The following is a 144,179-nucleotide window of genomic DNA, read 5'->3' as shown; positions in this document are numbered from 1 at the left end:
CACAACCGACAGATGATGCTGTATCAAAGGGTGCATGCGACTTTTTACAACCGTGCTCCGCAATGCTCGACGGACCCTGCCCTTCAGAAAACGAGGTGTGTCTAGTCCTGGTTTAGCAATGGTTGTTCCTTGCCGTTTCCACTTCAGTCACATCACCAGTTGTCTACTTGGGAAGCTTCACAAGGGTTGAAAGTCTCTGATGGATCTGTTACTCAGGTGGCATCCAATGACTAGTCCGCGTTCGATTCGACTGAGTTCTCCTGACCATCGTCTTCTGTTGTTACTGTTTCTCTACTGACACCACAATACACCCCGCCTCGTTTTACACTGACGAGACCACCTCCCTGACAACTAGTGATCAATTCTGCGCTACACAGGGGTGTCCTGATACTTTTGATCGGATAGTGTACGTGCTTCTCAGCGATATATAGTGGAGTGACTGGCCCGCAGGTTTCGCCGTCGGAGTTGGAGGCGTGGTTGCTGGAACACCCGCAGGTGTCTGAGGCGGTGGTGTTGGGCCTACCTCATGACGAAGACCAGGAGCACCCAGCCGCCTTCGTCGTGCTGGCACCGGGTGCCACCGTCACTATTGACGATCTGAAGCAACTGGTCAAAGGTAAGGCGACATCTCTCTCTTACAATATGTACTCACAAGGGAATGGTCAGACTTGTTATTCCAAAATACGTGTTGATTTTTTTACCAATGTTAACTGCGAAAAATCCGTTCGGCGGATTAGTGTCGAGGTCTGGTGTGCAGGCCAGCCTATGGACGGATTTTAAGGCGATTTTCCATCTGCCTCGCGAGGGCGACGGTTCAATCCCGCGTCCGGCTATCCTGATTTATGTTTTCCGTGATTTCCCAAAATCGCTCCAGGCAAATGCCGGGATGGTTCCTTTGAAAGGGCACGGCCGACTTCCTTCCCCATCCTTCCCTAATCCGATGAGACCGATGACCACACTGTTTGGTCTCTTCCCCCAAACAACCCCCCCCCCCCTTTCTGCCTCGGAGAATGCGGGCTGGTTTCCCTTATTCCGCCTCAGTTACACTATGTCGGCTATTGCTGCACAAACAGTGTCTCCACGTACGCGTACACCATAATTACTCTACCACGCAAACATTGCGGTTACACTCGTCTGGAATGACATTGGGGGCCGAATCGCACAATAACTCTGTGTTCGGTGTGGGGCGGCGGTGGGGTGAGTGGACTGCTGTAGCCTGTTGTCGGGTTATGTATCACAGAGAGCTATGGCGAGGGCGAAGCCTCTCCCACGCTTCTAGGTCCCCAGTTCAATACATACATGGATATATACATAACTGTGAAAAACATCCGCATACAAAATTGGTTCAAATGGCTCTGAGCACTATGGGACTTCACTTCTGAGGTCATCAGTCCCCTAGAACTTAGAACTACTTAAACTTTACTAACTTAAGGACACCACACACATCCATGCCCGAGGCAGGATTCGAACCTGCGACCGTAGCGGTCTCGCGGTTCCAGTCTGTAGCGCCTAGAACCGTTCGGCCACCCGGCAGGCTACAAAATTGGAGCTGCTGACATGAACAGGAAGTCACGTAGACAAAATTACGCGGCTGTTTTCCTTACCTGCCACTTGCAGTGATGGTTGTGCACCCTTGGAAATCGAGTGTCGCGAGATGTTGGTATGGTGAGCGTTGGGCGCATGGATGGGAAGTGCGGCCTCTAATCGCAGGCGTTCACTAAAGAGGATTATCGCTGCGACGTCTCGGTGAAAAAGGGAAACTAAAACTCGTTTCTTTGGAATGCACTTTCTTTTAATTTATGGTACGTATGCCGAAATACATCGTGCTGACGCTAGTTCGAGTTATGGGAGGTATTCTGCGCTTCTGCATCTATACTCCGCAAACAGCTTTACGCTGAACACTCTCCTCTCACAGGTGATGGCAAGCCCAGTAAATGTTTTGATGCTTACTATGAGGTATACAAGAGACGCAAAATGACGCCGTCAACAGAAAACACGCCTGAAGACAATGTGATGTGCGAAACGGCAGTTAAACTTCTGGACGGGTGTGTAAATAGTGCAGACATGTGACTGGAAACGACAAACATATGATTTGCAGACTGTACATCGGGATGCAACACCAGGAGCTAAAATTAACTTATCAGACAAAGAAAAAGCAGTGATGTATTGTTTTAAAGAAAGTGGAAAGAAACGCCTACGTGTCAGAACTGTTCATAATAAATATCGTTTTGTCCCTTCTGAAAGCGAATTATATAGTGACAAAAGGAAGTCGCTGGACGACGTAAGAGTCGACCGGAAATTACGACGAGTTAAATGCGCAACTTTTCGAGCTGTTTATCAAAGCCACACAAAAGTTATATAGTGTCATCGATACAACATCACGTGACTGGGCGTTAGATATTGCCAACGTGATAGGCGCTAAGGAATTTACAGTTTCTCGAAGTTGTATTAGACGCTTCAAAAGATCACATAAAATTGTGGCAAGAAAAATAACAAAATTTGTATCCAGAAACAGGTCGAAAAATGAAGTCATTAGAACCGAAACGATACAAGCTTTAATTACGAATGCAAAGCATAAGATCTCTACTTTTTGTGAATCTTACATTTACAATGCAGATCAGTCTGGTTTTCAAAAGGAAACGCGTGCTAAAAGAACACCTTCGTTCAGAGGAGAAAAACATAAGAGGCGACTGCGCAGTCCACGACTGCACTCACGCATTCGTACACTATAATGCCCACAATTAGTCGGAATATTTCATTGCCTCTTAAACAATATTCTTCAAGAATCAACCGGACGTTTGGACCACGTGTCAATAAACAATGTTCTACGCAGACGATATTGTGGAAAAAAATGGGACGCAAACATTTTGTGCGTGAGGTCAGCGTAAAATGAACAAGTTTTACAACAAAAACTTTTAAACCTGAAAGATGATAGCGCAGTCTCTTGAAACCAGTTGTCTTGAATTTAAAAAAAAATATTTTATGTGATCTTGGCTGTTGATTGGTTTTTAACAATTAAACTGCCACGTGGGATGGCCTTGCGGTCTAAGGCGCCTTGCCACGGTTCGCGCGGCTCCAACCGCCGGAGGTTCGAATCCTCCCTCGGGCATGGGTGTGAGTGTTGTCCTTACAGTAAATAAATTAGATTAAGTAGTGTTTAAGCCTAGGGGCTTATGCTCTCAGCAGTTTGGTCCCATAGGAACTTTCTGCCACCAATCAATTAAACAGAGCGCCCTTCATCTCTTTTAAAATGAGAAAATTCAAGAAAATGTTGCAGTTTTCATGCATCATGCTTTTCTTCCGTTCTGCGGGAATAAATCTCTTCTCCTTCTAGATTAGTGGTCAAGTAATAGAAGCTCTGATTCATTAAAAGCTGTATATCGAGCTCACCCTAACAAAGAAGAAGAGACACTTCAGATTAGACCCGGCAGGACGAACGTAATTCAGCCGTTAAACAGAGAATTTTTTCGTCAGTGGAACGCATTTTACAGAGAACTAACAGAGAAAATTATTGTGTGCAGATCATTGCAGTTTCCAGTATACTACTGTGACAATATTCTTAAATTGCAATCAGTAGTACATTATTAGTTTTCCTCTCCACGGTTTCTGAATCTGATTAAATATGTGTGCCACTCTAAATATATTGGTATTAGGCCTGATTCACCAGCCCAGTTTTGTCTTTACTTGTGTGTTCTTGGCGCACAAAAAATGGATGTTCGGAACATCACATCAATATTTCGCATTTTTACGAAATGAAATTGATTTTGACTTGTTCTAAATTTATTCGTGTCCATCCCATAGCAGCCTGGAAAGACTGTTGTAGATAACATATCAATTTTACTTGTCAACGAATGTTTAATTATCTCCCGATTGATTTCACTGGTCGAATCAAGTCTCCCATGTTGTGGCAAGAGGCCGGCGTGCAGCTGACGCCGCCTTGTCCCTAGATGCCATGGCGTTGGCGTAACATAGGGAGAGAGGTCAGGGCTGTGCAATATGCAGTTACAAGCGCGGAAACCATGTGATAAATGTCTTATTTCATAATGTTTTTTTACAGAGTTCTAAGTTATGTCAGCGGCTAAAATACTGCATACGGACTTTTTCCAACGTTAACTTACAGTGGTAAAAAAGCAAGACAGGTTTCGATATGACAAGTCTGACCACTCCCTTGTCAGTATTACAGTAAAACACAACGTAGAAGTACTATTATGGCTGCTTAGAAATGGAAATGATATCAGTTTAAATTTTTTAGCAAGACCTCATGACACTGAACTGCATTAACTGGATTTTGTTAGTACTATCGGTTTCGGCCGTAAGCCACTAGCTGGCACCTAACAACACAACATTACAATTTGTAAAACAACATTAAGACAATAAAAATTGGCCCCTAGCAATCACATAATAATATATTTACGAAAATATCTTAAAACATTTCATTTGTCATGAATAATTAGAAAACAAAGCACTGAATGTTTTAATCCGCATGAAGCACATAATAAAAAACTCATTCATAACGTGTACAAGAGCAGTAATCGTCCTATTCATATGAGATGACAATAATAAATGCGAAGTGACTTGGCATCACAGCTCAAATATTTTATTATGCTGAAGATATACCTATGTCGATATATCAATATGTACATTGTTCGATTGCAAAATGTGACAAATAACGCAAAGAAAGATAAATCCTATCACCACCATCGTCATGTAACATAGTAATATTTTTTTGCAGTAGTCATGCCATCTAACTCATAGAAAAGGCATAATGAAAAGTGTACATCAAGGTCTCAGTTGGCCTGGTCACTATGTTAAGAGTGAGAATATAACATTGTATAGATTACAGTATGACAGTGTTGTACAAATTATAGTACAGACTAAAACACAAACGTGACCTAACATAAAAATGATCCAATAACAATCATGTGCTGTAAGTTAGTAGCAGGCTAAGGTGCAACTATGTGCCTCATCCAAGTTATTGCATATTCTGTGCATAAGCCTTTCCAGATCTATAGAACTTGAAGATGATGTAGATGACATATACAAGCTTCATTATTCTGTTAAAGGTCACTAAAAGTACAAAGAGTGAAGAAATAGGGTACTGGAATTACTGAACCCACGGTAATTACGTCAACAAACCGCAAGCATCCTCAAATTATGTTGAAATAACAAAAATCTATCTTGATGACTTGATGATTAAACATCAAATAAAAATTACTATGCCCCATGACGATAGTGGAGATAAGATTGAGCTTTCCTTACATTATTTGTCAGATTTCGTAATTCGATGTATCTTCATAGATATATCTTCAGCATAGTGAGGTCTTTGGGTCGTGATGCCAAGTGTGGTGTCACCGCCAGACACCACACTTGCTAGGTGGTAGCCTTTAAATCGGCCGCGGTCCGTTAGTATACGTCGGACCCGCGTGTCGCCACTATCAGTGATTGCAGACCGAGCGCCGCCACACGGCAGGTCTAGAGAGACTTCCGAGCACTCGCCCCAGTTGTACAACCGACTTTGCTAGCGATGGTTCACTAACAAAATACGCTCTCATTTGCCGAGACGATAGTTAGCATAGCCTTCAGCTACGTCATTTGCTACGACCTAGCAAGGCGCCAGTACCAGTTACTATTGATACTGAATCATACCTCACGCCAGCCTGCGTGAGCTAAAACGCGTGCCTTTCGGCTTCCTCTATTACCCCGGTGTTGGCTCTCCTGCCAACCCACAACACCAAGTCACTTCGTATTTATTGTTGGCGGCGACGAAACATCATGGGACAGTTTTATTTATCGACCATGGCCTCGCGGCCAGGAAGTTTCAACTGACGTAACCATCGGCTGTAAAACCCTGCATAATATGATAACGTTTCTTGAGCACTGAAGAATTTTCCCATAAGCTGTAATGCTGAGGACGGGATGCGTACCATCGGGTCAGTTGCTGGCGCCAGTCTGTAGAGCCAAACTGTCTGAATAGGGCTAATGCAGACTGCCGCGCCTTTGTCCGTAGTAGTTTCTCGCCCTACTCCAGACCGAACTAGCAGCTCGTAGTCTTATTCCTTGAGTTAAAGATTTGCGAAAAACACGTGTCTCTGATGAAAGTTAGAGAAACATTCAGCAGTCCTGCATATGGTACCTTCTACTGTCCAGTCAATATGCCTAACTAAAGCAGGAAACGGGACTTAGGAGCTACTCAAATCCTTATAAACGCTGATGACGCGGTCCTGGACAAGTCCCAGTTCATCTGATATCAGAAAGTCGTCAATTTTGTGTGAGCATCCCTGTCTGCCATGCTTGGAGATACAAAGGAATTAAAGACATTAGCTCTCAAAGGGCGCTGATTTACCTCAATGGAGCAAGTAAAGAATTTGTTGATTGGCGACTCCATGTTGTCTTGTGCACTACGACCAGATAATAGGTATACTTGAAAAAAGAGACAGCATTGGTCGTATATTTTTTACTATCGCAAAATCAATTTTCTGTCACTGAGTGACCATCTTCAGTGCTATATTGTATAACTTGCCGTAAGCTTAGTGACAACAGTGCATCCTAATTTAAGTTATACAATATAGCACTGAAGATGGTCACTCAGTGACAGAAAATCGATTTTGCGATAGTAAAAAATATACGACCAATGCTGTCTCTTTTCTCAAGTATACCTAAAGAATTTGTGCCAGACCGGGATATTATAACCCATGTCTCTTGCTTATTAGGCATATGCGCTGACCGCCATGCCATCTGGACACAGTGACCAAAGACTACCGTAGCACGCGCCCCCGCTCAGATCCAAATTCTCAACTTATGCCACACACTACTGATGTAGTGCCCCCGCAAATTAGCCTCATTACTCGCGGCTTCTCGCCGAATCCTGTAAGAGGTCGAGTGTGGGACTGCAGAGATCATTGGCAATCATCGCCTTAATCATGTATGTGGTGTCCGTTCTTTTTGACATAGACATTTCTGGACGTTTGTACCAAACTACGCATTTTATGCAGGTCTCCAGTTCACTATGAATCGAGTCTGCACAGTTTCTACACCTATCAGTAGCGGGAAAATGTGCTCTTGCTGTGTCTGAAACTTCATAGCACTTGCATCTTCGTAGGTTTTCGCGACTGAAGTCAGCGTACATAAAATTCTTTCGTATCGTACAACAAGTCATATTGTGAAATGATGAGCAGATGATTTGGTCACTTTTGTAGTAGTATTACATCCTGGTTAAGACCACATTCATTGGTGCCCAAAACAATGGTTGATCAATTTACAGCACGTCGTGATCCTACAATCCAGAAGGACTTTATATAAGTATACGGCATTTCTCAACATGTCCGTCCGAACACTTCATTTTTTACGTACTTGACCTTTCTTTGGACTTGACATATATAGTCTGTTTATAGGAATGTCAGGGCGGTAAAGGCGAAATGATTGCTGGGAAAATGTGGAGAAACTGAAAATGATTCAGCATATAGAAAAGCCAAACAACCTACGGCAAGATTAAAACCAAGGACGAATTCCACTTACAAAAATAACATTGATAATTACTGCATAAACCGCTCTCTCCATGACTATAGAACAAGATCTAGATTGAAATCTACCGAAAAAGAATAAACATAAAATTCAAAACAGCATTTTCTACCAAGGAGTAATACAACAACAAATTGTCAAAGGAGCTTAAAGAGCTTAAAAAACAAACTTATTTAAAAATTCGGTTAAAAAGTTTCTGTTAAGCAATACATTCTATAAAGTGAAGGATTACTTAGTTAAAGAGAACAGAGTATTGATAAAGAATGAAACATAAAAAATTAATAAGAACGGTAATAAGGCGTCTATCTTCTCATATAACACCTTCGCACTTTGTTACCTGCTTTTCTTTTTCCATTTCTAGAAAAGTTTACTCCCAAAGCTAGGCAGTGTACAATGGTAATATCTCATCCTCTTTCTGAGCTCAAAATTTAACTCTTTATACAGGGTTGCCGACTTAGATCTTCACGCTAGGAAATAGAAATCAAAATACGAACCAAACATTGATGGTATATTTAGCTGACAATGTGTGTAGTGTTAAATTATGAAACATGTTTATATAGTGAGTATGTGTATTGTGTGCAGTGACGGAGTGAGACATGAGTGTACAGAGTATCTGTAGCCTTTTACATTATTAAATAACTTCTTTGCAGCCTCTGTTGTACACTAGGGATATGCCGAATGAGTGTGCACTGTTGCAAAAATACTGGCCTTGTATTCGGGAACTCATCCTGCCATCCTAAATTAAGTTTTCCATGTGTTCTCTAAAGTATTTCACACAAATGCCGGAATGGTTCCTACTATAAAGCCGTGGTCGACTACCTGTCCCATCCCTGTTGGACTACTCCTGTAAGCATGTAAATGCCTGTGTATATGAATATTATAACTTTGTTGCCCTTTAATTGTAATACCAAGACATGTCCATGACCCACTGACGACTACTACTACTAGTACTGCTGCTGCTGCTGCTGCTGCTACTGCTGTTAAGCGCAAGGAAGAAGGCGGATGAATTGAATAAGTACAATGAATGCTTCTACGATGGAGAGGAACTGTCTGATCATGTGATAGAAGAAGAACAGTGAGTTGGTAGGGAATATTTAAGGAATCCATCATTAGAGTCAATGTTTAACGGAGCCGTGGAAGACCTGTAATCAAATAATGCGAAATGCAGTGATAAAATTCCTTCGACAATTTATAAAATCATTGGGGGAACTGGCAACCAAAATCATATGCAGGTTAGTTTGTAGAATCCAACTCTGAAGACAAATAATCAGGCTTTCGGAAAAATACCATCTTCCTGGTCGTTGTTCTTGGATACCGTCTACAAGACATTTCAGTTATTGACAATCAGTATCAGCAGTGATTGTTACCCCTTGGGGAAGCAATTAGTAGTACGCGACACCGTCGGTGTTCCACCAGATGCATACCACTATCTGCTGTGGATGCGCGCGATTCTTTTTACGGCCGGCCGCGGTGGTCTAGCGGTTCTAGGCGCTCAGTCCGGAACCGCGCGACTGCTACGGTCGCAGGTTCGAATCCTGCCTCGGGAATGGGTGTGTGTGATGTCCTTATGTTAGTTAGGTTTAAGTAGTTCTAAGTTCTAGGGGACTGATGACCACAGATGTTAAGTCCCATAGTGCTCAGAGCCATTTTTTTTCTTTTTGCGGGGTGTGTCTGCTTTGTTTGGCCTCAGCATTTCTTGTTTTTCCTTATGTTAGTATAAAGACACAATTTCTCGTCACCAGTAACGATACAAGATGGGAGTGGTCGCTGTTGTTGAAAAGCAAATTGATGACGAGTGAGAAGAAATGCACATGTGGTCACCCGCCGCTTTCTGTGATACAAGTTTACAGCATGAGGTACCCATTTACCCGATTTTTGAACCTGCCCATTGCATGCAAATGTCGCACGATGGTGCAATGATCACAGTTCATCACATTTGCCTGTTTCGAGTACACGGAAGTGGATCATTGTGGATTAAGGAGTTTAAATGGCCTTCTACAGACCCCGAACTTCTTCCTGAACGTGAGACTCACTAATGTCAAAACAATCCCCCATAAAATGAGAAAACAATTTTCTTGCCGTGCTCAGTCCAATGGCATTATCCCCATACACGACGCAAATGTTTTTGGTCGCCTCTGCTGTTGACGCCCCTCTATTGAACTCAAAACAGAACAATATGTTGTAAATGTTCCGATTTCTGCGCTTGTCACTCCATTTTGAAGCGTCCACAGCTCCACTCACTATCTCCAAATGACAAAATGGTAATGTGTAAACTCAAATGCCAACAGTGAACTACAAATAGAAAATAATAATCAATAAGTAAATCAATAATAAACGGAATATCAACATGCAAAACAAAAACGCTACGAACTTTTGCACCAACTTAATAACTTCCATAACACTTGATGGAGCAATAGAGGCTAATATCTCTAGAATAGATCTTACAACTGAGGACGTTCTGTGCAAATGCTATTTTGTGGTAATGCGGTTGACATGGGTGATGGATTCGTGGTGGGTCGTATCAAACCAATCAGCAAAGTAATGAAACGATGGGTTACTGTTCTGAATCGTAACTGTACTGAATCATTTTTACTGTGCTGTACATTTTTACTGGGCTGGCCCCCACGACCACGCAGAAGTACCGCAACAGGAAGTTGCATGCATCTGACTAACATCTGAAGTAGTGATGGAAGGAATTGACATCACAAATCCTGCAGGGCTGTCCATAAATCCGTAAGAGTACGAGAGGGTGGAGATCTCTTCTGAACAGCACGTTGCAACGCATCCCAGATATGCTCAATAATGTTCATGTCTGGGGAGTTAGGCAGCCAGTGGATTTGTTTGTGGATTTGTTTACTCAGAAGAGTGTTCCTGGAGCCACTCTGGAGAAGTTCTGCATGTGTGGGGTGTCGCATTGTTCTGCTGGAATTATCCAAGTCCGTCGGAATGCACAATGGAAATGAATGGATGCAGGTGACTAGACAGGATGCTTACGTACCTGTCAAACCCGTATCTAGGAGTTATCAGGGGTCCCATATCACTCCAACTGTGCACGCCCCACACCATTACAGAGCCTCCACCATCTTGAATAGTCAACTGCTGACATGCAGGGTCCGTGGATTCATGAGGTTGTGTCCATACCCGTACACGTCCATCCACTCGATGCAATGTGAAAAGAGACTCGTCCGGCCAGGCAATATGTTTCCAGTCATCAATAGTCCAATGTCGGTGCTGACGGGCCCAGGCGAGGCGCAAAGTTTTGTGTCGTGCAGTCATCATCAAGGATACACGAGTGGGCCTTCTGCTCCGAAAGCCCATATCGATGATGTTTCGCTGAATGGTTTGCACGCTGACACTTGTTGATGGCCCATAAATGAAATCTGCTGAAACGTGCGGAAGGATTGCACTTCTGTCACGTTGAACGATTCTCTTCAGTCATCATTGGTCACGTTCTTCTTTTTCGGCCGCAGCTATGTCGGAGATTTGATGTATTACCGGATCCCTGATATTGACGGTACACTCTTTAAATGGTCGTACGGGAAAATCCCCACTTCATCGCTACCTCGGAGATGCTGTGTAGCATCGCTCGTGCGCCGACTACAACAACGTGTTGAAACTCACTTAAATCTCAATAACCTGCCATTGAAGCAGCAGTAACGGATCTAACAACTGCGCCAGACACTCATTTCTTATATTGGCGTTGCCGACCGCAGCGCCGTATTCTTCCTGTTTACTTATATCTGTATTTGCATACGGATGCCTATACCAGTTGCCTTGGCGCCTCAGTGTATTTTAGATTTACGTCACTGCCACGAAGCAAATGCCTTCTGTGTCTTAGAATTGTGAACTACGTAAACTATCCTACAGTGTTCATAGCAGTGAAGTAAAGATTTGTGTTTGTTTTGTATTTCAGAGAAAGCATGCGGCAGCGAGGAGAAGCTATTACGAGGAGGCGTGTTCGTGCTTGACTCCATCCCTCGCCTGCCTACCGGCAAAATCAGCAGAGGCCAAGTGCGAAGCATTCTTCAAGAGAGAATCACAATGGAGATTTAGTCAGTCGCCGCGGCCTAGCAGCTGATATCTTCTGGTGTTCACAGCATACAGAAGAAAAAATTACACCAATAGCCTTCGTTAGAACTTACATGGTAGCTCATCTACAATTTTCAATGTAATCTGATGGAATACTACTTCCGCAATAAAGGCAAAACGCTAGTGAAGATATATCAATATTGTAATAATAATGTACTTTCGAAAGGACTCGAGGCAAAGAGGTGCACAATTAACGGAGACGTTAAGTTATTAGTAAAGCACGGTGTTTTTAACACTTAGGGTATCAGCCAAGAAACAACACAAGAAGAACTTCCTGTCTTAGACTCTGTGGATTCTGGCGGTTTTTCACGTGTCCTTTTACAACTTATCTCAGCTTAATCTTTTTTTCGTTCTCTTCAGTTGGAGATTATGTGCAAACACAATACTATTGCGTTTATCATTCTGAATGAAAAATTATGTGGAAGGTGTGTGTGACAAATACACTAAATCCTATTAAAATTGAAACACCAAAAAGAATCGAAGTAAGGAAAATTTATTTATTGTGCACATGTATTATAGTAGGAGGAATGCATGATTAAATTTTCAGGTTATTTGGTGTATACAGTGCAGAAAATATGGTCTGTAGTCGGCCAGTTTAGGCAGAAAAAATGGCTAGTACCAGACTGAGCACAGAGTGGAACTGAGCTTGGATGATTCCATTCTGATTCAGTTCTGTGCCAGAGATCATTAATCATAATGCCTGGGAAGTTGTGGCACGCCAGTGTCTCGGCAAACCATGATTGCATGTATTCTGTTGTGAAAGTCTGGAGAACGTATTGTCAGGGAGACAGCTGAACACCCTCTGCATCCAGGTAAGTCAGCGAAAAAAAGGCCAATAGGCAGTCTCGCATTAGCTTCTTGAAAGATAATGTCACGAAGGCCTCGAAGATAGAACTTGCCCGCCGATGTCAACACGTCAGAAATGTAACAGTTGCTGTTCAAGTAACTGGCTGTGCTAACCAGGGGTAGGTAAGAAAAAATTGAAAAGAAAAAAACGGTAAAATTACAAGATGGCAATATTTTTCACCTTACATGCCTTCGAAGAAAGACTATGACATGGAGTTAGATTGAGTTTTGATATAATTTGATAGGAGCGAGGCCGTTTTATTACGAATGCTTAATATGCTGACATCGACATCTGGCATGTTTTGCGATCAGTTGTAAATGCAGTGTTGCTGTGCAACGACACAAGCGTGGGACCGTACCACCTGCCGTTACCTCGGAGTCATGTCTGTTGGTCTGTTTACTGCGATTTTTAACTTGGACGTTTCCTACTGGTAGATTTGTATGATGAAATGGGGGAGTAAATTTGTTCTAGAAAGTTTAGCGTGAGACACTAAACTTGAGTTTGCGGTCGGCCGGAGCTTTTTGGAGTGAGAAGAGTAGGAGTACGAACAGAGCGTACTAAGACTGCGAGTGGCCCACTCTCACTTAGGAGGGAGGTAACAGAGGTGAGTTGGGGAGAGAGCGGTCCGAGACAATGAGCTGGGCAGTCTTCCGTCTCAGCGACCAAGTTGTGCAGACTTCCGTCAGAGAACTTGGGCTGGATAGAACGTCTATTACAGGCAGAAACTCATGTAGAGAACTTTCTTGTTCGCTTAAGGCCATTCTGAACTTCGCTCCTTGGCTGGGAGTTCTCGTCTTGCGTCTGGCATGCAGTTACCTGGCGATCTCTTGCTGTGTTATACGCTTACGTTTAAGACGTTTCTGATTTTCGCCTCTTCGGATGAGAGTTCACATCTTGTTGGCAGTGAAGCTTTTTAGACATAACTTGGACTTCGCGGTCTCTGGATAGTAGTCTGATTTCTGATGTCTTAGGTTTCTGCATTGAAAACATTGCAGGGTCGCAGTTTTGCTCGCAGCGCACGATAGTTCGACTGTCGTTACTGCACGCTGCATGCACATTGTTTGATACAGTGAAATAGCTACCAGCTCCAGCACTCATGTTAGATAGTTTAAACTGCTGGGATCACTCGTAAAAGTTTCTCCACTGAGGTTCCACATCAATTAACTGGAGTACACTCTTTCAGTCCCGGATCTACAATATTTCAAACCGGGCCAAAAACGTGGTATTGGCCCCCCCATTCTCACTCCAGCGTTTGAGATAGAACGCCAAAAATTAAAAAAAATTGGTTTTCAAAAATGTGTTCATTTTGTAGCGCACATCTTTCTGAAGAGCTTAATATGTGAAACATATGTTCAAGGAAATGTAAGACATGTTATTTGCAGAATGAGACTTTTCACTCTGCAGCGGCGTGTGCGCTGATATGAAACTTCCTGGCAGATTAAAACTGTGTGCCGGACCGAGACTCGAACTCGGGACCTATGCCTTTCGCGGGCAAGTGCTCTACCAACTGAGCTACCCAAGCACGACTCACGGCCCGTACTCACAGCCTTACTTCTGCCAGTACCTCGTCTCCTACCTTCCAAACTTTACAGAAGCTCGAGTCTCGAGTCGAGTCTCGGTCCGGCACACAGTTTTAATCTGCCAGGAAGTTTCACATGTTATTTGGTTTCAAATGTGCCAAAATGCAGTGCCACACCTCTTCACACAGCATTCTTGTATCGCATTTCATTGTACTTCGCTCTGCCGAATTCAGGCGCGTATGTTTTGTAATGAAAGCCATTAAATGAGATGAAATGAGCGTATGGCATTGTTGGGCGGGAGGCCCTATCCGAGAAAGTCCGGCCGCCAAGTAGAAGTCTTACTGCAGTCGACGCCACATCGGGCGACTTGTGTGCCGGTGATGAGGATGAAATGATGATGATGACAACACAACACCCAGTCCACGAACGGAGAAGGTCTCCAAACCGGCCGGGAATCGAACCCGGGCCCGCTTGCATGAGAGGCAAGCACTTTACCACTCAGCTAAGCAGGCGGACGGGAATCGAACCCGGACCCACTCGCATGGGAGGCAGGCATGTTACCACCCAGCTAGGCAGGCGGACAATGGAAGCCATCAAAACTACGTTCAGGACAGTGGAAATTAAAATGTACTGTGGTGCCTGTCCTGCTCTCAGTCGGCCGGTTTGACGTCTTACCCCCCTTAAAAAAAGCTCACAATGAATACTGGGTGGGATTATTTGTGTGAGAGAGAATAAGGTCTCTTCTGAAAATTTGCACTCGTTATTACCTTTTAGCTGATAACTTTTTTCTTTTGTGTGACATAAAATTAAATATAGGAAACATAGAAGCAGTAACGGAAAGAGACAAGTAAGACAGTACATATTTCTTCAATCCTTAGGTCCCAGCATTTTTTTCTCTGTAATCTTGCTACAGATTTATGCGATCTGCTTTCCTTTCTGCGAAAGGAACTATTACCTCGTCAAAGTTCGTGAAACATTTTGCTACACGAAAAACCAAAACGTCGTTGCCTAATGCTGAAAAGGCTGTTAATACGAATAGTACCCAAGGCTGGTGTGGCTTCTCGATTTGATTACGTCTATTTTGTCACTGTCTGCTAGATAAATTTATTCGGCTCACCTCGTACAGATCCATCCCCATCTGTCTGCAGAAAGTTTTTTTATATCTAGATGCGATAGGGATTCCCATGTCAGAGACATCTCGTACGCTAGGCATGCATTCAGAAAAACAACTTATGATTCATTCAGAAATCAACTTAGAATGTGTTCAAAAATGTTCAAAAACCAACTATCAAAATCATACGAACAATCGGTAGACCAACATGCACTTGATGCTAGTGGCTTTGTGAAACAAGGTTTCTTTGTTCAAGAATATGATTTTGTAACCTCCTGAAATTTCCATCCGGGGCGGATACCCTCGGTTCACCCCCCCCCCCCCTCCTCGATCCGGACCTGACCTGGATTTTTCTAGTTTTTCGGTACAGAAGCAAAGTCAGTCATTCCATGTACAGAACCTTAGATCGCGTATATCATACCTGGGCAGAATCAGGCGGAGGTAGTGAATATTAGTTTCAAAATTTTGTACATTGACCATTCACATAACGGAATAGGCTTCATGTCTTATACGTAATACGTTAGTTATATACAAAATTACAGACGTCTACTGTACACTTGACGTTTGAACATATGTTTTGTATTCTTTATTACAAACTCAATCACAGATATTTATACTTAATTATATTCACAATTACAGGATTTATATTAAATTACCTACACAACTACAAACTTTTAGTGATAAATTTTAAATTTTAAAATATGTCCACATTTCTTCATCAAAAACTTCTGTTATATTATAAAAAGGATTTTTATCCAGCCAGCTGTATGGTCTTCTTTGAAATAATTAAGAAGTCATGGACCACACTGAGGGTGGTGATCTGTTACGGATTTTTAGGGAGCTGACTGTGGCTGAGTGGGCTGTTTTTACTAGTCCATCTCTCGGAATATCAATTTTAATTTTTCCTCTGGTGTTCTGCTGGTGTATATCTTCTCTTATATGAAATTCTTTGGTATTTCTGTTAATGTACGGTGATGAGGCATGTAGAGATTTACAAATGTAAGTATATTGAGTTTTCTGAACAGAGGTTGGCAGCGATCTGTTGGTCCAGACCTATACATTTTTCTTATATAGACTCCTACAACTTTATCTGTTCTATTTTTTACGTCATTAGATAGTCCTAACAGAAGATGCTGCGTCTTATCAAGTTTATACAGCAGTTTGTTAGAAGAGAACCATTTTACAGGATTTAGTCATTCCAGTGACGTTTGTTGTAATGCTGATGTATTCTGACGAGTTGCAATTATCATTGCGTCATCTGCATAGCAGACCACAGTTTGAGGAACATGAGAGGCAATTATGAAAAAGAATGGTCCAAGCACTGGTCCCTGTGGGACATCTGTCTCTACCATTTCCATTAGAGAATGTCTGTTTCTCACCGCGTAATATATTGTTTTCTGTCGCTTAAGTATTAATCAATTACGTTTATAGCTATAGTTTGTACTCCATAAAATTCAAGTTTCTCAAGCCATATGTCATAAGGAATCCAATCAAAGGCCTTACGTAGGTCACATAAAACCAGTGAGGCGTTATCCCCGTTTTCAAAAGTAGTGTTTATCTGGTTTAGAATGTCAAGAACAGCTTAAGTGCTATTTTTTCCGCGCCTGTAACCAGTTTGTTCAAAAAGAGGTTTTTTTCTCAAAATAATCACTTAATTGGCTATATATAAGGGTTTCAAATATTTTGGAAATTACAAGAGCTATTGAGGCTAGTCGATAATTTTAGGGGAGATTTGTGTCTCCTTTTTTGAAAATTTGTATAACTTTCGAAATTTTTATTGCTGCAGGGAAAATTCGAGACTGAAGACATTTGTTAAAAATGAAGGCTACGGTTTCACAGATAAATTAATAGTTTTCTTGGTAATATAGTTGGATAACTAGTAATTAACTGTAGTTTTAGAGTTGGAAAATGTTTACTGCGTTTATTACTTCAATGAATGCGATAATTTTCCACTGAAAAGACTGTTTCACTGGCAGCTGCTTCCCACGTAGTTCACTTGCAGATGTGTTAGTCAAGTTTATTCCGTTTCCAATTTCTTTCACAGAAGACACAAAGAACTCATTCAGTAGGTATGGTACAAGTGATGCTTCCTATGCTTGGTTAGGACATTGTTCTTGTGTTACAATCTGCTGTGTGATTTGCACTTGTTTTGTGTAGTTTCTATAAACCTCTCATACACTAATTTTTTCTCATTAAGCATCTTATTTTTATAAAATTTTTGTACTTCAGATACTTCCTATAATCTATATGAGCCTGTTTACTGTCGTTCTCACAGTTATTTTTATGTGCATTTCGCAATAACAACATTGCTTCCCTAATGTTTTTAAGTTCTTTAGTATACCAGTTTGCTATCTGCGTCTTAGACTTTTTCTTAGCTGTGAACAAATGTACCACACTTGAACATATTTGCTAAAGAATCTGTCAAACACAGTTTAAACAACTTCAAACGAAAAGGCCTTTTTTATATAAGTTAGTCCATCAGCAAACAAGTTCACAAATTCATCTTTGTGACCTCTCACCCAAGTCACCTCATTTCTGTCATGGGTGACATTATTGATGTGATATGATAGTTTGCTGTAGAGTGTGAGGAGTAATGGTTCATGGTCAGAGATACATCCATCTGCATGACTAACACTAAAAGTCTCTCTAGAGAAGCTAACAATAATATTATTTAAGCAGGCTTCCTTACCAGAAGCACTTTCATTTGTACAGAATAAATTTAAAGACCATAAGATTCTGAAAAAAGTGCTGAGTTTTCAAGAAGGGACGTCGAACAGATGTACAGAACTACAGACCTATATCTCTAACGTCGATCAGTTGTAGAATTTTGGAACACGTATTGTGTTCGAGTATAATGACTTTTCTGGAGACTAGAAATCTACTCTGTAGGAATCAGCATGGGTTTCGAAAAAGACGGTCATGTGAAACCCAGCTCGCTCTATTCGTCCACGAGACTCAGAGGGCCATAGACACGGGTTCACAGGTAGATGCCGTGTTTCTTGACTTCCGCAAGGCGTTCGATACAGTTCCCCACAGTCGTTTAATGAACAAAGTAAGAGCATATGGACTATCAGACCAATTGTGTGATTGGATTGAGGAGTTCCTAGATAACAGGACGCAGCATGTCATTCTCAATGGAGAGAAGTCCTTTGAAGTAAGAGTGATTTCAGGTGTGCCGCAGGGGAGTGTCATAGGACCGTTGCTATTCACAATATACATAAATGACCTGGTGGATGACATCGGAAGTTCACTGAGGCTTTTTGCAGATGATGCTGTGGTGTATCGAGAGGTTGTAACAATGGAAAATTGTACTGAAATGCAGGAGGATCTGCAACGAATTGACGCATGGTGCAGGGAATGGCAATTGCATCTCAATGTAGACAAGTGTAATGTGCTGCGAATACACAGAAAGATAGATCCTTTATCATTTAGCTACAAAATAGCAGGTCAGCAACTGGAAGCAGTTAATACCATAAATTATCTGGGAGTACGCATTAGGAGTGATTTAAAATGGAATGATCATATAATGTTGAGCGTCGGTAAAGCAGATGCCAGACTGAGATTCATTGGAAGAATCCTAAGGAAATGCAATCCGAAAACAAAGGAAGTAGGTTACAGTACGCTTGTTCGCCCACTGCTTGAATACTGCTCAGCAGTGTGGGATCCGTACCAGATAGGGTTGATAGAAGATATAGAGAAGATCCAACGGAGAGCAGCGCGCTTCGTTACAGGATCATTCAGTAATCGCGAAAGCGTTACGGAGATGATAGATAAACTCCAGTAGAAGACTCTGCAGGAGAGACGCTCAGCAGCTCGGTACGGGCTTTTGTCAAAGTTTCGAGAACATACCTTCACCGAAGAGTCAAGCAGTATATTGCTCCCTCCTACGTATATCTCGCGAAGAGACCATGAGGATAAAATCAGAGAGATTAGAGCCCACACAGAGGCATACCGACAATCCTTCTTTCCACGAACAATACGAGACTGGAATAGAAGGGAGAACCGATAGAGGTACTCAAGGTACCCTCCGCCACACACCGTCAGGTGGCTTGCGGAGTATGGATGTAGATGTAGATGTAGATGTATCTGCAAGCAGCGACTTCCTCCTGTGATAGCCAAAACTAATCCAACTCTGTTCCAGTCAGTAGCGAATGGTCATGTTTAATTTTGGTTTGAAACGACAGCACTGTCCTGCGTTCTTTACTTGGCGTTACTGGAGGTGAAAAGGGTATATTTGTTGCTGTTCAAAACTGGTACCCCAAGTGGGAATCGAAGCCACACTTACCCATTACAAGCTAGCCTCAGTCCAACCAACCACCGAATTTCACATGTATTAGCATCATGTTTTTGTCATAATGGGGTGCACCGCAAACGGCAGAAGAAGTATTGAATTCCACCTGAACTGTTTTTGTGAATAACCTGTTCGTTGTCTTGTAGTCAACGTCATGTAGTACGAACGCAGATTCGTGGTATCAAACGTACTCTTTCCCTTTCTTTCTTAAGCCATATTCAGTCTGTCTGCTAAGAGCATCATTCTAACACAAGGTCAGAAACAGTTTCCTTCATTTTATAACCAACCAGCAATGAAATAAATCTTGCCGATATATGTCTGCGAAAGTGTTCGTGGGTATCTGTATTGGTAAAACCAATTTCAGCACCATCAGCCACGGGCTGCTTGTTATAGACTGGCGTCTGCCCATATGATTGCGCTGCATCGGCCATTGAGCCTATGATGTACAACAGACTTTGTTGCGCTGGAATTAGCAAGTAAAACATTATGTAACGTTGTGTATGATACAATGTTATGTTACTGCATACTTCATACTGATTTAGTATGGCAACTTTCTACAAGCATGTTTAACTATTGTCTTATTTTGTTCAAGATTGTTAATGTAGCTCTTTCCCTGCCAACTTGAATTATTCACATTTTTGACGTTATGAGGAGGGTCGTTTTGTGCTTTAGGAAACGAGGTCTAAATCACAGTAACGTCTAACATTTGTGACACTGTATTCTTTTTGTGTTTAATAAAGGGGTGAAAGGAGTGGAAACAATTCGAGACACCTGTGCCCAGTATGCAGTGACTGCTATCGAGAATGTCAAGTTATATCGATTTAAGTATGATCGTTTTGAGATACATTAATCATCACATTCAAGAAGACAAACAGGCGTGATGAAGAACGTTACCATTATGGGCAATGACAGTGTATCTGATAATTGGCAGGTGTCGCAACCAGTTATCCTTCCTTCAAACATTCCTTCGGTACTCATTGACGTTAAAAGGAAGGAGGATTATGGTAGAATGTCTCGTTGAAAAGGAGATTAGACATGTAGCAGAATCTCGAATTGGGAAGGAAGGGGAATAAAAACGTCGATGCCCTTTCAAAGGACTGACCCTGGCGTTGCTGTAATAGATTTAAGGAGGTCACCATCAATCTAAATCAGTGTGACCTAACGGTGATTTGAAGTACCGTATGGTAACATCATAAGGAGAAAATGGTAGGTAAGCCATATCAAACATTATCTCAAACAATGGCCTACATACATCCACAAAATGTATTGTTATTGATATGTATCTAGTGCCACAAAGAAGGTGTTTTGTGTTACGAACTACTTCAAGTGATGAGTCTTTTGCAGTTGACAATCGTTGCAAACAAATGAGGTGCCTTGCAGTCGCAGAATGACAAATGTGACCTGGAAGACAACACCAAAGAACTTCGTTGGCAAAACACCTACTATTCGTCTTCTAATCTGACTCTCGCATATGTTTACCTCCTTCGCCCATTATCGTTCGACCACGAAGGGAGTTACTTTCTGTTTGTTTTGTTTTGGTGACTGCGCTTTAAATGTGGCTTAACTTAGAATCAGCAAGTGACTACTTGCTTGGGATCGAACAACTACCTGCACATCATCAGACGGTTTTAGATAACGGTAATCTGCACTACGCTATCTTAATTGAACGTGAAGTGTTTGGTCAGACTCAAGCATCTTCATCAGACTATAACGTAAATGCGAAATGTGGTTGTGAGGGTAGCTGCTGAGTGAAACACAATTAACCCCGAGTACTCAGTGATATGATTTTATTAACGCATTTGTGTATTTTCAGTAGAATTTCCACAGTATTTTGTGTTTTAACTCTGGATCTGCTTTTTACTGGATGTAGGGAAACGTCTTATGATGACAAAATTTTTAAAGAGGTCGTTCTGAGCTCGATACAGATATTTGTAGCTCAGTGAGAGAGGAGCTAAAATAATACTCTCGCGCCAGTTTGGGGCTGAGAGTTCCTGCCTCTTACTCTTTACAGTGCGTCGACATTTTCGTGAAGCAAGCGACCAGCAGCCACATTCATCATCTCCTCATTGCCCTTGTGGTGCCTGATGCAATGTAGACCACGAGGTTAGTCGTAGTTACTGCGTGAAAGCGATCTCCCCTGTCTGCACACGTATATTTGAGTGGAAGTCTGAAATTCATTCAGAATACTTGATTGGTGTACCATGAATATATCAAGCGAATCTTGCAAGATAATTATCTGTCATTTCAGCTTTCACAACGTCACAAGATATATTCCACTATGTTGTCATGGCTCTATCACAGTCATAGCAGGAAGATTATGTTTCTACAGGCAATGTCTTTCCGGAGTGGGCAAACAATTTAGGAGTGCATCTTATGTATCAACGATGAAGCGACTTAATTGCTCAGTAGACATCTTGGGTCTTATAAAGGTTGTGTCAACAACCCTACATTTTTTTCACCTTCACTTCATCATCTGATGTTTATTTTTTCTACGACGTCAAGATTATTTATGGCGAGGGAGAAGAATGGAAATTTGCGCAGACCACCGCTATAAATACGAAAGAAAATAAACGTAACCCACTGAGTTACAGATCCATCATTGATATCAAGGTGTTGCACCTGGCACATTATTCGCACGTCGTATTGCATACAGGAGCTCTCAAAATGATTCGGTATATACAGAGTTGATATCATTTCTCATAAGCGGCTTCCAACCACATTTCTTTCCTATGAACTGTCATCTTAGTTGTGCGACTGGATTCGTGAGTACCTATCTAAAAGGTCATAGTTCGTAGTAACTGACGGGATATCCTCAAGCTTCGAGAAATCGATAAGAAAAACAAATTTGAGGTCTGTAGATCTAACGAAGGTCCTAGGGGTTACAAATATAAACAATGTAACTGGGAAACATCCGAATTTTGAGGCGAAGTTGAAACAAAAGTTGGGTTTAACCATACAATGTAGGCGTTTTATTGAAAAACTGAGGGAGATTAACGCCAGCCCAATTGATATTCTTGTGAGCTTCGATGCAGTGTCATTGTTTACCATGGTGCCTGTAAACGAAGCTATTTCATATATAGCAGATATTTTTCCGACTGGTATAGTGGCTTTTTTTAAACACTGCCTGCCGACAACTTATTTCCAGTACAACAACGAGTTTTACGAACAGATCGACGGGGTGGCGATGGGAAGTCCTCTCAGCCCAGATGTCGCCAATTTATTTATGGAGACCTTCGAAGAGCGAGCGCTGCAGACTGCCAGTAAAAAGCCAGCCAAATGGTACCGCTATGTTGATGACGCATTTGTAGTGTGGACTCGTGGTGAAGAAGAGCTGGATGTCTTCTTGGTGCATCTGAACAGTATTAACCCGAATATACAGTTCAGGATGGAGAAAAAGAGCAACGGTCAACTCAGTTTCCTGGATGTGTCGGTAATTAAACGGGTGGGTGGGACGCTGGGTCACAAGGTATATAGAAAGAACACTCACACGGATCGATACCTCCACAAGGAATCAAACCATCATCCTAAGCAAAAACGAGGTGTCATGAAAAGCTTGGTGGACAGAGCCAACGAAATCTGCGAGCCGGCTTCCTTGCAAGATGAACTAAATCACTTACGCTCAGCCTTCATGAAAAACGGATATACCAGCAAGGAAATTGAGCCCTCCATCAAAGAAGAAAAGCAGCCAGAAGCCCAGAGCAACAACGGTCACCTACGGGAAAAGTTTTCCTACCGTTCATCTGGCCAAGTATGGGATAGAAAAAATCTTCAGACGCACCAAGAAGATTAAGAAATATTTAAGAACTGCAAAAGACGGCCCACGCCCCCTAGCAACACCTGGGGTATCTCCGATTTTATCGCCTGTTTTTATTATTTATTATCTTCCTCTTTTTAATACAAATTCTGTAGGCTGAAGAGCGGCATACTAAGCTGCTGCCAGCCCGCCCCCTTCGGGGGGAATCAAAACTCAATAAAGATAAAAAAGAAAAGAGCCTCAGTGGCATTCCCGCTCAGGCTGCGGAGGTGAGCTGATCGCTGCACGTTAAGCGCTCGCTCTCCAGCATGTATGGACGACGCCCTCGTGCTCGGCGAATCAGAAGACGGGGGATGCAAGAAGACGGCGGAGCGGGAGGAGCAGTGCTATCGCTGCCAAAACCTTCGCCATGTTGCCAAGTATTGCCGTAATCCAGTGGCGTGCCTTCGGTGTGCGCAAGCACACGATTCGCGCCACTGCACGAAGAAGGACGCCACACGCTGCTGCGCCAGTTGTGGCGGCGCTCATGCGGCGAATTACCGCCGCTGCAGCCACATCAAAAACTGGAGTCGCGGTGACAAAGCTGGACGAAGGCCACCAAGAAGGTGGATCCAGCTGAGGCCGTTGCGTCCTCACCACCCGTGGTGGCTGATGACGCGGTTGTCACCGGACGCAGTCAGCGAGGCGTGCGCCAGATTCCGCGCCATCGACGACGAAGAAATTCCTGCCCTCAAACCCCGATGGCGGAAGAGAGGGCAACACTCCAAGCCGAACTAGCCGAGGTTCGGCAGCTGGTGCACAGTCTCCGTGACGCACTGGCCTGCCAGCCCCACCCAGCACAGAAGAAGGATGCTGACACGCAAACTGCCGCCCCCGTGGAACCTGTAGTAATACAGGAAGCCACGAGGGTGGAAACACAAGACGCAGCCCCACAGACAATCGCTGCGGCAAAGAACAAGGCAACCCAGGTCATCATGGAGGAGGCCCCTTGCCCCCTCTCCAAGACACAGCTGCAGAAGATAGCGTCCATTCACTTGCTCTCAGGTCCTACAACGCCCGCCCTCCTCTCACGCCTGCCTCGATAGAACAAGCCGAGAACGCAAGCAGAGAACAAGGGGCGAGGACCACCGAAAACGCCGAAGCCGCCAGCTGTGAGGATGTGACAGATCATGAAGTGTCACAATCAGACACATACAAGAAGAAGAAGAAGGACAAGAAGAAGCACCCAGACGCCAGGAGGACTTAGAAGACTCTCCTCCTTACCGCACCCGACACCATCATCATCATCACCATCATCAACCACTTGCCCTGCCAGTCGCTGACTGGCAGTCGCAGGCGTCAACAGGGTCTGTCAAGTAAAGGCCCCTAGCCGACGCATCGTTGCTATTCATGTGACCTACCGCCTGTCCCTGACCGGCAGTCATTAGTACCCACTACGCACTACTTTCCCAGTTATCCTAAACGTCCCAGCATACTTCAACTCATCTTAGTGCAGTAAATGTCTAACGACAACAGACTCCTCCTTACCTTCCTCAAGAACAGGAATTCAAGTGCGAAGCAGCAGCAGCAGCCTCAGTGGCAGTAGCTGGACGACCTCAGAAGATGCCTCCCGCAGATGGAGACGAAACGTTAGGTGGAAATTTTATACATCGACCACGGCCTCTCAGCCCGGAAGCTTTAACTGAAGAAATGTTGGGTTATTGACACAACCCTTAGAAAATCCAAGAAGTCAAGTAAGGAGATTTCCAGCTCTAAGGTTGTTCGACCTCTTCTGAAACGTTGCTAAGCACTGCGATCGTTACCTGGCGGGATTGGCAATGGACATCAAAAACACTGAAAAAAAGTAGCTGATTTTGTAGTACTGCCAATTAGGGGAGGGAGTGTCGCATAAATTTTTCATTTTTTTTTCCCTTGAGGTTGCAGGGGAGAAGAGATCAGGGGGCAAGTTGCGGACGCAATATTAAAGCAAACGCTTTTTTAATGCGCACGGTATTTCCATGACATTTCGACCACCGCTTTTCTCATCCGAATGGAAACCGTTTTTGTTGGCACCGCCGTACTAAGTATGATAGAACAATTGTAATAACATAAGAGAAATTAGAGCTTGCACTTGAAGATTTCGGTGTTCGTTTCTCTCGAGCCTCGTACGTGAGTGGAACAGTCGAGAAATTGAAGTGATTCTGTGAACCCTTTACACAACACTTACCTGTGAAAAATGGTTCAAATGTCTCTGAGCACTATGGGACTTAACATCTGAGGTCATCAGTCCCCTAGAACTGAGAACTACTTAAACCTAACTAACATAAGGACATCACACACATCCATGTCCGAGGCAGGATTCGAACCTGCGACCGTAGCAGTCGCGCGGGTCCGGACTGAAGCGCCTAGAACCGCTCGGCCACATCGGCCGGCACTTACCTGTGAATTACAGAGTAATTGTGTATCACTGCGATATAAATGAAGTGCCTCAGCAGAAATTAATGTCGGTCGTGCAGCACTTGTTGTTTCACAGAAACTGAGTACAGTTTATAAATGCTCAAAGTATGAATGATATACATGTATACACAATTATTTGACGAAGTTGCCACAAAAACAGTTTACTTTTAAAATGCGCCTAGTTATCTTTGTAGAACACATATTTTCTTAAGGCGAGATCTAATCCAGAACACTGACAAGAAAGAATGGTTTCCTAAATTGTGGGATTGCTAGCTACTTGAAAGTTTTTGCGGTAGCTACGTATATCATGAGTGCATTCTTTAACTCAGTTTTCGTTAACTATTTGAATGAAATGTCAAAAATAGATGTACCTGGTCATGTTATAGGAAAATAGCTCCAGCCGTGTTGGTTCATACTACAGACGTAGGTAGGATAGATGAAACGTTTGATCCCGCTAGGGCTGAGCGTGGCTTTGCGACCTGGGCCTGCACTAACCGCGGCTCACGAGCTACGGGCCAGCCAGGCTGGACGGCTGATGAGATGGCCGGCCGGCTACAGCCTGCTGTCGAGGCGAGATCGAAGCGAACGATCGGCGGTGGCAGGACAACAGCCCCTCAACTGGGACAGGCCAGCAAGGCCGCAGTGCGTGTTTCTGCCTCTGCCCCCTCCTTTTGATGTAAATACACTCCTGGAAATAGAAATAAGAACACCGTGAATTCATTGTCCCAGGAAGGGGAAACTTTATTGACACATTCCTGGGGTCAGACACATCACATGATCACACTGACAGAACAACAGGCACATAGCCACAGGCAACAGAGCATGCACAATGTCGGCACTAGTACAGTGTATATCCACCTTTCGCAGCAATGCAGGCTGCTATTCGCCCATGGAGACGATCGTAGAGATGCTGGATGTAGTCTTGTGGAACGGCTTGCCATGCCATTTCCACCTGGCGCCTCAGTTGGACCAGCGTTCGTGCTGGACGTGCAGACCGCGTGAGACGACGCTTCATCCGGTCCCAAACATGCTCAATGGGGGACAGATCCGGAGATCTTGCTGGCCAGAGTAGTTGACTTACACCTTCTAGAGCACGTTGGGTGGCACGGGATACATGCGGACGTGCATTGTCCTGTTGGAACAGCAAGTTCCCTTGCCGGTCTAGGAATGGTAGAACGATGGGTTCGATGACGGTTTGGATGTACCGTGCACTATTCAGTGTCCCCTCGACGATCACCATTGGTGTACGGCCAGTGTAGGAGATCGCTCCCCACACCATGATGCCGGGTGTTGGCCCTGTGTGCCTCGGTCGTATGCAGTCCTGATTGTGGCGCTCACCTGCACGGCGCCAAACACGCATACGACCATCATTGGCACCAAGGCAGAAGCGACTCTCATCGCTGAAGACGACACGTCTCCATTCGTCCCTCCATTCACGCCTGTCGCGACACCACTGGAGGCGGGCTGCACGATGTTGGGGAGTGAGCGGAAGACGGCCTAACGGTGTGCGGGACCGTAGCCCAGCTTCATGGAGACGGTTGCGAATGGTCCTCGCCGATACCCCAGGAGCAACAGTGTCCCTAATTTGCTGGGAAGTGGCGGTGCGGTCCCCTACGGCACTGCGTAAGATCCTACGGTCTTGGCGTGCATCCGTGCGTCGCTGCGGTCCGGTCCCAGGTCGACGGGCACGTGCACCTTCCGCCGACCACTGGCGACAACATCGATGTACTGTGGAGACCTCACGCCCCACGTGTTGAGCAATTCGGCGGTACGTCCACCCGGCCTCCCGCATGCCCACTATACGCCCTCGCTCAAAGTCCGTCAACTGCACATACGGTTCACGTCCACGCTGTCGCGGCATGCTACCAGTGTTAAAGACTGCGATGGAGCTCCGTATGCCACGGCAAACTGGCTGACACTGACGGCGGCGGTGCACAAATGGTGCGCAGCTAGCGCCATTCGACGGCCAACACCGCGGTTCCTGGTGTGTCCGCTGTGCCGTGCGTGTGATCATTGCTTGTACAGCCCTCTCGCAGTGTCCGGAGCTAGTATGGTGGGTCTGACACACCGGTGTCAATGTGTTCTTTTTTCCATTTCCAGGAGTGTATGTTTACTTTGTCTCCTGCCATCAGTGTAAGAGCGACAAGCAGAAATACACATCAGGCCGTCTGCTGCAATGGATCACTGGGAGAGATCAACTCGAGATAGAGTCGTCACTCTTTACTGAAGAAGGTAATTGTTCCATCAGAGAAGGTGGCAGGTATGGCGTGCCACATACTACTGCAACGAAATGGTGGAGGAATTACCTTGAAGGAAGCACTACAACAGAGCTCCTGGCTCAGGCAGCAAGAGAGTGAGCTCACACAGAGCTAGTGTCTAAGAGCAGAGAAAATCCCTTTCTGTAGGCTAAGCAGTTCCTTCGCTCCAGTAATACGATTCGCCAAAGGCTCAGGGAAACTGGACTGCAAGCACCATGAAAGAGGAGTTCAGCAAAGACAATGTTTTATACCAGCTGATATTTGCGGAGCTCCATCTGAGTGTGTCGTGGGGAAACATAATTTTCATTGACAATAAAGTGTTTTCCAACAGTAACGATGCTCCAAGAGTCGTGTACGGGCCGCAAGGAAATCACCATCGATACGAATGTGTAACTACGACCAGAAGATGTGGGCGGATATCTGTTTCCTGGTGGGGATGGATTTTCTGCGAGAGGAGCAGGAATTCTTCACAGGACAAAGGAACTCTCGACAGCGAACAGTACGCTCACCTATTGGAAAATTTGACGCTTCCGTCAGTGCAAATGCTGTACAGATAAGAGGACTTCACATTACATAGAACCGGTCTCCTGTTCACAAGTCTCCACTTGTTCAGCAGCAGCTCTCCACGATTGGCGTCAACACCAAGAACTGGCTCTGACGGGCTGCTGATACGAACCTTATGGAAAACATGTGGCTGAGGTCGTCAGAACGTTAACAGAGAATTGGACGCGAAACCAACCAAGTATAGCTTACGCTCTTTGGGACTGTGTTCTTGAATCCTGGGAGGAAATTTCCAACTAAATTCCTTATTGTTGTCTTCCAGGTCACATGTGCTATTCTGCGACTGCAAGGCATTTCGTATGTTGGCAACAAATGTCAACTGCAAAGGACACATCCCTCTGAAGCAGTTCGTAACACTAAACACCATATATCAATAACAATGTGTTTTGTGGATGTATACAGGCCATTGTTTGAGATAATGTTTGTTATGGCTTACCCACTATTTTCTCCTTATGAAGTTACCATATGATACTTCAAATCACCATCAGGTCACACTGATTTAGGTTTATGGTGACCTCCTTAAATCTATTAAGGCCAATTCCAAGATCAATCCCAATTCGAGATTCTACTACTTGTCTAATCTCATTTTCAACGAGGTATTGTACCATAATCCTCCTTTCTTGTAACCTCAATATGACTACCCAAGACAAGGATGCACGAGATTAATTGGTTGTCACACCTGCCATTTATCAGATACACTATCATTAACCATAGTAGTAAATCGCAGATACGTCCTTCATAAACGTCTATTTGTCTCCCTGAATATAGTGATTAATTTATATCAAAACGGTCGTACTTTAAACATTACAACGTGACAATCTTGACGCAGTCACTCCATACAAGGCACAGGTGTCTCGAATTGTTTAGACTGCTTTCACCCCTTTATTAAACACTAATAGAACACAGTGTCACATATGTTAGACAGTGTCCTATTTTAGACTCAGTTTTCTAATGCACAAAACGACGCTCCTCATAACGTCAAAAATGAGAAATATATAAGTTGGCATGGCACGAGCCATACTACAATCTTGTACAAAGTAAGACCGTAGTGAAATATGCTTGTAGCAAGACGCCATACAAAATCGCCACGAAGCATGCCGAAACATAATATTATATCATACGCAACGTTACATAATGTTATATTTGCTAATTCGAGTGCAGAAAAGTCCACTGGACATCATGGGCTCTACGCCTGATGCACCGCAATCACATGGGCGGATGCCAGACTGTAAGAATCACCGCCTGGCTGATGGCGCTGAAATTGGTCTCACCAAGAAAGATACCCACCAGCCCTTTCACAAACATATGTCGGAAAGATTTTTCTATTTCTGGCTCGTTAGAAAATGAACGAAACTGTTTCTGACCTTGTGTCAGACTGATGATCTTTGCAGATAGATTGAATATGGCTTAAAAAAGAAAGGGAAAGAATGGGTTTGATACCACGACTTTGCGTTCGCTCTGCATGACGTTGACAACAAGGCAACGAATAGCTTATTCACCAAAATTGTTGAAGTAGAATTCAACACTTTATCTACCGTTTGTGGCATACCCCATTATGACAAAAACGTGATGCTAATACATGTGAAATTCGGTGGTTGGTTGGACTGAGGCTAGCTTGTAATGGGTAAGTGTGGCTTCGATTTCCACTGGGGGAACCAATTTTGAACAGCCACAAATATACCCTCTTCACCTCCAGTAACGCCAAGTAAAGAACGCAGGACCGTGCTGTTCCTTTTTTTTTTTAAGGTGGGAGCTCCTCCACGCTCACACAAGCATGGTGACCAAATCAAAAGGTCTACTGTCACCTCTGCATTGTTAGTAATTATAATTGAGGAGATCGCAGGAGCGAGGAACTGCGATGTTATCCGTACATCTAGGTAAGGTTACCCATTAATACGGGCCCATCAGGGTGATATAAATGGTCGAAAAAGCTTGGCAGAATCAAGCTTGAAAGAAGAGTGCTGTTTCAAATCAACATTAAACATGCCCATTCGTTACTGACTGGAACAGAGTTGGATTAGCTTTGGCTATCAGACTAGGAAGTCGCTACTTGTAGATACTCTGTTTCTAGTAATCTTTCTTACGCTAGTAATGTTATTTTAGTTCACGAACCAATTTCATGTAGGATCATAGGACCTTTACTCCTTATTTTAAGTGCCTTGGGATTTTGAAAATATTGACAATGGTTTGAGATTTGAGCTCCGATACCTATTTTTCTCTGGATTTGAAGCCTCCGAGACGATATTGTGCCACCATTTCATTGTTTCCTCATGATGCCAAACTCCTCCAGGTCTCTACAAACGGCGTGATCCTAACTACTAATGAAGTGAAATTTGATAGTCTGCACCTCTTCATGTGGGGTCTAGAACGGTGATGTGCACGGGGATGTAGTCTCAGGTAACACAGAAGTATTCGTTGTATTACCTCTAGCCAAACATGTGCACTTTCGCTACTGGCGAAGATGTAATAAATATTTCATGAGTTTTCTTAGGTATAGGACAATCGCGAATGTTCGTTTCGAATGCCTGCCAGACAAAAATCATGTGTATCGTCATTTGAGCGTCCGATATCAAGCTGATCGTGAACATATTTAATATCTGACATCTGATTGTGCTTAGTAAACAGTTCATTTAGGTACTGAGTTCTGCTCCCAGTCCATCACCACAATTTTTTTCATGGTGTTTCACACTCAAGAAATGCACTTTGTAACATACTTTTCGTTGTTATTACTCAGGGACAATATTAGCTTCATGGGGTTCACTGTGCAGTGCTCAAAGTATCGTCATTTATTTCTAGGTTTGGATATTCGGCCTTGTAAACTGATACTCGTGAACATTTAGATATTTTTCGTCTCTTTATGCCTAGCCGAGTCTCTATCAGACACGCAAGTAGTTTTGGTTAACAGCTGGTTGAAATTCGGATTATAAATAACTCGTCATCGTATTTAGTGAGTGTCATAAGACTTCTGAAGTATCACTTTCTGTAATAATGTTTAATTCAAAAGTATTAAGGACTGTCTTATCTCTAATAACGTGTGTTCTAATATTTTTTGTATTGTGTTATTAGTATACATCTGGACTTACTGCCATAAAGAGCAATTTTCTCCAGCGGCCTCCTGTGGTAACCATTGTGTATAGGCAAACGACTGTACCCCACAGGGTTTTGGCATTTAGAGGACCTGTGACACAGCTACGATATATTGGTGGCATTCAGCAATGGCCCGCATTTTTTGCTGTTAAGTGAACATATTGCCTATTATCCATCTTTCTCTATAGCTTCTTCCTGATTTTATCATAATTTCGAACACATCCTCTAACGCTGTTTCCAGGTCGAATATTCCAATGAAAGTGTCTTGCTTTTTCATAGATCGTGCTTCCATTATCAAACACAGTGTCAAAACTGTACCTCTATTACCCTTACATTCCCAAAACCAAACTGATCATCATCTAAGAGCGTATAGTTTTCTTTTCCATTCTTCTGTGTATTATTCTTGTCAGCAAATTGGTTGCATGAGCGTTAAGATGATTGTGTGGATAGTGTTTTTCCAAAAGTCTGGTAGTATGTCTCTTCATTCAAAAACTGATTCTACACACCTACTTGAATAGTTACTTGGTTGACAATTCCCCCAGTGATTCCAGGTATTCCCAAGGAACGCTATCTGCCTTTCTGCCTTATTTGGTCACAAGTCATCCAAAGCTGTACATAACTCTAGACTTGGAATCTCTATGTCTTCCGTATGGACTCCCCATTCCTCCTCAGTCTCGTCAGTCAAACCCTCCCCTCGTAGACACCTTGAGCGTGCTCTTTCCACCTATCTGCTCTCTCCGCTTATCAGTGGAATTGTCATTGCACACTTAATGTTGATGCCATTACTGCTAATTTCCCCAAAGGTGTTTTGACTTTTTGATATGCTGAATCTGTCCTTCCAGCGACCATATCTGTTTCGATTTCTTCACGTTTTTCCTGCATCCAATTGGCCTTGGCTTCCTGACACTTCCTGTTTATTGCAATACACATGACTTATATTTCTGTATTCCTCTATTTCCCTGAATATTTTTGTACTTCCTCCTTCTGTCAATCTGTTGATGCATCTCTCCAGTTATGCTGGGTTCCTTCGCAGCTACGTTCCTTGTATTTGTATTTGTCTCTCTTGTGATTGGTCTTTTTAGAGACGTACATCCTTTCTCATTTTTATTTCTGAGCCCATATTCTCCAGTAACTCTTTCCGCTATTCCTTCCTCTAGTACCACGTTCCTATATTTATTCCATTTCACTTGTCTGACCCTCACTATATTTAGACTGAGCTTTTGCGTTTCACTTGTCAGATGTCATAGTTTGCAAATCATGTTCAAATTTCTGTCATTCCACACTCAAACTCGTAGTTTGTTACCTTTCGTTGGTTGTACGATCTTTTTTCCATATTTATGACCCCAAAGTCGGTCTTCTAGCTGAGATCCAAATGGGAGACTAAAGCTTAATCTTTTGCCAATCAAGACATGTCCTGTGCACACGCATTACGTGCCTTTAATATAGTGGTTTCCATTCTTCTGCAGGGTTTGCTCAAGAGATAGGATTATAGCTGAACAGAGGAGAAAATTAGAGCCCTTCAGGCTGATTTGGACAGAGCGAGGGAGGAACTGAAGAGGTTAAGGGGGGAGGAGGACAAACAGCGGTGGGAAGTGGTAGCTGGGAACAGGGGCCACAGAAAGAGGACTGTTTTCCAATTGGCACATCCAATACATTTGCCTGGCTACCACAGTTAAGTAAGGAAGAGGCTCCATCAGAAGTAGATGTAGTTAAGATGCAACAGAATTTCACTAGGAAACCAACTGTTTTAAAAAAAGTAGAAAGTAAGAGGAAAGTTCTGTTGCTAGGTAGCAGCCATGGTAGAGGTGTGGGCTAGATTTTGCAGGAAAAATTAGGTGACAGGTACCAGGTCACAAACTTTTTCAAGCCAAGTGCAAGTCTTAGCCAGATGGTAGAGGATATAGGTTCCTTGTGCAAGGGATTCACAAAGCAGGATCATGTGATGATAGTGGGTGGAGTGGGAAACAGTACTGATAGGGATCAGGGCTACAGTATTCAGTGTGACCTGGTGAAAATAACCTCGGCAACGACCCATACCAATGTTGGGCTGGTGCCTGCTTTCGTGCGGCATGATCAGCCCCAGTTGAACCACTCTGTCAGGAGGGTAAATATGGAGTTAGATCAGTTGCGTAGGGCGGCCACTCTGTCACACATTGGATTGATTCCTGTCGAGGCTATTGATAGGGGGGATTTCACAAGGCATGGCCTACATCTCAATAGGAGAGGGAAGGGTAAACTGGCAGGGTTGTTAGCGAAATCCATAAGGGGGGACACTAGTACTCATAGATGTACCTCTTTTTTAGACTAATATCAGAGTCCAATGAGAAGTTCAGACAGCAGGTGCTAAAGAGGTCCAAAACTCACAAAATTGTCACAACAGGAAAGTAAATAATTATGTTACCATATTTAACCAAAATATTGGTGGATTAAAGAAAAAAGTAGATTCTCACAAAAGTAAAGTAAAAAATAATGTTACAATTTTTCAACAGGATTGAAGAATAAAGTGGATGAGCTCCTTGTTTGTTTAGATGACATTGAATCTGATAATGTAATAGATATACTATGCCTGTCTGAGCATCACATTGTGTCTGATATGGAAAAGGTAAATATCAGTGGTTATAAACTAGCTGCACATATGAGTAGAGAGAATAAGGTGGGAGGAGGAGTTGCCATATATGTCAAAAGTTATCGCTGTGTAGAAAGCTTGGATACAGAAAAGTTTTGTCTAGAACAACTTATAGAAGCATGTGCCTGTCAACTTAAAATGAAGGAGGGCTCTTTTATAATTGTAACAGTATATCGGTCCCCTTCAGGAAACTTTCATTTATTCCTGGAAAACTTGGATGCCTTGTTGTGCTATCTGTCAGATAGGGGAAAGCAAATTATTATTTGTGGGGACTTCAATGTTGGTTGATTCGCTGAAGGAGTGTAATAGGAAGAATGACCTGGAAGTCCTGCTCGGTTCTTTCAACTTGACATCTGTCATTAATTTTCCTACTCGGGTAGTAAAGGACAGCAGCACATTGATAGATAACACTTTTATAGACCAAGATAGGTTTAAAAACATAAATTCTTGTCCTGTTGAGAACGGGCTTTCTGATCATGATGCTCAGCTAGTTACAGTATATGACATAGCTCCATTCAGTAATTCAAAACTACTCTCCAAAGTTGTGCATTCAATTAATGACTCAACACTTAGAAAATTCAGAGAAAATCTTCTGCAGTTAGACTGGAATGAGGTGTACAAGGAACCCAATGCTAATTTAAAACATAACTTATTTCATGATACACTTGTAAGAGAATTCGAAAACTGTTTCTCCAAGAAAGTAGTTAAATCTAAATATAAGAAACCATGCAAAAAACCTTGGTTTACTAAAGGAATAAAAATATCTTGTAACCACAAAAGGGAACTGTATCTAACAACAAGAAAGAGTAATGACCAAGAAACAGCCAAATATGATAAAAACTACTGCGCTACATTAAGAAAGGTTATTAAAAAGTCCTGAAGCATGTGCATCATGTCTGAGATTAATACCTCTCATAACAAAATCAGAACAATTTGGAATATTATTACAAGGGAGACAGGGCAACCAAGAGTACAGTATGACAGCATCACCATCAAAGCAAATGGAAACTTGACAAACAACAAGCCAGAAGTCGAAAACGTTTTGAATAATCATTTTTTAAATGTTGTAGAGAAAATAGGATCTAAATGTTTATTAGAAGAAGCAAGGCAGTTAATGGAAGAGGCCTTACCCACACCATTTGATACAATTGAAATTCTACCCACCTCTCCTTCTGAAATTAGGAAGATAATAAACTCTCTCAGGAATAAAAGCTCACATGGAATTGATGGCAGTTCCAGCAGGAAATAGGTGGGATTCTTAGCCACATATGTAATAGCTCCCTGAAGCAGGGCGATTTGCGTTGTAAGAATAGACTTGTCGTGTCCAGTTATTGTTTCTGTCGTCACGGAATTGTGACGGATGTGACCTGTAGTGATTGTTTTCCTGTTTTCGCATCCCGCGACTGTCTGTGTCAATTTCTAATTCTTGTAAGAGTCCCTGAAAAGCTTCAATGTCGTCTTTGCAACGTCCTGCCAAAATAATATTTCTTAAATGTTCAGGCAATTTCATTAAGCAAATGCGGATGAGTTCTGAAGGGCTGTATGGGTTTGACAGGTACTGATTCTTGTGCAACATGTCTTCAAAATATTTCACAAGACTGGAAAATTCAGATTGTTCGAAATCTTTCATCATTATGATGCTATGTTTTACTCGGTCTTGTGTAGTTTGAGACCAATATGCTGAGAGGAAGGCATGATAAAAATCTCCTTCACTGTGACAATCGTGAATGACCGATCGCATTCTTACAGCTGGTTCATTCTCCAAGTAGCCACACATAAATTCTAACCTGTGCTCCAATGACCAGTTGGGAGGAAAACAATGAGAGAATTGATGGAGCCACGCTTGTGGATGAATGTCGTTGGCAGAATTCTTAAACGTATTGAATTTACGTGTAGTAATGAACAGCTTATAGTCAAAATCATCGTGTCGGCGAGTCACATGTCGGTCATTGTTACGTCGTTTCGGCGGTTCCATCTCAAAATCCAATGCGCCTTGCCAATTTCTTTCATCATTTCCGAAGTGACCTGTGTTCTTTTTTGTGGTTGTTCCGTATTTCTATGTCCCTCTTCCCGTACTGGAGCGCGAGTGTCCTCTGAAATATGTAATTCTTGTATTACCTGCGTCAACTGATCTTGTACTTCCCGGATTTCTCTTTTGTATTGTGTATTGATTTGATTTTGATTTTGTTTGAATTTTCTAATTTGTCCATACTCTTCTGTGTCAGTGAAGGCTACGGGTCTTGTGTCATTCAGATCATCATCTACCTTTGTAGATAAGTTAGTGACCTGATCCGAAAGTTCGGCTACTTTCTCCGATAGTGAACACATTTCCTCAGTGTGTTTTTCTGAACCAAGTTTCTGAGTGTCCATTTGTGTTGAAATCGAATATACTGTGTCCTTTAAGTTTTCCTGAGTTTTTGCAAGTTGCGTAACCGAATCGGTAGATGCAACTGAGTCAATTTTAGCCCACAAGGTCTCATGATTTTCATGAACAATGGTTTGCAGTTCTTTTATGGCTGCTTCGTGATTCTGTAATGCATTTTCATGTCGCGAAAAAATAGGTTGAAAATGCTCACAAATTTGTGTTTTTACGTCATTACAGACTTTTTGACATTTCGATTCAATGTTACGTAACTCAGTAGTTAAATCTTCACGTGTTTGTTCAAGTGTGGTGTCTAACTTTTGAAGCTTTTGCTGTGTTTGTCTCTGATTTTGTTCCATTGTGTCTAACTTTTGAAGATTTTGTTCCATTGCGTCTAACTTTTGAAGATTCTGTTCCATTGTGTCTAACTTTTGAAGATTTTGTCCCATTTGTTGCATTAATTGTAATAACAATGCATTAGTGTCTGGAATCTGTTCCTCTACGCTTTTCGGCAGTGCATTTGCACCAGCATTATTCACATTTTGACAAGCAGAAAATGTGTCTTGACTTATTTGAGAAAACGGTGAGGACGCAAAACCTGAATCTACAATATTTGCAAGATTGTGTCCTGTCATTTCGGATTTCTGAGGCGAGCTGTTGCCGACCGATCGATCGATAATGCTTCCCTGTTCACTAATTGTTTCACTGCCTACGCTATTGTATGCCGCCCGCTCCATTTCCTTATGCACACTTACCAAATTACTACTTCGAACGTCTGTTAATTCACTACACAGTGGTGCTGATAAGCTACGCTCGTCGTCACTATTATTTCTCAGTTTACTTTGAAGCCTAGTGTTACGTTTTTCACACGCCATTATTGTCACAATATTTCACACGATAACACAGAAAAGCACAATTTGAAGAGCAAAAATAAGAGAACACATTAACATAGCACTAAAAATAATATATAGTTAAATGCAAGCGCAGCTGCGAAATACTTGGTGCAAATCTACATGCATGCCACAACTGTTTTACTGTACAACAATGAAAGACTGCAACTACAAAGGAGATTCTCTCTACAATTACGCGCTAGCAATAAACAAAATTTACACTAATTACACAAACTACAAGAAAAAATCCGAAGATTCCAATGAGGTATCCTCGGCTAAGGGTCGACATATGAAACGTTCCCTTTGAAAAATTATACACGACTGTGCTTAAACTGACACACAATATTTTTTTTAGCGCAACGCAATCTGACTTTCAATAATCCCTACAAAACAATGGCCCTGACTAACATTAACCTATACCTTTCACAAATCACTTACCTCACAAAAATCTTCGTTACTCGAACTACTGCAATACAGCTAGCGCCACTACTGCCAGCTAAATAAAAGATTCAAACTACGGAAGGCACTAACTACTAATAAGCATAGTTAGCAAATGAAAGATTTTAATAGAGAACAAACAATGTATTTACCTCAATAATCATAATATATATAGCAGTTCATGCCATCCAGTATTACAAATTTCAAACCTCCTCCATCTCTCCCCCACATCCACCACTGCTGGCGGCTCACCTCCAACTGCGCAACGCTATGCGCTGTTCACATCCAGCTGCCGCTGCCCAACACTACAATGGCAGACAACAATGCAAACTAGCCACAGACTGCACACAGCACAGCCAGTGATTTCCATACAGAGCGCTACGTAACGTTGGCGTTACCAATGTAAGAATCTAAATAGCCTACTTACAAATGCTCAGAGTAACCGGAAGTCACCTGTTGGGATTTTTTGTGATCTATCAAAGGCTTTTGATTGTCTAAATCGTGGAATACTTCTAGAGAAGCTCAAGTACCTGTTGGGAATTTTTTGTGATCTATCAAAGGCTTTTGATTGTCTAAATCGTGGAATACTTCTAGAGAAGCTCAAGTACTGTATGAATGGGACAGTGCTCAAATGGTTTAAATCGTACCTAACTGGAGGAGTGCAGAAAGTTGAAATAAACAGTTCACATAATATGCGAAAAAACTGGTGATTTCTCAAACTGGGGAATAATCAAGAATTGGGTGCCACAAGGTTCGGTCTTCGGTCCTCTGCTGTTCTTAATATATATTAATCACTTGCCATTCTATATTCACGAAGATGCAATGCTGGTACTTTTTGCCGATGATACAAGTATAGCTATCACACCCAACAGACAATAATTAACTGTTGAAATCGTAAACGATGTTTTTCAGAAAATCATTAAGTGGTTCTCTGCAAATGGGCTCTCATTAAACTCTGACAAAACACAGTATATACAGTTCCACACAGTAAATGGAATGACACCATTAATATATATAGACTTCGATCAGAAATCGGTAGCTAAGGTAGAATATTCAAAATTTCTAGGTGTATGCATTGATGAGGGGTTGAACTGGAAAAAACACAATGAGGATCTGCTGAAACGTTTGAGTTCAGCTATTTATGCTATTAGGGTCATTGCCAATTTTGGCGATATACATCTGAGTAAATTAGCTTACCACCATTATTTTCATTCTCTACTTTCGTATGGCATCATTTTCTGGGGTAACTCATCATTGAGTAAAAGAGTGTTCATTGCACAAAAGCGTGTAATCAGAATAATTGCTGGAGCTCATCCAAGATCATCCTGCAGATACTTATTTAAAGAGCCAGAGATCTTCACTGTAGCCTCACAATATGTGTATTCACTTATGAAATTTGTTATTAACAATCCGAACGAATTCAAAAGTAATTGTAGTGTACATGGCTACAACACTAGGAGAAAGGATGATCTTCACTACTCAAGGTTAAAACTAACTTTGGCTCAGAAGGGGGTAAATTATGCTGCCACAAAAGTCTTTGGTCACTTACCTAATACCACCAAAAGTGTGACAGATAGTCATATAGCCAATAAAAGGAAATTAAAAGAATTTCTTAATGGCAACTCCATCTACTCATTAGATGAATTTTTGGGTATAGTAAGTGGGTAGGTAATTTCCTCAACCCAGCCCCACAAAAAAAAAAAAAAAAAGAAAAAGAAAAATTAAAAATATTGAGTGTCATGTAATATTTTGTGTAATGTAATATCTTGTATAGACACCTTTTATTAACCTGACACGTTCCACATCATTACGAAGTGTCGTATTCATGATCTATGGAACAAGTACTAATCTAATCTAATCAGTGCCTTCTGCATCCTTATGCCGCTGATCGCTGCTGATTCTTCGGCCTTTGAGGATAATTTCCCACTCTGTCCGCTCCTCCACCCTCTTTGGAGTTGCCTGGATCTGTGTCCGTTCCTCGAACGCTGACTTTTATTCAGAATTTAAGCAGTGGCTGCGTCCCAGTCTAGGACCCAGGACGTTCTGGTTATCAGTTAATGAAACTACCCGTGGAACATCACGTTTTTTTCTTTCTTTACATGGTTCCGTTATATCAGCACCATTTTTTACTACCAGATTGATTACTTCAATGCAGGCATCCCATAGGGAGAAGATCAAGAGATCTGAAAATTAAAAGGAGGAGAACAGGTTTACTTTAAGTCCGCATACGTGACGGGTGAGGTCAGAGAGCGGGAAGTAGAACTCAGTGGGCGAGGGACCTCATAGATGTCCGGCGTTGTCTGTACCTGGTCGCAGTATTGTTGTGATGTTTACCAATAAATTTGATTAAAATTCCATGCATTGATGTATCTTTTTGTAGATAATAACTTGTCGAAAGCTGTTCCGAATCATTATCCAGGTTCCGCACAAGAAGTTCCGCAATTCTTCTTTCAGGCTGTTATACACTCCTGGAAATTGAAATAAGAACACCGTGAATTCATTGTCCCAGGAAGGGGAAACTTTATTGACACATTCCTGGGGTCAGATACATCACATGATCACACTGACAGAACCACAGGCACATAGACACAGGCAACAGAGCATGCACAATGTCGGCACTAGTACAGTGTATATCCACCTTTCGCAGCAATGCAGGCTGCTATTCTCCCATGGAGACGATCGTAGAGATGCTGGATGTAGTCCTGCGGAACGGCTTGCCATGCCATTTCCACCTGGCGCCTCAGTTGGACCAGGGTTCGTGCTGGACGTGCAGACCGCGTGAGACGACGCTTCATCCAGTCCCAAACATGCTCAATGGGGGACAGATCCGGAGATCTTGCTGGCCAGGGTAGTTGACTTACACCTTCTAGAGCACGTTGGGTGGCACGGGATACATGCGGACATGCATTGTCCTGTTGGAACAGCAAGTTCCCTTGCCGGTCTAGGAATGGTAGAACGATGGGTTCGATGACGGTTTGGATGTACCGTGCACTATTCAGTGTCCCCTCGACGATCACCAGTGGTGTACGGCCAGTGAAGGAGATCGCTCCCCACACCATGACGCCGGGTGTTGGCCCTGTGTGCCTCGGTCGTATGCAGTCCTGATTGTGGCGCTCATCTGCACGGCGCCAAACACGCATACGACCATCATTGGCACCAAGGCAGAAGCGACTCTCATCGCTGAAGACGACACGTCTCCATTCGTTCCTCCATTCACGCCTGTCGCGACACCACTGGAGGCGGGCTGCACGATGTTGGGGCGTGAGCGGAAGACGGCCTAACGGTGTGCGGGACCGTAGCCCAGCTTCATGGAGACGGTTGCGAATGGTCCTCGCCGATACCCCAGGAGCAACAGTGTCCCTAATTTGCTGGGAAGTGGCGGTGCGGTCCCCTACGGCACTGCGTAGGATCCTACGGTCTTGGCGTGCATGCGTGCGTCGCTGCGGTCCGGTCCCAGGTCGACGGGCACGTGCACCTTCCGCCGACCACTGGCGACAACATCGATGTACTGTGGAGACCTCACGCCCCACGTGTTGAGCAATTCGGCGGTACGTCCACCCGGCCTCCCGCATGCCCACTATACGCCCTCGCTCAAAGTCCGTCAACTGCACATACGGTTCACGTCCACGCTGTCGCGGCATGCTACCAGTGTTAAAGACTGCGATGGAGCTCCGTATGCCACGGCAAACTGGCTGACACTGACGGCGGCGGTGCACAAATGGTGCGCAGCTAGCGCCATTCGACGGCCAACACCGTGGTTCCTGGTGTGTCCGCTGTGCCGTGCGTGTGATCATTGCTTGTACAGCCCTCTCGCAGTGTCCGGAGCAAGTATGGTGGGTCTGACACACCGGTGTCAATGTGTTCTTTTTTCCATTTCCAGGAGTGTATTAATAACTAATGTCTGAAATTTACTGTAAATGTTCCAACACATTTACATTCCGGGAATCGCATTTCGACGGAGACGGCTAGGAAATGAACCGTGGTTGAATTGCATTCTGTTTAAATGTTTAACATCATGTGCTTCCTTTGAATGAAGTTCATCATAGTATCCCGAGAACAACTGCGTATGTTTTTCCTGAACATTTACCTCACACGATTTTAATCATTCTACCATTGTTCTAGCTCTTGAAAGACCTTTATTTTCATGACGCTGATTTATCTTAGTGACAGCTTAAATTCATGGCATGTTACCTGCACTTTTTACTAACCTGTCCGCTTGTACGTCTATCATTATTTACGAGCGGCTCCGAAGTATCTGATTTGCGGTTCTGCACTTAATACGTTGGCCACCATTGCTTTTCATCTGTGTGACAGGGAATGAGTGATGTTATGTCCTTAGTCACATGGTACCATTCGTCAAGAAGAAGGACGTTGGCACATGAACAGTGATGTGATGTCGTGGTTTAGAAGATATCCATGTCGACCACTCTATTGTTACCTTCACCACCAGTGCGTCACAAGGTAATTGATGTGTTTCAGATATTTGTGTGAGATAATTATGCGTTACACTTTCTCTTGTGATGTAAATATTTGTAACGTTTATCGCCATTTAATCTTAATTTTTCGAAGAACAGAGAACGACTTTAAGTATGTGACCAAATCCATACCTTTCCGTGTCAGTTTATAAGCATGTCAGCTGGTGTGGATGCGTTAACCTGAAGTAAAAACATGAATTCGCTTTCAGTGCTGTTTCTGAGTTGACTGTTGCAACTTTCTCCACTGTCGTCTTGTTCAAAGTCAGTTATTAAAATGTTTAAGATGTTTTCCACGATTCCAAATCTATGGCGTTAATAATCTTTTTTTTAATTTATTGTCCTTCACTTTACTCAACACATCTAGAGTATACTTACATAAAACATACAGATATGGATAGAAAATGTTACAGCATACTCTCCATTCAATTTCGGATGTGCAGCTTTATAAATTTCGCTTGTTATAGTATTTCGGCTATATATCGTTTCCACTGCGAAAACATGAAACTGTTACAATATTTGTTAGGACGCATATACACGTACACGGAAACATCTGTGATTAAATTTGAATCTGGCGTTTCAGCAGCGTGTTACCCTTTCATTTTAGTGTGTGTTCTGTTGTACCACTGTTCCGCTGGAACTAATGAACTGTCCCCGCGACGTGCAGCAGAACGATGACACATCGAAGGAAACGAGCAGCAGCCTAATTCCAGAAAATGTTTCACAAGAAGCCATATTCTCAGCGAAAGAACGTCTACTCAGGGTGCTGACGAAGTGGAAGAAGCTAGCCGATACCTCTAAAGATGAAAGATGGGAATTATTGCAGCTCCATTTAGGAAGCTCCAGAAGGATTAGATAATAACATCAGAATGAATGAAGTCATCGACTCCCAACAGTGACACCCAGCTGTCCTAGCCTGTCGTCCCTTCTGGTCTGAGACTGCTATTATTCGAATGTACTGGCCAGCAGGAACTCATAAACACCCCTCGAAGCCCCCATATCAGACACTCACTCTTGGATACTCTCCGATGTTCTCAGATGCTCGCCGATGTTCTCTGTACATGACAATATCAGGGGGTATATATGATGCTAAATGTTAACTTTGTGGCAAAGACCACTGCAGTACCAGATGAAACAGTCAGTCGCCTTTCAAGACTTTGTCTCCAGTAGCTGCAGCCATCTATCTGAGCAGCTGTCCACATCCAGACAACTTGACGCCTTCACACTGGTGGTTCACCTGCCAGGTGATTATATTCCGCTGGCGACCATTTCGCTGGTGAGAATGATAATGATGATGATGATGATGAGGATGATGATGTTTGGTTTGTGGGGCATTTACCTGCGCGGTCATCATCGCACGTAGAAAGTCCCAATTATTACACAGTCCAATTTTTTTTACACAATCCAATCTAGCCAGTGTCATGAATGATGATTATGATGAAAAGATGAGGACAACACAAACACCCAGTCCCTGGGCAGAGAAAATCCCCAACCCGGCTGGAAACTAACCTGAGACCCTGCGATCCAGAGCCCCTGGTGAGAGCATGATTGAGACTGGGTTAGTGGTTGTCTAGCTACAGTGTGGTTGTTCACCAGTTTGTATGGGCCCTCGTCATTACTGATGACCCTGTGCAGGCATTTGTCATCTTCTTTGGCCGTGCTAGGTGCTACAGTTTCATCATTACCTTATTGTGTTAAACTACAACCATGAGGTTATCAGGTTGCCAGGGGCTATGCCTGCCATTCATCGATGTTGGGGTACAATACCTTCAGCCTTTGGTGACCTCACTGACACCAGTGCCATCACTCCTAACGTGTATCTCCAGGACCTGCTGTTTGTGACATTGATGGGAGGCATATCTACAGACAACTACATCACTGATGGGAGATTACCTACCGTCTGTTGTAATATCGTCTCTGCACCAAAATGAATAAAGGACAAATCAGGGATGTTTCACTATAGGTTCGCCGTGCGATTCCAGTCGCCGCAACCTCCACGACCCATGTCCATGCGAGGAAGTGGCTCCTTTTCCTGCTCTACGAACGTACGATTCCTCCGCCGTCCTGGAATTACGTCCCGACAGCAATAGTCTGGCGCCAAAAACGCGCGGTTTATTTCTTTATTCTCGTATCAGAAACATAAATATTATACACAGATGTGATTATATTACTTTCGCCCAAATACCTGCCCACTTCCAAAGCGTTATCTATTCCTTGATGAAGTTCATCTTCTGTACAGGAGGCTGGACACAGTTGAGATTGAAGCATATGATGAACAGTCTGGTCTTCTCCAAAGCCACAGTGAATATCGTCTTGTCAGTAAAGCTCTGTCTTGACAACTTAACCTTTCATTTGCCAACTCCATATCTCAGTCTACTCAGCGACTTCCGAATCGTTTATTTCCCATCGTATCCAGGAACTAGAGTTTCTGAAACTCCTTTCCAGCAAGAGAGAAGGTAGGTTGTAGCCCTCCACAGTTGCAACTTAGTTTTTTGAACGGTGGTTCCAAGTGCCGTCGATGATCTAAGGAAACCCGTCCTTCACTTCAGTCGTTGGGGGTGCGATTCGTGCCAATAGAGAGGATGCGTTTTCTCCTCATTCACTTTCTTTCTTTCCTCATTTTCAGCCATTTCTCTTCAAACAGGAGGTGGCGCTATTCCTGCCAGTTAACATGTTTAACTCCCCTTGTAGTTGTCTCATCAAATACTGTTCATATTTTACTTTGCTCATTTATTTAATGTAAACTGGTATACAGCCACTGCTTTGATTATAATGTTAATGTTAAAATGCAGTACCACCACACTCTCAAACTGTAGGTTCCCTCAAACACCTCAATTTTCCTGCATTTATTAATTTCTGTTTATTGTATTGATATGACTTAAGTTCCTCGTGTATTCTGTATTTACATTGACAACTGTCTCTTCTTTTTTAGTTGGTTGTGTATTACTCTCCATGTTTCATACCTCTTGATGCAGCCTTGCCTAGTACTAATTTTATCTTATTTCAATAGTTTTGTTTATCAATAGAAACTGTTATGTAGGCATGCTATTCTTATTTTGTGCTAAAGGTTTTCCTGTCAACTCCATTGTTATTTATGTACTGTTCAGTTTTTACTATTTCATTACAAAGATGTTACTCACTGTATGTTCCTACTTCACTCTAGATGTGTTACTTCTCTTCCAATGTTGTCTGCTAACATTTAACTTCTTTGGTGATAATACTCAGTAAATGCCTGAAGATGGCCTTGTAAGCCGAAAACCGGTTAGCAATAAAAATAATATTGTAGAACAAAAGCAAACTGGTGCTTTTCATTTATTATTATAATGTTGTTCTACCAAGAACCGACGGAATATTCTGTTAATATGAGAACATTAGGCATTACAGAAGGACTGAGAGGTTAAATAGGAGTAGCACTTTCACATAATCAGGAAATAGGGATAATGAAGTTGACAGTGTAAGTTTAACTGATGCACACAGTACTTGTGGAAGTTAATGAAGAATTATCAGTGCCAATATCTTGTGATAACACGGAGTGTGAATTTGCTGTAGTGGCAGATGAAGTGAGTGTCTGCTGTGCTGAAGTAAATGAGAGTGGGAATAGCAACATGGGTGAGACTGGATTAGCTGCAGAAGTAACTATCACATCAGGTGATAATGGCCGATATATACAGGCCGTGGAGCCTTGGCCATATTTACAGGGAAGTACATGTGGCATTGATTCTTGTGTCGTGAAGAGTGTAGCTGCAGATGTTAATTTTACTGTAGGTACTGTGAAGGCTGCACAGGAAACTACTGATGAAGTTCGTTATGTTGCGAAAGTTGTGGATAATGAAATACTACAGACGCTTTTATTTAGGAAGGACGCAGGTTCGTCGCCGCCTGTGATAGTTCCGCCTCCTCAGAAAGGACTACTGTAATGAAGAGCGATGTCTGTGCGTGCATACGAGAGAAATTCACTAGGTTAACCACAGGAAGAGGAGCTTGTATCTTTCTATTAACATGGTACATTTGTTATATCTTGTCCAAAAATTTATATAGGTCACAATCCACAGCTTGGATTTCTTCAGGAGGGCAGGAATATTGCACTATGACTTCGTCTAGCAATGAACTGTTCCTGCAACGCTCAATAGAAAAGACGTCGTACAGAGACAAGAGGGCATCAGCCTAGAGTCCAGACCCTTTTTCACAAGAGGACATATTTAGACTGAAAGAGCGCTTATTCAGGATGCCGACGGAGCGTGTCAAACGTAAGGGGCCATTCAGCGTCTCTGCACGGTAAAGATGAGAAATATTACAGCTCTGGCTAAGCTACTGCTGGATCTGAGTGAACAAATATAAACATCAGAACGAATTAAATCGCCACTCAATGACGACAGTCGGCCGCTCCAGCCTGTAGTCTTTCCCAGGGTGGGGGTGCTGCTGTTTAAGAAGTTGTGGCCATCAGGCTTTCATTTATACCCCTTCTCTCGTCCAGAGTAGACCCTCACTCTCAGATACTCTCAGACGCCCTCAGATGATCGCTGACGCTCTCTGTACACGACAGTATAGGGGTGTATACGTGCTTTCGAACGGCATCGTCTTCATCAGCTGGTAAATTTGAGACGAAGACTAGTGAAGTGCCAGAAGAAGTATTCAGTCCCCTTCCAAGAATTTCATCTCCAGTAGCTACAAGCACCCACATGAGCTGGTGACCATATGCAGACAACTTAGCGCCTTCAAACCATCGTGTCACCTGCTGGGTGATTGACGCTGACCAACGCATTCTAGGGGAACAACTGTTCGATTCTGGGCTGGTGGCTACCCGAAACGCTGTTCACCAGGTCTTTTCGACCCTCATCACTGCTGATCACCGCCTAGTTCCGGTGTATGCCTTCAACTTCGACCACGCTGGGTGCAATAACTTAAACACTGTCCGTTCCGATGTGGTACGCTGCAACCACGAGACGTAAGGCCTCCAGAATCTGCACCTGTCACACATCGACAACGGGAGGCGGCAGCATGAGCTTCCGGCGGCATCGCTGAGGCAGGTGCTCACCGCTGCTAACGCGTGCTGTCGCCCGACATGGCAGTTGCTGACATTGGTAAGCAACCCATCTACAGCCAACTACTTCAGTGAGGGCTGTAGCCTCCGATCTGCTGCAATTCTGCCTCGCACCAAAATGAATAAAGGACTGCTGTAATTAGAGATGTTTCGGTGCTGAACTCCGGTCACCATCACCTCCAAAACCATGTTTTAGGCCGAGCGGTTCTAGGCGCAGCAGTCTGGAACCGCGCCACTGCTGCGGTCGCAGGTTCGAATCCTGCCTCAGCATGGATGTGTGTGAAGTCCTTAGGTTAGATAGGTTGAAGTAGTTCTAAGTTCTAGGGGACTGATGACCTCAGATGTTAAGTCCCATAGTGCTCAGAGCCATTTGAACCATTTGAACCCAGGTCCCACGCGAGGAAGCGACGTTTGCTGAACTACGAATGGCCGATTCCCCCACCGCCGTGACGTCAAGTCCCGACCTCACATGTTACACAATCTTTCACTTGTCTCCACGATAAGGCGATCACATTAAGACGACACATGTACGGCAACAGTATGACAACTGAATGGCATAACAATGTAATACATCTCCTTCTTGGATCTGTTCTATTTGTGCAATGGGTATGCACTTTCGCATTGTCTCTCCATGTTGTCATGTTGTATCTTCTCAAATAACCAAACATTTCTACACTTAGCGATCTTTTTGTTGGTGATTTCTCGATTTGCTTTCTGCAATATGAAGTGTGCCCGTACCTACAACAAATGGTTCAAATGGCTCTAAGCACTATGTGACATAACATCTGAAGTCATCAGTCCTCTAGACTTAGAACTACTTAAACCTAACTAACCTAAGGACATGACACACATCCATACCCGAGGCAGGATTCGAACCTGCGACCGTAGCAACCGCGTGGTTTCGGACTGAAGCGCCTAGAACCGCTTGACCGTAGCGGCCGGCTAACTACAACAGCACACTGTTCTTGCAGTTCGGCTAACTTGGGAAAAACGTTCTCCTCTACCACTCCTCAAAATTTGCAGAGTTCGTCTACCGATGGTAATCACAAGTAGCTGTTCCCGCCTTGCACATTAATCCACATTCAGCATAGCCTGAGTAACCTCCAAGTCATACAACGATTATCTTGATCGGCGCACTTACGTTGCTTTTGACTCATACTATGTAACTACGTTGTCAGTATGTTTTGAAAATCGAGTTTAAGTTAACCAACGTCTCAACGATATGAATTATTAGGCTATCGTCCTTTAATTTTCTTCCCGTCTGCTTAGAACAGTATACAATATTTTCTGTTTCTGCTGATAACTTTCTTCCTGACACTTTTTTCCTTGTTTTTCACGCACATCCAATTACATCCAGAATATGTGTTGAAGTCGTGTCTTTCCTCTGGAATGTAATTTGCTTTTTGAGAACAAGCAGAAGTTTGGTATACGTGGAATCGACCTCCTACGTCAAATAAAAATGTTAATTAATGTCCTTCATGCACGAGGAGGATCAAGATCTTCCACATGTACCTTCTTCCACGTGATTCAGTTTCCCTCAGGAAGTTCACAAGAAGCTATTTCTTTTTCTTCTTTTTTTCGAACTTCGTTTCTCACCTGTAGGACTGATTTCTGCAAAATGTCACAATACTTTGTAGCCCTACCAGATGGTTTAGTTTTAGGGATACGATTTTGTTTTCTAGCATTCTCATCGTAGCAACTGGTAATTTGTGCAATTAAACATCTTTAATCGCTATGGAGTGTCTTCTCACATCACAAGAACGGTACCAGAGTGGCGTCGAATTGGTGTTTCCCACAACAAACGTTTTAGTCGTGACTTTCCGATCGTCAAAGGTAGCTTCAACGGTGGGGAAGGCTCTGATCGGAAATACCACGGTACAAAACTGTTTGGTGTTAGCTGTGGCTTTTCCGACCTTCTTGTAGTAAGAAAATCCCTTAAAATTTTATGCAAGGTTTGGACTTGCTGTGCACATAGCAGATAGACATGTTTAAATATTAATGACATTCGTATTTCAGATCTTTTGTTCGAATATGGAGCTGTTTCCGAGACTGTCAAAAGACCAATGACGTAAAAGAAAATAAGTTAATATTCAGTCGCGGTTCTTCTCGGCAATATTAACATGCTGAACAGCTAAAATTGATTTTAACAGATGAAGCAATACCAAGACCTTTCACAGGCTGACAGATTGTAATCCTAGACAAATCAGTCTTCCTACGACGTATCAGGATATTTCGATTGATCCCCTAATTGTTATGAGCAGCATATATTATTAAACATTCTGTACCGATTTACCCTACTGGAGAAATTCTTCTTCTTGACTGCTTGTCTCGTGATTATTTTTAATTAATTTTGGCACACAGTTTTTACTGAGGAAGGTTTGTCCACTTTATTACGGAGGTGATGGTACACCAGGTGGCATGGATGTACATGGGATGCCAAGTGAGTTGTTGTGTAGGCTGCTGACGTCAGACTGTAGCCAATCCGGAGAGCCGGCAGCTACTGTTACTGGGAGAGCAGCTACGCCTTTCCCATTGTTCTCTCCTGGAGAGCTCGCCGCAACTGTCCCTTGCTAACCTTCCCCGTGGCCACACGAGGGATGGACTCCAGCACGAAGACGCCACCATGTAGAAGCTTCTCCTCGCTGCCGCACGCCCTCTCTGAAACGGAACAGAAGCCGAGTCTTTACTTCACTTCGATGGGTGCTGTGGGTTAGCCTAGATTAGGTAGACTGCAGTGTTGTAGCACACAAGATGTTCCCTCCTCATTATATGGGGGTAACTGGCCATACTAATATACAGTGGTAGTGATAAAACTCACAGTTTCATACGCAGAAATTTCAAATCAGTTTTATTGCAGTAAAAAGTGTGAGTAATTTTGGGTGGCTAGACTAATGTCCAAATTACAACTTGTCTTAAAATTGCATGCGTGCTGGTTCACGAAAGATGACGCCTAGATGTGGCTAAAAAATGGTTCAAATGGCTCTGAGCACTATGGGACTTAACATCTGAGGTCATCAGTCCCCTAGAACTTAGAACTACTTAAACCTAACTAACCTAAAGACATCACACACATCCATGCCCGCGGCAGGATTCGAACCTGCAACCGTAGCGGTCGTGCGGTTCCAGACTGAAGCGCCTAGAACAGCTCGGCCACACCGGCCGGCTCTAGATGTGGCTTTGCACACGCTAAGCTGATGCAGTGAGCGGAAACAGTTTGGTTACAAGCAACAGAGCACTACAGGAACACCGCGCTTTTTTACATTTTACCAACGAAAGCGACGGAGGTAGATTAGAAGCTGATGTAAATGTATTACTTTTGAATACACTGTGGGAGTGAAACAGTGATCGAAGTGTTACAAAAATTTACTATCAAAAACAGTCTTGATCACAATTTATTTATTACGGTGACCGGTTTCGACCACTACTGTGGTTATCTTCAGACCAATGAGTAATCACTAGTGATTCTCCAGCAGAAGGAGGTCCTTACTCATTGGTCTGAAGATGACCACAGTAGTGGTCGAAACCGGTCACCATAAGAAATAAAAACATCCATGCCCGAGGCAGGATTCGAACCTTCGACCGTAGCGGTCGTGCGGTTCCAGACTGTAAAGATGTGAATGTACTCTACGGAAGTTGTCGCCAGTGATAAATGTTTCCACTGTTTGTTGAAACACTTTGGTAAGGAGCGTGATAATGATGCACCATATTTGGTCCGAATATCAAGAACGATAGTGGTAGGTATTATATTGCGAGTGCGACATCTGCTGACATAGTCGGCGATTCTACCCGTCGGTGATATCGTACGAACTAGTGCGACCAGCGTTATCATCACCATTAATCATTAATTAAGATGCGGATGAGCAGAATTTTATTCGTAATTTATGACACACACACACACACACACACACACACACACACACACACACACACACACACACACTCACTCACACACAAACAAGGACAAGGAAAAAACTCATGGAATTTGTTCTTTCACAAGATCCATCTTCACATGGGATGTGACTCAGTGCAAGTCTTGTTCTTTCACAAGATCCATTTTCACATGGGATGTGACTCAGTGCAAGTTTGATGCAAGATAGCGCACGAAAGCATTATATTCAAAGGGCAGTGTTGTCTGCATAGCATATCAATGGACATCCAAACAGATATGTCATCAGTGCTTCGATCGTTTCCAAAACAAGCCTTAACTGACAATTTCCAAAAATTTTAACCAAAATTGTATTTTGCGTTGCCATTCGTACTCAGTGAAACATGCCAGGTGTTAACAAGTGGACGCTCTGAGTGTTACGTATTTTATACATGAAACGTATTATTTCCTTCAGTTTCGTACCAGTTGGACTTCTCCAATATCATGGGCTTCTGCTTTCCTTCTTTTGTTTGTTTTTCTACTAGTTAGGAGTTGTTTTGCCACTATTGCGACAAACCGATCTCACACGTAATTTCTCTACGCAGGTCGCCTAGAGAGTGGCGACATGTGTTGAAAGTGAACATGATATTAGAAGCATTATTCCAATGGGCATGATATTAGAAGCATTATTCCAGGCGAACGCCTGTAGCGTATGCAGCCCTTTCTTTGTCCTTTCAGAAACATATTTGCTGATAGTTCAGGTAACAGAGAAAATTTGATATAGGAAGAGCATGATACTTTTCTTTAAATTTCTACAGCTCTAAAAACTTCAGAAAATAATTAGTACCTATCTGACATTTGAAGAACGAAACGTCTCACACAACGAAAAATATCATTTTTAACCAATCTTCTATGAATTACGCTCACAAGCGTCGAGGTAATTAACTAGAAAATTTTCGTTGTGTTTCTAAATCTACATTGTTCCTTACGACTGCGTGATCTTGCGAGGACAGTAGGGAGTATTTATGTCATAGCAAGCAACAGTGGAAAATGGGCGTTAGAGAAGTACAACTACGGTATGAGCACTGTTTTTGGCCAATAGCTGCTCACAGTAAGTTTCATTTGCTTGATTCCAGGTCTGCGTATAAAAATCGCACTCCTTAAGAACGAACTATCCCTCCTGAAAAGCGAGTGACATTGCAAATCATACCATCTGGAACCACTGGGAGAATTCAACCTGTGGATATTTGTTTTCTTTTTCATTTCTATAAAACATATCATCACCCTATCTGCAGCTACGCTTTAGAGGATAGCCAGTTTCACGATAAGCTCCACGAGAGACTGTTGCGCATTCGGCTGCATGCCATCACAATACATGTTCTCACCACCCTGTCACACCAATATGATTCTATATGCATTCTTTAAGAGTGGGTATCTATCTGAACGTCATGCACGGTTTATAACTCCCAAGGAGTTCTCCCTCGATCTTAATAGTGCGAACCTTTGCGATCATCGTGATACCCCATTGCTCATTCGGTGTTCACTGCGCAAATTAATAGTATGCTTTGAACATTTCTTGAATGTCGACGATGTCCATTTTATGAAGTGTAGTACATACATCCCATAGAAGGTCGATCTCTGCACCTCCCAGACACTCATTTTCTGTCGTCTTCGTGGTACACATGGTGCGTCATTAGCAGCTAATATTTTTCCTTCAAATGAGCCTTACTTAAGGCTGAATTTACGACCTCACACTCAAGGGATTCCTTGTTAGTTATACCTGTATAATTCACTAAGTATGTGTTTGTGTTACAAGATCTTGATGTAATACTAATGTTATGTATGTGTAAGAGATTATGAAAATCCTCTGTTTCATAAAGAAACTTCTCTTAATTTTGATGTTTATTGTGTTCTTAAAATATTTGAAAAAATCAGGAAGTGTTAAATTTTACATCTTGTTTTACACTTGCAGTTTACGTAAATAATTTTATGAAAAATGGGAAACGTTAAATTCCATAAGTTTGTAGCAACCAGAGATTTTGGGTTTAATCTCTGGGACATAACGGGGTGTTACATTGAACGAAACAATTCACACGTCTGCTACGGCTGGGATTAAAGATTCATAAATGACCTCGCACCATTTTCCTGTGAGACAGAGAGACAGTCACACTCCTGCTGTCTACTATGAGTGGATCGCGTTAGCTGTCAGATTCTTCTGCTATTGGCAGGAAATGTTGTGTAAATTTTGAATGGAAGAAACTGAGAGCGGACGGGAGAAAGCTACAATAAGTAAGAGGTATTTTTAAACTTTAATTCGAAAATATACCGTTACCAAAGAAAACATAATTCCAGTTAGCCTTGTAAAGGAAGTGATGACGGGATCATCACGAATAATGAAGAGATTACATCGTGTTGTAGTTAAGTAAATATACTAGACACACTCATGAAAATGATCACATTGAAAGCAAACCACGAGAGTTGAGGGCCAAAAGCATAAAGAGAGGCGCATCGATGTGACTTACGACATTATTGCCGGTGGAGTTGTAATGCCAGACGAAGGCGTGGTGCTTCTCGTAACAGTGCGTGAGTAACAGCCGTAGTTGCTGAACATTCTGATCGGAACTCCTGGTACTCGACATCAGTAGGATGTTAGACGAGACTGCTTCTCCAACTTTCCAGTCTTGATTAAGATGGCGACCACTTCTGAGTTACTGCTAACTACAAAGCGACACATCTTTCATCTGCGAACAACTTCGTACGACTGAGGATGAGAGATGGGATCTCTGAACTTCTGTTACCACCAACATTCCTCCACAGCACACCTCCGCGATACGTGAAATGGTGTCAGATGCCAACACAAAATGGAGGCGTTGAGGCGAACGCTTCCTGTGTCCAGACTTGAGACGTGGCTTGGGGTCTGAAGATTACGCTGCCAGGACTGTTTGAACACCAAACCTCCGAAGCGCCCGATGAAATGGCGTCCCTGCGAGTCTGCTTGCCGTCTGGTTCATATATGAACGTAACGGTTGTTAATTTTAAAGCAATCACCCATCTTGAGGGATTATAACAGACTTTAATTATTCCGTGACCAGGAAAAATCATTAGTCCCTTCTGTTAGATAGTCTGTCTTGAGGGCATGAAGTCGGCGTGGCTTGATGGTCGGAGAATATTAACTTTAATGGTCAAATCCAAGAATTTAATTAAAAAACTTTTGAGTTAATCACTGATAGCTCTGTGTTTGGTATCAACTGATTCGCTATCTCGCCAGCGGTGTAAGTAAGTAATCAGATTATCGGAATTAATTTTATATCACACTTTTTCTACATTTTTCGAACTGGGAAAGGCAAAGTTTGGGACCATGCCACATGCAGTATCTGCCCACGAAACATGCGAGTATTTTTAAAAGTAGTTTTAAAATCAGAAATTTTTAAATTAACATTCATTAAATTTGTTGCAAGAGAAAGTATTAACTCTATTAAACATTTTAGTTAAAGCTGTGATGTTATTTATTAAAGGGTTTAGACAAGGAAACCTACACAGTTTGCAACAACTTCTACTTATTGTGGTAATAAATAGCAAATAGTAACAGTTCTTTAAATATTATAAGGAAGATGTGGAAAGCAAGTAAGATCCACTTCTCAAACCCGGGTCTCTCCTGTCTCAAATAACTGATGAACGAAATAATCTTCGACGAAAAGTGATGTGTATATTATAGTTGCTCAAAGTTTGTCGACGAGCCATTACCAAATAAATTCGAAGTCCGAATGTTGGCGAAAGGGCTAGGTGAAAAATTACGTGTCAAAACGTAGCCGAGCTCTTTACGTGTTTGTCTCGAAGACACTACTCTGAGAGGGACGTATTTCGTATTTTATTCGGCAACTATCAGTTCCCAACAAACAGTGATTCCTAGCATTCTAGACCCGTTAGTAGCACCCAGTCACTGGTTCTAGAACATGATTCATTTTGTGAGAGGAAACGTGCAACAATGCTAACTGTGATTGTACAACATTGTTCTCATACAGAAGAAATAAATATTTAGATAAAGCTACTCGTGTCGAACACATGTGAACTTCTATTAAACCTACACAGTTCACGAGTGATATCCCAAAACACTGCTCAGAAGGACCACAACTCTCCGTGTTCTTCTTGAGGGTATTTTTGGTCTGTCGTTGCAACTACAAAACGTGTGATGTTTTCACCAGACGCGCTTCGTTTTATTGAGGTAAAGCATCATAATTGGTCTGTAATTAAATTATTTACATTTTGATTTGCTTTTTAGATCGAAAAACAGTTCGTTAAGAATAGGTTGATATGTACTTCCGGTGATTTTTCGGCTGATTTCTCGCTTACATCGGGAAATGCGGTCTGCTAGCGCATCGATGTTTTTTCTGTTTTTGACACTGATAATCAACGATAAGCAGTTTAGACAGTAAAAGAATAGAAGCTTTTGAACTATGGCGCAACAGAAGAATGCTAAAGATTAGACGAGTAGATCATATAATTAATGAGGAGGTATTAAATATATTTGGGGAGCAAGGAAATTCGTGGCACAACCTGACTTGAAGGAGGGATTATTTGATAGGACGTATTCTGAGACATCAAGGGATCACCAGTTTAGTACTGTAGGAATATTGGGGGGGGGGGGGAGAGGTAATAAAAATCGTAGGGGGAGAGAAGCAGATTCAGAAGGATGGAATGGTTTTTCGGAGATGAGGAGGCTTTCAGAGGATAGAGAAGCATGGAGAGCTGCATCAGACCAGTCTTCGAACTGAAGACCACAACATGCACACCGTATGGCTCACTTTATAATCCCTTAAGAACAGTATGGTTGCCAAGGCCTGGTTCATGTATTTCATGTGGCCGCCACTACCCTAGTAATCCTACCAGGAAAAGAGGACCCGCCGTATTTAGCAGGGAATCCGAACCACATGTCGTTCCTGGCGAGTATTCACATAGTTGAAAAGTGAAGGTTACAGTAAGTGGAGACTGAATATTAATCCAGTTCGACCGAGATTCGATCCCACGACTTCTCGGTTGTCCTGTCATGCACCTTTCCACTAGCTCACTGGCCCAACAGTGATGTAACAGGGAACGTCCGCATCGGTTGTGCAGTCAGAGCGGTGGATTGCTAAGTGAAGGAGCCCAGGTTTGATTGGTGGCTGGGTTGGAGATTTAGCCACTCACGGATTGGGTGTTGTGATATCCTCACGTTCGTATCGTCATAATTGGCTTTTCACTGTTGAGCTAGCTGTATGGGCAAGTCCCAAAATCCAGTATATCAACAGAGAATATGTACTAATAATACAAAAGTTAAGATTTATTCTTCAAAACTATTATCTCTGCTACTTCATCTCTGCACATTGCTTCCATCCACTGTATGAAAACCATTTCGACCTGACTGAGGGAGACGGGGGACCGGATTTTTTACCACGCACATGCCACTGACATTAGAGTGTTTCTCAGCTTTTAGCTGATCTCAGCTAAAAGTGTGTACATATCCAACAGCTGTTCGTATCTGGTGATTTGGAAATCTGAGCTGACACCGAGTGCCTACGTGGCATACTGACAGAAATTTTTCCCTCGCTGAAGACGCGAGTGGAATAAGACAAAAATTCACTAATATTGATATGCTGTAACGTCTGACACGCACTGCACAATGGCGTTCGTAATTTGTATGAAGATGTGAAAGTGCTTTCTCCTATCCATTGATACAATCTCCTGTAGTGAAACAGTGTGACCTCATCAGCACGTAGTCATAAACATATCTTGCTGCTACATTTGGATTTTATACAGCAATGAACAGGCCCATTACTAGTCATACTTGTGGTTTGTTGAACGACAACGTCATTCACAACACTGTTTCGACAACAGGAAATCCAGTACATCCGCATGCGTATTGGAGGTGAAAGTAGACCTCCATTGTCAGTATGGTTTCGTAGAACGCATAATTTTCTTAATCGTTTACTGGACAATCCATCTTGAGTACGTTCTTCAGTCTTCCCCCATGCATCAAACGGTGATTTGAAGCTTAGACACGTTGCTTCTTTGTGGTAAGAAGAGCTGTCAGCACTGGAAGTTGCCCAGTGAACTGGAGTACACCACAGAGAAGTCACTCCATCACTCCACCGCGATCGTCAGACACGTCAAGACCTGTCACGTATTGATCGTTCTCTGTCAAGAGCACCAACTGGCTCTTAAGGATCCTGAGAAGAATAAAACATAATTGCGCAAATGGGAAGGCCGTTGTAGGCCCATACAATTCACAAGCGTCTGCACACGTTCAGTTTGGCCCCTGTGCGTCCGTTACGAAAAAGAGTGCAAACGTCCCAGTCCCGTAGTGCACAAAGAGTGAGGGAGTGGGAAGGTTTGGAACGAAATCTGAATAAGTGCCACTGAGTGGTCTTCATCAAAAAGTACAGGATGTGTGTAGCGTCAAATGACCATCATAAAAGAGTGTTGAGGGGGGCAGGTATCAATGCACGTCTCAGGTATGCAGTCACACAGGGTCACCCCGGAGGTATGTCAGTTTTGGGATTGGTATTACATCCGACGCCTAGCTTCCCTGTCGACGGTGCTTATCGGACTGTGTAGTATAGGTTCAGAACTTCGATCCCACTATAAATTACTACAGCCCTGATGATAATACACAAGAGTACCACACCCAACCTCCTGAATATCTTCACCCAGGACGGTGAAACCAGCTGCAACCCATGCTGACAGGAAACCGACTGAAAATGCTTGGAACCAATAGAAAGTTGCAATAACTCTTCGCAGATGCTTCAAATGGCTCTGACCACTATGGGACTTAACTTCTGAGGTCATCAGTCCCCTAGAACCTAGAACTACTTAAACCTAACTAACCTAAGGACATCACACACATCCATGCCCGAGGCAGGATTCGAACCTGGGACCGAAGCGGTCAAGCGGTTCCAAACTGAAGCGCCTAGAACCGCACCGCCACACCGGCCGGCCTCTTCGCAGAAATCCGCCTCAAAGATTGGATGACCATAGGACAGCCAGGCTTGAGCAGCAGCATTGTACCCATCTTGTGGACAACATGCCAAGTTGCAATGTACTGCATACAGCAGCAGGGTATTTTATGCCATGGATCGACAGGCGTGCAAAGATGGACACTTTTGGGCCACCTATATTTTGGTTATTGTTTGCTGTTTATTTCACAGCCAAATTATTTATTTTTGTATTTCATAAAGCTTATTCTTTCACATATTCCTTGAATCTAAAACAGCGTACCACCACAACACACACACACACACACACACACACACACACACACACACACTTGCTGATAAGCAGGGGTGCAACACTTTCTTCTTCAGAACAGTGTGAAAAATCAGCCTACCAGTTGCAAAGAAAGGTTTATAGTCCATTGACCACGGTTTCGATAGTTGATATTCTGATTTCTTCAGAAGTATTAGCCCTAAAAATGTGTACATCAATTCCAAAATAATTTTTTTTACAAACGTAATAATATATTAATAGAAAAATATTTGTGAAGTAAGCGTACTCACTTATTAGATTACCTGAAGCCGAGTTCTCTTGTCATAAACGAAATTGGTGAAACAAGAGTTATTGCAAGCCATGGCTTTAGATAGCGTCAGACTACATATATCGCACTTCATAAAGACTGCTCATTGGTAAATGCCCGCAGGTAGAGGCTCTTGTCAACATATAAACGTAATAGGCGTCACAAGATAAAATATTTGCGTAATTTATGTCAGAGACTAAGGCCAACTGCTTCAAATATACAGACTCAGGCGACTAGGAACAATTGGGCTACAGAGGGCGCTAAATACATGCGCTAAGAACTGGCACTTGGTTGTGTTGAAAAACAGCATTTTATAATAAAGTAAGTATGAAAATTCCTCTACAAGGCTTTTTTTTCGTTCTTTCTTTGGGACTCGTCCTGAGCCAACGCGGGATCGGCATTGTTATGACGGGTTTGGTAGTGTTAGTTGCAGAGGGTGGCCAGATGCCCTACCTCCCACCACCCCGAACCCTCTGCGGTGTAAGTAGTGTACCCCAGCTGTCTGCGTCTAGTGGAAGCCACGAAATAGTGCGATCGTGTTCAAATGTCTGTGAGTCGTGTAACTGAGGCGGATCTTGGGGACCAGCCCGGTATTCACCAAACAGGATGTGGAAAACCACCTAAAAATGACATCCAGGCTGGCTGGCATACCGGCTCTCGTCATTAATCCACCCGGCGGATTCGATTCAGGACTGGCGCGCCTACCTGAGTCCAGGAAGCAGCGCATTAGCACTCTCGGCTACCCTGGCGGGTTCTTTATAAGGCTATTAATAAGTGACATAAATTTAGCGTGTAGAAGGTGTTCTGTTAACAAAAGATCATCTTAGGGCCAATACTTCTGAAGAAGATACTTTTACAAATATCTAAACTATGGTCAAGTGATAATAAGCTTTTATTCGCAACTGGTTGTTGGCTGATTTTTCAATCTGTTCTGTTTCGCAGCCATGTTTAAGACTTTGTTCTTCTCTCTCTCTCTCTCTCTCTCTCTCTCTCTCTCTCTCTCTCTCTCAGTGATACCATTATTTTTAAGACAGTGCTTACTGCAAGACGCATCCTCACCTTTGACCAGTTGCTTGAGCTCGTCAGGAGTGACGGTGGCGCCCGGGGTCAGGACGACAAAGGCGGCTGGATGTTCCTGGTCTTCATCGTGCGGTAGGCCCAACACCACTGCCTCCGAAACCTGCGGGTGTCCCAGCAGCCAAGCCTCAATCTCAGATGGCGACACCTGCAGGAGCAGTCAGCAGTCACTCCTCTGCACCTCGCGGCAAAATACATACAGTGTACAGTTCAAAAGAAGCTCTCCGAAATTCAGTTTGAGAACGAGGAAACAGTACGGTCAGGAGGAGGCGTTGTTAGCGGGGAAGGGGGAGGAGGAGGTCGCAAAATGCTCGCTCCTCCCGTGGCACTGGATGAGCAGCACATGCCTCTTATATCGTGCCAAAAGGCGAGCAGCTCAGGCAGCGCAGCCTACGTTGGCTGGGTATAGGTTTGGCAAAGCTGGGTTTTTTGAGCTTCAACTCTCTGTAAACGGAGCTCTGGTTGTGCTTCGACGACCACCGTGCATTGCAACAGTGGAGCGTCGTGTGGCACAGGGAATGAGAATCTTGGCTAAACTGCCTGGATGGCGAGTACGGTGGAAACTTCTATAAAAAAAAAAAGAAGCCCCCCCGTCTTAAGGTGTGCTGCAGTCCGATGAGACGGATGGCTGTTGAGTCGGAACAGAACAGCCGTTAGCGAACAACTTCTCAGGAAGCTGTCACACTTCAATTAAATAAGCTTTATCCAGGGAAGGAGGGCTCTGTCTGGATTGATCCGTATTTCCCTATCTTCTAGTGGAACGTCTATGGAGCCTACATCAGTTTCAAACACGTCAGGCCTTCGGGCAGTCTGCTGGTCATATTAACTTCCAAATCCCAAAGAGACCACGTACGGATACTCTAGCTAGAGTCTGTAATATTAACAGACCACCTCCTCCGTAAATATGTGTTCACCGTTATTAAACGCGTGGAAGTTACGTTTGAGAAATTGTTGACTCTCGTCATAAAAGAAGCCTTAGAAAGAGTTCCAGGGCAACATAATGGTACACTTCCAGTCAGCCGCGCGGGGTAGCCACGCGGTCTACGACGCCTTGTCACAGTTCGCGCGGCTGCGCCCCCGTCGGAGGTTCGAGTCCTCCCTCGGGCATGGGTGTGTATGTCGTCCTTAGAGTGAGTTAGATTAAATAGTGTGTAAGCTTAGGGATCGATGACCTCAGCAGTTTGGTCTCATAAGACCTTACCATAAATTTCCAATTTCCACAGTTCTAGTCATGACAATGAAAGTTACCCAAGTAAACAAGATAAACGCCAAGTCATTTGCGTAGTAAGTTATCCACAGTGCCACTATGAACCCCTGAACTCTGCAATCAGACCAGGGGAAACTGAAGAACCTCATTTCAAAAACTTTTACGTTATCTGAAATATGATAATGTTATTTGTATGTGTAAATATTTTCATATACATGTTTTAAAATTTGAGTTTTAGACCTAGAGAAATTAATATAAATGTAAGTATTTTTTTTTAAAAAAAGCAGGCAGTGAGACAGCTGAAAGACAGTAGTGCGTAGAGGAATGTGTAATGGTGTTTATTGGACTGATTAGTAGTTCAGTTCACGAGAGAGACACAAAATGTTAGAGTAAGGTACACTAATAATTATTTATATGAGGAACGTTGGCTTGAAGTGAACGTAGAGAGTTGAAGGACGGTGTCGCCTGATAGAGGATTAATGGTGTTTCTTAGATGTGGTGATGATATGTTGAGCTAGAGATACGTAAAGATATTAAGGACGACGTTAAAAATTTATCACTTGTGTGGAACATTATTTAAAGTCAGTCTGCTTTGTTTGTAAGGTAACATTTAAAATGAGTTGTCAAAGAGCGCTAGTACCTGGTTTGTTGATATTAAACAATGATAATGTTTTTTAAAAGAGCGTTTATACATACCGTGTTGTAGAAGAAAATACATCTGGTAGAAGATAAACTGTAAGGGTGTAACACGTCGAATTTAGTGTCATTCGTATTGAAAGTGGTTAGCACAGCGCACTAGCATTCGAAGGAGGGCGGTTCAAACCCGCGTCCGGCTATCCAGATTTTTATTTTCCGTAATTTCCTAAAATCGCCCTAGGTAAATGCCCAGAAGTTTCCAGTGAAAGGGCAAAATCCGAGCTTGTGCTCCGTCTTTAACGACCTCGGCCGGCTGAGGTGGCCGAGCGGTTCTAGGCGCTACAGTCTGGAACCGCGCGACCGCTACGGTCGCAGGTTCGAATCCTGCCTCGGGCATGGATGTGTGTGATGTCCTTAGGTTAGTTAGTTTTAAGTAGTTCTAAGTTCTAGGGGACTGATGACCACAGAAGTTAAGTCCCATAGTGCTCAGAGCCATTTGAACCATTTAACGACCTCGATGTCGACGGGACGTTAAACCCAATCTTCCTTCCTTTTGATTCGTAATGAGTAAACAACATCCATTAGTACAAATATAAGCTGAGTGAAACGTGTCACTCGCATTCGGGAGGACTATGGTTCAAAACCCCGTGCTGCCATCCAGATATAGATTTTCGTGATTTCCCTAAATGACTCCAGTCAGTTCAGGGATGCATCTTTTGAAAAGTGCACGACCGATTTGTTTCCCCATCCTTTCGTAATTAGAGGTCGTGATCCGTATTTAATGTTCGCGCAGTCGACGGGATGTTAAACTCTAATCTTGCTTCCTTTCATTGAAACAAGTGTTTGTGTGAATTTGTTTTCCAGCCCAACTGAAAAAAAAAAACGGGTCAAATGGCTCCAAGCACTATGGGACTTAACATCTGAAGTCATCAGTCCCTTAGACTTAGAACTAATTAAACCTAACTAACCTAAGGACACACATATCCATCCCCGAGGCAGGATTCGAACCTGCGACCGTAGCAGCAGCGCGGTTCTGGGGTGAAGCGCTTAGAACCGCTCGGCCACAGCGGCCGGCCCAACTGAATATCCTCCCATAAATTATACTGAATATATCAGCCAAATTTCTGCGATCATCAGTCATTTATCAGCCATTTACAATCTTAACAGCGATTTTCGTTGGATCTGGGAAGCAGAAGCGGCCATATTGGATACAGAAGGGACAGCAGAACCAGAGACTGCTGCATCACTCGCCGACGTCAGACGTCACAAGGAAGGCGCAGCTGACCTGTTTGCGTCTTTGATAATAGAAACAGATTGACAGTAGAAGAGAACCAATAAACAGTATCACGTTGGCATTAAGAATGTAGCAAGCACTGACATTTCGAACCAATGCATAAAGATATTTATTCATACAAATTATCTTAGAAGCATTCTAGAATAAGTCTTCTAGTAGAAACTATCTCTAAATCATGAAAATTTTACAAGTTTCGATGTATTTGAATGAAGTTCATTTGTCTCTTATAAAATAGATTTTACGCCGAAGTAAAGACTAGCAGTGGGGTCCAATTTTATCAATAGTAATAGTAAAATGGTGCAGTAATAACTCATAATGACTAAATTTAATGTGCATAGCAGTGGATAGGGAAGAGTTTTATTTCCAAGAACATTGACATAACTCCAATAACTCACATGGACACCGCGGTATTTGACGAGTTCCTTTATTCTGTCAACGACGTAGAAGTTTCCATCGGTGTCGTAGTGACCCACGTCTCCAGTGTGGATCCAGCCATCCTCGTCCACGAATTCGTCTATGATAGTCGGTCCTTTGAAGCACAGCTCTCCATCGACTCCTGGACCGAGACACTTTCCAGTCTGCAAGTCCAATACCTGCAGACAGAGCAGTCAGTTACAAATCTTACGCACGCACAGAATCTACCTTAAAAATTAATACTCTGACATAGAAAATTTGTTAGAGATATCCTGGTACCACGCAGCAGGCTGTTTACTGTGGCACTCACCACGATTATACTGTCAGCTCTCTACCAGTTGCGAAATGGATACTTTCACCTTGCCATGCTTGACTGAACAAGCTGCAAGACCTTCCCAAAACTGGCTGAGTGCGCTAATGCACTGATCGGAGAAAGGAATATACTTACCACTTTCGAGAGAATAATTCTTTATGACGTGTCCTAAACACCCTGAAGTCTGGTAATTGCTATTACCTTTTATTTCTTAATCATGTGTGTACCTACATTCTAAGACTTCAAAATGTGTGAAATTATTAGTAATTCAGGAAGCATACAGCAAGATAGCATCTTGGTGTATCGATCATGCATTGCCACATTTGACTTGTTATATCTTCAGTATATTTTGTATCTATTTGCAACCGTGGTCTATGGGTAGTGTCTTCGATTCATAATCAAAACGTTTTCGGTCCCAGGTTCGAATCGCGCAGCGCCACTATAATTGAAGAAGTGTCATGACGATCTCTCCATAGGCAAAAGATTGCGGAATAGACCCCCATTCGGATCTCCGGGAGAGGACTACCAAAAGGAAGGTGACCATGAGAAAAAGTTTGAATAATCAACGCAAGGATAACGCTCTAGGAGTCGGGGTGTGGAATGTCAGAAGCTTGAACGTGGTAGGGAAACTAGAAAATCAGAAAATGGAAATGCAAAGGCTCAATCTAGATATGGTAGGGTCAGTGAAGTGAAGTGGAAAGAAGATAAGGATTTCTGGTCAGATTAGTATAGGGTAATATCAACAGCAGCAGAAAATGGTGTAACGGGAGTAGGAATGGTTATGAATAGATAGGTAGGGCAGAGAGTATGTTACTGTGAACAGTTCAGTGATAGGGTTGTTCAGTGATGCCTGTTGGTCGGGCTTCATCGGGGTCGGGGTGGATGAAGCACGAACAACCGGCATTACATGCATTGATCAAAAATGATAGTACATTGAAGATGGCTAGTTTCTAGCTTAAATCTAGATCTGCCAATAAAAAAAGTTAGAAAGGATGACTGATAGCTGAAATCTATTTTTACAAGTCAACATAACAGTCTCTGAGTGCAATAGCCTTCTGAATGGAAGGTAACCTGATGAAACTTCAGCTAGTAATATCAAATACACTGTTCAGGAATCACAAGAGGAGGAGGTATACTTGGAAAAGGCCGGCCGGGCGATACGGGAAGATTTCAATTAGATTACATCATGGTCAGACAGAGACTCCGAAATCAGATACTGGATTGTAAGGCGTACCCAGGAGCAGACATACACTCAAATCACAACATAGTAGTCATGAAGACTAGGCTGAAGTTTAAGACATTAATCAGGGAGAATCAATACTCAAAGAAGTGGGATACGGAAGTACTAACGAATGACGAGATACGCTTGAAGTTCTCTAAGGCTATAGATACAGCAATAAGGAATAGCTCAGTAGACAGTACAGTTGAAGAGGAATGGGTATCCCTAAAAAGGGCGATAACAGAAGCTGGGAAGGAAAACATAGGTACAAAGAAGATAACTGCGAAGACCACTGGTAACAGAAAAAATGCTTCAGTTGATCGATGAAAGGTGGAAGTACAAAAATGTTCCGGGAAACTCAGGAATACAGAAATAAAAGTCACTGAGGAATGAAGTAAATAGGAAGTGCAGGGAAGCTAAGACGAAATGGCTGCAGGAAAAATTTGAAGACATCGAAAAAGAAATGATTGTCGGAAGGATAGACTCAGCATACAGGAAAGTCAAAACAACCTTCGGTGACATTAAAACCAAGGGTGACAACATTAAGAGTATAACGGGAATTCAATTGTTAAAAGCAGAGGAGAGAGTGGATAGGTGAGAGGAATACATTGAAAGCCTCTATGAGGGGGAAGATTTGTCTGATGGGATAGAAGAAGAAACAGGAGTCGATTTAGAAGAGATAGGGGAGTCAGTATTAGAATGAGAATTTAAAAGAGCTTTGGAGGACGGAAGATCAAATAAGGCAGAAGGGATAGATAACATTGCATCAGAATTTCTAAAATCATTGGGGTAAGTGGCAACAAAACGACTATTCACGTAGGTGTGTAGAATGTATGAGTCTGGCGACATACCATCACACTTTCGGAAAAAAATCATCCACACAATTCCGAAGACGGCAAGAGTTGACAAGTGCGAGAATTACCGCAGAATCAGCTTAAGAGCTCCCGCATCCAAGTTGTGTACAAGAATAATATACAGAAGAATGGAAAAGAAAATTGAGGATGTGCTAGATGACGATCAGTTTGGCTTTAGGAAAGGTGAAGACACGAGAGAGGCAATTCTGACGTTGCGGTTAATAATGGAAGCAAGACTAAAGAAAAATCAAGACACGGTCTTAGGATTTGTCGATCTGGAAAAAGCGTTCGGCTATGTAAAATGGTTCAATATGTTCGAAATTCTGAGAAAAGTAAGGGCAAGCTATACAGAGAGACGGGTCATATACAATATGTACAGCAGCCAAGAGGGAATAATAAGAGTGGACGACCAAGAACGAAGTGCTCGCATTAAAAATGGTGTAGTACAAGGATGTAGCCTTTCGCCCCTACTGTTCAATCTGTACATCGAGGAAGCAATGATCGAAATAAAAGAAAGGTTCAGAAGTGGAATTAAAATTCAATATGAAAGGATATCTGTGATACGATTCGCTGATGACATTGCTATCCTGAGTGGAAGTGAAGAAGAATTACACGATCTGCTGAATGGATTGGACAGTCTAATGAGTAGAATATGGATTGAGAGTAAATCAAAGAAAGATGAAGATAACGAGAAGTAGTAGAAATGAGAACAGCGAGAAACTTACCATCAGGATTGATGGTCACGAAGTAGATGAAGTTAAGGAATCCTACTACCTAGGCAGTAAAATAACCAATGACGGATGGAGCAAGGAGGACATCAAAAGCAGACTAGCAATGGAAAAAGGGCATTCCTGGCCAGGAGAAGTCTACTAATATCAAATATCGGCCTTAATTTGAGGAAGAAATGTCTGAGAATGTACGTCTGGAGTACAACATTGTACGGTAGTGAGACATGGACAGTGGGGAAACCGGAATAGAAGAGAATAGAAGGATTTGAGATGTGGTGCTACAGGCGAATGTTGAAAGTTAGGTGGACTGATAAGGTAAGTAATGAGGAGGTTCTACGCAGAATCGGAGAGGAAAGGCATATGTGGAAAACACTGATAAGGAGAAGGAACAGGATGATAGGACATCTGTTAAGACATGATAGAATGACTTCGATGGTACTGGGGCGAGGTGTAGAGGACAAAAATTGTAGAGGAAGACAGAGATTGGAATATATCTAGCAAATAATTGACGACGCAGGTTGCAAGTGCTAGTCTGAGATGAAGAGGTTAGCACAGGAGAGAAATTCGTGGCGGGCCGCATCAAACCACTCAGAAGACCGATGACCATAAAAAATCTTTTATATGAGGACTACTCCTTAGTTCCAGCGTAACAGGAAAAAAACAGACTATTTATATTATGGAGAATGTCGGTTTAAATCAAACAGCTTGATTGAAAATATAGACAACACAAACTATTGCCCTGCTTGTTTACAAGAAACAGTTACTAAACATTGCGCAGTTTCCAGTCTATGAGCCCAAATTTATCGATTTAATTTTTTTTATATAGGTCCAGGGAGCTGACGTGATCTTTTGGGTGTTGCATCACTGCAAAGCTAGTGATTTACTATACACCAACTGGATTATCTTCTTCATGTTGAAGCTCTTTTGTCTGTGTTTGCTTTAACAATAACAAAAGTTTTTGAGTGGGGTCCGCTTTTAGCAAAACACAATTTTGTTTTTTGTCTCAGACATGTTTCACTGCAGTTGCAGCAACATCAGTGGGCTCTTTATTATTATAGCTTTTAAACATAAGTATGTTCTTTACTGCTTAAATACATCTAAACTGCATTAGTTTACTCGACAGGGGGCGCTAGTACTCAGCATAAGTAGAACTTGTGCCGAGTGCATATTGAAAATTTTGAAACATCGATTTCAAGCTGATTTGTCCCTGCAATTAGAACTAATGACAGCCAAAAACTCTAAACAGAGGCGGACGATGTGCACAAACTATTTTTACTAATATTTCGTGTTTCTTTAAGTGTGATAATCACTTACTGAGTTTCAATTTTGGTTGTATTGACTGGAAAACAGCACTCACGGTAGTCGGTGTTAAACTTTCACATAGCTTTTGGAACAAAAATTCGTATTTCTGATTTTAAAATACAAAAATTTCTTTTTGAATTCGCCGCCTTGAATGTTTAAGAGCCACATAATCAGTGAACTGTAAACTTCAGTTGCCGATATTGTTTAAAGCCAATATTTTTTTTGATAATTATTGACTTTGGAAATGTAATAAACTTTCTTTACAAAGATATTGTAGTCAAGTACGCTAATTTTAAATTTATTCTGTTAACCAGATTCTCATTTACAATCTTATTGCCAGAAGGGCTAGTCCGTGAGTAGAAAATGACTTGGACATCCACTACACTGCGACATGTATAACTAGAGGTTGCCTGAAGTCTTTTCTCTTCCAGCAGTCCTGTAACAGCTATGTTGAGCTTCTGTTAGGAACAATGTGAACAAATCAATCTAATGATCGTGAATCTGCGACATATTTAAATCGAAAGCTTAACGCATTGGCAGTAAGGAAAAGTTGCAAACGAATGAGCCTCATATTCAAAAGAATGGCAACGGGTAAAGAAGTAGGGATTTGTAATATTAACGCCCTGTTTAGAAAATTACAAAGGGCGATCAAACAGTTTCCGTTAGATACCGTTACTACAGCGTATACGCAACGTAGTGCGACTAGGACGTGGGTATATAATCACCGACATGTAAGCATGGGATTGGTGTGGCCTTACGACGTGTGTGCAGTAAATGCGAAAACGTGAACTATGGCGACGTTACTACCGACTGCATCCAGACAAGACCAACGTGCTGTTACTATTTTCTTGGCTGTCGAAGGACAAACAACGGCAGACATCATCGGAGAATGAGGAATGTGTATGGGGCAGCATGCCTGCTCGAAACCACCGCTTTTGTCGCTCCAAGTTCCGTGCTCGTCTCGGTTCGATACGAGACGCCAGTCGGTCTGGCAGAACAGCCTCATCCATTTCAAGGCACCTGGTGTCTTCATCAGTGGGGAACGGTACTGCACAACGCTGATGAAATTACGATGTGCAATTAAAGCAAAACGTCGCGCAAACCTGTGACAGGGCGTCCTGTGGCCCCATTTTGCAAATGTCTTACCGCAGAAGTTATGCCAACACTCGTGCACCCAGCCTACAGCGCATTCAGTCCTGTAAAAGAGGCCTCGAATGGTCGACGATTCCTGTCGGACAAGAATGTGGAGCACGTACTTACGGACTTCTTCAAGCAGCAGGACACCGTGTTCCACCAAACGAGTATCTTCAACGGGCTGTGTCGTTGTGACGGTTGCCTCAGTGCTCACGGCGATTTTACCTAATTGGCGTACCGATTCTGGACTGTACGAATTTCGAAAGGACAATTTTGATTGCCCCTCATATTTACGCTGAGCAAATACAAGCATAAATGTCGCATGCTGATAAGTCATTAAAATAAACGTATTGTTCTTCACAGCTGCTTCATTTGAGCACAGCACACGGTCTAAATAGTGTAGTAAACCATAACTCTTGAAATAGCTTCCTTTCATACAGCTTTAAGGCAGTATATAAATGTCTTTTACAATAATTAATATTACTTCCTCCAGTTTGTTTCATCACCTTTCTCTCCGGTTTAACTCTCTTTAGGTTGTAACAGTAGGGAAGTAGCTGTAACAAAGAGAACCCCTTTTTCCTTCTAAAATCCGGTCTACAGCGTAATCAAGTTTAGATGTACTTTCCTTACACTTTTCGAGTAGTTCTTTTATTCTCATACTTCTCTCGAACGCAAATTTTTCTCAGTTATATCTACAACTTTAGCAGTCCTTTAATTTCTCTACTCATCAGAAATTTTTTTGGCTACTAGCTATCTAGCACGATATCGTATCACTATGGAGCTATTTATTTTGGAGATGTTTCCACTCCACTTGTATACTAAGACAGAGTCTTGACATACTACTTGGCACCCCAAAAACTGTTCCGCTAGATTCATTAAATCCCAGACATATCATTTCTAGTTGAGTAGTGTGTTTTATCTGGAATGTAGTACTGTATGGTCGTGACTCACTGAAAATTAAAAAGGAAGTCGAAAAATACTTGGATAGTTTTGAAACATGGTTGTGGAAAAAAAACGCTAAATGTGAAAGAGACAGAGAATGACGAATGTAGAAGCACTTGAAACAACAGGAGAGGATTTTTAGACGCCTGTATTCACTTCTGACTGCTTCATTTGCAGCATTTTGATATTTTCTCCGTCCGTCAGTCAGAGTCAGTATTTCGTGCGTTATCCAAGGGTTTCTGCTGGGCCTTGTCTTTATTCCAGTTTGATCATCTGCTGTCTTCCTCGTTTCATCTCTCAAAGCTATCCATTCTTCTTCTATTACTTTTCATACTCTTATTGCAGCCTAATGCTTCCTTTGAAGCTCTAAATAATACCTGGTCGTTCAGATTATCCACATCCTATCTCTTTAAATTCCTGATTTTCTACAATTTATTCTCTTTTAATCTGCAATGTCCCTCCCAGGGGACACCGCCTTATAGTAGGCACCTTCAGTGCCGGGCGGGAGGGTTTGCGTGCTTCAGTGAAGTCGAGAGCTATGCCAGCGGTAGCATAGCTACTGGCAGGGTCTCCCAAGCCGGATTGGTCTCGACAGAGGAGCCAGACAAAGTGTGTCCCACAACATAGGGCAGGGAAGGCTCTAGAGGCGTAGTGAAGCCAGCTTCCCTAGAGGAGCAAACCTCATACAAATCCTGGTCCTCCAGGTTGGGGGTTGGGCATGGGGCTAATAACCCCATACTGTAAAAAAAAAAAAGAATATTACGGAAATTCAACAGAAGCCTCGGAAACTGGATGGAAAGCATGTATCACGACCCCGGAAAAGGAAACGGATAAAGTATCTAACAGTAGCATCGTGGAATGTGAGGACAATGCTTCAGCCTGGAAAAATGAAAGAAATAGCCAATGAAATTTTAAAATTCAAATATGATATTGTAGGGCTACAGGAAATAAGATGGCAGGGGAATGGGCAGATAGATAAACCTGAGTACTCATTGGTATATAGTGGACCAGAAGAAAGAACAGGCCAACTTGGAACAGGGTTTATAATAACTAGGGAAGTTAGGAAAAGCCTTCTAGAATTTGAACCTATAAATGAAAGGATGTGCAGACTCAGACTAAAAGGTAAATTTAGGAATATATCAATAGTTAATGCACATGCACCAACAGAAGAAAAAGAGGATATAATTAAAGAACAGTTCTACGAAGACTTGGAAAAAGTATGCTGTGCAGTACCTAAATATGACCTGATGCTAGTAATAGGAGATTTTAATGCAAAAATAGGAAGGAATGAACATCCGTATGGAGTTTCTGGAAAATATTCACTACATGAAGAAAACAATGAGAATGGAGTCTTATTATGCCAATTCGCAGCAAGGAATAATATGATTATTAAAAGTACCTGCTTTCCACATAAAAGGATCCATCTGGGTACTTGGAAGTCTACAGCCAATGGAGTAGTCAATCAGATTGACCATATTTTAGTGATTGCACGCCACTCCACGTCAGTTGCGAATGTAAGGAGCTGCAGAGGACCAAACTGTGATTCAGACCACTTTTTGATAAAATCAGTCTTGAGAGAGAAACTGTCACTAACAAAGGGCAACAGAATGGGAAAGATGATGAAATGGAATACAGACAAACTGAACATCCCTGATGAAGTAAAAAAATACCAAGTAACACTAAGCAGAAAGTTGAGCAATGAAGAGACCACAGTAGGAGTAGATGAAAGGTGGAACAGGTTTGAAAAAGCCATTAAGGATGCTGCAGAGGAAATAATAGGCATAAGAAGGAACAGAAGAACCCAGGAGTGGTTTGATGAAGATTGCAGGTCAGCAATAGAGGAAAAGAACAGGGCAAGAACAAAAGTGCTACAGAGAGAAACCAGAAATAATGTGGAACAATATAGAGAATTAAGGAGAAGAGCTAACAGACTGTGCAAGAGAAAGAAAAGAGAGTGGAATAAGAAGAAATTTCAAGTACTAGAAGAACTAAAGGAATAGAGTGAAATAAGAAAGTTCTATCATGCCATCGGCAAAATGAAGAATAGATTCCAACCAAAAACAATGGCCTGTTCCAGTAAAGATGAGAAAATGATAAGGGAGGAAGAACAGATAGTGGGAAGATGGGCAGAGTATTTCAAAGATACACTAAGCACCAGCCTAGAAGATGAGGAGACAGCTGCACAGGAGGGAAGAGTGGAGCTGGAAGTAGACATTGAAACCAATGAGGCAAGAAAGCCAACACTACAAGAGGTCTCCCAGGCTGTGCACAAGTCAAAAAACAATCGAGCCCCTGGGGAAGACAGTATAGTTGCTGAATTAATAAAAACTGGCGGTGAGGCTGTAATAAAGGAACTGCACACATTAATATCAGATATATGGGAAACAGAAACTATGCCAGATAATTGGAAAATTGGAATAATAGTCCCCATTTATAAGAAAGGGGACAGAACAGCATGTGAAAACTATAGAGGTGTAACACTCCTAAGTACAGCTTATAAGATCTTCACAAGTATATTAAACGAAAGGATACAGAAGTGTGCAGAAGGCATACTAGGGGAATATCAGTGTGGCTTTCGACCAGGCAGAGGAACAACTGATCAAATATTTGTGATAAGGCAAATGATGGAAAAGTTCTATGAATATGATATAGATCTGCATTTCTTATTCATCGATTTCAAACAAGCCTTTGACAGCATAAATCGGCAAGAACTATACAGAGTACTGAAAGAAGTTGGTATATGTGCTAAATTAATAAGACTAATCAGAATGACAATGACAGAGTCAAGAGCAAAAGTAAAGGTCCTTAGCAGAATAAGTGATAGCTTTGACTTTAATAAAGGTGTGAAGCAAGGGGATAGTCTCTCCACTGTCCTATTCAACATAGCCCTGCATAGTGCAGTAAATAAAATCAACAAAAAAGGCACCATATTTATGAAAACTAGCCAGATATGTGCATACGCTGATGACATTGCTATAGTAGGAAGAAATACCAATACACTCCTAGAAACACACCGGGCAATGGAAACAGAAGCCTTAAAAATTGGCCTCATAGTAAACGAAAACAAAACAAAATATATGGTAATGTCACAATCTGAGGCCAGAAGAACCCCTAAAAACCTAAACATCAATGGGAAATGCTTCAATGGAGTGTCCTCTTTTAACTACTTGGGAGCCCTAATAACAAATGATAACAGTATTGGAAAGGCTATAAGGGAAAGAATACAAGCAGGAAACAGAGCTTACTTTGCAAATATACAGCTTTTCAAAAATAGCCTTGTTACAAGAAAAACTAAACTGCTAATATATAATTCCCTAGTCCGCCCAGTTATCACATACGGCTCAGAGGTATGGACGTTGACAGAACACGATAAAAATGCTCTAAGAAGCATTGAGCGGAAAATACTACGCAAAATCTATGGGCCAATAAGGGAGGAAGAAGGCTGGAGAATACGCTACAATGCCGAATTACAAGAGTTAATACAAGGCAGGGACATAGTAAAATTTGAGAAATCACAGCGAATACGATGGCTAGGACACTTGGAGAGAATGGCAGAGGATAGAATTCCAAAGAAAATGATGAAAGGTATGATCCATTCAGTTAGGCGAAAAGGGAGACCTAGAAGAAGATGGATCGATGAGGTAATAATGGATATCAGCAATATGGGAGTCCGGGGGTGGAAAAGAGCAGCAAATAACCGAGAAGTGTGGAGGAAGATTGTTGAAGAAGCCAAGGCTCAGCAAGGGCTGTAGAGCTACTGAAGAAGAATCTGCAATGTCGAAACAGTAAATTATGGTCAGAGTCCACATCTGCCTATAGGTGTGTATGGTAATGGAGGACAGCACTTTATGAGTTAGTTTCCCCTGTTACGTTTCGTAGATCTTCATTCATTTGCAAAAGTGAGTGCATCTAACGTGAGTAACGAGCACGGAAGCGTATGTTCAGTGGATAGTGTGCCAGCTAATGTGTTGGCGGTGTCAAAAGTGTGAGTCGCTAGTGAACCGCTTTATGGGCAGTACACGCAAATGAACGCACCGCAGAAAATGTTCATTCCGGATTTAACTTAGTACTTTCGGAATACTGACGCTTTCTATACGATGATCCGAAAAAGCAGTAGCGACAGGTTTTTCCAGAATTTTTACATGCAAGTACTGTGTAAGACTAGGAAGTGACTTTGACTGTGTGTGTATCACTTCTAACTGTAAAGATATTTAAAAAGACGGTGGGGCAGGATCCTCGAGTCATTATGCTGTCTCAAGAGGATGGTTAAGTGATTTCGGCGCATGACTTTGGGCTTGAGAGAATTCGTGATTTCTACATGTTAAGCACGCCGTCAGTCCCGTGGGACTGTCAATGAACGCTTCGTTTGGACGAGATCAGTGCATTGGGAAGGCAGTGTCAAGGTTACAAAGAAATGTTGTAATTTTATTGAAGTTTATTAAAACATTCAGTACAAATATGGGGCTTAGATTTCTACGCATTGCACAAGAGAAAAACCTCTTCAGTTAATTTTCTAGGTGCTTTGGTGTTGAATGTTTTTGTGTTTGTCGCGTAACATTCAGAACAATATTACGCACTTTTATGTGCCTTAACTTCGTTTGTTACTAACTGGTGTATACTTCTTCTTGTATCGATACTGACTGCAGTTGCTTCATGTGATTGCTTTGTGAGCGCATCTGCCAATTGTTTCCGAAAGATTGTGACTGACATTTTCCGTACATGTAACGCATTCACAACAGTGGCATTCGGAAACGGTCAATTGCTAACTTTCGACGCCATTTTACTATCAACCTCAATTGACTGCTACATGGACACATGTGACCAGACGAGTCAATAGCAGTCTTTCCTTTATTATATTTAGTAATGATTTTTGGTTTTCGACAAACAACTCTTTTTGTAGACAAGCTTTCCATTCGAATGTTTGGTGGAAAAAACCGAAATGTGTCTTTTGTCCTTCCATCTTAGAACCGCAATTGCTTGAATATTCTGTTTTGCGTTCTACTACCCTCGCTTTAGTTTCATCATTACAGTTTCTTTGGGAATTCCTTTGCGATTTAGTCGAAGGGTACCAAAAAAATTTGTGCTATTTTCAAATAATTTTTCAGTGTGAATTCGAAAACTGTAGCAGTATCCTTTATCGTAGTACAGTTTAAACATATTAATGTCGTACTTGTGGCTCTTTTGTCTCAAATATTGCCTGAATATAATTCGTCCTCGGATCGGTATTAGAGACCCTTCGATTCATAGTATTTTTTAAAATTTTTGTTCAGTTCGTCGATAATGAATGAACTTTGAGAGCGATCTGAAAGCATCAACTTTTGTATTGCCTGCGAGATGCAGGATTCTCAACAGAATTTCTGAACGATAGCTGCTCGTTACCTCTCGTGAGAATGTTTGAATTAAGCAATATGGATGTATGGAAGGAAGTTCACCAATCCCGCCCACAAAATCAATCCAAACAAACCGCTTTACTTCATTCCTGTTTGTTGCCACCCATTAATTCAAACATTTGCAAACCATTGTCGTTTGTGTAGCATAAGTACGCGTGTGTTCACTGACGTGTTCAAGTATTTAATCTGCGACAAAGAGTCCACAAAAATCTTCGACTTTATTACGGTTTTGCTCATCGCTAACTTGGCACTCGTAAAACGCACAGTGTTTGGCTGGTTCCCTGGAGGGTCAAATCCTTAGTGAAGCGTCAGACGAATTATCACTGTCGTGTGATGGGAGTCGCATTGCGCGGCGACATTTACATGGTATAAATAACGCACTCGATGGATCACTGTCTTCTCCTCGTGACATTTTTGTACAATATGCAACAAAGCTTTGTGAAACTAACCACTCTTTACTTAACTGTGGCTTTCTCTAACTGATTGTCTCTTGGAGCTCGTCTTCTTACTACATCTGTAAAACTATAGGAAGCTACCGTAGACTATCGTAAGTAAGCGTAGACTACTGTAATGTTCCTAGGAGCCTTGCTCAGTTAGGATCGTAACCGCGTTACCTGTACCTTAGGTGCCTTACATAACTGTCATTTCGATCGCATTGTCTGCGTATGAGATCAATGTCTTACTACTGTAGTTTCCCGCAGAAACTGGGAACGGCGAAGCGTCTAGAACCTGCGTGAGGGCCGCGTAACCTACGGAATATTATTGTTCTGTGCATTTATCTTCCTGTGTGTATTATTTGAAAATAAACAGTATTTATAGCTAAATTGAAACTGTCAGTTTTTAAATCTGGCTTTACTGGAAAACTGCTGATATGTAAGGCGAAACAGAGGGATGTTGTAGTAAAAATAAAAAATATATATAAATTTATCATTTAGGGCTAGAAAACGCTATATTTAAAGAAAAAAAGAATAAAAAGAAAAAACGCGAAACCAAAACGTAACAAACGTCATTTCAGTACTTCGACGACCTTAATAAAACACGTTTCTGTTACTCATAAACAACTTCAAATTTATCAGTAATGACAGGAACCGATTGCATGCGATCATTATGAAGAACGTTCTATTGAGCACAAAATAACAACAGTGTACAGATATTTTATGTTTGTGCATGTAAACTCTACTTGCATCAAAAGTAATTGTTTTGTTACATAAAAGCGCCAAAGTCACGCGATCAACTAATTTTTATTGCTTATAAAATTCGATTTATATTTTTAAGGATACAAAATACACAATGGAATAATACTGAACGACGTGCGGTTCTAATTATGTGCAAAACAAAGAAACAAAAGACAAACAGAAGGCGTCGACTTCAAGGTTTCTCTTTCATACATTCATTTATGTTCGTTTCCGTACCAATGCTACCAATTATAAAATTTAGTTCGTCATTTATGTACTGTACCAAAACTACTGAACTCTAATTTCGGTAGAGCGCAGCTCTATTTCTTACCATATAACAACCATTTATACACAAACTTAACTACCGTCAAGTAGTGTACATACATTGTGCTTACTAACTCAGCGCCGGCCGTTGTGGTCGAGCGGTTCTAGGCACTTCAGTCCGGAACCACGTGGCTGCTACGGTCGCAGGTTCGAATCCCGCCTTGGGCAAGGATGTGTGTGATGTCCTTAGGTTAGTTAGGTTTACGCAGTTCTAAGTCTACTAATGACCTCAGATGTTAAGTCCCATAGTACTTAAAACCATTTGAACCAATTTTTACTTACTCAGCTCGGCGGCAGTTGCGAACAAAATTTTCCTTCGAACGCCTGTGCGGTAGGTGGCAAACACGGCCTAACCGTCGGATGGGTTGCTGCTCCGCAGGCGCAGCATTACATGCTCGTTTATTCACCAAGTCGACACACGTCAAATGGTCCCCAGCACGCGAGACCACCACCTCAACGAAAAGTACAGTAAAATCGGCTCCGTCTTCAACATAATTAAAAAAATGGCTCTGAGCTCTATGGGGCTTAACTTCTGAGATCATCAGTCCCCTCGAACTTAGAACTACTTAAACCTAACTAACCTGAGTACATCACACACATCCATTCCCGAGGCAGGATTCGAACCTGCAACCGTAGCGGTCGCGTGGTTCCAGACTGTAGTGCCTAGAACCGCTCGGCCACTCCCACCGGCCAACATGTTAATTACATACTGCTCATGTTCGTTGCAAGTCAACTATGTAACTATATAATCCTCTGGGTTTCGTTTGAACCAGGATTCTGATGATTGCTAAAGCCGAAACGCGTAAAAATGGATTGATAAACTGGGAATAACTGGTTTCTAGTCTTCTCTGCGTTGCAGATCCTTCCTCTGCAACCAGTTCAGCAAATTGCTGACTATTTAAATTACATATTGTTTCTCAAACTCGTACCTGATCTAAATTTCAAAGTGGTCGAAATAGCATTCTTCGTTCTATAAACGAATAACGCACGTCAAGTCTCTTTCCATAAATGTATACCGTGCTAAAGCTCACTATTAACATGATTTTCAGAAGCATCGTTAAAGGCGTGGAAGAGAAGACGTTCGCCTGTTACCGCTGTCTTTCGCGTGCTCTCGTCTGAGACAGTAGATGCCTGACACAACTGTAACTGTCAATCCATCGCTGATGTAAACTGCTGATTGTAAGAGGAAAATGCATCTCTCAGTCATATTCGACGCGTCTCTGCAGATTAGATCGTTTTATTTATGAATAATCACTTACTTCTCAGGCCACCTCAATTTATTAAAATAAATCTTGAGTAATTACAGAGTGCACATATTAGAGCAGAAAAGCAGGACTATCCTTGAGTGCTAGATGGACGAGACGGGAAATTATGGGGTTTTGGCGTTCGCAGCATTTTACAAAAGAGATATCGTCTTTGGCACGCTGATCACCATGGTTAATTAATAGTGTTCCACCTACTCACTAGAATAACTGGCCACTGACATACAACTGATACAATTCTGACCACTTTAGCCTAAGGTTTTGTTGACACTCTTTCAGTTATAGAAATGGTAAAGTTGTGGTGTCACCGCCAGACACCACACTTGCTAGGTGGTAGCTTTAGATCGGCCGCGGTCCATTAGTACATGTCGGACCCGCGTGTCGCCACTGTCAGTAATTGCAGACCTAGCGCCACCGCATGGCAGGTCTAGAAAGCCGTACTAGCACTCGCCCCAGTTGTACGACGACTTTGCTAGCGACTACACTGACGAAGCCTTTCTCTCATTTGCCGAGAGACAGTTAGAATAGCCTTCAGCTAAGTCCATGACTACGACCTAGCAAGGCGCCATTAACCATATCTGGAGAGAGTCTCACTTGTATCGTCAACAGCGATGTACCACAAGGATGAATTAAAGTTAAGTAAACAGACGATACGTACTTTTTTTTAGTGCATTCATACGTATCTTGTTCCAGAACTCACGCCAGCCGGCGTGTGTGTACGCCTGCCTTTCGGTTACCCGTCACTGTGGACTGGCTGTCTTGTCAGTCCACTACAAAAGTTGGTTTAATTAATATGTTTTCCATTCCATGTTTATTCAGTTTAAGCTACTGTGCTACTTAATCTCGTGAAAAGTGGCCAACATACAGACACATACACGGAGGTGACAAAAATCATGGGATAGTGGTACGGACATATATAGAAGGCGATAGCATCGCTTACACAAGGTATAAGGGGGCAGTGCATTCGCGGAGCTGTCATTTGTACTTAAGTGATTCGTGTGAAAAGGCTTTCGGTGGGAATTAATACACTTTGAACGCGGAATAGTAATGACAGCTAGACGCATGGAATATTCCATTTTGGAAATTTTTAGGCATTCAGTATTCCGAGATCCGCAGCGTCAAGAGTGTTACGAGAATATCAGATTTTCAGGCATTACCTCTCACTACGGCCTATACCTAACGCCAAGAGTAGTGGCGTTTGCCTAGAGTTGTCAGTGCTAACAGACAAGCAGCACTGCGTGAAATAGCCGCAGGAATTCATCTGGGACCTACAACGAACGTATCCGTTATGGCAGTGAGGCGAAATCTGGCGTTAAAGGGCTGTGGCAGCAGACGACCGTGCTAACAGCACAAATCGCCTGCAGCGCCTATCCTGGTCTCATGGCTATGTCGATTGGACCCTAGACGACTGGAAAACCGTGGCCTGGTCAGATTAGTCCCAATTTCAGCTGGTAAGAGCTGATGGTAGGGTGGCGCAGATCCCACGAAGCCATTGACTCAAGTTGTCAACAAGGCACTGTTCAAGCTGGTGGTGGCTTATCAATGGTGTACGTTGTGTTTACATGGAATGGACTGAGTTCCTGTGATCCAACTGAATGTATCATTGACTGGAAATGCTTATGTTGGGCTACTTGTAGACTATTTGCTACCATTCATTGATTTGATGTTCCCAGACAACGATTCGCCGTGTCACCGAGCCACATTCGCTCGCGATTGGTTTGAAGAACATTCTGGGCAATTCGAGCGAATGATCTGGCCGCCCAGATCACCTGGTATGAATCCCATCGAACATTTATGCGACGTACTTGAGAGGTCAGTCAGTTCGTGCACAAAATCCTGCACCGGCGACACTTTCACAATTTTGACGGCTATAGAGGTAGCATTGCTTAATATTTCTCCAGGGGACTTCCAACGACTTGTTGATTCCAAGCCACGTCGAGTTGTCGGTCATAAGGAGGTTCGTCACGATATAAGGAGATACACCGTGACTTCTGTCTCCTCAGTGTACAGCTGCAAAGGAAGTATACTTCCTTTCGATAGCAGTTGTAGAAATGTCATGTCCATTATGATTATCCGGGCTGTTATGTCGTGGTCGGTTGATGAATTTTGTCTCAATTCCCAACGTTTCGTCTCCGTCTGCGGGAGACATCTTCAAGGATGTCTGTAGATCGATGGAAGGTCCAACACACCTGCTGGCTCGCTAACGGCATAACAGCACGGATGGTCATAATGGACATGACATTTCCGGCCGTGATAGTGTACATTTTAGTATGAGTTGTAGAAATGATCTACGGAATATGTAGCTAAGTAATGTTTAGCAATGTCCAGAGGGCTCACGCAACTGACTGGCGTGTAGTTGTGTGCTGTACCTTGGCTTGCACTCCGGCATGGAGGTGACCTACGGATCCAGGTGGCGGCCGGTGAGGGCTGGCGAGCACGTTGCACACCGGTAAGGCCTCCGTCTGGCCGTACCACTGCACCAGCTGCCGGCCCGTACACGCCTCCACCCACGCGTGCGTCTCCGCGTTGAGAGCGGCTCCTCCGGTGATGCACAGACGCACCTGCTGCATTGCCGGCCGCAGTCGGCCTTCCGGAGAATGGCGAGCCAGCGATACCCACTGGTTCGGCGGCATGAAGATGGCGGTGGGCTGCGGAAAAACACACGTCACCTTTGCCCTTCCTGTGAGTCTCGCTGCACTAGTGGCCAAAGCGTAGCCAAATTAAGAAATGAGCACATTTCCTCAAATGGGCATCGGAAGCTTTAAACTACGAGATTACTCATTAGACTTTTGATATAAAAATGCATGTAAAATATGTAATTATAAAAGTTATGGATCTTAACGATACACATTAAACGAAAATTAAAAACTGCAAACTGTCTTATACAACAACAAAGAATTTATAGGACATACCGTGTGATCAAAAAGTCAGTATAAATTTGAAAACTGAATAAATCACGGAATAATGTAGATAGAGAGGTAAGAATTGACACACGTGCTTGGAATGACATGGGGTTTTATTAGAACCGAAAAATACAAACGTTCAAAAAATGTCCGACAGATGGCGCTTCATCTGATCAGAATAGCAAGAATTAGCATAACAAAGTAAGACAAAGCAAAGATGATGTTCTTTACAGGAAATGCTCAATATTTCCACCATCATTCCTCAACAATAGCTGTAGTCAGGAATAATGTTATGAACAGCACTGTAAAGCATGTCCGGAGTTATGGTGAGGCATTGGCGTCGGATGTTGTCTTTCAGCATCCCTAGAGATGTCGGTCGATCACGATACACTTGCGACTTCAGGTAACCCCAAAGCCAATAATCGCACGGACTGAGGTCTGGGGACCTGGGAGGCCAGGCATGACGAAAGTGGCGACTGAGCACACGATCAAGAGATCTTTCACACGTCTAGCAATATGGGGTGGAGCGCCATCCTGCATAAACATCATACGTTCCAGCAGGTGTTTATCAGCCAGGCTGGGGATGATGCGACTCTGTAACATATCGGCGTACCTTTCACCAGTCACGGTAGCAGTTACAAAACCGGAATCATCATTTCCTCGAAGAAAAAAGGCCCGATAACCGGTTTTTTTGTTCTAATAAAATCTGATGTCATTCGAAGCATGTGTGTCAATTTTTACCTCTCTATCTACATTATTCCGCGGTTTATTAAGTTTTCTAATTTATACTGACTTTTTGATCACCCGGTATACCATCCCTAAGGGTAGACAGGATAACCAATGAAGAAACTCTCAATTGATTGCGCAGTAATGAAATGTATGGCATAGCTACACAAAAGGAGGGTCAGTTGATAGAACACATCGCGAAGCACCAACAGATAGTCGTTCAGTAATGGAAGGAAGAGACGGGTAGAGGGTAAAAACTTTAGGGAGAAACCATTGCTTGACTACAGTCAAATTACATGAAATGATCCTGCGGTATTGATGGCAAGGAATCCTCAACTGCGTAAGTTTGGCCGCCGTGGTGCAAGTCTTTTCAGTTTACGCCATATTGGGCAACCTGCGTGTCGATGACGATGAAATGATGATGAGGACAATACCCAGTCCCCGGGCGGAGAAAAGATCTCCGACTCGGCCAGGAATCGAGGCCGGGCCTGCTGCATGGTAGACGCCCTCACCAGTCAGACTAAGGAGGCGGACTTGATTACAATAAGCAGACCCAAATGAATGTACTACCAAGCTCAAAAGCGTCCCAATAACTTGAACTTCATTTCTCCTCATTCGTACGTAGACCAAATAAAGTAACTTCCTTGCAAGTCCTCCAACCTCTTTCCGCTTGGCTACAGAAAATGGTTACAACAAACTGGTGGAGAAACTGCCCTGTATAGCAATTAATCTGGATATAAATTAATAGCAAAAAACCTGCAAATATCAGGAAATATGTTGTTAGAGATGAGACAATCTTTAACTCTTGAAAATTCAGATTTATTACAATAAACGACATTTCAAAAACCAAGTCTCATCTCGAAATTATATGATGAAAATGTTTATACTGCGTTGGGTTCCAGGTCACCTATCCGGCAGCTATTGTCCCCAATAATTAACGACGAAAGCAACTCAAGTACTTTCAGGTGGTTGTCCTACCGTTTGCTACAGGTTACCTACTAATTCCTGCTATGAGATAAGAAAATAATGGTTTACGTCTTGTTAGGTTGAGACTGAATTTTAATCTTGGACAGTCGTGCTTAAGTTTTTGTATGTCCATCCTTTTTGACTGGAGGTTTCAGGGACTGTGGCCCTTCACTTATGTAATAAAATGGAACACCTACAGCCATCCTTATGATGTTGTTTATTATATGGCCACCAGTTTCGGTGCTTCAGTACACCACCTCCTGCCTTAACTGACTCTGAGAGGATTAACTCTAATCGTGGCCAACAACTATGAACTGGTTTTCGCAGACTACCTGTAACAAAGATGTTGCCTCCAACCATCAACTACCTAGTTTGTAGTGTTGGGGCAGGTCGGGGTGCTGAGCAGACTCGTCTACGCTCACCGAGAGCGAGGTAGCCAGGGGAGCGTGAGTGTTGGCCGGCCCTGTCCTAAACGTTTCATGTAATACTCAACGACGCGTAAGTCGCCGACGCTGGGTCAAGTAGGAAGACTTTCATTAGGCTGATGAACAACCCCAGGGAGGGTCTCCTGGTAATTAATGCCGTGCGACCGTTTCATCTCATAACATGTAGTGGTTCTCGGATCCGGGGGAACGCCTGTTGCCAGACAACACGTGCTCTCATTTGCCGAGACGATAGTTAGCATAGCCTTCAGCTACGTCATTTGCTACGACCTAGATAGGCGCCATTACCAGTTACTATTGATGCTGTAAAACATGTACCGTCAAGAGCGATGTTCACCAATTATGGATTAAAGTTAAGTATTCCAGAAGCTACGTATTATTTTTGCTAGTCTCATTTCTCTGACCTGTTCCAGGCCTCACGCCAGCCTGCGTGAGCTTAAACGCGTGCCTTTCGGCTTCCTTATAGTGGGTTGGCTGTCTTGCCAACCCACAACACTTATAGTCAGAAAATCTTTCAGAATTTGCATGCACTATAATATTTTTCTTTAGTTTCAAAATCGAATCTAAAAAATGGACACAGGAATATCGATGTTTCACAAACGGGTGCTATGTTTGGTACAATAGTCCACTCCATGAAGGAAAATTAGGGGAAAAAATCGTGTAATCGCATATTTTTGCACTGTGCTGGGAGGAAGTGCCCTGAAAGACGTACTAAACATCTTGACTGTTTGGGTGTGAGCGTTGAAGTGGGGGGCTGGGGGTACTGCAAGGTCACTTTCTTATGTTTTTCTTGAATAACTCTAAAAGCGCGGCTCATAGTGAATATATTTCCCAGTACAAAATTAAAGTACATTACCTCTCTGCATGTCCATCAGTTCACAAATGGCTGCAGTACCTCGGCTGTTCAGTATAGTACGTCAGATCAAATACCTTCAGTGGTCTAGATTTCCAAATGGTTATTTTATTTGGATATCAGTTTCGGGATATATTACGCAATCTTCAGGCCCCCCGACCAAAGTGTAGGAACGATCCCATCTCTGGTCCTGTCAAAACACGGGCCAGAATTCAAAGACGCATCTGTATGTTATTGAGACAGCGATCACTTGCCACAACACCTGGCTAGTCGGCATACTAAACTACTTTACATTTCACGTAAAAAAAAAAAAAGAAGACGTTGGTACTGGTTTTTCTCTAGGTCTAGTAATTTCTGCGTTTCAGGTTGTTAAAAATATTATTCTAACGGCATAAAATTAGTATTTATCTTTAAATGAACTGGGTTAAAAACGAATATTAAATATGGATACCACATCTAAGTACAGGAGAAGGGTATTAGGGGTAGACTGTATTTTGAGAGCGTAAGAGAGTGGAGAGAGGAGAGGTATGGGGTAGAAGTGCGAGGGAAGGCAGATCGCCGGATTACTTCCCTCCTTCATAAGTCTGCAGACTGAAGGTCGAACAGCTGATTCCCCACTCTTATCTAGTCCATTGCCTCACAAGAGGCCAGTACAAAGTCATACGGACCCTTCACACAGTTCCTCGACAGTCACTGGCGAGAGTGTGCAGACGTGGGCGGGAGCGTTTGTTTCCCAGAAAATGCAGGTGAGAGTTACTAATACTATAACCAAAAAACGCATACCCACAGAATATACGTCCTGTTCTGTCCTGCTAAAGGAGAAACTGACGCTTAACTGTCTCCTATGGCGTTCTTGCGGGAGAGGCAGCGTCCCCCACCATGAACGCTGCTTACCTTTCAGTTTGGAGACAGACTTACCTCCTTAGCATTTACTATCAAGTTCACTTCTGTGGTACACAAAACGACTTCATTGAGCTCGTGTTTGTATAGAGGAATTATTTTTATTTTACTGAATCAGTATTTAGTATGTAAAAAGCTCAACAGCTGGAGGTGTCAAGTGTCCGCCACTCTGACCAGCCTTTTGCAAGTGCAACATGCTGTAAATATGCATTCAACAATATCGATTTCATTGCCTCCACTGCATCTGTCTGGAATACCTTTCACAGCCCGAGGCCTATCAAATGCATCACCCCAGCCAACTGTCTGGAATACTTTTCACAACCCGTGTGGTATCAAACACATCACCTCAGCCAACTGTCTGAAATACTTCTCACAGGACGAGCGATACCAAAAGCATTATCCCATCCTCAGATCTCCCAAAATCTGAAGAGGCCCAGAGGCTTAAATTTTCTCCCTTTGCAGCAGAAGTAGGTCACCTACGCGTTACAGAACTTCACATATTTCAACGTAAGTCAAGCGACGCATTACAATAAATTGCTGCTTTACTCTTGATCAGTCCCATTACAAAAGGAGTATTCACACTCATCTGCGAAGATAAACTGTGGGTGTGTGCTAAGTGACTCCACACAGCGCAGCCCACTCTACAAGTGCCAAAAATTCTTCGATAGGAAAGATTTATGCAGTCCACCATAATACTGTTAATACTGGAAGAGATGTAGTAACGTTTTGGTCATTCATTAATTCACCACCAAGTGACTAAAACACAATTACACACGCTCCACGATGCACTGTCGACGACAGACAGATGTAAGGTGCCACATTTAGGAGTCCAGTCCCTTTCCTAGCAATACTACGTAGGCCACTGACAACATCACACTTACAAATTGAAAACACAGGGACGTATCTCATATAAAAGCTCACTTAACACCCGCAAATAAGTAGTCTTCCCATAAGCTGAAAGTGATCCCACTATGTAAACACGTCCTCAGTAAAGTTATTTTGTCTGTTCACACAAGAGAACTGGACCGGAAATGCTGGGGAGGTAAAGGACGTCTGTAAACTGAAAAGCGAGAAGCGTTTGTATTGGAGGAAGTCATCTTTCCCAGAAGAACGCTACAGCTGCCGTACTGGATGAGTAAGAATCAATTTCAGCTCTAGCAGCGAAGAACAGTGTGCAGAGATTTACGTAGATTCTGTCCATATACGTTACTTGCCTTACCATTATTAGTAACTCATATCTGATTTCCAAATAGCGCTAAAGCACTTCGAGCAAAGTAAACACCGCCCGGCGCGAATGCGCACTGCTTCGCCACCATTCGCAAGGAACTCTGTGGAGGGTCCGTAAAACTTTGTGAAACACCCTGAAAGTTGGTTCTTGCCATGTAGTGGGGTAGGTAGGGTGTGGAATCGCCTAATTGACCTTCGGTCTGCGCACCTATGAAGGAGAAAAGTGAGTGAATACGATCCGGCGATCTACCTTCCCTTGCGCTTCTACCCTACACACCTTCCTCCTCCATCTTTGTTACATTATGGGAACACAATTTATCCCGTAATAGGGCTCTTCTGCACTTATATGTAGTACAAACAAACAAAAATGGTTCAAATGGCTCTGAGCACTATGGGACTCAACATCTTAGGTCATAAGTCCCCTAGAACTTAGAACTACTTAAACCTAACTAACCAAAGGACATCACACACACCCATGCCCGAGGCAGGATTCGAACCTGCGACCGTAGCAGTCCCGCGGTTCCGGACTGCAGCGCCAGAACCGCTAGACCACCGCGGCCGGCCGTAGTACAAACATTTTAATTTAGGTTTAACCCAGTTCACCTAAAGATAAACATTAATTTTATATCGTTAGGACAATATTTTTAATATCAGCCTCTGTTGATCCATCATCATCGAGCAAATCTTCGGATGAAGCACTTGGGGCACGGTTTGGAATTCACGACATCCAAGAATATATGGCAGGGTGTGACAATATCGTTTATTTTTGAGAGATGAATACGGGGCCTGAAGATGGCATAAAGGAACGCCGAAAGCCGGCCGCGGTGGCCGAGCGGTTCTAGGAGCTTCAGTCCGGAACCGTGCGATTGCTACGGTCGCAGGTTCGAATCCTGCCTTGGGCATGGATGTGTGTGATGTCCTTAGGTTAGTTAGGTTTAAGTAGTTCTAAGTTCTAGGGGACTGATGACCTCATATGTTAAGTTCCATAGTGCTCAGAGCCATTTGAACCATTTTCAACGTCGAAACTGGTAACCAAAACAAAATAAAATAACACCTCAACTACACTGCTGTTGGTGAATTTCGTTGATGAATATATTTAATACTCTGCGATTTTTGTATCCCCTACAACACGGAAACTATTAGTCACTGAGAAAGATGAGTCAGACCTCTTTTGTAGGATATTTAATGTAGTTTAATTTTGTACTGGGAAACGTTTTCACTAGAAAGTGCAGTTGTTGAGTCGAGAAAAACCAATAAAGTGGCCTTTAAAGCACCCCCTCCCCCACTATCACTCCAACGTTCACACCTCACTAGTCAGGATGTTTAGTATGTTCTTCATGACAGTCCCTCCTATCATTGTGCAAAAACGTGGGATTACACGATTTATCCGCTAAACGACCTTCTTTGATGTCCTCTGATTGGGCTATAACACCGGTACAAAATATCGATTCTTTTGTTTCAGGACGTGTACCTTAACAACAGGAAGTGACGTGATAATGAGAATGAGGAGATGAACCATCAATTTATTTTCAACATGTAAGAATACTCTATTGATGACACTGTTGTGGTTTTCCTAGAGACACGTGGATTATTCGTTCTTAACATCTTGAAAAGAATTAAAGTGTTGTACCTATATGGCGAAAAATAAAAAAAAATTAATTTACATTTCTATAGGGAGAATATTTGGAATATTAGTATTTACGAACAATGTGTAGTTCATAAGGAAAGAAAGATTACATGTCAACGGACTCCAGGCGTTACTACTAAGCTGTAATGAAATGAAATGGAGTTGCCTGCCGCCTGAGTAACGGTACTATTGTGTGCGCGATCGCATTAAAAAGAATAGCCATAAGAGATCTGCCTTCCTAGGGAACAAAAAAGTCATCCTCCGAGTTCCTAGTATAGGTCATTAGATGCGTGCATCTTCATAATCCTCAAATGGCTGTTGGAGTAACAAAACAGTTGAACGCCAAAACACATTCGACAAAAGCTTACTCCTTTGAAATTCAAATAATGGTTAACATCTGCGAGGCGCTAATTTAAAGTAGAATGTTGTTATTTCCTTCATTTGTGAAGAGGTGTTCGTTTCTACTACGTGGCCGCTGATTCTTACTAGTGGTAGTAGAAATCGTTGTCATTGGAACTACTGTCAACCTGTGCGGTCTAACAATGGGTGGTAGTCGTTGAGTAGTTGTTTTGCAGTACAGCAGCCTTCATTTAATGAATTTCGTTATCTCTACTGCAAATAAGCACCACATTTGAGCATGAATCTAAAATTCGCTGTCATGAAAACCAGCTGTGAGATACTCGTATGGTGTGGAAGTGTTATAGCCTGTGAATGAAGTTATCTCTCAGTTTTTTCGTAGTCAACAATGAGTTGTAAGTGAGCAGTGGAGCTTGAATGTGCTTTCTTTTGCAACATTGTGTATTGTGAGGTTTAAAAGCGTGGGGAACGGAAGTGAACAAATTACAGATATTCGTAAGTTTTTGTACCTCATAAACGGAAAAAAAACGAAAATAAAAGTAAGGGTGTCTGAAACCGTATCACCTACGATGAACTATCACAAAAGATTGATGAGTTAAACTCAAATATCTCTGTTAAAATCCCAGTAATTATACTGATTGGGTACACAATTTAAGATATAGCTAGTACCTCAGCTGGCTTCTAGTACTGTGATCAAAAAGATAGTAGTCTCCTGGTTTGTGTTTCTGGTGGCATATATTACACTGAAAGAAAAAAAAGAGAATGGCAGTTTCCACAAGAATTGGATTCTATTGATTTCATAGAAAAATTTTAATTTGATGAATGGCTAACATCACACATAGAGAACACTGTGATTGCACTGTCTGTCGTTCATCGTGATCGGTTTACTGTACAGCAGTTACAGATACACTTTCTAAGTTTTTTTGGACTTTTTTGACTGTATATGACAGTACCATTCACCAATTTCAAAACGTTTTATGAATCAGCCAAAATGCATTTCAGTTCCAAAAAGCATAATGATGCAGTTGAAAAGTGAAGTATTATCGTTAATACGACGTACCAAATTAAGAGTGTTGAAGATGTCATCAATAAGAGCCTTGCGAAATTAGTACAAAATAATTGCACTAAGTTGAAAGAAAATCTTTCTTGCACATTGTTTTCTACAGTACTTGATTGCCTTTAAGAGGAAAAACAAATTCGATGCTGGTTTTGATGATTCATTGCAGTTTAGTGTGCAGTCAGATGACGAAACAGTGCGGAAGCATTTTGAAAGTATCTCTAAAAATACGAACTATAATTCTCTCTCTGACTGGTGACTAATAACTATATAACAGGATTTTTCTTGTAGCTAATACTCTGAATGCATTCAATAACTTATTCTTTAGTTTAGCCATGGTTGTTCCCTGACCCCACATGTGTTTGTAGTTTATTTGTTCCATGTCCTTGTATGTGTCTGTAATGGATTAGTAGTGATTTGTGTCCTGTGTGTAACTGGGTAAAATACTGAAATATCTTAGACGTGTGAACAGAAATAATATTTCTTTTTTGTTCTTTCTTGCCATTAATCATTAACATGTAACATTTTGGTATTTATTGCTATGCATATTTTCTTTTGCTCCTTTATTGTAATATTGAAATACACTCCTGGAAATTGAAATAATAACACCGTGAATTCATTGTCCCAGGAAGTGGACACTTTATTGACACATTCCTCGGGTCAGATACATCACATGATCACACTGACAGAACCACAGACACATAGACACAGGCAACAGAGCATGCACAATGTCGGCACTAGTACAGTGTATATCCACCTTTCGCAGCAATGCAGGCTGCTATTCTCCCATGGAGACGATCGTAGAGATGCTGGATGTAGTCCTGTGGAACGGCTTGCCATGCCATTTCCACCTGGCGCCTCAGTTGGACCAGCGTTCGTGCTGGACGTGCAGACCGCGTGAGACGACGCTTCATCCAGTCACAAACATGCTCAATAGGGGACAGATCCGGAGATCTTGCTGGCCAGGGTAGTTGACTTACACCTTCTAGAGCACGTTGGGTGGCACGGGATACATGCGGACGTGCATTGTCCTGTTGGAACAGCAAGTTCCCTTGCCGGTCTAGGAATGGTAGAACGATGGGTTCGATGACGGTTTGGATGTACCGTGCACTATTCAGTGTCCCCTCGACGATCACCAGTGGTGTACGGCCAGTGTAGGAGATCGCTCCCCACACCATGATGCCGGGTGTTGGCCCTGTGTGCCTCGGTCGTATGCAGTCCTGATTGTGGCGCTCACCTGCACGGCGCCAAACACGCATACGACCATCATTGGCACCAAGGCAGAAGCGACTCTCATCGCTGAAGACGACACGTCTCCATTCGTCCCTCCATTCACGCCTGTCGCGACACCACTGGAGGCGGGCTGCACGATGTTGGGGCGTGAGCGGAAGACGGCCTAACGGTGTGCGGGACCGTAGCCCAGCTTCATGGAGACGGTTGCGAATGGTCCTCGCCGATACCCCAGGAGCAACAGTGTCCCTAATTTGCTGGGAAGTGGCGGTGCGGTCCCCTACGGCACTGCGTAGGATCCTACGGTCTTGGCGTGCATCCGTGCGTCGCTGCGGTCCGGTCCCAGGTCGACGGGCACGTGCACCTTCCGCCGACCACTGGCGACAACATCGATGTACTGTGGAGACCTCACGCCCCACGTGTTGAGCAATTCGGCGGTACGTCCACCCGGCCTCCCGCATGCCCACTGTACGCCCTCGCTCAAAGTCCGTCAACTGCACATACGGTTCACGTCCACGCTGTCGCGGCATGCTACCAGTGTTAAAGACTGCGATGGAGCTCCGTATGCCACGGCAAACTGGCTGACACTGACGGCGGCGGTGCACAAATGCTGCGCAGCTAGCGCCATTCGACGGCCAACACCGCGGTTCCTGGTGTGTCCGCTGTGCCGTGCGTGTGATCATTGCTTGTACAGCCCTCTCGCAGTGTCCGGAGCAAGTATGGTGGGTCTGACACACCGGTGTCAATGTGTTCTTTTTTCCATTTCCAGGAGTGTATTTGCCTTTTACAACCGTTAGGAATATCATTTTTGCTCAGTTCTACTGTCATGATTACACTACATGTACAGTTTTACATCAGTACCTTATCGTTAATTATTGTGTTAAACTTTTGTATTTGTGCTAAGTTTGTGCGAGAAAATTGTGTCTTGTTAGGAACTCCATACGTCATCGTACACGTCATTTCTCATTTTCCAAACATTTTCTTTCATCTTAATTGGCTCATTCAACTATAAATTGTAATGTGTGTTCTGATATGTTTCATTTTAGCTTTGCTCAACTTGCCAGGGAGATAATCATTATCACCAAAGCACACGCACAACTGTTCTGGAAGAGATAGACACTCAGTATGCTAATATGCACTCAAAAACCTGAGTCGAAACAAGGCCCCGGGAGTGACAACATTCCATTAGAACTACTGACAGCCTTGGGAGAGCCACTCCTGACAAAACTCTACCATCTGGTAAGAAAGATGTAAGAGACCGGCGAAATACAGTCAGACTTCAAGAAGAATATAATAATTCCAATCCCAAAGGAAGCAGGTGTTGACAGATGTGAAAATTACCGAACTATCAGTTTAATAAGTCACAGCTGCAAAATACTAACGCGAATTCCTTACAGACGAATGGAAAAACTGGTAGAAGCGGACCTCGGGGAAGATCAGTTTGGATTCCGTAGAAATAATGGAACACGTGAGGCAATATTGACCTTACGACTCACCTTAGAAGAAAGATTAAGGAAAGGCAAACCTACGTTCCTAGCATTTGTAGACTTAGAAAGAGCTTTTGACAATGTTGACTGGAATACTTTCTTTCAAATTATAAAGGTGGCAAGGGTAAAATACAGAGAATGAAAGGCTATTTACAATTTGTACAGAAACCAGATGGCAGTTATAAGAGTAGAGGGGCATGAAAGGGAAGCAGTGGTTGGGAAGGGAGTGAGACAGGGTTGTAGCCTCTCCCCGATGTTATTCAATCTGTATATTGAGCAAGCAGTGAAAGAAACAAAAGAAAAATTCGGAGTAGGTATTAAAATCCATGGAGAAGAAATAAAAATTTAGAGGTTCGCCGATGACATTGTAATTCTGTCAGAGACAGCAAAGGACTTGGAAAAGCAGTTGAACGGAATGGACGGTGTCTTGAAAGGAGAATATAAGATGAACATCAACAAAAGCAAAACAAGGATAATGGAATGTAGTCGAATTAAGTCTGGCGATGCTGAGAGAATTAGATTACGAAATGAGACACTTAAAGTAGTAAAGGAGTTTTGCTATTTGGGGAGCAAAATAACTGATGATAGTCGAAGTAGATAGGATATAAAATGTAGACTGGCAATGGCAAGGAAAGAGTTTCTGAAGAAAAGGAATTTGTTAATATTGAGTATAGTTTTAAGTGTCAGGAAGTCGTTTCTGAAAGTATTTGTATGGAGTGTAGCCTTGTATGGAAGTGAAACGTGGACGATAAATAGTTTGAACAAGAAGAGAATCGAAGCTTTCGAAATGTGGTGCCACAGAAGAATGCTGAAGATTAGATGGGTAGATCACATAACTAATGAGGAGGTATTGAATAAGATTGGGGAGAAGAGGAGTTTGTGGCACAACTTGACTAGAAGAAGGAATCGGTTGGTAGAACATGTTGTGAGGCATCAAGGGATCACCAATTTAGTATTGAAGGGCAGTGTGGAGGGTAAAAATCGTAGAGGGAGACCAAGAGATGAATACACTGAGCAGATTCAGAAGGATGTAGTTTGCGGCAGGTACTTGGAGATGAAGAAGCTTGCACAGGATAGAGTAGGATGGAGAGATGCATCAAACCAGTCTCAGGACTGAAGACCACATGGATATTCAAGGCAATACAAACTGAAATACTGGTATGGTGGAACAACGAGTCATCAGCATATGCGCCACTACTGCGACTAATGGATTTCTGGGATGTCGCTAACGAACACATTCCACCTGTCTTGCTGAGTCTACACCTATTACAAATACGTGATGTGTTTCCTGCACCAATGTTACTTCTTCTATGTATGCGGCAGTTACTACTGTTTCGAAGAAGATGCTACATGGTTTTTCAGTGGAGGAAATATCATGTAACTGCCTTCCTGACTCTGTCCTCTAGTTCCTGCATGTGTACTGTTTCATCACTTGATATAGTTCTCATTCTTGAGTGTAAACTCTTAGAATCTACATGTGTAATGCTGTGACAACTGTGCGCTACACTTTTACTTTCCTCCCTGAGCAGAGTGGTCTCCTTTAATTTCACTTGCTGAATATCTTTCATGCAATGCTATGTCTATTGCATTACTCAAATATTTACTGGTTACGCCATACCTTATGTATTTATATAACTCACGCAATCAAAAGCCTAATTTTATTATTACTGCATTATGTATTTGAAACGTAATTTTTTTCTTACAAGTCGAAGCAATTTTCACAGCTATCTGAATAAGATAGTGTACAGTAAGACAATCTACTCATACCTTTGTTCAGAATTTCGCCGTAAATTTTATTTTTTGTATCTTTTCTGTGAATTTCTGTGTGGGTTGTTCTACAATCCTTGCTATTAGCAAGAAACATCCTTGCAAATTATTGCTGGCAAAATGGTGAGGAGGGGGGGGGGGGTTTCCAACGTAGCATTCAGTGAGAAGTAAGTCAGACAGTCAGGTGTTGGTCATGATGCTGAGCGGCCTGAAAATAAGTAGCAGACCACAGTGATGCAAACGCAGCAGAAGTGTGAAGGTATTTTGGTAATATTGTCGCTGCATTGCTTGATTGTGCATGATTTATGATGAGGTTGGAAAGGACATGTTTTAGCAGGGTTTTTGATGATTGGTTCGGGTGAGTTAGTTTGACTGTTGAGACGAGATTAAAGGAGCAAATTATCTGCTCAGTTGGCTTGCACTCATAGTTGTAGATTTACTACTCTTTTACCATCTCATTAGCTAATTACACGACAGAGTTATATATTATAAGAAGCTAACTTTGTATAGATTGTTGTAATTGTTAAGGGATGAGAATTTCACAATATAGTTTTTGAATAGTAATCTCTACTACATCATTCAGTAAGTTCAACTTCTTCCGCCGTCTCCTCTTGAAAACTGCACTCAGCGGAACACAGAACTAAGCATGATGTGCTTATGATAGTTGCTTTTCCTTGCTTTACACATGGGCAAGGCTTTTCTTTTCTTTAGGTGGTTTGCTGCTGTGCTGCATGTCAATATTCAACACTTCTGAGCAGTACCGAGTTTCGGTAGCCACAAGTTTAAGTTCCGAAAAAAAATTTGGGGCCAATTTGACATCGCAGTCAGGACAATAAGATCATTTACAGTTAAGTATTGTTTTTCAAAACTATTATCAGTATCATTTCAGGTAAAGTTCAATTCAGATCTCTTTTCTTTGTCAGACATTTTCATTCTTACAGTACAGAGTTACGAGTTCGTGGGTATATCATTACTGTCCGAAAGTTTATTTAGTCAGTCTGCGTGCGTAAATTTACAGGCCATTTTCACTGAATCACTTTGGTTAGTTATTCTTTCCTAGTTAAGTTTATAATTTTATGTAGAATTTTTTCTCTGTTAGCTTTAGTGTGTTGGAACTTCAAGAAACACATGCCGTGACGTTACCCATTGTAGCACTGCTAACAGCACTGCAGTATTATTGTGACATTCGCATTTAAGTAAGAAGCTGCGTGAAACTCGAAATAGTTTGCAATGAAAAGTATGAGTCGCTGTGATTTTGCATTTGGTGCATATTACACCATACGTTGCTGCAAATGAAATTCAGCGAAGATATTGAATATTCCGTGAGACTTGTGAGGAGGTCCCTATCTGTCTTCAACTCAAGAAAATGGAATTTATGTAGCACAGTCACTTCTGATCACATGTATGTCAATATAGCCGGATATACAGCTTTTTTTTTAAATCCAGTACCGTACTTTTTAAAAATTCACTGGTAGCTAGCGAAAAGAGAATATGCTAGTATAAAAATAAACGTGAAATATTTTGTCTTATGTTACAGAAAACCAACCCAACGAGGTTTCCTGTAAGGTATTGACCTCTATGGTCGCTTTTTAGTTGTTTAATAAGACACTCTGCTTCAAGATTCTAACTTTTGCTAGGTGAGTTTCTGAATTTATACTGCGTTTTGGCAAAAGAAGCACAATTAAACCAGCCAACAAGATATACGTAGCCGTTATTCAGAGTATATTAAGCTTCTTCAAATTAGAAATGGTAAGAAATGCAGACAAATTAAATCGCCAATTCTGTTGCAATTTTGGTAGAATCGTGTAAGCCATCATATTTTAAATAGTAAGCCTCTGGAATGGAAATTTACCAAAAGAATATTCTCCCTGTTCTCCATCTGAAAAATACGAAAATAATTCACAGCAGCAGATAGTGTAACATAGTTTTGTTTCTGTCTCTCTTCAAAGGGGAGTGGTGAACTTCTTCACCATACATCTTTTAATGTGCTGAAGATATATTACACATATTTATAACCTATTTTAACCTTAATGAGTAGTCTCAAGCGGTTCATAAAGTAATGAATATCACGCTTTTGTAACCTTGTTATCCACAGTAAAGAGGCTATCGATATGTTTTTCCTAATAGGACAGCGTTGCATTTTTGCTGCCAAATAGAACTAAGCCAATAAAACTCTTTTCGTTGAACACATTCACGACTTGCAGAATTTTGCCAACCATTCGTCAACATCAGTATCACTGATAACTTAAAAGATATTTCTGGTAAGAAGTTTCACTCTCTCACACTGTAAAGGGACAGGAACGGAAAGATGATGCACTGTTCGCTGTACTTTTTCATATGTCAGAAATAATGAAGTCTAGAAACAAAATCCTTTGGTAAATTTCAGTCCCAGCTGTTCATCGTTAATGGTGCACTGGGTTACAAGATTCCCAAAGAATTGTAACATAAGATTTATTTTCACCTGACTTTTTAAGCTTTCTTTTTTCAGTAGTGTCACAAGTGACGACTTTTTGAAAACGCATAGAGGGTCTTTATTTAGATGTCATGTTAAGTTTTGCTTATTTTGCCAAACCACAACAGAAATTGAAGAAACTTTATGATTATAGTCGTAAATGGAACGATATTTTATTATCACGCTACACAGTGAGGGCACCAAATATTTTTTACCAAATCGTTCTTTAAAATCACAACAACAACGTTGAGCGGTAGTTCTTATACGTGCAGGCAAACAATATAGTCGAATGCATTGTTGTCCGATTTTGTACAGGAAGAGAATACATTTGTGAAAATCGATTTTTTTCACTGTAAGGAAAGGTTCACGTATTCTAATGAAACAGAGAGAATCGTTTCGAGAGTTTACTACATTGTGTGAAAGTCTCCGATAAGTTCCTGATAAGTTCCATGAATGCACTAGAATGTCCATGTCTACATTTGTTTACGTTTTGAGAAAGATCTATGCACACAAATCCTGCACCAATTTCAATTCTACTATATCGCCAGAGGAAAAACTTGCAGTTATCTTGATGTATTGTATTGCATTGTATGTTAACCGGGGACCTAAAAACGACGGAGAGGCTCCGTCCCCGCCGCAGCCGCAGTGGTCCGCTACCCCACGACGACTACCGCAGTCCACTTCACCCCTCCGCCGCCCCACACCCGACCCAGTGTTATAGTGCCGTTCGGCCCCCGGTGGGCCCCCCAGGGAACGTCTCACACCAGACGAGTGTAACCCCTATGTTTGCGTGGTAGAGTAATGGTGGTGTACGCGTACGTGGAGAACTTGTTTGCGCAGCAATCGCCGACATAGTGTAAATGAGGCAGAATAATGGGAACCAGTCCGCATTCGCCGAGGCAGATGGAAAACCGCCTAAAAATCATCTACAGACTGGCCGGTTCACCGGACCTCGACACAGATCCGCCGGGCGGATTCGTGCTGGGGACCAGGAGCTTCTTCCCGCCCGGAAAGCTGTGCGTTAGACCGCACGGCCAACCGGGCGGGCGTCTTAATGTAAGTAAAAATTCAACAACTTTTTGCTTTTTAAAATTTTATTTTAAACGAAAACAGCATTACGCAAGTGAAACGATTGCTTCTAACTTCACCAGTGGCAAGAAATTTGCGAGACATATTTCTGAATTAATTTTGTCAGAACAGGATGACACAATACTATTTACATGTCGTTATTATTAAGCTTCATTGCTATTTCATTCAATATCTCCTTCCAGTCGACCTGTTTTTATACTGAGGGTGACAAGAGTGCTAAATTACTGGCGTTTCTTACAGGCTGTGATAATTTCTTCAAAAAATGTAGCTCGCAGCTCGCTGCACACTCAAGAAACACGAACTTGTTTGTGTTGCACGTGCACGACCTGCTGCACACTGTTACCATCAACTGCATGCACCTCCCGAAATGCTTACTGCCAGGACACTTCCATATCATTAAACAATTTTGTGTTGTGTGCTGGTTGCCTACTCATCCACATTAACTCACATTTTTCTACATTTACAAAAAAAATTGCTCTGAGCACTATGGGACTCAACATCTTAGGTCATATGTCCCTTAGAACTTAGAACTACTTAAACCTAACTAACCTAAGGACATCACACACACCCATGCCCGAGGCAGGATTCGAACCTGCGACCGTAGCAGTCCCGCGGTTCTACATTTACAGCTAGCTCCCAATCATGACACATTCGCAGCTGTTCTTTAAGCTCATATTGATTACTGATTCTAAATTGTTTGAAGTTCATTTGTTGAGATTTAATTAACTTGTTTAGATACGATATTTCAGTGCCTATGTTGCTCCGAATTACAATGAAATGTCCCTTCAGACATGCATGAACCTCTCCTCTTAATGGGGTTATACATAATGGATCTACGAGTACAGGGGCCCTACTCTGTATCTTTCCGCCATTTTGCCGATCGGTTCGGTGCGCTCGTGTACCGAACAGATCGCCAAAAAAAAATTCGAAACAGAGCCCCAACATTATTCAGTAAGCATTTCGAAAGCAATGCCGAACGGTCCTAGCGAAATGAAAAGCTGTTGTCAGTTGTCCTCGCGCCAACCAATGGAAAGCAATCTGCCTCAGACCCGCGCATGCGCGCTGCAGCGCCATTCTTCACAGAACCGGAAAGTGTGGTTAGAGTACGTAATACTGTTCAAATTTCGCTGACCACGGACTTCCATGAATGCATGATAACGATAAAGTATTGACTGTGTTTTGGAAACTATCATAAATGTCACATTATGTTGTTTTATTCTCATTTACATCGATGTCTTGTTTTGTATTTTACGTTGCAGCATATGAGTCAGGAATGGAGTGTAGTACCACATTGAACAAAGTTCAAAGTTACTTCAAAATTCATGGAGGTACGTTCCGCCTATGCAGCTAATTGAAGGCAGTTTGTTTATTGCCATATGCGTTTCGCATCCTTTATTCATGATGATGCTTCATAAATAAAAGAAGCGAAATGCGAATGGGAATAAACTGCCTTCAATTAGTTGCATGGACGGAACACATCTCCACGAATCTGGCAAATTATTTAAGAGGGTGTCAAAGAATAAGAAAATGCATAGAATGTGGTTGCAGCTCACCCCTAGAGATCCAAACGATGAAGTAACCTACTTCCCTATATGATACATCAACGATTTCGTTCAAAAAACGAAATTTAAAAAAAAAAATCGACTTTTCGAGAGCCTGTGGCGACTGCAGCTATAGAAGTTCGTTGTAGTTCATAACATGCATCTGATGAATCAAAATGTTTCATATATGGTCATATAGTCTGAAAATATTGTGGCGGTAACCTTTCATCTCTGTCTACTTTTCTTAAGGATTCGATCGCAGATAAATACCTGTGACAAGCTAGTGTATAAAGACGATTTACTAGTATCATTCGCAGTACTTTACGTTGTGCTCTTAGATTCCTGTCTGACCATACTCTCTGAAACCGCTAAGTATTCCGAAAAAAATAGTGATTTATTTGTGACAAGAAGTAGTATAAATGTCATTGTCAGTTGTTTCACGCACAGAAAGGACGATATAAGATGAACATCAACAAAAGCAAAACGAGGATAATGGAATGTAGTCGAACTAAGTCGGGTGATGCTAAGGGAATTAGATTAGGAAATGAGACACTTAAAGTAGTAAAGGAGTTTTGCTATTTGGGGAGCAAAATAACTGATGATGGTAGAAGTAGAGAGGATATAAAATGTAGACTGGCAATGGCAAGAAAAGCGTTTCTGAAGAAGAGAAATTTGTTAATATCAAGTATAGATTTAAGTGTCAGGAAGTCATTTCTGAAAGTATTTGTATGGAGTGTAGCCATGTATGGTAGTGAAACATGGACGATAAATAGTTTGGACAAGAAGAGAATAGAAGCTTTCGAAATGTGGTGCTACAGAAGAATGCTGAAGATTAGATGGGTAGATCACATAACTAATGAGGAAGTATTGAATAGGATTGGGGAGAAGAGAAGTTTGTGCCACAACTTGACCAGAAGAAGGGATCGATTGGTAGGACATGTTCTGAGGCATCAAGGGATCACCGATTTAGTATTGGAGGGCAGCGTGGAGGGTAAAAATCGTAGAGGGAGACAAAGAGATGAATACACTAAGCAGATTCAGAAGGATGTAGGTTGCAGTAGGTACTGGGAGATGAAGAAGCTTGCACAGGATAGAGTAGCATGGAGAGCTGCATCAAACCAGTCTCAGGACTGAAGACCACAACAACAACAACAATTTAATCTTTCGTTTCTTAAACACATGGAAGTCGCGAAATCGGAGATACTCGTTCCTGAGTAAGCGCGCTATTACGTGTAAATTACATCGAATAATTCAGAAAAATGTTTAACTTTGACGAGTAACGGAGTCTCAGAATGTGTTGCAAACATGAAGAGGAAAGAAATATATTTTCCCATTTGCCCTTTGCCACGGCCGTTCGTCGCCTTATTTTTCTTCCCAGTTGGTTTATTTGTCATCACAGATTACACTGTAATACCACGCGTTAGAAAACTTTCAGTAATGCAAAACATACATCTTAACTATATCGTAGCAAAAATTAAACTAGTTACAGTATTAATATTCAATCATTCATATATTACTCATTTTGTCTCTTCGCTACTACAACGTTTATGTTATGTAATTCCATTCGGTGGGACGCAGGCTGAGTTCGTTGCCGAATGATGCGGGAGGAAGCCGTAAATGCATGACTTCACAAAATTCCTTTGTACTGTTACTTAAAAGTTTTAACGCGCTCCGATAATTAATAGGTAGACCATTTACGGAAAAGAGCACGCGAAGTCACTAGTAATTTCAGCTAACACTCATGTAATATACGTAAGCAGAGCCGATGTCTCGATAGTTAATGATCTTTAAACTCTTAATTGCATAAAAATAACAGGTATTTTGAGAGAATAGTGACCGAAAACTTTTTTATGTTATAATCATTCACAGTAACAACCTAGCCTAACCATGTTTCTAACAAAGGAAATAGTCCATTACGAACTCACTTTCGAACTTGACGCATCCTTTGGTGATTCTTTAGTAACACAGTCACTAAATCCAAAGCCAAAACCGCACAATATGTTTAAAATAACAAATTATGGGTGTAAATAAACCACAGCTAACTGAACGACAGGATCATACCGAAATCCAAAACCTCTCGGTATAGTTGTCGGCGGCAGGACCGTTCAGTAACAGGTCTCAGAAGCTTACTGAATAGGAAATTCGGATAAAGAACCGAAAATGACGTCACTACCGAGATGAGCCTTTTGCACCGATCGGTATGAACGATATAGAATAGGGCCGCAGGAGAAAACACATGGTTGACGACATATGGATGTTTGAATTCGGCAGGGAATCGTGCTCGGATAGCCATATGATAAGATGACCGCTAGCGATAACCGGGAAATGCCGGTTCGAGTCCCGGTGCGGCACAAACTTTCGTTGTCGTCGTTCCTCTATACAGCTGATGGTTGTTCACATTCGCAACATCGAGTACGTTTCATGAACTTGTTTAAAGGTTATACCTCCGCGTAGCAAATCCAATCTGTGAATGAATTTTATATTTTGTGGCCTAGAACTTTTCGCCCCCTGCTCCACGCTGTGCTATTAATTCAGTTTTGTAATCACTGACTTCACATACCTCAACCCGTGAAGTTTAATTTCGTTTCCTCCTCCTCTTCAGGATACTTCACTTTTTTCTCAAGTAATGTGTTTTGTTCAAGTCTTGATAACATGTTTCAAATATTCCCGTTTTGCTACATAGTGTGAATCTTTAGACGTTTCCTGTAGAAACGGTTTCTGTCTGAAGATAACAAGACTACTGTTAAATCTGTTGGAGGACTTCAAATATAAAGTGGTACAAGGTCGAGTAATATTTTATTTAGATTAATTGAATGACTGAAAGGGAACATTGGCTGTTGTCCTATTACATATTACAGGCCAGTAACCGTATTTTAACCTGGGACTGTTTCATCTGTTTATGCCTAACCTTGGATCTCTCGATGTAGTCCAGTACAGTCTGGGGGTTGAATTCCGGCGTCACGACGCACTTCATTCCGGTGTCCAGGCTCCAGAACGTGAACAGAGTTCCGCTTAACCAGAAGAAGCCGGTTGTGAATAGCAGGGTGTCGTCTTTCCCTAAAGGGGCATCGCTGCGCCTGAAAGCATAGATGACGACTGCTATGAGATCATCTGATATACTTCAGCTGCTTGGAAGCTCTACGGTAAAAAATTTGGTTTCTTCTCTTTGAAAAAGCTAGTACTTTGTAAAGCAGAAAATAAGAAAGGTAAATATTTCATACCATTCGACATTTGCATTCTGTTTACCACCTCACAAGCGCAGATAATAACACTAAATAAAATTCAGCTTCGCCACTTCCTCTCTTGGAAGACCACTTCAGCATTTTCGGGTATTTATTAAAAACATATGGTAGTTCAGATCAGACTTAAGGTAAATGAAAAAGTTAATATTAAGGGTAATACCACAATTGTCAGGCTTTTTCATTAAATTATAACAAACACACTTGACCGTGAACAGAGGCACTTTAATGAAATAGTTCACCAACCTCCGATTATCTGATCCTTGCTCCAGGAAGAGCATTATGATTAGCTTCACGTACCCTACAACATAGTATCAGAGATCATTACCCGGTTCTAAACCACTTTAGTAGTACCATACGGTTCTCTCACGTTCTGAAATACAAAGTACAAGGTGTGTCTGAAAAATTCATTTAATGTCCTGATACGTAAACTGGATGAAGAGTTTAAATATCTGGACACATATGAACATGGAGAGTCATGCCAAGAGGCCAGGCATACCATAGAACACATGAAGCCATTTTGTTTACTGAATACAGCCACGTGCAGTGAGCGTAGTAAATCCTTGTATTTGTGTTATGAAGCAACACAAAAGATTTTATTTGAAAGCAGATGTTTTTAGCGTAGCCCGTCTTTGCTTATAATAAATGAGAGTACCAAAATAGAGTGACATCTGCAACCAGTTACAAATGATTTTATTAACACTGTACGACACTTTTCAGGATTTCATACTCCATGGTGAAGTAGTACTGGTCTTCGTTAGCACCTGTGTTGGTGACCGTGTGAGTGACACTATTGTGAATTAGTTCCGGACAGTCTGTTATTTATTGGTGGATGTATTCAGATTATCAGAAACCAACATAGGACCTCCACTCTCTCATAACATTTCAGAATTTTTTTGCTGAAATTGGGAAAAACAGCGGCGCTGAGGAAAGTGATGTTATATACGTGTATGGGACAGATTTTATGATACAATAGAATTGGTAAGTAATTTTTAAAAGTGTTATCGGAGGAAAGCAAAATGATGACGATTCACAACGTTCATATCAACCATCAACAAACGTAACAAATGTAAAGCAGTCGTGACAGATAATGGGATGAAATTAGTGATTATCTCCGAGATTAAAACGAAAATACTCTATTACAAAAAAAAAAAAAAAAAGAAGAAGAAAAAGCGACGCATCACGAAGAAATTATCCGAAGGGAATGGAAATCGGTAGATGAGATATATATGCACAGAAAAAACGTGATTACAAATTCAGAAAAACTGGATGCTTTATTTAACAACAGAAAGAGCTTCACAAATTGGGCATGTCAAAGACGCGTTGGTCTACCTCTGGCCCTTACGTAAGCAGTTATTTGGCACCGATTTGTAGAGAATCTGGATGTCCTCCTAAGGGATATAGCGCCAAATTCTGTACGACTAGCGTTACATCGACAAAATCCCGAGATGTCTGGACTGTCCTGCTCACAACGCCCCAAACGTCCTCGATTAGGGAGAGATAGGAAGACCTTGCTGGCCAAGGTATGCTTCGGCAAGCACGTTGATAAGCAGCGGAAACTCTCGCTGTGTGAGGACTCAGCATTATCTTGCTGAAATGTTAGCCCAGGATGGCTTGATATGAAGGGCAACAAAACGGAGCGTACAATATACCGTTGACGTACCGCTGTGCTATAAGGGTGTCCCGGCTAACAAACAAACGGGTCCCGCTATGGAATGAACTGCCACTCAGAGCAACACTCCTGGTTGTCGGGACGTATGGAGGGCGACAGGTTCGTGGCGTCTCCAGACATGTCTTCTGCTTGGAATTCCATTGACTGGAGACGTCTTCAGTGATGAGTCCTGCTTCGAACTGAGCCTAGGTGGCCAGCGTAGACGGGTGTGGAGACACACCAGACTTCGGTCGGATGCCAACCTGACTGTCGCCGCCATACGGCCCGACAACCAGGAGTGATGGTCTGGGGTGACATTTCTTTTCTTAGCAGGACCTCTTTGGATGTCATTCACCACACCATTGCAGCACAGCGTACATTTTGTTGCCCTTCACGGAAAGCCATCGAGAGCTTACTTCTCAGCAATATAATGCTATCCCACACACGGCAAGAGATTCTACAGTTTGTCTTTCTGGAGGAAAACTCCACCTTGGCCAGCAAAGTCCCCATGTATCTCCCCATTTGAGGACGTTTAGAACTTCATCGGCAGGGTCCTCCAACCAGATCGGAATATTGACTAGATAATGCGCTATTTGCACAGAATTTGGCACGATATCTCTCAGGAGGACATCCAACAAGTCTGTCAATCAATGCGAAGAAGAATAACCGCCTGCATAAAGGTCAGAGGTGAGCCAAACCTTATTGACCCGCACAACTTGTGAAGCTCTCTCTCTCTCTTGAATAAATCATCCATTTTTAGGAAATTGTAATAACTTTTTGGTCTGTACATGCACATCACATCTACCGATTGCCGTCCCATTCAGTTAATTCATTCATGGGGCGTCGTTATTTTGTCTTAGAGGGTAACTGCGATTAAAAGGAGTAATTTTGTCGAAAAATATGGTTAGGGTAGGTGAGCCGTGCGTGGCTCGTGTTCCCGCCATCATGTATTTTACACCCTGCTTTAACGTACTTCCACCTCACTACGTTAATTTAAATTACTACTCTCACTGAGTTGCTGCTTTGCGTGACCTTGACCGGCGCTAGCAGCGCGTATCGATATATCCCCTCTCGTAGTATCTTGGCTCGACTGCTATTACTTCCCGGTTGTTGTCTGTCGGATGGCAGTTCGGATCGCCAGTTCGGGTCTGCCAGTGAGTTGGAACGTGTCTGGAGCGCAGTCCGGACCTGCTAGTCGGGAGTTGCAATGCGGCACTAGTGCAGTCGGGTTGGAGCAGCAGTCAGGTCTGCGTCGACATGGCTCGCCCGACCATTGCCGCCACGTATCACGTGAGCCAGGCCACGGTCTTGGTGGATCGTCGGTCGATCGTCCAACCGAAGACGCGTTTTGGCTCGCCGATCGTTCACGAGTCGGCTGTGTGTGTGTGTGTGTGTGTGTGTGTGCATCGACTCCCAATTTGTCTTCGTGTGTGTTTAATTACTGTTGGGTGTCGTTCAAGTCACGTGCAGTGTTTGTCGGGTTGTGTGTGTAGTTAGTGTTATTTCCATTAATGACTGTCTGAGCTGTTGTCGGCATTCTGAGAGGAGTCGATCTGTTGTTGCGGACCAGGGAGGATATCTCCGTGCGGCGCGGTCGGTTGGGTCCGCTGCCGATCCCTGCGCAGTTTCGGACCGTGTGGGGAGCTGTCCGATCGCGACGAGCTTCGTGCCTCACCGAGCCAGGACGTGAAGTTCGCACGTACCGGTTGGTGTCAAGCAAGTCGTTTTGTCGGTCGGTCCGTGGCTGTCCCTTGGTTGGGTTCCGACGGATCAAGTGTAGTTGGGCTCACCACCTGTCTCACATAAGCGAACGAGGGCAGACCGATCTCCCTGGAGGCTTCTGAGTGCCAACGGTGTTTAATTATCCGTTGTCAGCTACCTTAAATTTAAGGCTTATGGTTATTTTTTATTTTTCTTAAAAATTTTGCAAAATTAAATTTTAAATTTGTCTTTCAAGCTTAAACATTGCGGCCTTCTGCCTTTAAAAGATTATGGTAATATATTTTAAACTTTTGAAACTTAATTGTGGCCTTAAGCCATTGGTATTGCACCTTGCATATGTATGTTCTATTAGCTTAGCCTTAGGGCTTTCCACGTAGCCATGACACCTTTTTTAATTTATTTGATTTGCCTCCTTAATTGCATGTTAATGTTGTTGATTTTTAAGATTTCTTGTTGTTAAATATTCTGACCTTCTGCCTTTAGAGTCTATGGTAATATATTCTAAAATTTTGAAATTTAATTGTTGTCCTCAGTCATTTGTATTCCACATTACATATGTTTGCTGTTTTTTTAAATTATTTTATTGCTATCTTAATTGAATTTTTATCTTGTTGATTTGTTAATATTTATTGTTTGGAGGCCTTCAGCCGTAAAAGAGTTGCATTCGGTAAAGGTCCGGCTAAGTGCCCCTTTGTTTGTAAAGGTTATTAAATTACAATAAATTACAATTAGAAGGTGGAACTGACCACAACCTATTTGGCCCTTTCGACAATCCTAATTACCTGTTCTGCCCAGCGGGTTTAGAGGGCGTATCAGTAAGATTTGATCCCAATTTGTGACGTACAAACATTGATGAACAGAAGAAAATGGACAGGGTCTTCAGCTTTCATTGAGACGTATTATGAGATCCATATTTTGTGCAAACGATCGGCATAGGGATATGTTGCATCAACTTGATTTGTAGACGTATTCAGGAGAACTGGGTTTCATATTCCTGCCTAATACAGGTTTAGATTTTGTTTGGTCTCCTTGAATCACTTAAGACAAATTCTAGGATGAGTCCTTTGAAAAGCACACAATGGATTCTTTTCTCCATCCTCTCCTGGAGCAAGCTTATGGGCCATATGTACTGTCCTCGTCGTCGTTGGATCGTTTCATCTTAGTGTCCCTTACTGTTTAAGGCAAGCAATTATCACTCCATCATCGATTGTTTCCACAACTGTTGTGTCAGATTTCAATAGATATCCAAAAATGGGCCAAACAATACTTTGACAAGTTTGAGAAGAAGCATTCACTACCAGCTTGCAACAGTTTCATGAATAGTGAATTACACTTGTCTCGGTCGCCAAAACGTTTCCTTCATTTTTCGCTTCTCACGACGCGTTTCAGTATCATCATCCACAGATATGTGGCACAAAATTTCAACATAAGAAAAACTAGAGGAAAGTTCAATAGAAAGATACAATGAAGCTAATTAACACGTCTTGCGTCGTCACACAGTATCTTGCCATTTGTAGCCGCTTCTTCATAACATCAGTGCCCAAACTGACTCATGACCTATAGCATGTTACAAGGAAAACATCTTTGTCACTAGAATGCGCTAGAGATGTTATCCAAATGCCAATTACAACAGACATGTCAGTAACATGTCAACACGTAACTGAGGTACATGTAATCTTAAAACTCATACACTGTACATCAGTTAGGAAGGATAATGAGCGACGGTCGAAAAATTTGTAGTATGGAACCGTAAATGCATCTACATTACAATTTTGGCAATTGCGGTACATTTTAAGTAAATTACATTCAGGGAAATTCTGTACAACTTGAGTAACAAACTTCCAACACCACACATTCAAAAATAACACAAATTACGTTTCAACTAACCATCAAGAAGCATCGTGCACGACAGTAAGTAAATGTCGGGTGACTAGGGCCTTCCTTCGGTTAGACCGTTCGCCGGGTCCAAGTCTTTCGATTTGACGCCACTTTGGCGACTTGCGCGTCGACTGGGATGAAATGTAAATGATGATGATTAGGACAACACAACACCCAGTCCCTGAGCGGAGAAAATCTCCGACCTAGCCGGGAATCAAACCCGGGACCTTAGGATTGACATTCTGTCACGCTGACCACTCAGCTACCGGGGTCGGACATGACAGTAAGTGATGAAACGTAACATTTATAAAATAGGGAAAGAGGCAGGAAAGTTTATTACAACAGCTCAGTAGGGTACCACTACTTTATCTGAAATGGTGTGTGGCGCAAAGAGAAAACATAAGTAACTTTATGGCATATATTCTGTGACAGTTGTCACGGTGCAGTTCTTATCGACATCCCTAAATATTAAGATTCTGGTACATTCAATTACAAAAGAAAAGCACAACAGCTGAAAATATTTATAGCACGGAAGCCATCCCCATACCACGTTACAACTTATACGACATGATCCAATTTGAGCACTGATGTTATAAAATAATGTTCATCGATGCAAGATACTGGCTATCAAAGTAAGGTGTCTAACTCAGCTTCTCTGCGTCTTTGTTATGAAGTTTTCTCTCCTTTGTTTCATGTTACAGTTTTGGTGATATCATAACCAGCCACGAGAATGAAAAGTAAAGGAAAATGTTTGGCGACCAACACAAGCGTAACTCCTTAGTGCCAAACATGGTGGCAGATACCCTAAAAGACTTCCTGTCTAATGTGATGAAAATTCATGAATATTGTAAAATATGGGTTGCAGCCCAGATAAATGAAGAGAGTTTGTTTATAAGTTCTGTTTTCCATGTTTTATGATACAATTTAGCGAAATCTTTAGACTCACACGGAAGTCGAAGGATGGCGATATGCACAGATAGGAATGGCGGTAGTATCGTATACACAAGGCAAGAAAGGGCGGTGCATTTGCGGAGCTGTCATTTGTACTAAGGTGATTCATGTGAAAAGGTTTCCGACGTGATTACGGCAGCACAACGGGAATCAACAGACTCTGAACGTGGAATGGTAGTTAGAACTAGACGCATGGGACATTCCATTTCGGAAATGGTTAGGGAATTCAGTATTCCGAGATCCACAGTGTCACAGTGCAGCGGCGGTTGTGTAAAACTGTTAGTGGGAACAAACAAGCAACGCTGCGTAAAATAACCGCGGAAATCAGTGTGGGACGTACGACGAATATGGACAGTTCAAATGTGTGTGAAATCTTATGGGACTTAACCGCTAAGGTCATCAGTCCCTAAGCTTACACACTACTTAACCTAAATTATTCTAAGAACAAACACACACACCCATGCCCGAGGGAGGACTCGAACCTCCACCGGGACCAGCCGCACAGTCCATGACTGCAGCGCCTTAGACCACTCGCCTAAGAATATGGACAGTGCGGCGAAATTTGGCGTTAATGGGCTATGGCAACAGAAGACCAACCCGACTTCCTTTTCTAACAGCGCAACATCGCCTGCAGCGCCTCTCCTAGGCTCGTGACCATATCGGATGGATCCTAAATGACTATAAACCTTGGCCTGGTGAGATGAGTCTCGATTTCAGTTGATAACAGCTGATGGCACGAGTGTGGCGTTGATCACCTGAAGCCGTGGACCCAAGTTTTCAACAAGACACAGTGCAAGCTAGTGGTAGCTCCACAATGGTGTGGGCTGTGTTTTGCATGGAATGGACTGGGTCCTCTAGAGCAACTGAACCGATCATTGATGGGAAACGGTTAAGCTACTTGCATACAATTTGGTGCCATTCATGTACTTCATGTTCCCAAACAACGATGAAACTTTTATGGATGACAATGCGCCATGTCACCAGGCCACGATTGTTCGCAATTGCTTTGAAGGACATTCAGGATAATTCGAGCGAATGATTAGGCCATCCAGATAATGGGACATGAATCCGATCGAACATATATGGGACACAATCGGGAGATCAGTTCGTGCACAAAATCGTGCACCGGCAACACTTTCGCAGTTATGGATGGCTGTAGAGGCAGCTTGGCTCAATATTTCTGCTGGGGTCTTCCAATGACTTGCGAAGACGATGCAACGTCGAGTTGCTGCACTGTGCCGTGCGAAAGGCGGTCCGACACGATGTTAGGAGGTTTCGCTTGACTATTGTCACTTCAGTGCATATTTAGGCTACAAAAATAAATTAAAAGTATATTTTTATGTAACATGCGATACCTCACCTAATCCTAATATATTTGAATACTGCAATATTCAGAATTCTCTACGCTAAGGTTATTAACATATTATCAATTATGAAAATGCTAAATACATGCAGGTATCCGTCTTACGTAAGTATGAGCATCGCTAGGGCCATGTTGCGGCGAGGTATCCGGATGACCTTGGGCTGTCCTGTGGTCCCAGACGTGAGGAGTGCGACGGCGGGGGCCGTGTTGTTTCCTTGCAGCCCCTGGGCTCTGCTCATCAGCAGGTGTTCAGCATCAGGCACTGCCTCGGCAGTCCCCAACACCAGAAGGGGGCAGCCAGTCGGCCTGGCGTCGGAAACGGACTTGGTGGCCTGTGGTTCGCATAGCACCGCTACTGGCTTCAGCTCCTGTAGCGCTTGGCGCAGGCTCTCTGCAGTGAAAAGATAACCGCGATGCTTTTTTTATTCATCTGTGTAGTTATTTTAAATGGCTTCAAGGATCTACAAGACTGAGGCAAAAGCTGCCCTAACTTCAGTAACAAAATCAGCTTCTTAAAAAACAAAATTGAGATATGTCAGTCAGAAAAGTCACAGATAGTCATTGCAGAATAAGGAGAAAGTATAAGTGTGAAAGTGTGTGAAATCTTACGGGACTTAACTGCTAAGGTCATCAGCTCCTAAGCTTACACACTACTTAACCTAAATTATCCTAAGGACAAACACACACACCCATGCCCGAGGGAGGACTCGAACCTCCGCCAGGACCAGCCGCACAGTCCATGACTGTAGCGCCTTAGGCCGCTCGGCTAATGCCTCGCGGCTGAGAAAGTATAATAGCTGATTATTGCTCCTGAACGTTTTGCATCAATCCGATATATCACGCAGGTGTGTTGCTATTCTGACTGTTCCTGTGTCGTTCAGAAGGTCACCCCTGACAATGTATACATACAAGCATACAGTTACCACGAGCGCTACCTAAGGGTGGAAGGACGCACTCGAATGGACTGCAGCATTTCAATTGTAAGTATAGCATCAATATGGACGCACTTGAGACTTCTGTGGAACAGTTGAGTGAATATCCATCATACCATGGAGGACAATCGTGACCAACAATTCAGTCCATATCATCGCGTTACATGCAGGAGGCTTATCAACCATTCACGCTGCTCGAAGTAGGCACTAAGGTCAAAGGATATGGTGTGGACATGGAATTGGTTCCAATTGACAGGTACTACTGATGACTAACACAGCCTGTCCACGCTCGACATGTGCACAGGATGATCGATATCTGTGATTTCAGCGGAGAAATACTACAGCCAACCGACTACAAATAATTTTTAATACATCGACCTAGGTTTCGATACCTCTACGAATGTCTTCTTCAGAATGAAATTTTAACAACGGTCTGATGTTCATTACAAGGTATACGTATCAAATGCTGAAACATTTTTAATTCTTAATTCTTAACTTGAGCGTGTCTGCTCGTTATTTTGACTACTGCCTGCTCGCAAGTAACATTACGGTTGTTAAAATTTCATTATGACGAAGACATCCATAGAAGTGCCGAAACCCAGGTCAATGTATTAAAAACTATTTCCAACCGGTTTACTGTGGCATTTCTCCGTTGAAACTTATATACGGCTGCTAGAGACAGCCTTGCTTAAAACTGTGCAGTATCTACGACTTTTGAGTCAAAGAAACCGTGGGCTGAGTGCGCCAGAACTCAATTTGGCGTTCGAAGAGTCTACAGGATGCCATGTACCGTATCAAATGTTAGGAGACGATTGCATGATGCGAATCTTCACGACGAGCACCATGTGTTACACCACAACACCATGTTTTGCGTTACCGAAGCGGAAGAAATCATGCAAAAATGACGCTCAGTAATTGGCTTCGAGTATTGTTTACGGACGAAACTCTGATCTGTTCGTACCACGATAATTACAAACAAAGTGTTTGGCGACAACCCTGCATTATCAATCACCTGCAACACAGAGTGCCGCATACATATCAAAGATGTACTGGAGTGATGCTCTGGGGTGGCATTACATGAGACTACAGAACGGCTCTTGTGATGGTTGAGGGCAGTCTCACTCCGGTACAGGGATGATATTCTGCAAATAAAAATGGGAACGTATCGCCAGTATTATGGTAACGGTTTAACCTTGATGGATGAAAAATCGTGTGCTTATCGTGCTGATCTCGTGAACACGTTCCTTCAATATTCTAGGATCACCAGAATCAAGTGACCTTCCTGTTCCTCGGACATAAACCAAATAGAAGACGTGGGGAATCGATTGAAAGGAGTTGTTTTGGACGTCGACACTGACCAAGCATTCGGTGTAACACCACTAAAAAGTGGGCCAATCTGGACGAGGATTGAGTTGATGATTTCATCGATGGTATACAACACCGGATTAAAGCCATCATCCGAGTAAGGGGTTGTTACACCGCGTACTAGCCTTGTTCAGGAGTGCTGTGAATAATACCCCGGGGGAAACAGACGATTTTGCCGTTAACCAAATGTTTCTTTTTTTCCTTTTTCATTTGTCTGCACCCGGTAGCTGGGTGGTCAGAGCGATAGAATGTCAATCCTAAAGACCTGGGTTCGATACTCCTCTAAGGAACTGGGTGTTGTGTTGTCCCAATCATGATCATTTCATCCCCAATGACGCGCAAGTCGCCGAAGTGATGTGAAATCGAAAGACTTGCACCCGGCGAACGGTCTACCCGTCACGAGGCCCTAGACACACGACATTTTTTTTATTTGATGATCAGCAAGTTTTGCAAAATGAATATATCCGCAGGCTTCAAAGCCGGTTTCTTTTTCTCTGTCGCAAATTTTGAAATAAAGGAATGATGCACAACTTTTGTTGAACTTTACATATGAGCTGCACATGAAGTTCAAAACTGGAACATCAAAATAGACCTATTCAGTACCTGTGACTATACTACACAATGTCACTTCAATATATAGACAACAGATCGAGTACTACAAGTTAAGCATGTATGCCAACATTGTCTTCTAAACTGGAGGGTAGGTATATTTTCACTTATAATCCCAGAGATAATTTATTGTTAGATTGAGATGCATTACTTGTTGTGACAGATATCCTACATAAGTCAGAATGACATGATTCCAGTTCTCAGTTCTGTCACAGCCTTGACTTGTCCAGGGTGTCATTCCACTGAGGTGATGTAGGCAGTTTCAACTACAATCTTCCTTTACAATTGCAACAAGATCCGGTATTTTCTAGCCTTTGCATAGTTTTATACATTGGCTGTTAGCCAGAGACATAAACTGGATTGATATCAAAGGTCAGATAGTTCAAGTTCACTGAATCCGGTCTCTTCAGACCACTAGCTTACATTTATTATAGTAAAATTACAATTTAACGGCTCAGTCAAGTAGGAATTTGAACTCCCATCCCCCGACACGGATTTAGTTGGACTCTTGTCATTATCGACATCTCATAAGCTGAGTGTCAAACGGTGTACGTATAACTTTATCATTAATCTGTGCCTTTGTATGTCAGTAAATATTACATTTTGACAGAAGTTTAAATATATTTGATAGTTGTGTTTTCACATAGATATAATTGTTTTTGCAGTGCACATTTAATTTTAACACGAACTTCCTGTCAGTTTGTGCTATTATTCATGTTCTCCTTGTACAGTGACTCTCCCTTAATTATGTCATTTTTGTATTGTTAATTCTCATAATTTGCCAACATTCTTGATATCTTCAATTTTGTGTAAAAATTCTCACAGCATAGTACCTGGCCTATTACTCCATTTCTTCCTTCGATGTTTGTCTGCCAATCTCCACCACCCCCTCTCTGTCCATCTCCTCTTGTCCCTCTCTCGTCCATCTACTCGTCCTCTCTTTGTCAATCTGCTCCCCCCCTCCCCCCACTCCCCTCTGTCCATCTGCTCCTTCCCCCCCTCGGTCAGTATCCTCCTCCACCCTCTAACTCTCTCTCCTTCTCCGCCTCTCTTTGTCAATCTCCTCTTCCCCCTCTCTCTGTCCGTTTTCTGCTTGCCCTCTTCCTGTCTGCCTCCTCGTCTCCTCTCACCCTCTTATCTCCTCCCCTTTCCTTTGTTTTTCCCCCATCTCTATCTATACCCTCCTCTTCCTCTCTCTCTCTCGTCCTGTTTTGTCTCTCTGTCCAGCTCCTCCTCCCCCTCGCTCCGTCCACTTCCCCTTCTCCTATCTCCTCGTCCTGTCTGACGCTATCTAATCCTTTCTACTCTCTGTATGCCCTCCTTCTCTCTCCTCGTTATCACACTCATTGCAATACGAGGCTGGTAGTTCTTACCCCTATAGTATTCCTTAAAAGATTGTAACAAATATGTGTACCAAGTTTAATTAAAATCGTTCAAGTGGTTTCCCATATGCACATGACAGATATATTTCACATATATTTAACATGTTTTATGCGTTTTTGTACACATATTTCACCTCTATGTCTAGCGAATTTCGCCCTGCAGTTTCATTTTCGCGCCACTCAATGCTTAAGACGTCGTGTGCTGATGTATGGGTGTAAGTAATTGAACAGGTACATCTAGTGGCATTTGTGCCCGCTATCTGCGAAATGTGTTGTGAGCAAAATTAGCAGCAAAGCAGTAATAAACTAAAACATCATGTATGATGCGGCAGTTTATCATGCATCTCAGTGTTCATGAGATCATACTTTCTAAAGTATGTGTCGTACAAGTATATATTTTTCTTGGTACATTCATCTGCATATGTGGATGCCATCTGCAAAATGTGTTGCGAATAGAGTTAGTAGTGAAGAAGTAATAAATTAAAACGTCATGAATGATGCTGCAGTTTTTTTCTCGCACCTCAGTATTTGACGCCATATCTTTTGAACTATGTGTCATACAGTGATACATTTTTGTACGTACATTCAGCGGTCCGCGAAAAGTATTACGAGAAGAGGTAATAAATTTAAAGCTGTTGCAAGATGCGGCAGTTTTTCACTCATCTCAGTTTTTATGATACCATATCTCCAGAACTAAGTGCCGTACAATGAAGTAATTTTTCTTGTACATTCAGTGGTATATGTGAACACTATATGAGAAAATGTGTCACTAATACAGTGGATGGTAAAGAATTAATAAATTAAAACGTCATGCTTCTTTTGGCAGTTTTAGTGGATGAACAGCGAAAATGTAGAAAGGGATAAACTTACTCCTTTTACTATTTTTTGAGTGCCGTCAGCAAGAAAAAGGTTCGTAAAGGTTTGAAATTATTGTAAAGTTTGTTGCAAGTCTCTAAATGCCCTCATTCTCTAATACTGGGTGTCTAAAGTATGGGTATTCTCGCGTTGTGGGCGACACTGCTTTTTCACTCCCACCCACACTTAGGAGGAAATGTGGGACAGACGTACGAAATGTTCAAATGTGTGTGAGTTCTTGAGGGACCAGACTGCAGAGGTCATCGGTCCCTAGACTTACACACTACTTAAACTAACTTCAACTAACCTATGCTAAGAACATCACACACACACACCCATGCCCGAGGGAGGACTCAAACAGACGTACATGAAAGTACGTACGTGAACATTACAAAATCGACAAACTTCAGTGACAGACTCCTGACTAGAAATGGATGGAGAAAAGGTCCTATGAACATGTATCTGTAAATGGACGGTGTTCGGGCAACGACAACAAATCGTCCCAGAACACAGTAAAGAGCTGCATCGTATCCACATAGCAACAGATGCTCGAAGTGGTCTCCATGGGATGCAACGCGTTCACACATACCTGTCATGCAGGATAGACATAATCGTACTTACATACACCATGTTGGTGGGTCACTTACCAAGTGCTTCATTTTAATATCATCTGCTGCTCCAAATATGTGTATGCACAGTCCGCCACCTCTCTGCACGTTCGTCTGTCTGAAGGCACCCATGATCACACAGATGCCCAAGAATGTTGTGTGATGTGGTTGGTGTATGATGTGCTGCCTCTAGATCGTTTCCAATTGCTCGGTCGTACACAAACACCATCTCGGCTTGTTCCCGACATGAACACCGGACCATTCTACTGCTTACAGTACACTCCGTCATCAACAGCATGTAAAACGCTATGAACACACGGCACATGGTCAGAGGAACTTTTTCATTCGTCAGGGCGATCTACCGTGGCAGCACTGTATTTCTGGACATATGCTCATAGGACCTTTTTTCTTCCATTACCAGTCAGGAATCCGTCCCTACAGTTGTCGGTTTTATTAATGTTCACCCTGTATATATATACATCCATTTTTATAATTTGTATCAATTACATGAAAGGAAATAATAAAAAAAAACAAAAGACTTACGAGGGTAATCCCAAAAGTAAGGTCTCTTATTTTTTCATAAGTACATAGACCTGTTTATTTCTACAATGGTTTATATCAGTTTGTAGCTTCAACATTTAGCTATTTTTCTACATAATCACAATTTCTGTCGATGCATTCTTGTAGGCGCTGTGGCAGTTTTCGTATGCCCATGTCATACCAACTCGCTGCCATGCTGTTCAGAAAGTTATGAACCTCTTCTTTCACCTCGTCGTCGCAGCTGAATCGCTTTCCGGTCAAATGTTCTTTTAACCTAGGGAACATGTGATAGTCACTGGGCGCTAAGTCAGGACAATAGGGTGGGTGGGTGATATGTTTCACGGAAACTGTTGCAGGAGAGCAAGAGTTTGCCGAGAGATGTGTGGGCGAGCATTGTCGTGGAGAATGTGTACGCCCTTGCTCAACATTCCTTTTCTCCGGTTCTGAATTGCCCGTTTAAGTTTTTTCAGAGTCTCACAGTACCTGTCAGCGTTAATTGTGCTCCCAGTGGGCATAAAGTCGACCAACAATACCCTTTTCCGATCCCAAAAAACGGTTGTCTTGACTTTACCGGCAGACTGTGTTTGTTTGAATTTCCACGGCTTTGGCGAAAAAGGATGCCACCACTAGCGTGATTGTTGCTTGGTCTCAGGTGTAAAGTGGTATGCCCAGTTTTCATCACCCGCGACAATTGAGTCCAGAAAGTTGTCCTGTTCGGCTGGAAGGCGGTGAACAAATGCGTGGGAAGCATCAACTCGTTGCCGTATGTGATCCTCAGTCAGCATGCGTGACACCCATCTTTCGCACACCTTCCGGTAGTTCAAGGTTTCCATTAAAATTCTGTAAGCGGTGCTTCGGGAAACCTCAGAAACCAACGTGCAAAGATCATCCAGGGTAATCCACCGATCTTCACGCATGCTTTGCTCAGCCTTTAACACTGTCTCCTCAGAAACTGGCGGTCTCCCGCTTCTTTGTTCGTCGTGAATTTCGGTCCGACCAGCTACAAACTCTCTACACCACTTACGAACATTTTTGACATCCATGCACGACTCACCATACACTTCCGTCAATTGGTCATGGATTTCAATCAGCGCAGTGCCCTTTGCGTTCAAAAACCGAATAAGTGCGCGCAATTCGCACTTGGCGGTAACATCCAACGGGAGATCCATTCTCAACGGTTGCCAAGCCAAGACTGAGCGCCTCAGCGCGGCGTGCGCAAAAAAATGGTTCAAATGGCTCTGAGCACTATGGGACTTAAGTGCTGTGGTCATCAGTCCCCTAGAACTTAGAACTACTTAAACCTAACTAACCTAAGGACATCACACACATCCATGCCCGAGGCAGGATTCGAACCTGCGACCGTAGCAGTCGCGCGGTTCCGGACTGAGCGCCTAGAACCGCGAGACCACCGCGGCCGGCGCGGCGTGCGCATGTTCACACACAGCGCGTGAAGCACTCTTCATAAGAGTGTGACCAACTGCCACACAAACAGAGTTTTGTACTTATAAAAAATAGGAGACCTTACTTTTTGGATTACCCTCGTAGTTTAGGTCACCAGAACAGCTGTTAGGCACCCCCTTAAAAGAGCACAGTGGTCCCTTCAGAGCGCTGCAGATGGAGTAGACGTCTTACTAAATGGTTGTCTGACATTCTACCGCTACGTACGAGATGATGGCAGTGAAGTGGTGTGTATGTGCCAGTCGTTGTACGGATTCAGTGCAGTAAGACAGGTCGATGTGGAGACGGAGGAAAAGGGCCGATAGAGTTGTGTTGTTTGAATGTGCCCATGACGACACCATAAATGAAGTTGCCTGATTGCTGGTGAATAAACGTTGGCTGTCCAACATGTCTACAAGCAATGATCATAAAAAGATCCTAATCAACAGGAAATGGAGACGAGTGTCACATCCTGTCAAAGACAAGTTGTTTCACATCCGACAGGAACTTCTCAGATCAGTTAATGCAGTTCCATCTCAACCATTTCGAAGCGAGAGTCATGCAGGGACATTTGGAATTGGCAGAGCAAAAGACCGTTGCTCACAGAGCCACATAAGGCTACATCTTCAATGGCCCAAAGTAGACAGAAAGTGGGCTGTAGTTGACCGACGAGTTGTCGTTTGGCCTCTTTGTCAAACGATGCAAGGCGTCGGGTGCCCAGCCAGGTGTTTTTGGGGTGTTTTCCCTGTCATGACCCACTCAGATTACTGTTAACCTGAACCAGGCTGTCTATTTCTTTATTCTTGATGACCAGTTATTGATCTTGCTACTAGATCTTCATGACGAGTACGCTGTGGACACTCATGTCAGACCGCATCTCGTGGTCGTGCGGTAGAGTTCTCGCTTCCCGTGCCCGGGTTCCCGGGTTCGATTCCCGGCGGGGTCAGGGATTTTCTCTGCCTCGTGATGACTGGGTGTTGTGTGATGTCCTTAGGTTAGTTAGGTTTAAGTAGTTCTAAGTTCTAGGGGACTGATGACCATAGATGTTAAGTCCCATAGTGCTCAGAGCCATTTGAACCACTCATGTCAACCGAGGTCTTTGCGTCCGTGTTCATGGGGCTGCACGAATTCGATGCGTGTTTGGTGAGCAATCTGTTGCATTTCGACTGGCCCACAAAATCACCCGAATCTAACCTAGTAGAACGGTCTCGGACTATTGGGAACAGCGGGGAAACTCAGTAAACAACAATCGCATCAATTTTGGAAGCTGTATGGGCTGTGATCAACAACAAGTGGCTTCATGTCGATATGGCATACCTCGAGAAACTTGTGCACCCTATTCCTTACAGAACCAGAATCATTATTAACACTATAGGCGGTTTCTAATGGCATTGTTCAAATGGCTCTAAGCACTATGGGACTTAACATCTGAGGTCATCAGTCCCCTAGACTTAGAACTACTTAAACCTAAATAACCTAAGGACATCACACACATCCATGCCCGAGGCAGGATTCGAACCTGCGCCCGTAGTAGCAGCGCGGTTCTGGACCTAGAACCGCTCGTCCTCAGCTGCCGGCTCTCATGGGATGAAAGTGACTTTCCTTGGAGGTGATTTTTTGCCTGGTGTGGATATTGGAGAATGGTGTAGCAGAGTCAGTGAGAGGGGTAAGAGAGAGGCAGCGCTAGTCATCTATACCGTGAGGCAGTGCCGCGTTGACGACGGCGCAGACGGCTCCCGAGCAAAGCGTGGCCAGCAGGGCTGGAGCGAAGAGCGCCGACCTGCCGACGCAGACGGCCACGGTGTCGCCCTCCCGCAGGCTGGGGACCGCCTTCTGCAGCGCCGACAGCTCCGCCGCCGCCTGCTGCAGCACCCTGTCGGCCCGCGACTCCTGGCCCACCACCACCTGCACCACAGCACACACACACAGTCTCATCAGCTGTACCACCCAGTCACCAGCCAACAGCAGGGCACTCACAGCTAATGCTGCAAGGCTTCATCGTCTGGGAGACCCAACAGGGTTAATGTTAAGTTTCTATTGAGGACCAATTAAGGTGGTACTAAACACATTGGACTCTCACATTCAGGAATATGTCAGTTAAAAGGCCCTAAAAAACCACACGCATTACGTCCTGCATCATTCCCTTAATCGCTGAAGACAAATGCAGGGGTGGCTTAGTCAAATATGTAGCCTTCTCCCAGTTCCAACTTGTGCCGTCTCTAATGATCTCGTCATCTACGGTATTTTGCACCTTAATTTTCCTTTCCATAGGAAATTTTTCAATCAGTTCAAACTAAATACTCCGAAAGTGCACATGTAATCGATCAGACCATGTAAGGTGGACTCTGTTAATAGGATAAACTGAAGTGCACCCATGGACAATGTAGTCATTCTCAAAGATCCTTGAAGAATCAAACGAGGAAAGGATAAACAGCCACTCTCTCGTGCTAGGCGCCTTGTCCGTTTCTCCTAGTCTGGCAAGAGTGTGCCTGTACAGCAGTGCTTGCGCCTTCCAGGATTGTTCCCAATTTCTCTATCTGCGATAAGATGTTGAACCAGAATGTATGTTCCTCTGACTAAAGTGAAATGATTTATTTTGTAAATTATAGAGTGCAGCGATCAGTCGTCCTCTTTAAACTTTTTTTTTAATTGTGCAGATCTGTATTTCGGCTACAAGCTAGTCGTCCTTTGAGGAGTTTCCAGAACCCCACATTTTTCAGAACAACCTGATCATTAATCAGATTGCTGTCGGAATTTTCGTAATGGCAGAAGATCTCGAGATCTTCCAGGAGGTCGAGGAATCTGCAATAACCTGAAAAATGCGCGGTTCTGGGAATGTTCGAAGATTTGTTGCTGGGAGGCGGTGGAAGGTTTGACCTTGTCATTTTGATACCTTACAAACAAGGTAGGCCAGCAGAGGCCCATAGACGCCGATCTTCGGCCAGAGAAAAGACACACAGTACAAAAGGAATACAGAGAAACAAACATACATGGAGGACAAAAACGGGAGATAAACATAGTAAAAATAAACGAAGTCGTCCACTGGCGCACTGCTCCGATAAGAAACGTTCAACACTGCACACAGTGGAGAATGCAGAATGTCACACGTGAGCAGAGGAGCTCGGACGGAGAGACACTGATGCAGTGACGGGACGACAAACACGAGCACTGCGGCAACGATCTCTGGCACACGAAGACGCACAGTTCACACAAAAAAGCCGGGGCCTGCTAGAGGGAAGAGGTGAGGGTAGGAGGGAGAGGGGCGAGGGAGGGGGTTGATGCCAGTGGGAGAGAAGAACGGAGGGGGAGGGGGGTAGGGGGTGCGTGGAAGCCCAGTGAGGAGTGGAGGAGGGAGGGAAGGAGGAAGTAAGGAGGGAGAGAAGAGGGTGCCCTGGAGGAAAACCACAGGGGGAGGAAGGGAAGGATCAAAGTTGGTAGGAGGCATAGATGGAGGGGATGAGGGCATCATCAGGGAGGCCGTAGATAGTGAGAAAGAAATCGAGGAGACGGAAGGAAGGGGTGGTTTTGCCTACAATGACGAGCCATCTTGCCAATATGTAGCAGCCATTTGCATCATATTATACGAGTAAGATGATTATAATTCCGAACCAACACAACTTCTTCCATGATATGTTAGTTCAGATGCATAAACAGTATTATTAACAGCAATTCAATACATTGACTGTTTTGCATTTACAAGGAAAATCGATTTTAAGGGATAAAGAGGTTAGCGGAATAGCCAAATTGCACCAAACAAGCATCTGACTGACACTTGACGCAATCTATGAACTATTTAGTAAATATGATGAGCAATATACTTACTATGTTTTAATAAAGAGAGATATAATATAAAGATAAATATATGAAAGCCATATCAACTAACAGGTATATACAGCACGTGTCTTTTTGTGCTTTAGAAATTTTTAAAAAAATTAAAAAAGTTTTACCCACCTGACGTTATTTAAATGTTTTGATAATAATAAAGGACTCGCAAGGAGTGAACATGGAAATTTTATTACTTGCTGGCAAATATGAAATGAGTCGGACGACAATGTAAGATTTTTACTTATGTTTCATTTTATGTAATTCTCACGCAAATTTTAAGTGGTTTACTTCCCTTGAAGTTTATATACGTTGTTCAAGTAGATGGTGCCATGTAACCAACTGATGCATTCTTCATACAGCCTGCCTTCCGCAAACAGTAGTATTGAATGAACTGTAGATGAAGCCCGACCAACAGGAAATTACATGCATTGAGCGGAAATAATAGTGATATGCAATATACAAACCATATGAGTTAAGCCATTATTTATAACTTCTTATGACATCATCTAACTATGTACTTCTTGTATTCTTAGCACTGAGAGTGGATAGCTTGTAGCCGAAATCTAGATCTGCACAATAAAAAAAAAAGTTTAAAGAGGACGACTCATCGCTTCAATCTATGATTTACAAGTCAATATAACAGTAGCTGAGTGCAACAGTTTTTTGAATGGAAGGTAACCTGATGATAATTTATTTTGTCTTGCAGGTTGGTATATTGTATTTAGTATTTTATCCATCCTCAGAAACTGTAGGCGTATATAACGAAATAATAAGCAACTAGCTGCATAAAATAAATTTCATTTCCTTACTGGTTTGGGGAACTTAGTGCTCTTCTTCAGAAAGTTATACTTAACGTATTGTTTGCGAGTGTCACCAATGAGATCTTACAGGTTTGTTGACACTCGCAAATGATGCGATGGGTATAACCTTCTGAAGAAGGGCACTAAGTGTCCGAAACCGATCAAGTTAAATTTCATTTATGCAGATGATAGCTTATTACTTCGTTATATACATCCTTTGTATTTAATACAAGTGTTTAATTTTGTGATGAATTTTTATAAAATTTAATGACTCGTTTACATAGTTTACTGTAAAGAAGAAGGAAAAAAAGAAAAGAAAAGAAACTTGGAAGAGCCGAGGTGCTGATAAATAGTCTACTCCTCTCAAATACGATTAAATGTCGACACTTGAAATCTTAATTACCTTCAACATTTTCACATCCTCTATATTTGTTATTTTAATAATCTATCATGACAACGTTATTATTCATAAAATTCTGAGAGACAGTTAAATGGATCCTATGAAGTCAGTGACGTTTCAACAAAGAATAATTGAAACTCATAAATTCCTTGCATAAGCGAAGTGTCTTCGTCATAGGCTAATTGTCTGGAATGATTTTATATACTTCAGGTCCAGCAAAAGTCACACCCACTGTGCAGAAGGAACTCAATGATTAATACAACTCATTGCTATGGTGGTCGGAAAGCGAGAACGCTTCTGGGCCACTTCATGGATAAACACTTTCCTTAATCGTTCATCAGTAACGAAGTTCCCTAGTCGGTCATCAGTGGCGGAAGGTGCATTTTCCAAAGTATGTTTCGCTTCGGAAAGCGATTTGTGAAAAATTATTGGCTTGTTATAAATACCACAGCATATAAAATAAACCCAACGGAAGCTACTCTGGCTATTAGAATGGAAATAATACTAACAAAAGATCGTGTCAGGAAATAAGACTAAGCAGATGGGTGTAATCAGAGTAAGAGGGGGAAGCACCAATGAATTCTTTGTTACTGTGCCAAACGACAGGCAGTCCATACACAAATGCGTTGATGAGTTGTGTAAAAACACGAATTTGAATAATTCCCACAAGCCGTTTGGGACTCCTCGAGCATTAAAGTAAAGCGACGTGGACCTCAGCTGAGTGCAGTCAGTAGCGCTTCAAATCCGGTGAAACAAAGAGAGCAGGTAATTATAGTTCAGGATTTCTGATTTCAAAGAGGTTAATATGATCTAGAGGGAGTGAAGGCTCTCTGTTTTCAGAGCCTAGATGAGTGCTAACTCTGTTTCGAAATGAGTCGTCAGGTCAAGATATTTCCTGAATGCTATTAGATGGCATGGGACAATCAATTTTGTGAGTTAACTAGTGGAAAAGGTTGATCTGAGTCCAAAATAGCGTGATAAAACGGCCTGCTTTGCACGCAAATTGCCAGGTGAGCAATGGCCACAAATGTTTATCGAGTATTTTTGTCGCTGTTGTGTTCTTCATTCCAAAGACTGATTTGATGCAACTCTCCACGATAGTCTCTTCGTTTCTGCGTAACTGCTCCAACTTCTGCCAACTCCGTCTATTTGACCTTGCTTGCCCAACTCAAGACTTGGTCCCTCTAAAAATTTTTTGCTTACCACACTTTCCTCCTTTACCAAATAAACTACTCCTTCACGCTTCAGAATGTTCCCTTTCAACCAGTCATTTCTGTTATTCGTGTGGTGCTGGGAATTTCTTTTCTCCACAATTCGATTCGGTACCTCTTCAATAGTAATCCGATCTAGCTACTATCTAATCTTCAGCATTCTACAATTGCACCACAGTTAAGAACCTTTACTCTTCTCGTCTGAACCTCGCCGCCCTTATTTCACTTTCCCACCAGGCTACATGCCAGAAAATTACCTTCAATAAAGACTTCTTAACACATTCATTTATTTTCGATGATTAGGAGTGCAGTCCCGACTTTGGGCCATATATGCAAATATGCATATATGTATGAGGCGGAAATATGGGCCTCATGGAAAAAGGGTGACTCGTCTGAGTCACGAATTTGACTCTTAGTCTGATCACGAGGTGTGACCATTAATTGCACGTGTTGATCAACGAACTATACTTGACGGGATGTATCTGGAACATCTTAGGTGACTAGATAGTTAATAGACAGGAATACAATTAAATACTTAGCTTTAATTCAGCATCAGCGGTGAACGTCGATCGTGACTTTGTACAATAATATTTACAAGTGCAGTTATAGACTTCTTTACAGTTCTGATTGCTTCACACATATAGATCAATTGGTAATGCATAAACTGAATGGGGCGCCTGGCTAGGTCGTAGCTACTGACTTAGCTGAAGGCTATGCTAGCTAGCGTCTCTGCAAATAAGATCTCTGAAGCTATAACAAGTGAACCATTCCTAATCAATTCGGCTCTAGAACTGGCCAGTGCGCTAACTTGTTTCCTAAGACCAGCCGAGTGGCGGCGCTCGGTCTGCTAGCGTCGACAGTGGCGACTCGCGGGTCCGAGGTATACTGACGGACCGCGGCCGATTTGAAGCCTACAACCTAGCAGTGTGGTACCTTGCGGTGACACCACATGCACTCTATCCATTCCTCAGACTCTGTCAGGAGGAGGCCACGCCCCATTCCTAAGACTAACCACTTTCTATGATGTCCTCATGCCCCTCCCCTAAGAAGCTCTCCTTGGCCAATCGGACAGGTTCTAAGTCGACACACATATTTATATCTCCCAGTCACAACCCTGTATTTTGCCAACCACTAAAAGAAACGTTTGGAGCACAGCGTTGTGTGGTTTTCGAAACATGGACAGGGAAAACTGGAAAAGAGAATAGAAGCATTTGAGATGTGGTGCTACAGAAAAATACTGAAAATTAGATGGACTGATAAAGAACAATGAGCTGCTCTACAGAATCCGCTAGGAAAGGAATATGTGGGAAACACTGACAAGGAGAAGGCAGTGAATGATCTGAAATCTGTTAAGGCATCAGGAAATAACATCCATTGTACTAGAGAGAGCTGTGGAAGGTAAAAACCGGAGAAGAAGATAAAGATTAGAATACATCTAGCAAATAATTGAGGACGTATGTTGCAAGTGCTACTCTGAGATGAAATGTCTGGCGCAAAAAAAAAAAAAAAAAAAAAAAAAACACACACACTAACACACTAATATTACGCCTGCCATTAACACAAAACAGCCAATCAGAGTGCAGCCTCAGAGCCGCCATATTGTCCATGTCCAAAACTATCTGAATTTTGAATTTTGCATCACGTTCAAAAATATTCTAAGAACATGTATATTTATCTTAAATATATAAAGTGTTGACAACAGTAACGTAATTTGCGGTATTTCCACGTCTAGACTACTTTTCTCGAAAATATATACACTCCTGGAAATGGAAAAAAGAACACATTGACACCGGTTTCTCAGACCCACCATACTTGCTCCGTACACTGCGAGAGGGCTGTACAAGCAATGATCACACGCACGGCACAGCGGACACACCAGGAACCGCGGTGTTGGCCGTCGAATGGCGCTAGCTGCGCAGCATTTGTGCACCGCCGCCGTCAGTGTCAGCCAGTTTGCCGTGGCATACGGAGCTCCATCGCAGTCTTTAACACTGGTAGCATGCCGCGACAGCGTGGACGTGAACCGTATGTGCAGTTGACGGACTTTGAGCGAGGGCGTATAGTGGGCATGCGGGAGGCCGGGTGGACGTACCGCCGAATTGCTCAACACGTGGGGCGTGAGGTCTCCACAGTACATCGATGTTGTCGCCAGTGGTCGGCGGAAGGTGCACGTGCCCGTCGACCTGGGACCGGACCGCAGCGACGCACGGATGCACGCCAAGACCGTAGGATCCTACGCAGTGCCGTAGGGGACCGCACCGCCACTTCCCAGCAAATTAGGGACACTGTTGCTCCTGGGGTATCGGCGAGGACCATTTGCACCCGTCTTCATGAAGCTGGGCTACGGTCCCGCACACCGTTAGGCCGTCTTCCGCTCACGCCCCAACATCGTGCAGCCCGCCTCCAGTGGTGTCGCGACAGGCGTGAATGGAGGGACGAATGGAGACGTGTCGTCTTCAGCGATGAGAGTCGCTTCTGCCTTGGTGCCAATGATGGTCGTATGCGTGTTTGGCGCCGTGCAGGTGAGCGCCACAATCAGGACTGCATACGACCGAGGCACACAGGGCCAACACCCGGCATCATGGTGTGGGGAGCGATCTCCTACACTGGCCGTACAACACTGCTGATCGTCGAGGGGACACTGAATAGTGCACGGTACATCCAAACCGTCATCGAACCCATCGTTCTACCATTCCTAGACCGGCAACGGAACTTGCTGTTCCAACAGGACAATGCACGTCCGCATGTATCCCGTGCCACCCAACGTGCTCTAGAAGGTGTAAGTCAACTACCCTGGCCAGCACGATCTCCGGATCTGTCCCCCATTGAGCATGTTTGGGACTGGGTGAAGCGTCGTCTCACGCGGTCTGCACGTCCAGCACGAACGCTGGTCCAACTGAGGCGCCAGGTGGAAATGGCATGGCAAGCCGTTCCACAGGACTACATCCAGCATCTCTACGATCGTCTCCATGCGAAAGGTGGATATACACTGTACTAGTGCCGGCATTGTGCATGCTCTGTTGCCTGTGTCTATGTGCCTGTGGTTCTGTCAGTGTGATCATGTGATGTATCTGACCCCAGGAATGTGTCAATAAAGTTTCCCCTTCCTGGGACAATGAATTCACGGTGTTCTTATTTCAATTTCCAGGAGTGTATTTGCACAAAAAATATTTATGTACAACAAACTGGTGATGTAACATTTACATTTGTTTTTTAAGTTAAGAAATTATAATATCTCCCCAAATAATTTCAGAGTTGTTGCCAGTAAATAATTTTTTACATCGCTGAGTAAAAACAGTGACTGTAGCCAGTAAATAATTTTTGACGTCACTGAGGAACCTCACCAATCACAATCTTCATTTTAACAATAAAAAGCAGTCTAGGTCACAACATATTATTTATTTTTATTCTGGGATTAAAAATAAGTGATTTATTGTGATCTGGTCCCCTTTTGTTATTAATTTGTTACGATCAGCTTTTGTTGCACGCAGGAAAGTTAATTGCCCCATAAACACACACACACACACACATATATATATATATATATATATATATATATATATATATAAATGAATATATATATATATACACTCACTTATCTGCAAACCATATTACGCACACATAATATGTTTATATGACGATCTAGACTTCGGCGTCGGGTTAATTTCAAGTATCGCACTGCATTGCTTGCTTTCCTGCATTTAAAGTCAATTTAGTCTTGAGGTGAATGTAACTGGGGATGACCGAAGCAACAGAATGTATCAAATTCAACAAAATATGTAGGGCAAACAAAGGTATCCCCAGTTACACCCAGCTCAAGACCAAATCCACTTTAAAAGCATCAAAACGAGCAACACAGCGCGACACCTGAAAATGACTTACGGCAGATATGTGAACCGTGATATAGACATACTTCATACAATGAAATGGCGATAATATCATTTCGAATATTCTACATGAGTGCAGTACCCACCCCTCCTCCCTTCCTACATAAAAAAGAATCATCAACTACTTATATAGCCAGACGTATGGGAATGTGCTTCGTTTTCAACGGACAAAAATGAAGATAAGCTAAGAAACAGAATGTGTCAAACTCAACAAAAAGTGTAGGGCAAACAAATTTATCCCCAAATACATAACCTGAAAACCTAATCCGCTTCAAAAGCAGCAAAACGAGTAATATAGCGTGGCACTTGAAAAGGACCTAATACCGAAATCTAGATCGTGATATAAATATACATTGTACTGTTAATGGCGGTAATATCATTTCGAAAAAACACAATACATCTATTGAAAGAAGCAGATAAAAATTCGCTAACGCCTTCCTACGAGACTGTCGCCCTCCTTTCCAATTAACTACACTATGGGATCAAAAGCATCTGGACACCTCCAAAAACATACGTGTTTCATATTAGGTGCATTGTGCTGCCACCTACTGCCGGGTACTCCACATCAGCGATCTCAGTAGTCATTAGACATCGTGGGAGAGCAAAATGGGGAGCTCCGCGGAGCTCATGGACTTCGAACGTGATCAGGTGGTTGGGTGTCACTTGTGTCATAAGTCTGTATGCGAAATTTCCACATCCTAAACATCCCTAAGTCCACTGTTTCCGATGTGATAGTGAAGTGGAAACGTGAAGGGACACGTACAGCACAAAAGCGTACAGGCCGACCTCGTATGCTGACTGACAGAGACCGCCGACAGTTGAAGAGGGTCGTAATGTGTAGTACGCAGACATCTATCCTGACCATCGCACAAGAATTGAAAACTGCATCAGGATCCACTGCAAGTACTGTGACAGTTAGGCGGGAGGAGATAAAAATTGGATGTCACGGTCGAGCGACTGCTCATAAGTTACACATCACGCCGGTAAATGCCAAACGACGCCTCGCTTGGTGTAAGGAGAGTAAATACTGGACGATTGAACAGTGGAAAAACGTTGCGTGGAGTGACGAATCACCGTACATAATGTGACGATCCGATGGCAGGGGGTGGGTATGGCTAATTCCCGGTGAACGTCATGTGCTAGAGTCTGTACTGCCAACAGTAAAATTCGGAGGTGGTGGTGTTATGGTGTGGTCGTATTTTTCATGGAGGGTGCTTGCACCCCTTGTTGCTTTGTATGGCACTATCACAGCACAGGCCTACATTGATGTTTTGAGCACCTTATTTCTTCCCACTGTTGAAGAGCAATTCGGGGATGGCGATTGCATCTTTCAACACGATCGAGCATCTGTTCATAATGCACGGCCTGTGGCGGAGTGGTTACACGACGATAACATCCCTGTAATGGAGTGGCCTACAGGGAGTCCTGACCTGAATCCTACAGAACACCTTTGGGATGTTTTGGAACACCGACTTCGTGCCAGGCCTCACCGACCGACATCGATACCTCTCCTCAATGCAGCACTCTGTGAAGAATGGGCTGCCATTCCCCAAGAAACCTTCCAGCACCTGATTGAACGTATGCTATCAAGGCTAAGGGTGGGCCAACACAATACTGAATTTCAGCATTACCGATGGACAGCGCCACGAATTTGTAAGTCATTTTCAGTCAGGTGTCCGGATACTTTTGATTACATAGTGCATGTAAGTTTAGGCCAGATGTGGCTTACCTTCAAAGAAATATTATTTGTGACAATCGTGAGATTTATACCGAATAAATTAATAAAAGGTGATTCTGATCCCCCCACTTTACACAAAAGAGATCAAAAAACTTTTGCAGAAGCTTTTAATAGCTTGCACAACGACATTCTGTCTAGAAGTGGGAAAGAACACCCAAAGAGATTCCAGTTGCATGTAGATTTCCAGAACGCTTTTGATACCGTTCCTCACAAATGATTTGTCTTCACATTGCGTGAGTATGGTGTATCGTCTCAGTTGAGCGACTGGATTGTGAGTTTCTGTCAGAAAGGTCGTGGTTCGAAGCAACTGACGGAAAGTCAACGACTGAAACAGAAGTAATATTTGGTGATCCCCAAGGAATGTTATAGGCATTCTGCTGTACCTGATCTAAATACGACATACGAGACATCTGAGCAGCACTCTTAGATTGTCTGCAGATGATACTATCATTAACCTTCATGTAAAGTCATCAGGTGATCAATACTAATTGCAAAGTGACTTAGACATGTTTTCTGTATGGTGTGAAAAATGGCAACTTAAAGTAATGAAAAGTGTGAAGTCGTCCACACGAGTACTAAAAAAAGTCGGCTAAATTTCGGTTGCACGATACATCACACAAATCTTAAGGTTGTAAATTCAATTAAACACTTGGGGATTACAGGTACGGAGAAAGCAAACCAGAGACTCCAATTTATTAACAGAACCCTTAGAAAGTTCTACAGGAGTACTAAAGAGACTACTTACACCACACTTGTTCACCCTTTTCTGGAGTCTTGCTGTGCGATGTGCAATTCGCAACAGATCGGACTGACGGAGGACATCGAAAAAGTTCAAAGAAGAGCAGGTCGTTTCGCATTATCGCGAAATAGGGGCGAGAGAGCCACGGAAATGATACGTGAATCACGGTGGCAATCATTAAAGCAAGGGGTTTTTCGTTACGGCAGGATCTCGAGAAATTTCGATCACTAACTTTCTCTACCGATTGTGAAAATATTTTGTCCCCACCCACCCACAAAAGAACAAATGATTATCATAATAAAAGAAGAGAAATAAGAGATCGCTCAGAAAGATTTAAAGACTCTCTTTTTCCGCACGCTGTTCGAGAGTGGAACGGTAGAGAAACAGAATGAAGGTGGCTCGATGAACCCTCTGCCAGGCACTTAAATATGAATTGCAGAAGTTGATGAAAGTACACCAGGAGCAAGACACAATCAATACCTTCAGTGAGCGATACCAATAGTAATATCAGTGATGTTGGCGCCACGAAAGCAGGCCTAGAAAAGTTATCAGAAGATCGAAACCAGTTGCATAATTACTAGGAAATGATACCTGTACTGTGATAAATGTGGCAATTGTCTCTGAACAAAAAAAAATGTGAGATCATCCAAATGAGTATGAAAAGAAATCCGTTAAATTTCGGTTACACGTTAAATCAAACCAACCTAAATGCTTTCAATGCAACTAAATATCTGGAAATTACAATTACGAACAACTTAAATGGGGACGATCACAGAGAACGTTGTGGACAAGGAAAATGAAAGATTGCGTTTTGTTGGCAGGACTCTTAGAAGATGCAGTATGTCTACCAAACACACTGCCAACATTACACAACTGCTAGAGTACTGCTGTGCAGTATGGGATCCTTAGCATATAGGATTGACGGAGGACTCCAAAGAAGGGCAGCTCTTTTGTACTATCGCAAAATACGCAAAGAACGTTAGGGATATGAAAAGAAAGTTGGGCTGGCAAACATTAAAAAAAACACGTTTTTCTTTGTGCTGAGATCTTTTCACGAGATTTCTGTTTTTCTCCTCTGAATGCGAAAATATTTTACTGTCGCCAAGCTACATAGGAAGAAATAATTGTGTAATAAAATAAGAGAAATCAGAGCTCATACAGAAAGAGTTAAGTGTACATTTCTCCCACGCGCTGTTAGAGAGTGGAATCTGTATCAGGTATTTAAGTGTGAACTGCAGAGTAATCGGCCGAGCGGCTCTAGGCGCTTCAGTCGGGAACCGCGCGATCCCTACGGTCGCAGGTTCGAATCCTGCCTCGGGCATGGATGTGTGTGATGTTCTTAGGTTAGTTAGGTTTAAGTAGTTCTAAGTTCTAGGGGACTGACGACCTCGGATGTTAAGTCCCATAGTGCTCAGAGCCATTTGAACCACTTTTTTGCAGCGTAATCATGTAGATGTAGATATACGAGTACATTGAAAAGCCAAAGGAACTGGTACACCTGCCTAATACCGTGTAGGCCCTCCACGAGCACGCAGGAGTGCTGCAACACGACGTGGCATGGGCTCGACTAATGTCTGAAGTAGTGCTGGAGGGAACTAACGCCATGAATCCTGCAGGGTTGTCCATATTCATAATAGTACGAACGGGTGGAGAACTATTCTGAACAGCGCGTTGCGCAGTGGCTAGCACACTGGACTCGCATTCGGGAGGACGACGGTTCAATACCGCGTCCGGCCATCCTGATTTAGGTTTTCCATGGTTTCCCTAAATCGCTCCAGGCAAATGCCGGGATGGTTCCTGTGAAAGGGCACGGCCGACTTCCTTCCCCGTCCTTCGTTAATCCGATGAGACCGATGACCTCGCTGTCTGGTCTCCTTCCCCAAGACAACCAACCAGCGCGTTGCAAGGCATCCCAGATATGCTCAATAATGTTCAATAATGGCTAGCGGAAGTTTTTAAACTCAGAAGAGTGTTCATGGAGCTAGTTTGTAGCAATTATGCACGTGTGGGATATCGCATTGACCTGCTGGATTGTCCAAGTCCGTCGGAATGCACAATGGATGCAGGTGATCAGACAGGATGCTTACGTACTTGTTAGAGTCTTATCTAGACGTGCCAGGGATCTCATATCACTCCAACTGCACACGCCCCACATCATTATAGAGCCTCCACCAGCTTGAACAGTCCCCTGCTGACATGCAGGGTCCATGGACTAATGAAGCTGTTTCCATACCCATAAATGTCCATCCGCTCGATACAATTTGAAACAAGACTCGTCCAACCAGGCTTTATGTATCCAGAAAATAACAGTCCGTTGTAGGTGTTGACGGGTCCAGACAAGGCGTAAAGCTTAGTGTCGTGAAGTCATCAAGCGTAAACGAGTTGGCCTTCGGCTCCGAAGGCCAATATCGATGATGTTTCGTTGAATGGCTCGCACGCTGACAGTTGTTGATGGCCCAGCATTCAAATCTGCAGAAATTTGCTGAAGGGTTGCACTTCTGTCACGTAGAACGAGTCTCTGCAGTCGTCGCTGGTCTCGTTCTTGCAGGATCTTTTTCCGGCCGCAGCGATGTCGGAGATTTGATGTTTTACCGGATTTCTGATATTCGACGTACACTCGTGCAATGGTCCCCACTTCATCGCTACCTGGGAAATGCTGTGTCTCACTGTGACTACAAGACCACTTTCAAACTCACTTAAATCTTGATAACCCCCCATTGTAGCAGCACTAACCGATCTAACAACTGCGCCAGACACTTGTTGTCTTATATAAGCGTTGCCGACCGCAGCTCCGTATTCTGCCTGTTTACATCTCTCTGTATTTCAATACGCATGCCTATACCAGTTTCTTTAGCGCTTCAGTGTAGATTAGTAATGGGAATAATTTAAGTAGTCTGATAATTGCTTGACAACGTTTCTCGGAAATATTACACTTCAGAGAATACATTCGCTCGTTTTAGTGGCATAAACATAACGTTGTAGCATGTAAATACACAATGTAAGTAGCTTAGAAGAAAGCCAGAAGCGTAGTAGAAACACATGAATAAGAACAACATACATGTCAAGCTACCTGCAGTAATTCATACAGCACATTCACAATAGATGTAAATGATACTGACGAACACCACCTACAGTTTGCAAATGCAGACTGTATTACCTTGATGAGCAGTTAATACGTGTGAAATCAAGTATCAAAATTACAGTCACCTGCAGGAAAAAGATCTATGTAATATTAGTGGTGTCACTGTCACGTCCATTAAATACTCAGAAACAATATTTCAAAGCTACACATATGGCAAGGCGAATAGTGAACCTCAGAGTGTTCTAGTAAAGTGTAAGAGACTCTGAGAGTTTCGGAGCAATGAACACCAGAGGACTGTGGAAATGGAGGGGAGAAGTAATGAGAATTGATACGACTGCCTGCAACATACATCGGTATATGCCTATGTTCTTTGAACAGCAATACATCCTGTCCTCACAGTGTACCACCATTACGTTATTAAAAAGGCAACATAAATTTGACACACACAGTACTTTAAAGGCAGCAGGCAACATGGGTTTTGTTTAATAACTGCGTGTCATTATGTCTTCATGCACTCGCATCCCAAGCAGCCGTTACAGAGGGTGATTTCTTGAATACACTTATTCAGATGACGACAACTTTCAAGTTGCTGAATAAGCATTCTGCTTGTTGCAACCAGTCTTGACTTGCTGGCATCGACAAGTCACAGCTTGCTAATCACTTTTGCTTGGTGGAACAAGTTTCACTTTATTGGAACAAGCACTGACTTATTTCAGAAAGCACTCATGCAGTTATGTTGAGCACCTTAACCACGTGTCCAAGTCGTCTCAGTAAAATTCTGTATCTAAGTGAAACTGTAATGTCGTTTTAGTATCAGCATTTACAGAAATTTACCGTACCTTTTACATAAAAAAAACTTATAGAGGCTAGCAAGCAGTAGCATTGATGCTTATTTACATTGAACCTAAGCTTGCGAGTGGTATTTGTGCTACTCCCATCGTAAACAGATCTGCACATTTAATTGACTATTCACAAGTGAAGGAGTGAGCGGAGAAAGTATTTACCCTCAATTTGATAAAATCCTAGCCTTACCAGGTTATCTATTTTGGTTTCACTTGCACTACATGCTGGCAACAAGTAGTCCCGTTTGAATCAATAGCATTATTTCTTAGTTGTATACATTGTTTTGCCTTACAACATTTACGATCTTCTTGGTGGATAAACCAGTGCCTTGCCGCTTTATCAATACAGCAGTGACGTCAAAATCTAGAGATCAAGTACAGAGATGGATTTTTGGCGAAGTTGGTAATGACAACAGAGAACCATTTATTGACGACAGAGATGCTGATCCTGATTACACAACCTATATTGAAGATACAACTCACAAGTGTGGGTAGCATTATATTGCCACCAGCCTAACCCTGTAAGTACTAGACACGGAAATTTGCCTCTACGCTGTTACCATCACTGTGTCATCTGACGTTGCAGCAACAGAAAACGAAGCTGAGAGCAACAAAGAAAAACTGTAATGATGGCCATGAGATCAACTTCAAAAATCATATTTGCCGTTAAATGGGAACACATAAGCCCCCTATCAAAAAACGTTAATCATCTATGAGTATAGACTTTTTAAATGATTATTTACGACAAAGGTGCAGAGAGGCAATTACTGCAACCTTAGACTTAGCAAGAAAATTTGTTGAACTGCACTGTAACTAGTAAGAATATATGATATAAAACAGTTACAACTTACACATCATTATTGTTTTGAAAGCTTTCAAGGGAATAAGAATCAAAATGAAGATCAAGTATTGTTTTATTAGTGCTGTGGCTGTACTTAACAAAAACTTGTACGGTTTCTTCCTTGGCTGTTTTAGAGCTACTGAATTATCGTCTATCTGTGGCGGAAGTGTTCATTCTCCAATAGTCTATTTTCTGATGCCAATGAAATAAATACCAAAGTTCGCTAACACTTTGTGCATTACTCACCACAGAAAAACTGATATTGTTACATTGCGAATATTTTAAGGTTACTATGGAAATAGCTTTTTTCTCTATTATGTTTGACGACTCTGGTGTGCTACTCTCTTATGTAAGATGATAAATGTCCCATATTTGTTTTCAAAAGTTTTGCAAATACTTTTCGATGAAGACAGTACTAAACCACAAAATTGGGGACAATGTTACAAGTAAACAACTGTCTGCGATTAACTGGCAATGTTCCACCCACTTATTACATAGCTAACAAATAGTGCAATAATTGGTAGAAAATTTGTTCATTGTAATTTACGATTTAGCCATCTAACAAAACATATAACAGTCAGTAACTCAAAACCATGCTTTCGCGAGTTATCACACACCTTCAAATCAAACCAGTCAGCAGCACCACGCCGAAAGCAGAGAAATAATGTATAAAATTCTGCTCGTGTAACAAACAATTAAAGATATCATTTGTTATACAGGCAGACATCGAATGCTTGCAGCAACCTGGTTTTAACAATGTAATTTATGTGCAAAAACCACGCCGTACTGGATTTACAGTGACGAATATTCCGAACTTCAGTTGTACTGAGGTGCTGATTGCATGGGATGGTTTAGCAAACAGCCACACCTGATTACAGAGTTAATAAAACATTACTTGTTGCAAAATAAGCAGATTAATATTAATCCCAAAGAGGAAGAAAGATTTTGAACAGAGTACTGCAACATCTGAAAGGAATTCTTCAATCTAACAAAAAAATGGTTCAAATGGCTCTGAGCACTGTGGGACTCAACTTCTGTGGTCATAAGTCCCCTAGAACTTAGAACTACTTAAACCTAACTAACCTAAGGACAGCACACAACACCCAGCCATCACGAGGCAGAGAAAATCCCTGACCCCGCCGGGAATCTAACCCGGGAACCCGGGCGTGGGAAGCGAGAACGCTACCGCACGACCACGAGATGCGGGCCTTCAATCTAACAGATATGTAACAAAGAGATCATTGCCATTTTACATGCAGATGTCGCGAAGTTGCACATGATAGTTGTAGTTTAAAGTATAGACTTAATTTGACAGCTAATGTTGTGTTTCACTATCTAACGAATTACGATGCACTTTTTATAATTAGGACGATAGCCCAGAAAGTAATGCACAGCATTTTTTTCTTCAACAATTCTGTATTGAACATAATGAGAATTAAGAATCGAAAGAATGGTATTTTATCTACACACCCTATATTTCCACGTAATCTCCATCCCATTCTATGGCCCTCCTCCAGCGCGAAATAAGGGCGTGTATGCCTGGTGGCGGAGCCAGTGCTTCACTGTGTGAATTTCCTTTGCTGATTGACAGATGCAGTGCCAACTGCTGGGTCGCAATGCGTCGGTTCTCGCGAATGACATCAGTTCGCTGCAACACATGATGTGCGACAGCCGTGGATGGTCTCCCTGACCGCTGCAAATTGTGGAGCTCCGCCGAACCTCCTTCTGATGGCCCCTCCGTGCCCAGCGACTAACTGTACGTCTGTCGACAACAGATGCTCCATAGACTTTGCACAAGCGTTTGTGGATATTCCCCACAGCTTCTTTCTGTGCAGTGAGAAATTCAATGACGGCACGTTGCTTGTAACGTACATCACCTACTCACGCCATTTTGAAACTGTCCTGCAGCTACGTTATTTGTCGGAAGTGACGGAAACTTACCGCGCTAACTCAGGAGACTTCAAATAATACATATGTAACGTTTCGCATTCATAGCATTGTTTCCGTCTGAGATAAAGATTACTTTCTTGGCAACCCTCGGATTAACCATGTGAAAGTGTGGAAAAAACGACAGTAAATCCATTTTTTGATTTGGATGAGTATGGAAAAAGTATAAAAGATTCACTAAATCTAGCCGGCCGAAGTGGCCGAGCGGTTAAAGGCGCTACAGTCTGGAACCGCACGACCGCTACGGTCGCAGGTTCGAATCCTGCCTCGGGCATGGATGTGTGTGATGTCCTTAGGTTAGTTAGGTTTAAGTAGTTCTAAGTTCTAGGGGACTTATGACCACAGCAGTTGAGTCCCATAGTGCTCAGAGCCATTTGAACCATCACTAAATCTAACACCTACAGCTATTACAAAAAATGTGAATTCTGGTTTGTAGATTCCACTGGTGTGTCTCATGTTAAAAGGATGATGAGTTGACCATGACAAGAAAGTGTTTCCGCAACAATCAACAATTTAATTTGATTAATAAGAACGATTTCCGCCAACTTTGCTGTCGTGTCAGTCTGTATAACATAATATTAATGATAAATTAAAAGTACATAAAGTTCTAGCTCTCAAGGCAGATAAGGGAGATACGTTGGTGATTATGTATGTAAATGATTATATAAGTAAAGTTCAAGAATTCTTTGAACAAAATGGTATTTATAGATTAGAAAACGATCCAACTAGACACTTAGTTAAAGATGTAAAATGTTCTTTAAACAAGACTTGTTTGTTATAGGATGAGGAAGGATACAAAACTTAAGAGGTATTGAACCCCCATGCTCCATACCTTAGGGCACAATCTAAAGTCCACAAATTAAATACTCCTATTCATCCAATAGTTAATTACATTGGAAGCTCTGCTTCTAGGTTATCTGGCAGACTTAATGTTTTGTGCTTGCTCAACAGTTTTCTGTAAAGAAGGCCTATAAACTTGTTGATAACATTAAAGATGTTGAAATACCAAAAGGGTATAAGTGGGTGTCGCTAGATGTAACGAATCTATACACCAATGTACCAGTCAAAGAAACTGTTAATATTCTGTGGAATAATCTTACTAAGCACAGGAGACTTTTTGTAGGTGCAGTGTGTGAATTCATATAGTTACTTGAACTAGTTCTTTCTTATAACTATTTCAGTTTTAGTGATACTATATACAGACAACAGGACAGTTTAGCCATGGGGTGTAGTTTATCAGGGACCCTGGCCAATATCTTTCTGAACCACCTTGAGAATACTATGTTTGAACACAACACAGAATTGAAAGAGGTTATTATCTATTACTACCAGTGTGTGTATGACACACTGTTACTGAATAATGACGAAAATGGTAGCTTTGATAGGATATTGGCACTCTTTAACAGTTTACATCAGAAAATTACATTCACTTATGAACAACAGGTGGATAACAAAATTAATTTTTAGATATCTCTTTGATTAACACAATGGTGTACACAAACTTGCAATTTACAGAAAACCTTCCACATCAGATGCTGTTATTCCGTTTCATTCGGCACATTTCAACCAGTACAAAACACCTTCTCTTTCGCCTTGTTAGTAGATTTACTAGAATTCCACTTGATAATGAGGAGATCAGTTTTTGTGTTGGCATGAAAATTCCCTGAATGGCCAAGGGTCGTTGCCAAGGAGAGGGTAGGAGCACGATGACACCACAGAAAGGCGCGTAGCTTAGGAGGGTTGCGTGGCCTCCTCATGACTCATTCAGTGGTATGGCCATTGTGCATATTTGGCCCAGAGTCGGCAATGCATCCCTGCTTCCATGTTAACAAATTTCTCTGTTTCACCAACGATTTTATTGGTACTGCCAGTCTACACTTCATATCCTCTCTACTTTGGCCATTGTTGCTTATTTTGGTAGTACCCAAGTAGCGAAACTAATGTAGAAGTTTCTCAATTCCTAGTCTAGTTGCCTGAGCATTGCCTGATTCAATTCCATTATACCCATTAGCTTCTTTTTTTACTTTTGTTGACATTCATGTTGTAACCTTTTGAGAGATATTAACATTTCGTTCAACTGATCTTCCAGCCATTTGAGGTCTCGGATTTAGAATGTCATAGGCAAATCTCAAAGTTTTCATATCTTCTCTTTCAACATAGATTCTCCCTCCAAATTTCTCCATGGCGATAATACAAGAAAACGTCACTGGGGGGGGGGGGGGAGGGTTATTGATATTTCCAGTAGAAACCGAAAAAGGGATGTGAAGGATGTCAGTATCTACTGAACTATTTCATTGATTACAATGTTTATTGATATTTATGAGAAAATAATGTAATCCGGAATAGACTGCTTAACTGATATTACGTCATTCAATCACTATTTAACTGATTACGATTTCATACTACCAGATGAGTTCTTATGGCACGCTAAAACTGTAGCTTATTCAAACAACGAAATTTGAGAAGTTGGTAGCAACCAATTTGAAAGACTGTAAACAAACCCCAACCTGAGTTGTTAAATCACCTTTCACTATTAATTAAACGCTTCTGATCAGCTTCTGCAGGGCTTTTCATAATAATTTTCTTTGACCTGTTTTTGAATGTAGTTTATTGCAAATGGAAGAGAAATATAGGGCAGTTCCGTAAATTAGGATAAGATATACCGAGTAAGCTTCACTTGTTCCTTAGCGTTGGAGGTTTCCCAAGCAAAGTATCCAAAAGAGGAATAATGAAACTAACTGAAGGAAAACCTGGTATGAGAAAGCATCAGTCCTGCTATCAAAAAGATATATAAAGTGTATGAAATGACATAAAAGGTATTTAGAAATATAAATATGGTTTCCTGCATATGTGAATCTAAAAGGAGCTGTCAGGGGTATAATTATGATAGCTAGATATTCTGTTTAGAAGATACATATAGGTGTGGTGCCTGTTTTGAAAAACTGTGAATTCACATTAAGGTGATTTGTAGAAATGCCCACAAATGAATTATTTCCTGTACTGCAATGGACAACAATATTTTCGTTTTAATATTCTTTGTCATCGTGCTTTAAATGGTAATATTTTGGTAAATTAAATTCAAGATCTATGTATCAGTGTTTTCAGTGTAAATGACATGTACAACGGACGAATGGAGCGTCACCGGATGAGCGTTTCAAAATAACTTGAAACTTTGTGTACTTTAGCTTTAATTATTTGTACATTATACAATAATACCAATTAAATTGTTTGTTACGAGTATAACTAATAAAAAGTAGTGGGTTTTGGGTTTCGTATCCTATCTGTGAAGATATAATAGATGGAGCACAAAATCGAATTGATTAAGTCTAGAGTGGTAAAAAGTCCTTGAATTACTCTGAAAAACGATCGAGGCATTCGCTCTTACACCTGTGATAAACTGCAGGGAACCCAATTCTCAAAAGGTGTAATCAATAGGTTACTGTGTCTTCAGTACGAGAAGTTATTCAGATGAATTAATTTTCCACACATAAATTCCACATACTCGGTCCAACTAATGAGCTAGAGTAAAGCAACTTCCTCCCAGTTAGAACCCTAAGATTTAGTACCACAATTTCTAGTCCTCAGTTTATTGGCTGTGCATGTGCGGAGTTTGCAGGGAACGGAGGGAACCAATAGCTGACTGAAGCTGTACCCATGGTGATCAAGTGCCTCAATCAGGGGAAACTAAGTATACGATTTACACTTGTTGCATTTTACTTTGAACTCAGTTTGTTCATGTCGATATCAAACAAGAAAATCTCATTGGGTTTAAAAATTACTCTGGTTGAGCTTCACGCAATCAGAACGAACAAAGGCTCGTCAGTGGCGTAATGATGTAGAAAAGAAAGAATAAAAGGAAACTTTGCACGCCCGGGTTCCCGGGTTCGATTCCCGGTGGGGTCAGGGATTTTCTCTGCCTCGTGATGACTGGGTGTTGTGTGATGTCCTTAGGTTAGTTAGGTTTAAGTAGTTCTAAGTTGTAGGGGACTGATGACCATAGATGTTAAGTCCCATAGTGCTAAGAGCCATTTGAACCAAACTTTGCACACGTGGCTAGTAACAGAGCACCAGGTCAGCAGTATCAGGAAATAAGAAAGTAGATTTTTGTGGGAAACATCGCAGCATTCACCAATATCACTTAAAGGTATCATGGACTGCAATGGGAAAGTCTACTCTTAAAAATGAATCCGGTGCTTTAGCCCTTGCGAAGACTACTTGTCCGCTCCAGGGTAGTAGCTATTGACCTCACACCCCCTAGAAGGGCTTGGGATGGTCCTGAAGGTTTCTTTTAACACCTAGCAGTTTGCTGTAACACGTACACTGTAAATGCTGGGTATACGTGAGCGCGTATAGTGTTCAGTGGACAGACCTGCAGAAGGCGGTCCCCGTGGGCGGCCAGCTTCTGGACTAGGTAGGCCGCCAGGGGCAGCTCCGCCCCCGCCACCTCCGCCTCCGTCAGCGGCGGGCCTCTCAGCACGAGCCGGCTCTGGTCCTCGCCGATCCCGGCCGTCGCCATGCTGGACTGCTGGCGGCAGCGCCAGGGGCGGTCTTCTCCTGCAGCCATCATCTTATCTCGAGCAGCTGATAACGCAAGCGACCTTAGATTGACTGCCGCAGAGTTCATATTTCGCTCCTTCGCACTGTCACCAGTGTCCTTCCGCGACAACGTGAAATCGCGTTTCCAGCAGTGAGACTGGACTCAAGCACTCAGTATGCTACTGACCTCACCCTTGCCTAAAGCACAGAACTCATCTGCTAGTACATGTGTGATTTGACTTTGTCTTCACAATCACAATGGAGATCAGGCATGACAAAATATTACGGACTGAAAAGAGTAGAAAAACTCTGTTTCGATATGTGTCGGCCACAGACTCATCTAAATAAGTATGTTTGGATAAAAGACCCAAAAATACATTAGTAAAGAAGCCCAATCTATACTAAACGATAAAAAACTGCTCTGAAGTAGGTGTCAAAAGCTCCTGGATGCGAGATAGTTATTATTGAACTAGAAATAATGCTCGGTCAATTAAGAAAATCTACACATATAAGTAATGAGAAGACACATCAAAAATGAAGAATTGATGATAGACAGAAAACGTTTTATTTATTCGTAACTAGCTGACGGCCCGGTGTTGCTCGGGTATGTATTTATTCCAGTCCTCTATTAGTCCATCTCCTGCTTGCCATCTCTCTGTTCGTCTCCTCTTCCTGCTCTCTCAGTCCAACTCCCCTTTCCTTTACCTGTACAAATCCTTCTCTCCCATCTCTCTGTCCATACCCTCATGACTTCCTCTTTCCTTTCTCTGTACGTCTGGTCCTCCCCCCTCTGCCATCTGCTCCTTTCCCCCTCTAAGTAGATTTCCTGTTCCCCCCTCTCTCTCGCCCTGCGTCCATTTCCCCCTGTCTTCTCTCTGTCTATCCACCTCCTCCTACCCCTTTCTCTCTCCGCCTTGTCACCGCCATATCAGTTGGAAATTGTTGGCTCTTGCTCCTACAGTATTTCTTTCCAGATACAGCACCAAGTTTGGCTGGCATCGATCCAAGAGTTTAGTAGAAGCTTTTTACCCGTGGATTGGCTCGCATACGCACATGTCACATATATTTCACATACGATTAACATATTTGACACATGTTTGTGCATATAAAATGAAGCACCAAAGAAACTGGTATAGGCATGCGCATTCAAATATAGAGATATGTAAACAGGCAGAATACGGTGCTGCGGTCGGCAACGCCTGCATAAGACAACAAGTGTCTGGCGCGTTTGTTAGGTCGGTTACTGCTGCTATAATCCGTTCATCGTAAGAATAAACCTCATGTAAACAAACAAAGATGCGATGATTGATCCGAAGCCGTAGCACGCGTGCACTGGTGTTGTCACGCTCTTGGAAGTAGGTCCTACTTATGTATAATATATATTATTACTAAGTTACGTTAAATGAAACTTTAAGATACTCAAATGTATTAACAGCCATTAACGTTTCTCTGAATCACGCTTTAGCTATGTAGTTTTTATTTCAAAAATCGTCTACAGTCACAGCCTCTGCAGCGTTGCGCTCTGATTGCAGTATGCAGTATGAAAATGGCTGGGGCTGCTTTCTTCTCCGAAGTGAAACACGCGCGTGGAACATGGTTAAAAAGTGCCGAGTAATAGACTATTCTTAATGTTTTTCATAAATTTACGGAGATAACACAGGCCAACGAATTTTTTTTTTTTTTTGAAAAACCTTTTTTAGTCTGGTAGCTGATTTTTATAGATTTTTATGAGCTGAATCCAAACCTAGCCTTAGTTTTTTTTGTATCACCCATATTTTCCAAGCAATGTGCTTTTCATTATACAGTATAAAAATCCTATGCTATACGGCAAATGGGGTAATTAATGAAACGCTTTGTTACAACATCAGCATGGTTCGTTTTTACAGTAAGGTACTTAAAACAATGATATGTGTTAATAGAGGTTTCACTTGTCAGCTGGAATTGGTTTGTGTTTTCTTTCTCTTTTTTCTTTGGAGCTACTTGTGTAGCTTTTCTTCGATGAGTCGCTTGCTGGGCTTCTCGGTGAAGTGACGAACAGTAGTCCCCCACCATGTTGGTTTTCCAGCGGCCTTGGTAGCGGTTTTCCATCACTTTAATGTTCTGGTGTAAACGCTCTTCTTGCTCTTCACTAACATCTCCCATATTGTCTGGGAAGTAATCAAGGTGACTATTTAAAAAGTAAACTTTCAGGCTCATTAAACATCGTTAAGTTTTAAACTTCTTTAACATTGTAGCTATAATAGAAAAATATTATGTGTCTTTTTCATACCCTTAAGATCTTTGTAACGACTTCCTTGATAATACCCATGCTTCTTTCTCATTTAAGGTCATTATGGATTCAAAGTTAACATCAAACATCAATTTTCTAATGTCATGTCCGACAAAGACGCCTTATTTTAGTTTAGCTTCTGAAAGGTGTGGAAACTTTTTGCAGAGATACTTCAAACACGGTCTATATTCAAGGAAAGCCTTTACAAACTGTTTCATTAGGCCTAACTTTATATGTAGAGGAGGTAGGAGTACGTTTTTTGGATCTACAAGGTTTCTGCGTAGAATGTTCTTTTCACAAGGCTTTAAAGACTCCCTCACAGCCCAGTTCTTTCTGCACCAGTGTTGATCCCTAGCCCTACTGTCCCATTCACACAAGGAACATAGAAATATGGTAAACCCAGCTTCCTGACCAAGGAGAATGCATGTCACTTTTGGATGGCCACATATCATCCAACCACGAGCAGAATAGCCTATTTTATTTAGCTCTATTTCTAGGTTTTCATAGCTTTCTTTCATAAGTACAGAATGTCCAACAGGTATAGATGTATACATGTTAGCATTGTGTAATAAAACAGCCATTAAATTAGTTTTGAATGAATCAATAAACGGTCTCCAGTCTCCCTTTTTGTATTAACAGCAAATTCATTCATCAGTCCAGGAATGTCTGAGCAGTACACTAAATCACCTTATTGTTGAAAAAAACTAGGAAAATTGCTGCTCTCTCTTTCTGTACATGTATACGCTGGTTCCAGCTGCCTATAAGTTCTTTTCTTTTAATCTAGAGCCAAGCAATTCAGCTTTTTCTTTCGTTAAGCCCAGATCCCTAACCAAATCGTTGAGCCCAGTCTGAGTAAACAATTTGTGCTCTAGACTTTCTGTATTACAATGGAATTCATCATCAACTGGTTCATCTAAATCAG

The 144,179-nt window shown here is 42.5% G+C and overlaps 1 protein-coding gene across 1 annotated transcript; it reads right to left on the bottom strand.

Moving 5' to 3' along the window:
• Positions 1–49,674: 49,674 nt before the first annotated feature.
• LOC126095479 (uncharacterized) lies at positions 49,675–141,019 on the bottom strand. The gene is made up of 8 exons (XM_049910270.1): positions 140,822–141,019; positions 118,838–119,045; positions 109,518–109,803; positions 101,517–101,685; positions 80,353–80,631; positions 63,322–63,519; positions 59,772–59,937; positions 49,675–49,959 (listed from the first exon to the last, which is right to left on the bottom strand). The coding sequence occupies exons 1-8, from the start codon at positions 141,017–141,019 to the stop codon at positions 49,820–49,822; spliced, it is 1,644 nt and encodes a 547-aa protein (XP_049766227.1). The 3' UTR covers positions 49,675–49,819.
• Positions 141,020–144,179: the final 3,160 nt, after the last annotated feature.

The sequence above is a fragment of the Schistocerca cancellata genome, chromosome 8 (genome assembly GCF_023864275.1).
Source record: "Schistocerca cancellata isolate TAMUIC-IGC-003103 chromosome 8, iqSchCanc2.1, whole genome shotgun sequence".
In the NCBI taxonomy this organism is placed as follows: domain Eukaryota; kingdom Metazoa; phylum Arthropoda; class Insecta; order Orthoptera; family Acrididae; genus Schistocerca; species Schistocerca cancellata.
This window is presented reverse-complemented; position numbering and strand designations above follow the sequence as displayed.

What these genes read in the sequence shown, in the direction of transcription:
- LOC126095479 (XM_049910270.1), bottom strand. Translation starts at nt 141,019, where the DNA reads ATGATGGCTGCAGGAGAAGACCGCCCCTGGCGCTGCCGCCAGCAGTCC. An exon ending in CAACGCGGCACTGCCTCACG is followed by an intron (nt 109,804 to 118,837) that starts GTATAGATGACT and finishes TTTTCACTGCAG; the next exon opens with AGAGCCTGCGCCAAGCGCTA. An exon ending in ACTACATCGAGAGATCCAAG is followed by an intron (nt 80,632 to 101,516) that starts GTTAGGCATAAA and finishes GTTTTTCCGCAG; the next exon opens with CCCACCGCCATCTTCATGCC.